At 39.2% G+C, this 142,435-nt stretch overlaps 14 protein-coding genes, 1 non-coding gene and 2 pseudogenes across 19 annotated transcripts; 10 read left to right on the top strand and 7 right to left on the bottom strand.

Moving 5' to 3' along the window:
• Positions 1–9,855: 9,855 nt before the first annotated feature.
• LOC121755105 (alpha-L-fucosidase 2-like) lies at positions 9,856–14,647 on the bottom strand. The gene is made up of 10 exons (XM_042150400.1): positions 14,186–14,647; positions 13,485–13,630; positions 12,387–13,276; positions 12,168–12,300; positions 11,630–11,788; positions 11,032–11,256; positions 10,828–10,926; positions 10,610–10,745; positions 10,343–10,538; positions 9,856–10,275 (listed from the first exon to the last, which is right to left on the bottom strand). The coding sequence occupies exons 1-10, from the start codon at positions 14,439–14,441 to the stop codon at positions 9,966–9,968; spliced, it is 2,550 nt and encodes an 849-aa protein (XP_042006334.1). The 5' UTR covers positions 14,442–14,647; the 3' UTR covers positions 9,856–9,965.
• A 13,386-nt stretch (positions 14,648–28,033) lies between these two features.
• On the top strand, positions 28,034–28,886 carry LOC121754234 (LYR motif-containing protein At3g19508-like). Its single transcript, XM_042149607.1, has 2 exons — positions 28,034–28,455; positions 28,545–28,886. The coding sequence occupies exons 1-2, from the start codon at positions 28,246–28,248 to the stop codon at positions 28,596–28,598; spliced, it is 264 nt and encodes an 87-aa protein (XP_042005541.1). The 5' UTR covers positions 28,034–28,245; the 3' UTR covers positions 28,599–28,886.
• Positions 28,887–31,692: 2,806 nt separating this feature from the next.
• LOC121756406 (triacylglycerol lipase 1-like) lies at positions 31,693–36,272 on the top strand. The gene is made up of 9 exons (XM_042151952.1): positions 31,693–31,958; positions 32,264–32,371; positions 33,613–33,753; positions 34,122–34,232; positions 34,314–34,457; positions 34,556–34,596; positions 34,681–34,757; positions 35,353–35,448; positions 35,701–36,272. Exons 1-9 carry the CDS (start codon positions 31,776–31,778, stop codon positions 36,021–36,023), a joined length of 1,224 nt encoding a protein of 407 aa, XP_042007886.1. The 5' UTR covers positions 31,693–31,775; the 3' UTR covers positions 36,024–36,272.
• A 6,443-nt stretch (positions 36,273–42,715) lies between these two features.
• LOC121753746 (cinnamyl alcohol dehydrogenase 1-like) lies at positions 42,716–45,085 on the top strand. Its single transcript, XM_042148994.1, has 5 exons — positions 42,716–42,953; positions 43,086–43,199; positions 43,673–43,900; positions 43,973–44,412; positions 44,765–45,085. Exons 1-5 carry the CDS (start codon positions 42,865–42,867, stop codon positions 44,965–44,967), a joined length of 1,074 nt encoding a protein of 357 aa, XP_042004928.1. The 5' UTR covers positions 42,716–42,864; the 3' UTR covers positions 44,968–45,085.
• A 16,843-nt stretch (positions 45,086–61,928) lies between these two features.
• LOC121754895 (transcription factor MYB44-like) lies at positions 61,929–63,115 on the bottom strand. Its single transcript, XM_042150185.1, has one exon. The coding sequence runs from the start codon at positions 62,985–62,987 to the stop codon at positions 62,196–62,198; it is 792 nt and encodes a 263-aa protein (XP_042006119.1). The 5' UTR covers positions 62,988–63,115; the 3' UTR covers positions 61,929–62,195.
• A 9,794-nt stretch (positions 63,116–72,909) lies between these two features.
• Positions 72,910–74,736, top strand: LOC121755123 (reticulon-like protein B11). Of its 2 annotated transcripts, none has more exons than XM_042150412.1 (6): positions 72,910–73,038; positions 73,202–73,382; positions 73,560–73,701; positions 73,791–73,860; positions 73,935–74,097; positions 74,373–74,736. In XM_042150412.1, the coding sequence occupies exons 1-5, from the start codon at positions 72,987–72,989 to the stop codon at positions 74,078–74,080; spliced, it is 591 nt and encodes a 196-aa protein (XP_042006346.1). In that variant the 5' UTR covers positions 72,910–72,986; the 3' UTR covers positions 74,081–74,097; positions 74,373–74,736. The 2 variants fall into 2 exon arrangements, with proteins under 2 accessions (XP_042006346.1, XP_042006345.1); XM_042150411.1 differs by having other exon boundaries at positions 73,935–74,108.
• Positions 74,737–75,470: 734 nt separating this feature from the next.
• Positions 75,471–77,224, top strand: LOC121756048 (cell division cycle protein 123 homolog). The gene is made up of 2 exons (XM_042151506.1): positions 75,471–75,677; positions 75,955–77,224. The coding sequence occupies exon 2, from the start codon at positions 75,994–75,996 to the stop codon at positions 76,999–77,001; it is 1,008 nt and encodes a 335-aa protein (XP_042007440.1). The 5' UTR covers positions 75,471–75,677; positions 75,955–75,993; the 3' UTR covers positions 77,002–77,224.
• A 1,853-nt stretch (positions 77,225–79,077) lies between these two features.
• LOC121754989 lies at positions 79,078–80,985 on the top strand (annotated as a pseudogene).
• A 2,513-nt stretch (positions 80,986–83,498) lies between these two features.
• On the top strand, positions 83,499–86,501 carry LOC121753619 (D-3-phosphoglycerate dehydrogenase 3, chloroplastic-like). The gene is made up of 5 exons (XM_042148839.1): positions 83,499–84,070; positions 84,443–84,819; positions 84,919–85,029; positions 85,121–85,216; positions 85,636–86,501. The coding sequence occupies exons 1-5, from the start codon at positions 83,539–83,541 to the stop codon at positions 86,305–86,307; spliced, it is 1,788 nt and encodes a 595-aa protein (XP_042004773.1). The 5' UTR covers positions 83,499–83,538; the 3' UTR covers positions 86,308–86,501.
• Positions 86,502–86,583: 82 nt separating this feature from the next.
• Positions 86,584–90,778, bottom strand: LOC121753620 (sodium/proton antiporter 1-like). Its single transcript, XM_042148840.1, has 10 exons — positions 90,457–90,778; positions 90,042–90,215; positions 89,828–89,956; positions 89,342–89,518; positions 89,072–89,178; positions 88,447–88,567; positions 87,843–87,904; positions 87,427–87,729; positions 87,035–87,329; positions 86,584–86,960 (listed from the first exon to the last, which is right to left on the bottom strand). The coding sequence occupies exons 1-10, from the start codon at positions 90,667–90,669 to the stop codon at positions 86,841–86,843; spliced, it is 1,701 nt and encodes a 566-aa protein (XP_042004774.1). The 5' UTR covers positions 90,670–90,778; the 3' UTR covers positions 86,584–86,840.
• Positions 90,779–90,876: 98 nt separating this feature from the next.
• Positions 90,877–92,763, top strand: LOC121753621. 4 transcript variants are annotated; one of them, XR_006040471.1, is made up of 4 exons: positions 90,877–91,045; positions 91,152–91,223; positions 91,816–91,899; positions 92,078–92,763. XR_006040471.1 is itself a non-coding variant. In XM_042148841.1 (4 exons), the coding sequence occupies exons 3-4, from the start codon at positions 91,877–91,879 to the stop codon at positions 92,656–92,658; spliced, it is 459 nt and encodes a 152-aa protein (XP_042004775.1). In that variant the 5' UTR covers positions 90,877–91,045; positions 91,148–91,223; positions 91,816–91,876; the 3' UTR covers positions 92,659–92,763. The 4 variants fall into 4 exon arrangements, 1 of the variants encoding a protein (XP_042004775.1); XR_006040469.1 differs by having other exon boundaries at positions 91,148–91,223; XR_006040470.1 differs by having other exon boundaries at positions 91,142–91,223.
• Positions 92,764–94,659: 1,896 nt separating this feature from the next.
• LOC121755100 lies at positions 94,660–96,376 on the top strand. The gene is made up of 3 exons (XM_042150395.1): positions 94,660–94,737; positions 95,048–95,515; positions 95,602–96,376. The coding sequence occupies exons 2-3, from the start codon at positions 95,048–95,050 to the stop codon at positions 96,295–96,297; spliced, it is 1,164 nt and encodes a 387-aa protein (XP_042006329.1). The 5' UTR covers positions 94,660–94,737; the 3' UTR covers positions 96,298–96,376.
• A 666-nt stretch (positions 96,377–97,042) lies between these two features.
• Positions 97,043–97,723, bottom strand: LOC121754808. Its single transcript, XM_042150110.1, has one exon. It carries the CDS (start codon positions 97,721–97,723, stop codon positions 97,043–97,045), a length of 681 nt encoding a protein of 226 aa, XP_042006044.1.
• Positions 97,724–106,593: 8,870 nt separating this feature from the next.
• LOC121756261 (probably inactive leucine-rich repeat receptor-like protein kinase IMK2) lies at positions 106,594–108,193 on the bottom strand. Its single transcript, XM_042151759.1, has one exon. It carries the CDS (start codon positions 108,059–108,061, stop codon positions 106,847–106,849), a length of 1,215 nt encoding a protein of 404 aa, XP_042007693.1. The 5' UTR covers positions 108,062–108,193; the 3' UTR covers positions 106,594–106,846.
• A 21,816-nt stretch (positions 108,194–130,009) lies between these two features.
• Positions 130,010–131,915, top strand: LOC121754954 (annotated as a pseudogene).
• Positions 131,916–134,773: 2,858 nt separating this feature from the next.
• On the bottom strand, positions 134,774–136,771 carry LOC121754807. Its single transcript, XM_042150109.1, has 2 exons — positions 135,694–136,771; positions 134,774–135,531 (listed from the first exon to the last, which is right to left on the bottom strand). Exons 1-2 carry the CDS (start codon positions 136,769–136,771, stop codon positions 134,774–134,776), a joined length of 1,836 nt encoding a protein of 611 aa, XP_042006043.1.
• An 800-nt stretch (positions 136,772–137,571) lies between these two features.
• LOC121756624 lies at positions 137,572–137,672 on the bottom strand. Its single transcript, XR_006041005.1, has one exon. It is a non-coding gene; the product is annotated as a U6 spliceosomal RNA (small nuclear RNA).
• Positions 137,673–142,435: the final 4,763 nt, after the last annotated feature.

Below are 142,435 nucleotides of genomic sequence, written 5' to 3'. Positions count from 1 at the left end.
CGATGTTTAAGAAATTATTTGATTTTATAAAAAAAAAGTAAATGTAATATGAGATTCAGGTAAAGTATCAGTTTTATATTAGATCGTGACACGCATGAATCTTAGGATACCCTAAATAACCAAAAAATAATTGGTCAAATGAGACTGATGGAGTACGTACTAAACAAGCCCAACAGCAGTAAAGCCCATCAGCCTAAAGCCCAAGAAAGAGTATCAGTCCGGCATGACTAAAGAAGTTCAGTTCGGCACAACCAAAGAGTTCGGCCCCAGCCTACAGCTCGGTAAAAGCCAACCAATCAAACTCTGCTCTCAGGTCGGCATCAAGCTCTACAAAGCTGCTCGGCAATAATTCAGCAGTTCGGTCTCAGCATCGGCAAAAGCTGCTCGGCAATACCGAACTGGGAGCCACGACCTCCACTACATGATCTATCTAGTGGTGGACCCATGCAGGCTCTCATGACCTCCACGACATCCACGACATAATTACTGATGATGTAAGCCACTGCCTAGTTAGTGGCCATGCAGGATCTCATGACCTCCATGACCTCCACGACTTAGGGTGGTGATGCAAGCCACGATCTCAGTTCAATATATAAATAGAACTTAGATCTGATAGACCAGGATTTACTAACGCTAGAGATAAAAGATCATATAGCAAGTCTGTGTTGTAAGCTGTAATCCCAGATCAAGCAATACAATCTTGCCCTCCCTTCTTCCCGTGGACGTAGATTTACTTCAGTAAATCGAACCACGTAAATTCTTTGTGTCGTAGTCTTTATCTTCTACCAGCATTTACAAACATCAGAAATTCGCGGATTCATCACTGGCGCCGTCTGTGGGAAACCAGAGAACCAAATCTGTGATAAAGCGAATTTTTGATCCTTTTTCCACCACTAAAAAAAAAAAAAAAAAATGCATACCAGATCACATAACACCCGTGCCTCCGTCCGTGATAACCATGAGGAAGCTAATCCAGCAGCCCATAGGCCTGGAAAGCAGCCTCGTGAGAAATCTGTCTCCAGTTCTCACGAAGAAGGAACAAGCCACTCCAGGAGAGATCGCACCGAGTCTTCCCAGCAGCCCGATTTAAATGAAGCTGTCAAGCTGTTCTTGGCCGAGAAGCAGGAGGAGTTCTTAACCTTCCTGCAGAAGAGCCAACAGCCGGAGAAGACAACGGCGGATTCTCCCTCCTCATCCAGACATGAAAGTCACTACCGCAGTAGTGACGTGTCTTCCAGGAGAAAGAATCCTCAACCCCGACATGTTCCTGTTCCTCCTCGGTACCGGAACCACAGGAGAACTCCATCTCCTCCGTACCGAAGAGATGTCGGGTTCGCCATGTACGGAGCATTAAAGACTCCGTTCTCGGACGATATCACCCGAACTCCTTTGCCGCGGAACTACCGGACACCGTCAATGACTTATGACGGGCTAGTGGATCCTCATGACTTCTTGGGATGCTATCAATATAATATGGCGAACCAGGGTCTCAATGAGGTCCATATGTGCAAGCTGTTCCCCGAGCTGCTCATCGGGAACGCCAGAAGGTGGTTCGACAGCCTTCCTCAAGGCAGCATTAGATCCTACCGAGATCTAATGGATGCTTTCCATAGGAGGTTCTTTCAGAAAGCGGAAGCCCGAATTACTTCGGCTCAGCTGCTTTCTATACGTCAAGGTCGCGACGAAAAGATCAGCGACTTCCTGACGAGATTCCATAAGGAATGCCTACAAGTAGATAATCTCAATGATCTACTTGTTATTTCGGCATTCCAAAATGGAATCCTGCCCGGAGCTCTCTACAGAAAGCTCGTGGAGTGCGGTCCGCAAACAGCTCAAGAAATGTGGGACATTGCGGACCAGTTTTCCCGTGCGGATGAGGCAGACCGTCGAAAACGGTCTTTAGACAGCTCATCCCGAGAAGAGAAAAAGAAGCCCGATCAAAGCGGCCAGGTGCTTCCTCGCCGAACTCCTTTTGAAAGAATTCAGAGGGCACCGGTACAAGGCAGATTGGGGCCACGTCCCAATCCTGAGAAGCCGCCCGCTCAGTTCGTACCATTAAACAAGTCAAGAACGGAAATTTTCGAACTACATTCCGATATGTTCGAAAAACCAAAGCGGATGACGAAATCAGCCGCGCGGCGACCTCAGGATCAATATTGCTCCTTCCATCAAGCCCACGGTCACGATACCGAGGAGTGCCGAAATTTGGCTGCAGGTATTGATGTTCTTGTGAAAACAGGAACGTTAAAAAAATACCAAAGCAAGCAGCCGAAAAAGAACAAAAAGCAGAGAGGTGCGAACTGCAATCCTCAGGATCCGAAAAGGCATGAAGATCCCGAAGACGACGACGAGCCGCAATATGATGGAGTAATCCAGACTATTGATGCTCTCCCTGCCGGGAAGACTAAGTCGTCCCTAAAAGCAGAACGCAGAGGTTCCAATCAAGAGGAGCCGACACATAAAAGGCTGAAGAAAGACGAAGTGATTACATTTTCAGATGCCGATCCCGTCCCAGCCATCTCTCCTCACCAAGACGCTATTGTCATTCAAGCCGGAGTGGCAAACAAACTGATCCACAGAGTATTTGTGGATACAGGAGCGTCAGTCAGCGTTCTTTTTAAAGAATGTTTCGATAAAATGGAAGTGGATCCAGCTCGGCTCAGTCCGGCTCCACTTCCTCTGAAAAGTTTCGCCCAGGAGGACACCCGCCCTGAAGGTATTATCAGCCTTCCGATCACGGTGGGAAAAGCGCCTACAAGCTCCAATACGATGATCGAGTTCTTTGTGGTGAAAGCTCGGTCCCCGTACAACATCATCCTGGGGAGAGACTGGCTCAACACAGTTCGGGCCGTTTGCTCTACTTATCACCTCACCATCAAGATCCCCACTAAAGGTGGGATAGCGGTCATCCGAGGTGATCAAAAGAGAGCAAAAGAATGTCTGCAGATTGCGCTTAAAAGTGCCGAGCAATCAGTTCGGCACCATCAAGCATAGCAATCACAGCAACCGGAGTCAGAGGCAAGCGAGATGACCGAAGTCACTTCAGAGCCGAACTCAATGACCGTTCAGTTATACGAAGATGATCCATCCAGAACGGTCAAGATCGGCTTCACAGGAACGCCTCTACTCCGGGAAAAGACCATTCAGCTCCTCAAGGAGTACAAAGATGTCTTTGCATGGTCTTCGTTGGACATGACCGGAGTGCCCCCCCGAGGTAATCACTCATCGATTAAATATTGATCCTTCAATCCGGCCAGTAAAACAGAAGCAAAGACTCTTTGCGGCAGAAAGAAGCCAAGTCATCCATGACGAAGTCCGCCAATTACTAAAAGCGGATGTACTATTCGAGGTGAAATATCCTTCTTGGGTGGCCAATCCTGTGATGATCAAGAAAAAAGGAGGAGGATGGCGGATGTGCATAGATTTTACCGATCTAAACAAGCACTGTCCTAAAGATTGCTATCCCCTTCCGAATATAGATAAAAAAGTAGAAGCTTTGATCGGCTTCGAAATTTTCTGTTTTCTTGATTTATACAAAGGATATCACCAAGTGTTGATGGATGAGAGTGACGCTCCGAAAACAGCTTTCATTACCGATTTCGGCATTTTCGCTTATAAAAAGATGCCATTCGGTTTAAAGAATGCCGGAGCCACTTATCAAAGGATGGTAGACAAGCTTTTTCGGCACCTAATCGGAAAACAGGTTGAAGTGTATGTCGACGACATAGTTGTCAAAAGCAAAAGCACTTCGGAGTACGAAGACAACCTCAAATCCACTCTCGACGTGCTCCGAAAAGCCAACCTCAAACTCAACCCCCAAAAATGTACCTTTTTGGTAGATTCGGGAAAATTTCTGGGTTGTTGGGTTTCAAAGGACGGACTCAAGGCAAATCCCTCAAAAGTTCAGGTTATTCAGAACATGGCGATGCCGAAGTCCATACACGATGTGCAAAGACTAACTGGATGTCTAGCCGCATTGAATAGATTCCTTTCCCAAGCAGCCGAAAAGCAACTGCCGTTCTTCAAAGTGTTAAAAAAGGCACCAAAGTTTGAGTGGGGAGCCGAGCAGAAAAAGGCTTTTGACGAGCTCAAAAGTTATTTAGCCGAGCTTCCAATTCTCTCTGCTCCAACAGATGCCGAAGTGATTTTCTTATACTTAGCGGCATCCGATCAAACCATTAGCGCGGTGCTTGTACGAGAAGAAGGCCTAAAGCAGTTTCCCATCTACTTTACAAGCCGAGCATTAAGAGGTCCAGAAACAAGGTATCAACCTCTGGAAAAAATTGCTCTGGCGTTAGTAAATGCAGCAAGGAGACTGCGGCCATACTTCTATGCTCACAAGGTATGCGTCTTAACCGATCTGCCTCTTCGGCAAGTTTTGACCAAGCCAGAAGCATCAGGCAGAATCGCCAAATGGGCCATAGAGCTGGGAGAACACTCAATCGAGTACCTACCTCGGAAAGCCATCAAGGGACAAGCCTTGGCAGATTTTCTTGCAGAGGCCAAGTTCGATCAAGCAATTCCTGTTATTGCCGAACAGAAGAATTCTGCCAATGCCGAACTAGCACAGCCCTTGGAATCCGAAGTAGAGCCGCCGGACTGCTGGAGCGGATTCGTAGATGGAGCTTCGAATAAAGCGGGAAGTGGAGCTGGTATTCTGCTTATCGCTCCCGATGGACACGAGGTAACCTATTCACTTCGGTTCTCATTCCCAACCACTAATAACGAAGCCGAATACGAAGCCCTCCTTGCCGGACTCCAGTTAGCGCAAAGTCTGCTCGTCAAATCTCTCAAAGTCCATTGTGATTCACAAGTCATAGTAAATCACATGTTGGGTACAAGTGAAGCTCGTGACGAGAGAATGAAGAAGTATTTGGACAAAGCGCAAAGCATCAGCCGAAGTTTCTCCTATTTTCGGATAATCCGCATTCCCAGAGCGGAAAATAGCCGAGCAGATACCTTAAGTAAGTTGGCCTCAGATCCGAGCTCAAAGGCGGAAGAATTAATGCATCGAAGCATTGATGAAGCCGAGGTACATTCAGTATCCAGCTCGCCGAACTGGATGACGCCGATCTTGCAGTATCTGGATCAAGGACAATTGCCCGAGGATAAGAGAGAAGCTCGGAAGATCACGTGCCGAGCACTTCGGTACGAACTTCATGAAGGAGTCCTCTTTAGAAAGTCTTACCTCCAGCCGTTATTGCGGTGCGTAGGACCAGAAGAGACGGACTACATCCTCAGAGAAGTTCATGAAGGATCGTGCGGCAGCCACATCGGAGCTAGAGCTTTAGCTAAAAAAGTTCTAAGATGGGGATATTATTAGCCAACCTTGGTACAAGAAGCAGTGCAGCTCGTCAAGACATGCCCGAAGTGCCAAATCCATGCAAATATCCCAAGGGTGCCGCAGACCGATCTATCCACTATGCAAAGCCCTTGGCCTTTTATGCAATGGGGCATAGACATAGTGGGACCACTTCCTCAAGCTCCTCGGCAAATGAAATTCCTAATCGTTGCCGTGGACTACTTTACGAAGTGGGTGGAAGCTGAACCATTAGCTACGATAACGAGCTCGAAGGCATTGGATTTCGTCTGGAAGAACATAGTGTGCCGATTTGGCATACCCCACATCCTCATCTCGGATAACGGGACTCAGTTCACCGACAAGACGTTCAAGAATTGGTGCCAAGAGCTGAATATTCAACAGCGGTTCACTTCAGTCTCTCATCCACAAGCAAACGGACAAACGGAGGTAACAAATCGTATCCTGGTGAAAGTGTTAAAAGCTCGGTTAGAACAAGCCAAAGGACAATGGGTAGAAAATCTCCCTCATGTCCTATGGTCCTACCGAACTACACCCACAACCTCCAACGGTGAAACTCCGTACAGTCTTGTGTACGGCACTGAAGCCGTGATTCCGGTGGAGATCGGCATACCCAGTCCCCGAACTCTAAATTTCTCAGCAGAAATGAATGACGACGGACTGAGAGCCGAGCTAGATCTTGCCGAAGAAAGAAGAGAATTGGCATGCATAAAAGCAGCCAAGTACAAGGAGCAAGTAGCCCGGTATTACAACCAAAGGGTGAAGAAGCTGCAATTTCAAGTGGGAGATCTCGTCTTGAGAAACAACGAAGTAAGCCGAGCAGAAAAGCTGGGCAAGCTCGAACCCACATGGGAAGGTCCATATCGGGTGTCAGAAGTCCTCGGCAAAGGGTCTTACAAATTGGCTCACATGTCAGGAGAACAGGTACCCCGAACATGGCACATTTCCAACCTCAAAAAGTTCCATTTGTAAGAGACAGTCCGGTCAGTCAGTCTTGAGTCCTGTTCGGTCAATGTGCTTTATTTGGTTTGCTTGGTCTTTGTTTGTCTCTATGTGCTTTTTATTTGTCTATATGCGTTTTGTCTGTCTTATGTGCGTGTCGTCTCTTACAAATGTTACTGAGGTATCTTGTTCTTCGAAGGCTGATCCCCTTCTTAGAACATATACAAGCTAAACGATTGTGAGTCAAAGCTTCTAAAGAGGATACAAGACCACAATTCGGCTTAAACAAGCAGTTCGTCTGAAACGAGCTGCAATAAGCCAACGATTGTGAAGTCCAAGCTTCTAAAGAGGATACAAGACCGCAATTCAGCTTAAGAATCAAGCACTTCGTCTGAAACGAACTGCAACGAAAGTCCGATTCTCGCGATAAAACTTGCCTGAATTAGGACAAGGGAAAGTCCGATCCACGCGATAAAAACTCGCCGAATTAGGACAAGGGAAAGTCCGATCCCCAAATTAGGACAACGGAAAGTCCGATCCGAGCGATAAAACTCGCCAAATTAGGACACAAGACGAGTCCGGTCAAAGATGTTTATTTCATCAGACCAAAGACGAGTCCGGTCAAAGAAGAGTTCGCTTCATAAGACCGAGGACAAACATCAACTTACCCCGTACCTTTATCCAGAATGCCGAAGTAATTCACTTCGCTTTCCGGGGGGGTAGTGATGGAGTACGTACTAAACAAGCCCAACAGCAGTAAAGCCCATCAGCCTAAAGCCCAAGAAAGAGTATCAGTCCGGCATGACTAAAGAAGTTCAGTTCGGCACAACCAAAGAGTTCGGCCCCAGCCTACAGCTCGGTAAAAGCCAACCAATCAAACTCTGCTCTCAGGTCGGCATCAAGCTCTACAAAGCTGCTCGGCAATAATTCAGCAGTTCGGTCTCAGCATCGGCAAAAGCTGCTCGGCAATACCGAACTGGGAGCCACGACCTCCACTACATGATCTATCTAGTGGTGGACCCATGCAGGCTCTCATGACCTCCACGACATCCACGACATAATTACTGATGATGTAAGCCACTGCCTAGTTAGTGGCCATGCAGGATCTCATGACCTCCATGACCTCCACGACTTAGGGTGGTGATGCAAGCCACGATCTCAGTTCAATATATAAATAGAACTTAGATCTGATAGACCAGGATTTACTAACGCTAGAGATAAAAGATCATATAGCAAGTCTGTGTTGTAAGCTGTAATCCCAGATCAAGCAATACAATCTTGCCCTCCCTTCTTCCCGTGGACGTAGATTTACTTCAGTAAATCGAACCACGTAAATTCTTTGTGTCGTAGTCTTTATCTTCTACCAGCATTTACAAACATCAGAAATTCGCGGATTCATCAGAGACAGTATAAGAATTTTTAAAAAGCAATGAATCTTAGTATGACATATCCATCTTGTAAACGGGAAACTCATATGACTATCTCCTATACCGGTCGATTGCAGTCTATGTATCACATCAAAACGGATAGAGGAAACTTATTAGAAATTTCAATGTTTGACAAAATAAAATAGCGCCGGCGCCACTGCCCAATTTATGAATTTACTAATATACCCTTGTTTAAGAAAATTTGACGCCATACCATACATACATTGTGTATATAGTACTCCCTCCGTCCCCGAATAAGAGTCGTTAATTTCCTTTTTGGGTTGTCCCCTATTAAGAGTCGCTCTTCATTTTTACCATAAATGGTAGTAGGTCTCACATTCCACTAACCCACTCCACTCACATTTTATTATAAAACCAATATAAAAAAGTGGGTCCCACATTCCATTAACTTTTTCAACCAATTTTTCTTTACATTTCTTAAAACTCGTGCCCGGTCAAACAACGACTCCTATTAGGGGACGGAGGGAGTATATGATATATCCCTATGTTTTTGTTGATTAAGTATATAGCAATGTCGGAATTCACAGAATCCTTCCACAAACTGACTAGCTCCATATTAACTCAACTCATCGCATTCCTTCAAGTGAAGCACGATCAGGCGCAAAGCCCACTCACCACGCATCCAACCACAATGCTCGTCGCCCTCTCGAGCTTGGTCGTCTACTACGTGCTCCACGTCATGCTCCTCCGCTCTCCCAGGCCGTGCCGCTTCGCTTCCGTCACCGAGCGCTTCTTGGTCTGCTCCGGCTACGCAGCGGTCTCCACCCTCGCAGCCGTCGTGTTCCCCGAAGGAGCCAGTCCTTTCCTCTATGCCATCTTCGGATCGCTATCCGCAATTGAAGTGCTGTTCCTGTTTATGAATGAGGTCGAAATCGAGATCGAAGAAGAGGAAGGCTCCAAGTTTGAGGCTTTTAAAAGTTGTGTTTGTCTCTGTTTCGAACATGTATGCTCTGGCTTCGGGAAACTTGCTAAATTCTTCCGGAATGAGGCTCAGTGATAGGGACGAGGAGCCACACAGGCCGAGGAAGCCATGCAGGCAGGCCACGCCGAGAAGTCGGCCCCGACGGTTTAAGTGCTTTGCAAATATTATACTAATTATTAGATTTGACTCCCGAGTCGTAAAGTCGAATTAAGCAGGTGGGAATTCTAGATCGGGTCATTGAAAATAAAGCTAACCATTTTTCCCTCTTGTGTTTTTCAAAAACTTTAACACCTCAACTAGGGTTCTGTCTCGTTTCTTTTACTTCAAGTTTCATGTGCTCTTATCATCCATAGTCGATCCGGAGCCTATCTCTCCACTCCGCCTATACCGATTTGAAAGTTGGTGCTTCTACATGCAGAATTTAAATAATTCCAAATATGGAATGCATTTTAGTACTCCATTAAGCATCGTATGCATAGTTTGATCATTGAGGGGAACTTTGCTAGTATTTGTGAAGGGATTTGTGCTGGATGTAAAATAGGGTTTATAGGAGCTTGTAGTTATCTCAATGTTTTATTACCAATATTACACAACACTGTTTATTTATGTGAGAATTGCTTTGGAGATTGATACAGGCATTGACCTTAGTCCCGAACTATGTATGTACATATAAGATTTCAAAGCACTTGTTGTGGTAACAGTGATGTTAACTTAATCTTGTTTTGGAGTTTAAGTAAATAATTATATCTATAGGTGGCGTTCGGTTTGCTAAATAAAATAGTACCAAGATATAATCTGGATAATTATCCCATGGTTATCCATATATGAATGAGTTGTGAGATTGAATCTCATGAACCAAACACACTACATATTTGATCCCGGGATATATATAATCTTGCGTATAGAACACACTCAAGGGATTAAATTTGGATTTGGATCCAGTTCTTGATTTGTTATAGTCACAAAAGATTGTGTAATATAGTATTGAATTAACAAAATTAAACATAGCTTCACGGGTACCTTCCACAGATGCAATCTGATAACATTACTAAATGGAGTATAATTTCAGTATCCAAATCCTCGAAACTCAATTCAGAAACACAGATAATATAATCAAACCCAACAGTGATTAGTGGGCCAAAACAGTGCCTAAACAGGGGTTTGTAGGCTTCAATTGTTTGGTAAATTCGTTTTTAGAAAACACAAAAAATTGAGAATATGGCTAGTATAATTTAACAAAGTTTAACTAACTTTTGAATCATTCCTTTCATTCTTTTGTTAAGTGTGATAGATCCATTTAATGAGCCAAAATAAGTGGAAAATGAGGCTGAGATTACAGAAGTGTGCGTGTGTCTACGCATTCCAAGTGGCTGTTGAAAGTGTAAAGTATGCCCGATGAGATATTAGCAGTGGCTGCAGCTCCCCTATAATGCAACGTCTTCACACCATTTCCACCATTGTTGGACCAAATGCCAAGTTGATCAAGATCTCCTTCACTCCAGCACAAGCTCACGGTTAGGCCGCCGTGCACCTTGAGCCCCTTCGCGCAGCCATTCGCCCACTTCTCTCGAGGAAGAGCCGGCAGCAGATACAAGTCTCTCACGCTGCTCTGAACTAGCATCTCCGCCACTGCTGCCGAAAATCTGCCATTCATGTCTCACTTCAGCTTTCAAGATTAATAGATAAAGTTTGATAATGATTTGTACCTACCCGAAGTTTGCATCGATCTGGAAAGGTGGATGAGCGGTGAAGAGGTTGGCGTATAGCCCTCCTTCAAAGTCGCTCTCGTGGCTGGGCTCCACTAGATCGAAAAGATGCTTCACCATCCGGTATGCATGCTCGCTGTTATGCAGCCGTGCCCATGAGGCAGCTTTCCATGTGGTCGACCATCCCGGACCCTCCTCTCCTGCTCGAGAACAAGATGAATCAGTTTGAAGTGAGGCGTGGTAACAATTCAGAGTTTATAACAACACGAACCTCGTTTGATTAGGGTGTTCTCTGCTGCTTTACATAGATCGGGGGTCTGCTCGACATTGATGCTGTGCCCAGGGAAAAGCCCGAATAGATGTGACAGATGCCTGTGGTGCACCTCTGGATCTGCAAACTCCTCTGCCTGCAAATGGCAAAGGAACACGAAAATAAGATTAAGTCCACTCGAACAACTTGCGGAGGCCCGTTAGATAACTGAGACTTGCCCATTCCATAATGGACCCATCCTTAGCAATTGTGGTAGGCCTAAGGCGTGCTTGAGCTTTACGGACTCTTGCAATAAGATCATCGCTTTTGCCCAGTTCCTACATTTCAGTTAGAGTATGAACTCAGTTTTCTCATAATAACATGTACTGTAGAAGTCAAGATTCTAGAGTGTGTGATATTATGATTCAGCAGAAGAGCCTCACCTCCGCAGCAGAAACAATGTTGGAGAAAACCTCTCTAATAATTTGCATGTCCATGGTTGCTGAGTAGCTTACACTAGCTGGCTTACCATCCGGAGCAGTAAACGTGTGCTCTGGAGAGGTTGATGGATTTGTTTCAAGTCTTCCGCCAGGGCATTCAATTAACCAGTCCAGTAAAAACGACGTGCAGCCTTCCATCAATGGATATGCTTTGTTTCTCAAGAATTCCTAAAAGCACAAAATTCAGATATTCAAATCAACACTATGTGGCATAACAAGCTTTGTAAGAAAAAAATGGCAAGTGCTTACTTTTCATGTGCATTATTCAACAATAAGAGTTAGTAAACGAGTCATAATCCGGAGTATATAGTATAGATTTTCTCCATCTCAAGGCAAAGTCTAGAGCAGTGCTTACTTTAGATAAAGTAATGTGAATTTATGTTAAGTTAGAAACATGCTTAAATAAGTAGGAAGCACAAGTAAATAAAGTATGTGCCAACATCTGTCACGAATCGATAATATCCAACAATAAGATTAATTTCCTAAACCATTTGCAAATATCAGACATGGAAACATTTAATCTGGGGAAAAGGATTCTTACTTTGTCCATTGTATAAGCATAATGGTCCCATAAATGAGTACAAAGCCAAGCTCCACCCAGCGGCCACAAAGCCCACACGGCTTGACCACGATCTGGAGATGTTTTGGCCCATATATCAGATACCTGATGTGTAACCCAACCGCTAGCTCCATAGTTCACCTGTAACATTCTGCAGCTAAATGCACGAAGGTTGTATAAAACAACAAGTTCTGTACTAAGCTAAGAAAATAGGTTTTTGTCGAGAATATGTCCTCCTGAACTTAACAACGGCCCTCTCATTGATCAGCAAAAGAAAAAAATATAATGTCGGGGGGGGGGGGGAGAGTGGGTACTGACATATCCATCTCTTATTACCATCAAACCAGATTAACCTATTCCATATATAAAGTTTCATCTATGTATTGATTTACTGTATTGAGTTTGGTATTTAGCTAAGTATTGTTCATCATTTCTGACTGAGTGGTACTTGTGTCAGAACTGAAAATATCATGTTTCAAAAGTTAAGATGAAAAAATTAACAAAAACAAGATAGGTGTACCTGTGCAGTCTTTTTCCCATTCACAGACAGAGAAGAAATATAGTCAAACAAAGGCTCTTGGGACTCTTTGAGGTTGCAAGAGAGAGAAGGCCAATAGTTCATTTGGAGATTGATATTCAAGTGAGGAGCACCACTGACAAGAAAACACAGAGCATAATCAAGAAAGGATGATGAATTAAAAAGAAATGAAAAGGCTCGTTTGCAAAGCTAGAAACATACTCCCATGCTGGCTCAATATCCTTGTTCCAGATGCCTTGAAGGTTTGCAGGCTGGGATCCAGGACGCGAACAAGCAATCAATAGGTATCGACCATACTGGAACAGAAGCTCAACTAGTGAAGGATCTTCATCAATTTTAAAAGACTTAACCCTCTCAGCAGTTGTCATCACCCCATCCTTGTCATTTTTGGTAACATTTGTGGGGCCCTTGGTAAGCTGCAATGAGACACGATGGAAAAGTGCTTGATAGTCATTGACATGGCGTGAGTACAGATCAGCATATGAGTGTGCTTTCGCAGCATCCATTTTACTTAGGGACTCAGAGCTGGGATCCCTTTTTGAATCCTCGGGGTTTGTGAAGGGTCCGTCAAATGTTGATGATGCAACGAGACGGATAACAGCCCAGTTGCAACCCACCACCTGTAGCTTTCTACCATCCACAACACGAACGTTACCTACACCATCTCCAATCTGCAAATCTAGAACTGCAAAATACTCAATCCCCTTCGGATTGGTGTGCTGAACAGGCCCGAGAGCGTCTCTTTCTTTGGGACTAGAGTTCCCAAAGACGTGCGGAGGGATTCTTCTGCCTGGACAGCGTCCATCTAAAATTATTTGGCTGTTGTTATTTGCATAAGCATGGTGATGCAGTTTGCTGTCTAGGGAAACTGTAAAATTTAGAGATGAAGACTTATTTACAGAAATCTTCATCACAATTACTTCATCCGGATATGAAGCGAAATAGTCCCTTTCATACTCAACTTGATTGACAGAATACTGCACTTTAACGGCCGCTGTGTCTAAATCCAACACTCTTTGATAAGTTCCTTTATCATAAGCAGCATGAGACTCATCAAACTCTAGCTTTATGTCTCCCAAGAGCTGGTACACCTATATTTTCCCAATTTACGCAATGCAAGAGATTATTAGGAGGCAGAAATGGTTGAATATTTCCAATATTATTGTCATGGAAGAACCTAGTAAACATTTCATAATGCATTAGTGAAACTTCATTTCTTCTAACTTAGTTCAAGTCCCAAATCTGTCACAATCTACATAAACATTGTCTCTCAAATATTGAAGCAAAGAAGCCGCTTACAGCAGAAGGGTTTCCCGAGAGATTGGCTGCAACTGCAGTAGCATCTGCATACTTCCCATTATCGACGAGCTTCCTAACCTCAGATAGGGTGGTTGGAGCATCAGGATTTTCATAATCACCAGGAGTCCCTGTCCAAAGGGTGTCCTCTGCAGCAAGAAAAAGGAGAAGATACAATGACTATACGATGTTAAACCTCTTTTTCTTTGCATTGTAGCATGTCTTTCATGTTATTCCCAGAAATCCACTCAACAGTTATATCTTTACATCTTTACAAAATTATAAAAAATCCTATCCAAAAAGCAGTAAACTCCTAGTATCTCTTTCCAGCAGAGATATATATATGCATTTTTTATTGCAATTTTTATTGTCACAAACCTAAAATCAGGACAATGAACCAGATGATTCACAATAGAAAATCCTCTGCCATTTTTTTGTATCCATGATTGTAGTAATTTTTAGCTGCATTTCTACAACTAGCCTTCAACACTACATAAATACCATTTGAGAGACATCAAGATCCAACATCACTACAAAACATCATTTCTTTTATCTCTAAAACATGCACATTCCAACTATCACATCTCAATCCTCACCATTTAAACAGAATAGAAAATTGAAACCATCTCTCATTTCCTTTCCAGGCAAACAGAGCAACAGCAACTTAAGATAAAAGAGGCACAGAGAGAGAAAGAAAGAATTACCATTGAGATTAATGGTGTCGTTGGCAATGCCACCCCAAATCATAGCACCAAGGCGCCCATTCCCAACAGGAAGAGCATCAGTCCAGTGTGTAGCAGCCCCATCAAACCTAATCTCAAGGCTCCTCACACCATTGGTGCCTTTCTCCAAACTCGAGCTCCACACATCCTTATCATTCACACTCACACCGACTCCAAACCAGAAACTCAGCTCCACAGCCAACACAAGCAACAAAATCGAAAACCCTTTGCGTAACATCGCCACTTTTACACATAAAAAAATGCAAAATAAAATATCCTTGGATGCAATCAACTTCTGACACTTTAGGCGTGTATTTATAGTTGCGGGCGGAAAGAGAAGATAAATAAATTAAATAAATTGAAAAGAAATCTGTATGAGCGGAATGTTTTGTATGTATATGTGTATGTATAAAAGGCACTCTCTGTCTCTCTCTAGACCGAGATACAGAAGGCAGAAGGCGGTTGGTGAAGCGATGACAGCCACTGCTGCAAGCGGCGCCAATGCAGTGGGCTCCACACTCTCTGTCAATGTCTATTCTTAGCAATCTCATGTGCTACACCAATGTCTGTTTGTGCTGATATTTCAAATTTTAAATAGAGAAAAAATACATGTAAACAACATAGAGTTTAACAAAAACCGAATTAAGTTCACTCTTCTATGTCCTTAATCCGGTAACACCATAAGATTGAGTATTTCCTACCGAACCATTAAATTTAAGATTACAAACAAAGATATGGGAAGTAAATATATTAAATAAGATTTAGAAAATGGAAACACGCTTACTACTAATCAAATCAAATCAAATCAAACTACACATAAACTATCCCAATTTTGCCTCGATATATACGTGGCTTGAGCTCATTTATTAAGAAGTGCAAAGGAATATCCAATTTGTTAGTTCGTTAGTAAACTCGTTACATTAATGACATGTAGTCTTAAAACAAAGCAAGATTTGATGTATCCGTTAAGCTGTCGCAACATCAAACGCGTTTTTCTAAAGATAGTTACATCGCTCACACTTGTTTGAAGTAGACAAGGGTAATGCCAAAATAAAAGAAGCTTTAATTCCATTTATTACGTCAAAGTTATAGATCTCGAATTAATAATAGTTTTCGTGGGATATTAACTCCATCCCACATTAAGTGTCATTTAGTGCGGGCACTGATTTTAAGAAATGTAAAGAAAAGTAAGTTTATTAAGTTAGTAGATGATGAGTCTCATTTATATGTATTAGTTTTATAATATAATGTGAGTATAATGAGTTGATGGAATGTGGAGTCTACTTACTATTTACAGTAAAACTGAAATGTGACTATTATTGTGAGACGGATCAAAATGATAACATATAACATTTAATGTGGGACGGAGTTAGTACAATGTACCGATAAATATTTTGATATATACTACCTTTTTTAATCAATAAGAAAACATTTACTGCAAATCACACCATTACCTTTTCGAAATCCTAGGTATCTTTGTCACCGTTTCTATAATTTGGATGAACTTTTTCTAATTTCAAGGAATACTTAAAGTGGACGACGCCCACAGCCAGTCTACTAAAACAAAGACTTAGACTTTGTTAAGTTACTTATACATTTAAACATGTAACAAACATCCATTAAATATAAAACATAACAACATTATGACAAAAATAATCTGGTTTATCAATTGGAAAATAAAATAAAGAGTTTTACAGTATTCAATCACTCGAAATGTGATTTCTAGTATACAAACTCTAACAGTTCTTTCACGAAACATCTAGAAGGTCGAACCGCAAAGGATTGGGCTATAGCCTATAAATAGGATCATTGTTCATTTTAATTGGTAAGAAATATAATATCAAAAGTATTATTTTTCTCTCAAAGACGTGCCAAAACTATGATTTCTCTTGAAACCTAGTTCATCTTTGTCGTTAGACTCTCGGCTCTCATGACCGGTTTTTTATTGTTTAGTAATTGTGATATCGTGTTTTCTTGGAGTTCTTGGGTTGATTGGTTGGATAGATTCCGGCAGCCATGTCGGAAGAAAAGTCTTTGGTGCACAATCAATTGGAGCAAGAACATATTAATAGTTAAAAAAAAAGAAAAGAAAAGAAAAACAAACTCAAAAGTAAGATCTTTCATACCTTACCTTAGGTTATTAAAATCATGTTTGTCCATAAAAATTAGTGTATATCTATTTATATTAAGTTTTTCTAAATAAGGTGAGTTCTATTTTATACTTTAGTATCATAATTAATAAACTGCTATCATCCCATAATCCCATTTAAACTTTAATAAATTATTGAAACTTATTTTCACAATTATTTATTCAAACTCTGAACATTGCTTAAATTGATCTAATTAAGAATAGAATCCAAATCGAAATTGGGTGTGGAAACGGGTCCAAGTCGAATTGGGCCCAATGCATAAATTAGAATTCAAGCCCAATATAGCCAGCTCAGCTCACCCAATTCGCACGTGCTACGCTTGGCGTAACGCTCCGTTGCAGCGCGTGCGATACGATTTCGCCCCACACTTGAAATAGCGCAGATATTGTAACTGAAGAATTCAACGCACTTGCAACTGATTCACCAAGCTGGACGTTGGTGGAGATCTCTTCCCGCCATCGCCTCACCGGAAACCGCCAAACCATGGAGTTTCCTGCTATGGAAAGATAGAGCAGATAAAAGAATTGAAGAAAGAGACTATATTTACATACTAGGATGAATTACATTAAAATTAGTAAATATGCTTTAATTCTATTCTAATTTGGCTACATATTGTGAATGTAAGTCGACCAACTATGTCTTTACTAAATGAGCTAGTTATAGTTTTAACCATAACATATTAGTATTTTATTTACTACAGTACTATGTAACAATTTACATTGGCATCACATCTAGATTACATTTGCACTAGGTATCAAGGGCAAATCAACCTCGTCACACCACTCAATACACCTAGTGTCATAGTAAGAAGAGTTTACTTGATTAGGCCAACAGCTCAACCAAACTTTCCCCCAATCCTCCACTTCAACACACTCCCTTCCATCTCCTTGCTCACCCTCCACCCCACCTCCTCCCCACACTCATCTCCGGCGAACACCACTCCACCGGACTTCGTAAACGCCCGCCCATTCCCATTATACCGCCGTCTAAAATTTATCTCTACCTCCCCACCACCACCAACGCCAAACGGCCTCCACATGGCGACCTCAACGCCCGTGGTGTTGTCGCACAGGGTTGCATCGAACACAGCTGCATTCCCATCGTTGTCCTGGTCCCACCTCCAATTCTTGATTTTCGACCTCGTTGCCATCCTCACCATCGCTTTCACCTTCAGTTTCCCTGAACTGCCCTTCATTGTCTTCTGCATCTCCGTCTCCCTCTCCACGTTCTCCGTCGACCGGCCCAGGCTCAGCCCGCCCACGTAGCTCGCCCCGACCTCCTGCCCGACCCAGACCCGAACCCGTGAAGGAAAATGCTTCTCGTTCAGGAAGCTCTCGTCGTTCTTCTTGAACCCTAGCTTCGCCACGTGCGCTTACCTGGATGTAGCTCTCGTGGAATCTGACCTTGTATTCCAGCTGAATCACAGCCTCAAGCTGCTGATGAGCTAAGGCGTATTTTAGCAGGGATTCCTTAGCCTCCATCACCGTAGGAAAAAGACCGTTTTGCCCCTGCGAGTGCATGCACTGCATGGATTTCACCGGAGAGTAGCCCTTCAATATCCACAGCCCATGCGACTCCACGGCGTAGGAGAATCCGAGATTCCCTAACGCCTCTGGCTGCGTCAGGGACCTCAGCCCCACCTCAACGTCTCTTAAAATGAGCCATTTCGCTAACATGTACCCGGCGGTGCGCGTGAGGCAAAGGTCCACGTCAGCCCCGACCACGACGAAGAAGTTCCTCACAACAGGCGCGTGGTGGCACGTGAACGTCTCTATATTCGGCGCGAGCAGATAGTGGAAGAAGAAAGAGCCGACGTCCGAGGGAGCGTCGCACGCGCACACCCAGAACAGGCGCGTGAGGAGGACGAGGTTGAAGAATCTCGAGAAGGACTCTGGCGCGTGGGATCCAGAATCCAGGAAACCTGCCCGCGCTGGAGCAGTTGAAGCTGCGAGCGCGGGCAGGTGCTATCCTGCGCCATGGGCGAGCGCGACACGATTTCCTGAAGGAGCTGCAGGACGAGGGGCAGGAAAGGGGTTCTCCGACGACAGAGGACACGCATCGGAAGCCCAGATGGGCTTCTGGTCGTCATCGTCGGAAGAGCTTTTGTTGAAACCTACTAAGCGGACTGAGAAACGGATGGAACCGTCCGATTCCGAGGTAAGACTGCGGTCAGCTCGGAGGTGAATCGATTGTTTCGAACTCGGTGCGGAGGAGGCGAGGGTGAAGGTGAGGTGAGATTCGGACTCGGAGTGGTTCCACTCGTCCGAGTTGGGGAGTTCACATATCCATGACCAGACATCCATGATGAGTGAGAGAGAGAGAGAGAGAGAGAGAGAGAGAGAGAGAGAGAGAGAGAGAGAGAGAGAGAGAGAGAGAGAGAGAGAGAGAGAGAGAGAGAGAGAGAGAGAGAGAGAGAGAGAGAGAAGAGAGAGAGGAGAGAGAGAGAGAGAGAGACTGAGAGAGAGAGAGAGATTGCGAGAGAGAGCGATGATGAGAGAGCGAGAGAGAGAGAGAGAGAGAGAGAGAGAGAGGGGCCAAGATGGAGGTGGTTTTTCTTGAAGATGGTAACCTAGAGGGATAATGGATAAAAGGCTAGGCATGGTGAATTGCAGAGAACAAAGTTTATGATTCTCTTATTTCTGTATTTCTGTGTGTTTTACATTGTATACAATGATATCTTTTTATAGGAGATAAATACAAGTATATTTGGAAACATATCAATCTATTCTAGGTATAATCACTAATTGGTATTCTCCTAAAATAGATTTATTTCTTTCATTGATTCTTTCCTTGAATTGTGTCTTCTACGGTTTGACACTTCCCCCTCAAGTTGAGCCGCGGCATCTCCGATGCTCAACTTGCCAAGAACTTCTTTGAACACTTTAGAATTCACAGCTTTGGTTAAGATGTCTGCCAACTGATCCTCTGACCTCACAAATGGAAATTCTATGACTCCTTTTTCTAGGTTCTCCTTAATGAAATGTCGATCTACTTCCACATGCTTAGTCCTGTCATGTTGCACTGGATTTTCTGAAATACTGATCGCCGCCTTGTTGTCGCAGAATAACTGACTCTTCTGTGTTGGAGGAAATCCTATCTCCGTAAGTAACCTCCGCAACCACATAATCTCCGTTAAACCATTCTTGATTCCTCGGAACTCTGCTTCCGCACTAGATAAGGCAACGACCTTTTGTTTCTTGCTTCTCCAAGTGACCAGGTTTCCCCCTACGAACGTGAAGTATCCTCCCGTAGATTTCCTGTCAACTGGATTGCTTGCCCAATCAGCGTCAGTGTATCCATGAACCTCCAGATCTCCTCCTTTTTCTAGGAGTACTCTGTATCCTACAATCCCCTTTAGATATCTTACAATCTTCAAGGCAGCCTCCATATGGTCTTCTTGCGGTTTGTGCATAAACTGACTGACTATGCCAACTGGATAGGTAATATCTGGTCGAGTATGTGAGAGATAAATCAACTTTCCCACCAATCGTTGATACTTCACCCCGTCTGCTAGCTTTGCTCCTTCTTCTATCTTCAATCCATGGTTGGGTACCATAGGAATATCTGAGGGCTTGCAATCTAGTAAACCAGCCTCTGCTAGTAAATCCAGTACGTACTTCTTCTGTCTCAGGAAGATTCCCTTCTTCGATCTCAAGACTTCGATTCCAAGGAAATATTTCAGTGCCCCCCACTCTTTCATCTCGAACTCCTTAGATAGATTCTCCTTCAGATTCTTGATTTCCTCTTCATCGTCTCCTGTGATAATCATGTCGTCCACATAGATGATCAGACATGTCACCTTGCCGTCCTTCTTCTTAATGAACAATGTGTGGTCAGAGTGGCTTTGTTCATACTCATGCTTGAACATTGCCTGGCAGAATCTCCCAAACCATATCCGGGGAGACTGTTTTAGTCCATACAAGGTTTTCCTCAATCTGCACACCTGTCCGTCTCCGAATTCTCCAAGAAAACATGGAGGGGCTTCCATGTAGACTTCCTTATTTTCTTCCAACTCTCCATGTAAAAAGGCGTTAGTGACATCCAGCTGATGTAAAGGCCAATCTTTAGATGCAGCTATAGACAGCAGTGTTCTAATTGTATTTAGCTTGGCTACCGGAGAGAACGTCTCTGCATAATCCTCTCCATAGACCTGAGTGTATCCCTTAGCCACCAGTCATGCTTTATACCTCTCGATTGAACCATCTGCTCGTCTTTTGATTGTGAAGACCCATCGACATCCTACTGGCTTCTTTCCCTTTGGTAGGTACAGTTCTCCCATGTTCCATTCTTTATTAAGGCATCTATCTCTTTCTTCATTGCCTCCCTCCAATGTTTGTGTTTCATCGCCTCCTCAAAGGATTGAGGAATCTCATCCTCATATAGGGCAGCTTCAAAAGCTCTAGCCATTTCTGTGAGATGTCCCTGCACAAGATTAGTTACAGAATATTGGACTTTCGTCCTTTCCAGTCTGGAGAGTATCGCCGAGGAGGAACGCCTCTCGTACTCCTTAGCGGTAACTCATAACCCATGTCTGCTTGTTCCTCAATTTCTTCATTCTCCCTGTCACTATTAGTTTCGTCCACAAGAGTAATATTTCCAGAGTTATGACTATTTACCTCAGGATCCCTGACCGGGGTAGATAGCGAGGTGTCGCCGAACTCCTCATCCTGCACATTGGAACTTGACGGCCCGGCGTTACCGCTAACTATCTCTGGTGGACCGACGTTTAGAACAGGTTGACTTGGACTCGTCAAGTTTCCCTCCCCCTGACTGTTGTGATTCTCTTCCTGGTTTGGTGTTGGCTCGGGTATTGGTGTAGGTGTAGGTTCGGGTACGGGTGTAGGTGTAGGTTCGGGTATTGGTGTCGGTAGCCAGCCTAGTGAGTCATTTTCCGAAATTTCTGGTCGACTCTCCCCCTGACCGCTAGGTTGGCTATAGAAGTATTCTCCCTCAACAAAGTCGCAGTTCATGGTGGTATACATGGTTCTTGTTTTAGGATCATAACATCTGTAGCCCTTTTGATTCCTGCCATACCCTAGGAAAACACATTTATCAGCACAAGGGGAAAATTTAGACCGCTCGTGTTTGGGAATATGGACAAAGACGGAGCACCCAAATATCCTAGGTTCTAGACGAAGAGATGATGGGATAGTGGCTTGGGCAGATAGGATGTCCAAAGGTGTTTTGAAGTCCAGGATTTTGGTAGGGAGACGGTTTAGAAGGTAGACAGCAGTGGCTACGGCTTCTGGCCAAAAAGATTTTGGGATTCAGGATTCGATTAGGAAGGCTCGTGTGACTTCTAGAATATATCGGTTTTTCCTTTCTGCTACCCCATTCTGTTCAGGTGTATGTGGACAGGTGGTTTGGTGGACTAATCCCTTTTCAGTAAAGAAAGACTGCATTTTAGAATTGACAAACTCCCCCCATTATCGGATCGAAGGATTTGGATATTGTGTTTGTATTGAGTTTGTACGAAGGTATAGAATTGGGTGAACTTGTCAAAAACTTCAGATTTTATTTTTAAGAAATAAATCCAAGTCATGCGTGTATAATCATCAACAAACAACAAAAAATAGCGAAAGCCCGATCTCCCAGTAACAGGTGCAGTACCCCACACATCTGAATGAATTAATGAAAAGGGAGTTTTCACTCTAGTATTATTTAACTTAAACGAATGTCTATGGCTTTTGGCCAAAAAACATGTTTCACAATTAATGGTAAAAGAAGAATTTAACTTAGGAAAAAGCAGACGGAAATATCCTATAGATGGGTGCCCTAACCGGCGATACCAAAGCCAAACCTGCTTATCGGTCAGTCCGTGAGACAGCAACGCAGTACTCTGATGGGCCACCTCATCCACATAGTATAGTCCGTGTCGTTCAGTGCCACGCCCAACTATCGTCCCTGTTTGGGTATCCTGTAGTAAACAGAAACGAGGCTGCATTAGTAACTTGCAGTTCAATTCTTTAGTCGAATGACTAACTGACAATAATTTGTGAGATAGTGACGGAACAAATAGGCAATTCGAGAGTCGAAGGGTTTGGGAGATAGTGATGGTTCCCGCCCCCTGAACAGGTGCCAGATCTCCACTCGCAGTTTGAACATGGGTTTTATTTAACTTGGAAATACTTTCAAAATCAGACATATCAAAAGACATTGTGTCAGTTGCACCACAATCAAAAATCCAATTTTTATTCTTTTCTCCTATTTCTGAGGTAGATGGCATGGCCAAGGCTTCAAAGGAATTTTGGCATTTTATTGTGGGATGTATCACAAGATTTTCACAAGGTTTAGGGGCTGGAATGTGTTTATGAGGAACTTTGGGGAGTTTAGAGGAGTTATTTTCGAAGTGGGGTACGGGGTGCAATATGTGAGGAGTTTTGGGGCTGGAAACAATAGGTCTATGGGGATGGGGTAAAAAACGTGATTTGGCAGAAGTTGGAGGGTTCAAATGAGAGAACCCCCCTTTACCTTCACTCCAAACCCTAGACAGGTCCGCCGCGTTTGCTTCTCCTCCAATCTGCACTCTCGCCGCCGTGACAGTGGCCACGGCCTTCTCCTCCCTGCGTCCGCCATAATTTCCGGTGGTGGTTGGAGTACTGAAGCCACCCGCCGCGTGCTCGGCGTAGGCGGCTTGGCCTCCGACGGCCGCTGCTGCTGATGCCGATGCCCTCGGTCCGCCGCGATTCGCCGCCCTCTGGAGCTTGGATATCTTTATTTCATCCCACCATTCGGGATACCCATGAATGAGGAAGCATGTATCTTTTGTATGCCTCTTTCCTCCGCAATGGCTACAAAACAATTTGCTTTTATCTTCGTCGCCTTTGCGGTGATTGGCTGGATACCGGGACGGCGCCGGTGGTGGCGGTGGAGGCTGACTGGCTCTGTTGCAGTCGAATAAGATCAGTCCCGCTCCAATTCCGGAGCCTGGTTGTTCGGTAGGTTTCAATATTCGCGCATTGTCAGCATTGCGCCTCACCATCGCATATGCCTCTCGAGGAGTCGGTAATGGCTCTTTGTTGATGATCTCATTCTTGACTGATTCATACCGTTCATCGAGTGCGGTAAGAAACTGATACACCCTCATTCTTTGGGTTCGTTGATTGTCTTTCTAAATTAACGAAGGATGGTCAATCTTGCTTGGATCTCGAGCGTCTATGGATATCCACAGATCCTGTAATTTTTGCCACAATGCTTCCAAGGTCATTCCTCCTTGTTTGATCGTCATACATTGTCTGTGTAGGTCGTACACCTGAAACGGATCTCTCCCGCTGCCATACGTGATTGTCAGGCCCTCCCAAAGGTCTTTGGCGGTCGCGTATTGAGAAACTTCGTTTACAAGGTCGGATTCGATGTTGTTGATAATCCAATTGAAGGTGCAGTGATCTCTCTGCTGCCACCTCGGGTAATTTGGGTCGGTTATCGGCGGTTCGGGGTCTGAAACTCTTATTATGTGAGAGGTCAGCCCTTTACCGCCAATAGCCCTCTTCATCAGGTTGGCCCATAGGGGATAGTTGTTCCCGTTGAGCTTTGTTTTGATGGTTACTTCCCCCAGCGATTCTGGCTGGGTTGAGGGGTTTTTCGGGCTCTGTCCTGATGAAAATTCCTTAAATTTCAGGAATTCGGCAAATTGTGCCGCGAAATCTGGTGGAAAATTGGTTTGGTTTGAAGTGTTTGTGTTATGTGGATCTGTGTTTGAACTCTCCATGGTTTCTGACATTTTGTTTGCTCACAGGGTTAAGGACAGACGGTCGGGAAAGGTAGCCTTGGGACGGTGATGAACTCTCTCTGAGTCCCCACCTTAATAACTTGCTCTGATACCATCATGAAGATGGTAACCGAGAGGGATAAGGGATAAAAGGCTAGGCATGGTGAATTACAGAGAACAAAGTTTATGATTCTCTTATTTCTGTATTTCTGTGTGTTTTACATTGTATACAATGATCTCTTTTTATAGGAGAGAAATACAAGTATATTTGGAAACATATCAATCTATTCTAGGTATAATCACTAATTGACATTCTCCTAAAATAGATTTATTTCTTTCCTTGATTCTTTCCTTGAATTGTGTCTTTTAGGGTTTGACAGTTTTGTCCGGTGAAGAAGAAGTGATTCATATGAGGTTTACGTTTTGGGCGTATTTAATGCAGATATCTCATGCATCAATTTTCCCTTTTTTTGTTTTTTATTCAGTCTACCATGCATTTTATTTTGATGGACTTCTACAATTTTTTTAAGACAATTTTATAAGAAATAGATAAATAAAATAGTGAGGACTTACTAGTTTTTTCCGTCGAGCGTTCACAATTTTTGTATACATATGTGAGATGAATATTTTTTGGTGCAAAATCGGAAATAGACAAATGAGAAGTTAAAAATTAAATGTTAAGTATCATCAACTTATTTTTAAAAAAGTATAGTACTATAATTGTTTTTCTATCGGTCTACAGCATGGGACGTTCAGCCAGTGCTATAAAGCATGAACTCGTGAATTACAAAACCATATTGTTTTGAGTTCGATAATGTTGTACCCTTCAAATTCATTCATCAATTGTGGTGTAAAACTTTAGATTTAAAATGATGGAGACGTTATGCATTAAATTCCCTCAAATATTAGAGCATCCACAACCATGCTCTTGCCAACGAGTACGGATGTGGGTCCGGCCCCACTTTTTCTATCTGCTCTTAGGCAAGAGCACAACACCCACATCCGTGTTTTTCCGCAAGGACGAGCACAAGGGTCCACCATTTCATTATTCAATTTAAATAAAAACATTTCCACAAAATTAAAATACATTAAAAATACCCGGAATAATATTACAATATGCATTAAAAATTAAAAATTACATAATTAAAATCCTAAAAAATAAAAATTACATAATTAAAATCTTAAAAATTAAAAATTACATAATTAAACTCCTAATCAATAAAAATACATAATTCAAATCCTAAAATAAAAAAAAACCACTACCCGTGGCATAATTTTGCTCAAATGTGTTTGATTAGGTCTTCTTGTAGCTCAACGTGGGTTCGGGTATCGCGCATTGTGTGCCTTGTTTCGATCCTCTCACCCACCGTCGTATGCACACCTCGGCGTGGGGGAGACCTCGCGCTTGAGAGATGAATGAGAGATGATTTGATATGAAAAATGGATGATGAATGTGTGTATTTATAGATGATTTTGGGAAAATAAAATAAAAAAAATACATAAAAACGGGCAAAAAAACGGCCATTTTTTTGGGATTGTGAAAAAAAAAATATATTTTTTTGGTACTCCTATTATTTTAGATTTAAAAAAAATAAAAAAAAAATAATTTTCTAACGGATATGTCGTTGCCCAATCACACGCTGCCACGTCGCCTGCTCGATAGTAAACGTAGATACGTTTACTAAAATTATTTTTTCTTGTGCTTGATTATTTTCATTTACTCCATATTTACATTTTTTTAGACATTTTGATTTTTTTTTTTTTTTTTTTAGACATTTTGATCTTGATGCCTCAAAATTTATTTCTTAATATTGTTATCCGCAAATACATAAAAATCAGAAAGATTTGTTCAGTTTTGTTTAGAAAAGATCTAAAAAGATGAATAAATAAACAAGTTGAACTTTAATTTTATGTTTTAATTTATGCCTTTATAATAAAAATAAATGTTTATTGTGTCTATTTAATTTTGAGTGAACTACAAAAATAGTCTCTGGACTATAGGTTTATCTCGCCTATAGTTCATGTACTTTAAAAATATCGCCAGACATCCCTGGACTAAAGGTTTATCTCAAAATTGGTTCTTTTGCCATTTTTTTATACGAAAATACCCTTTTGAGGGTTTGGACAATTTGATCTTTTTACCCTTTTAACATTTTAAATCTGATATTATTTCAAAATTATCATTCTTCTCTCCTTTTGTCATCCTTCACTTTATTTCTTTATTTCTATATTAGATTTAATTTTATAAAATTGAATTTTAAATTTAGATTTTTAAATATCAATAAATTTTTATTAATTAAAATTATTAATTCATGGACACTATAAATATTGATTAAAACTATTAATTTCTGTTATTTAATACTCCCCCGTCCCATAAAAATATGTGCATTTTCCACTTTCGTCCGTCCCATAAAAATATGTGTATTCCATTTTTGGAAAGTTATATCAATTAATAATGTAGGTCCCACGATCCACTAACACTAATTTAATAACTGTCATTCTCCTCTCTTACTTTACCATATCTTAATCCTCATCTTCCTACTTTGCCAATTTTATTTTAATTCCCGTGTCATACCCAATGCCCATATTTTTATGGGACGGAGGGAGTATAATATTCAGTTGAATCGAAGAAGTATAAAAAAATAAATCATGATGGAAAAATAAGAGCTATTCTATTTAGCCTTCGTTCGGTTGTTGTAATTGCTTGTGATTATATATTACTCCCTCCGTCCTAGCCTAATTGAGATGTTTTCCTTTTCGGTACGTCCCAACCTAAGTGGGACGTTTTCTTTTTTTTTGGCAACAATCAACTCACTCCTCTCTCATACTTTATCATCTCTCTTACTTTATTTTATCTTTCTCTTTCTTACTTTATCATCGCTCTTACTTTATTCTCTGTTTCTCTTTCTTATTTTATCATCTCTCTTACTTTTTTACTCTTTGTCTTTCTTACTTTACTCATGATCTTACTTTACTATTAATAATTTAATTCACTAAACACCACTACCTAAATTCATGTGCCAAAATAGAAACGTCTCGCTTAGGCCGGGACGGAGGGAGAATGATGTTGACTAAAAATTTGATATTACTAGAAATTTTATATAGGAGTATTTTGTTCAAATTGTCTAGTTAATTTTGATTGTTTTTAAATAAATAAACGAAAATTATATTAGTTTTACATTAGATGCATATTTATTTTAGAATAATCGTGTTATATGATCTGTTTATGATTAAAGCTATTAAATATTGATTAAAACTAAGTTTGCGTCGACAGGTATTGATTAAATATTAGACACTATCAAATATTGATTAAAACTTTTAATTTTTGTTATTTAATGATTTTAATAATTAATAAAATTTTATTGATATTTAAAAATCTAAATTTAAGATTTAATTTTATAAAGTTAAATCTAATATTGAAATAGAGAAACAAAGTGAAGGATGACAAAAGGGAAGAATAAGTGATAATTTTGAAATAATATCAGATTTAGTATATCACTGAAATAATATCAGATTTAAAATGCTAAAAGTGCAAAATGACCAAATTGCTCAAACCCTCAAGAGAGTATTTTCATATCAAAAAATAACAAAAGAACCAATTTTGAGATAAACCCTTAGTTCAGGAATGTCTGACGATATTTTTAAAGTCTATGAACTATGTGCGAGATAAATCCATAGTCCAATGACATTTTCGTATTTCACTTTTTAGTTTTTCATGAAAGTTAGTACCATATTTTTTTCGTTGCTGCTAATGAACTAGTATCTGGTATATTTGTTATAATTGTTTTGGATATTGCAAATTAATTACGTTACTTTATTAGTGTTGACTGAAATGACAGATTTGTATACCTATGATTTTATTAATTGTTGATTGTAACTAAATCAAGTTTATTATATTTATAAAAATCAGAATAGTAGAATTAATCAAATTCAATTCAATCTGATCATTGATTTTTTTTTTTGTAAATCGTTTAATTGGTTTCAATTATGTTTTAGTATACAATTAACTAGTTGTTTTCATGAAATTCAAGTGATGTTTTTGGTAAGAATTTTTTTATAAAATCTATGTACAAGTAAATACTTGTCAAAGTAGTTAGCCATTACTGAAATCAACCCTCTTTATTTCAATCTTTTAATTGCCAATTTGAATACGCTGATATCCATCTGCAAATTAGATCTAATTAATGGTTTACCGAGAAATGCAGAAGGTGCTAAGAGCCTACGGCGAGGTGCTGCGGCTGGTGCGCCGCCTGCCAGAGGACAGCAGGCCTTACTACGCCAAATTCGCCCGTGAAAACTTTGTCAATTACCGAGAAGTCGACCCCAAAGACGCCGCCGCCGTCCAAGACCTCCTCCGCCGCACCTACAATCATTCTCTTTGGGTCCTCAGCAAGGTTTCTATTTACTGTCCCCCTCTCATATTCGCATCGTTTATGAAAAAATTGGCAACTTTGTAACTGTGTGTTACACTGATCTGTTGCAGTATGGTGTGGATGAATCTGTGGCGGGTAAGCTTAAAGGAATCTGCTCTGCTTGATCGGTTTGTCTTCTGCCCACCAACTGTTTGTTAAAATAACTAAAGCGGAGTTCTGTTTTGTTGCTTTCTATGTTTTGGGCCACGCTTACAAGTTGGGCTTTGTTTGGAAAACTGTATGGGCCTCCAATATGAAGACGAAATTGTTTGGTATTGGTGCCTTCAATATCGATTAATCTTGTGGCAATTTAGTACTATGAAGTAATTGAAGACGATGTAGAAAATAATCATCTGTGTTTGTTCGATATGATTCAACTTTTTAATTTAATTGGTTATGAATCGGCATGGTAATCATTTTTGTATTTAATATTACTATCGTAAACATGTCTAGGATAGTCGCGAATGAACTTTATCTTTAATTATGTCACATAATTTATGATGGGCTCAATGTATTTGGACTTATTAACTAATTTACTGCACAACTTGTCTGTATGTACATCGAAAGAAGTGGGTGCTATTATTAAGAATTATGCTTTTGTTTATGAGTGATGCTAAATGGCCATAATGTGGCCGGCCATAAAGAGTTAATTTAGTTCATTTACATGTATAAAAATATTAGAATTATCGATATAAACTTATATGTGTGTGAATGGACTTGTGAGTTGATACTTATCTTTGAATTCCATTACGTAAAACACATTAATATCACGAATTACTGTATACGTTGAGCAACAATCAAGAAATGACAGTAGTAATAAGTTGAGCAAAAACTACGAAAGAACAACACTAACATGTTGAGCAACATATAATGAAGATGATATAAAAGTAAAATCAAGTAGTATTAAACCAAAAATTTGAAAAAAAATTAATTTTTTTTGTTATTTAATTAATTTATGGCTGGTCATAATGTGGCCGCATAGCTTTATTGTTTGTTTATAGCAAGCTTTTTAATATGAGTGATGCTAAATGGCCTAGCCGGCCATAAAGAGTTAATTTAGTCCATTTACATGTATAAAAAAAATAGAATTACCGATATAAACTTATATGTGTGTGAATGGACTTGTGAGTTGATACTTATCTTTGAATTCCATTACGTAAAACATATTAATATCACGAATTACTGTATACGTTGAGCAACAATCAAGAAATGACAATAGTAATAAGTTGAGCAAAAACTACGAAAGAGCAACACTAACATGTTGAGCAAAATATAATGAAGATGATATAAAGGTAAAATCAAGTAGTATTAAGCCAAAAAATTGAAAAAAAAATCAATTTTTTTTTATTATTTAATTAATTTATGGCTGGCCATAATGTGGCCGCATAGCTTTATTCTTTTAATATTATGGGCTAAGTAAGACAGAAGTTACTCTTGCCATTTTTTCCTTAACAATTGAAGATCCATTGGAGCATGAATTAAATAATTAATCGGTTGGTAGGTTACTAGTTCATCTATACAATATTCTTTTTAAATATTATTGGTTGCTGAATAGGAGAATTTATTGGTTTATTGCGCCACTAGTTCAGCTGCTTCAACTACAAAATGTGTAAATTTGTTAGATACAAATATTAACAACCATATATTTATCGCAGGTAATATCATTTTCTATACCAAAGTTCATTGTTCGTTTTTTTCTCAGAAACACATCAACATTTTTAATATTGGTAGAATAACATACAATAAATTGATTTCTTTTTTGAATCTTGATTACCAATAGCATATCTCATGAACCCTAAAAATATTAAAAATTATTGTGAAAATGTAGCATATCTCCTATTTGTAGACAGATGAAATAAAAGAACAGAAGACATTATATACCTTTAAAAGTTTACAAGAAATAAAAGAATCTTGGGCATAATTTATGATTTTGGGGACAAAAATCCTTAAATAAAAGAAATTATCTAATCTAGTTGTACTTCATTGTCATTCAAATTATATTATGATCAATATGATAATAAATTTGAAGAAAATAAACCAAGGAAAGTAAGTTGGTTCACTTTTGTCAAGCATTAGGCTAGGGGTGGTTTGGTACCGTGAGTGTCATACCGTATACCGTACCGAAAGTTACGGTATGAGAAAACACCATGCCAGTACCGTACCGAATTTTACGGTATAATAGTTTTTTATACCGTTACCATACCGTGTTTTCGGTATACCGAACTGCGGTATGACATATCGTTATACCTGTTATACCGGAAAAAAATGTATTATACCCAAGATATGCAAAAAAATAATTTAATTTTTATTTTTGTATAATAGAGAATTCTATTTTTAAATTTTAGTATAAATATAACATAAATATTATATATATATATGTAGGGTTGTCAATGTAACCCGGAACCCGCGGGCCGGCCCGAATAACCCGATAAAAATACAGGGTTAGGGTTGTAATTTCGCAGCCCGAATTTAAATAGGATCATTGTTCATTTTAATTGGTAAGAAATCTAATATCAAAAGTATTATTTTTCTCTCAAAGACTTGCCAAAACTATGATTTCTCTTGAAACCTAGTTCATCTTTGTCGTTAACCTCTCGGCTCTCATGATTGGTTTTTCATTGTTTAGTAATTGTGATATCGTGTTTTCTTGGAGTTCTTGGGCTGGTTGGTTGGATAGATTCTGGCAGCCATGTCGGAAGATAAGTCTTTGGTGCACAATCAATTGGAGCAAGACCATATTAATAGTTAAAAAAAAGAAAAGAAAAGAAAAACAAACTCAAAAGTAAGATCTTTCTTACCTTACCTTAGGTTATTAAAATCATGTTTGTCCATAAAAATTAGTGTATATCTATTTATATTAAGTTTTTCTAAATAAGGTGAGTTCCATTTTATACTATAGTATCCTAAATTAATAAACTGCTATCATCCCATAATCCCATTTAAACTTTAATAAATTATTGAAACTTATTTTCACAGTGATTTATTCAAACTCTGAACATTGCTTAAATTGATCTAATTAAGAATAGAATCCAAATCGAAATTGGGTGTGGAAACGGGTCCAAGTCGAATTGGGCCCAATGCATAAATTAGAATTCAAGCCCAATATAGCTCAGCTCACCCAATTCGCACGTGCTGCGCTTGGCGTAACGCTCCGTTGCAGCGCGTGCGATAAGATTTCGCCCCACACTTGAAATAGCGCAGATATTGTAACTGAAGAATTCAACGCACTTGCAACTGATTCACCAAGCTGGACGTTGGTGGAGATCTCTTCCCGCCATCGCCTCACCGGAAACCGCCAAACCATGGAGTTTCCTGCTGTGGCGATCTCCGCGGCGTTGGCGCTATTCATTTTGTTCGCATCTACCGCCGTTTATTCAGCTCAGGACGTCGACATCGCCTCGCAGCTCCTCTCCAAGTCATCCAGCACAGCCGGTCTTTGCGCTAATGTCATCGAGCCTTCTGGATTCCCTTGCACCGAACACACTGTAAATTCTCGCTTCGAATAATGCTATTGCTATGCATTTCTGTAGTTCATTTAATTGGAATTACAACTTCTTCTAATGCCTTTTTAAGTTACTGTAGATTTTACCTTAATTGTGGAGTTTCTACGTTGATAACTGTTACGAAAAATTCGTGTACCTGCTATTTGTGATCGTGATTAGGGCAAGTATTTAGCTGATGAATTTTAAAAAGCGTGGTCAATGACGATTTTTGTGTAGCAGTACTGGTTTGAAATTTTGTTGTTCAATTGTTTGTTAATGGTTATGTATTTTTCACAATATTGTTGCAGACTCGGACAAAAGATGGATATGTTTTGGGACTTCAGCGTGTTACGTCTCCTTCTGTAGCTGTGCATAAAGGGGCACCTCCAGTTTTGCTCATTCATGGACTTTTTATGGTAATTGCGTGACTTGCGTCCGCGTCTTGGTTTTTAGTTAATATATGAATGGAATGTGAATACATGGAGATATTATGTGCTGAGAGTAACTGTTGGTTTTTGAAATCGGTTTTGTTCCGATCATGATTCCTTCGATTGTTTGGAATTGGCTATCAAATGCTTTTCTTGGTGGATGGAAAGTGAATTAATATAGTATATATTTGTTAGTTGAAGAAGCTCTTGGCAGTATAATTGTTTCTGTTGTTCTTTTCCAGTATTATGGTGTATGTTGTTACTAGCTTACAGCGTGCTTTTCGCTTCTGGTTTCTGGATCACAGCTCAGTGATAGAACACATTGCTTTGGTTGAAATGAAAAATTCCATTGAATCTGATGAACTGAAATAGCTTCTGACTTCTTATATCTTCACTAGATGGTGATTAGATTCATGTAGATGCCAGTACAGTATTGTCAATGTTATTAGATGAATATTAATATCAATATGTAAATAGATAGATATATCAGATCCATTGATGTGTTCAGTTTCCGTGTGTTTCATCCTGATTCCTGTCCTACCACTCTTTATCAACTACCAAAAAATAGTTTGATTTGCTATGCATTATTGTAATGCAATTTGTTTGTATAACGAGGTTCTGACTCCCTATGATTGCTTGCTTTTATGGATCTGAAAATCTCAGAAGTAAATTTTCTATAATTTTGAAGGTCTCCTACTAGCTGGAAGTATAAATTTAAAGTGGAAAGGAAATTTTTTGAATTAACTTGTGGACAATGTATGCAGAAACTAGTGGAATAGGTAGTTAGTATAAGAATTAGGAAAATAAACTGAAACCCCTTAATGACGATCACAGCCGCAAACTTTCTATGTTATCCATGTATAAATATATATTAACATCTTTGAATCAGAAGTTTGAAGAATAAAATGTAGCACAACGGAGAATAATTAGTTATTCAAAATAGAATTCTCTGAATGTAGGGATCCTTTGTACAGCCCATGTAGTCATACCACATATTAGCATTATGTGCTTGACATTTAGTCTGGTTTTACCAGGAAATTAAGCTATACATGTAGAGGAATTGTTTGCCTTCCCTATTTTATTTGTCAATATTGCAATTTTATATCAAATGTTTTTGTTCTTGGTAGATAAGTTACTCTTCTTGTGTGTTAATTATTGAAACAAGTTAAAATGCATTTATTCTGACCTCTTTTTTTTGTTGTATGCTTCCACAACAAACAATTAAACAGGGAGGTGATGCATGGTTCTTGGATTCTCCAAATCAATCCTTGGGTTTTATACTTGCCAACCGTGGTTATGATGTGTGGGTTGGTAATGTACGTGGAACACGTTGGAGTCATGGTCATGTATCTCTGACAGAGGAAGATAAGGTCAATTTTTGTTCCTTTGGTTCTTACATTGTCAATGCAATAATAACAACTCATCTCAATGTGAACTAGCAAAACATTATAGTGTACTGTCAGTTTTTTTCAATTAGACATTGGCTGTTCGTCAAGCAGTCCTGCATTGAATGGAGAGACATACTGGAATTTGACTATTCAATGGAAAATTATTGCTTAGATAATGCCCAAATCTATGTTAACCTTCTTTTGCACTGCAAGAAATTTTATTTTTTTTACTCTGTTAGACCTCACAGGCACATTGGGGAAAGGAAAGGATGTCTTCTACTTCTCAAACTGATCATTATTTTGGAGTGATTTTATTTCGATTAAAGTTTGATGCTTTACATTTATTTCAGGATTTCTGGGATTGGAGTTGGCAAGAACTGGCTCTTCATGACCTGGGAGAAATGATTCATTACATATACTCAACTACAAACTCCGAAGTATTAGTTGTCGGACATTCACAGGTCTTCGATCGCGTGAAAAACTCTAATATTTAGCTAATCATGTTAAATTCTTATATGCTATTATTCTGTACTTTGTTACAGGGAACAATCATGTCTCTGGCGGCCTTAACTCAACCAGATATAGCAAAAATGGTTAAGGCTGCTGCACTTCTCTGTCCTATATCATACCTGGATCATATCACTGCTCCTTTTGTTCTGAAATTAGTTAAAATGCGTCTAGACGAGGTTTGTTTGATGTGGTCAACTCTTTTCTTTCTGAAAGTATTCCCCTGTTGGATTCATGTTTCTGAATGTTTACTCATATATTCAACTACTTGTTCTAGATAATTCTGGCATTGGGAATTCATGAGCTCAATTTCAAAAGGTATAAAATATTTGATCTCGCTAAAACTATAACATTGTCTAGCTCTTCCCTGAGCATTCTGATCGTAGAATTCCATTATTTCAGTGAATGGGGCACTCACATCATGGATATGATGTGCGACGGACGTCTGGACTGTGCTGACATGCTTTCTTCAGTTACAGGTCTCAGATTCTTACAAACTCTTCTTCATCTCTGTTTCTTTCCCTTAGATCATAGGTGCTTGATGGAAATAATGGTATTCTCCCTTATGATACATTTAATCTTGCTAGTTATGTCGGTTCAGTCTTTAGCACCTAGACAACTGGACACAAGTGAGAAGTTAGGGTGTGTGGAGGTTATCTCGTAGGTTATTTGGACCTCGTGGAAAATAGTTGGATGGATAATTGTTCATTGTTTTTGTTGCTACTTGTGTGATTTCATTTTTCTAAGCATTAAATTGGCTGCAAAAAATATTTTGTCAGTGAATTATATGCTTTATGATAGTAGAATTGCTGAGTTTATTTTCTTGTGGCAATATGAACTTCTATGTGCCAATGCAAAATGTTAACTAGTTCTGAGGTCAGGCAACTGGATTCTGATTGTTATGCTGCCATGACTGATGATTAAAAAAAATCAGTGTTTCTATTCTGAAATTTAGCTATCTAAAGCTATAAAAATGTACTGTGCTATATTTTGCCATTATGACAAACATTGCTGAAGTGCAATTTATGATCATATTGACTCTAGGTTTCCTCACTAAATCTTGTATATGTTCAGGGGAGAATTGCTGCTTCAATAGCTCGCGGATCGATTCCTATCTTGAATATGAGCCTCACCCATCATCCTCAAAGAATTTGCACCATCTTTTCCAGAGTATGTGCTTCTGCCCTATCACTATTCTTCTACTAAGAGACTGCATTTTTCTCAACAAAATTTCTTGAGTTTAACTTACTCCCCTGAGGAGAGGGACAAAATGCTAGAAGATGGTTTGGCTCTTAGCTCTTGGTGTTATGATGGTTATAATGCTGATGAATGAGCATGCACGACCCATGCATACTTATTTGTTCGTCATTTCTACTCGCTCATTAGTCTGCCTCAAATGTTCCTGGTTGTTGTTCATGGCAGTGATCCGTGAGGGTACATTTGCGATGTATGACTATGGAGTGTGGAAAAATCTAATGCACTACAAGCAGAGGAAGCCACCAGCATTTGATGTCAGCTCCATCCCCAGTTCATTGCCGATCTGGATGGGATACGGAGGCAATGATGCATTAGCAGACGTTGCAGATGTGCAGCGTACAATCAAGGAATTGGTATCAAAACCTGAATTGCTCTATCTTGAAAACTACGGACACATAGATTTCCTTTTAAGCACGAGAGGCAAGGAAGATGTTTACGACAGTATGCTTGCTTTCTTTGGCTCCTTAGGAAAAACCAGCTCTTATTGAGCTCATATGTATGTCTACTACTATTTCTATGTTGTAAATTGTAGTAGTACATTTTATACTACTCTACACGTGTGTTGTACATACGGGATTTGGGGTTATCCACTTGGCTAGGTCTTGTGAGCCGGGTTTGGATTCAGATTCGGATTCAGAGTTTCCATGTAACTGGGTCTTATAAGACTCTTATTGGGACTCTATGTAATACGAGGACTCATACTTGTTTTTCATAGTAAATATCGCTTTGCTACGTAACCATTGTGTGTATGAAGTAATTTAGATTTGCAAGTCCCCGAGTTCTAGTATAAATTTAAGAAAATTAGGCCTAACAAGATATACAAAAGTAAACATTATTAGGCTCCCTGAACTTTCTAAGAAATTATTTATTTGGGAAAAAATGAATCAACGAAAAAATTGCGACAAGTGATGTACAAAAGCAAACATTTCCGTAAATATTTTGGTGACGGTAGCCAAACAACCAGGTCTATTGATTAAAGCCCAAATAAAGCCAGCACTATTATTTTCCAATAATTTATAGTACATCGACAATGTTCCGATGATGGAGGGTGTCGACGACTCGCTGCCTTATGTCCGCAAAGTTCGAATTATAGGGTTTGGATTTTGGAATGAATGACTATTCCCATGTAGAAATGGAATGGTGATTCGTATGGCAAAAAAATATCAAGCAATTGAATGAAATAGGGGTAGGAGTGTTATTCCGAACCCTCATTTCATTTTACCATACCAAGTAACCCCTAATGGGTTAGGCATGAAACAAAGGGAGTATTTTCTTCTGAGACAATGAGAGTTGTACTACATTAATCCCTAACCAATACATTTATTTTTCTTTTTTTGTCATCCACAAAAATAAGCTAGTACTTTTATTTTAGGTAAGATTTTTCATAACGTGGATTCAATTCTCTAGTAACGTTATTTTCAATTTTATTTTTCTTGATATTTTTCATATTTTATCAATTTTATATACAGAGTATTAAATTTTATATATTCTACTATCAAATAAAAAAAGCATTTAACTAAAAAATAAATACTTATAACAAAATAGTAGGTGTAAACTAATTATTATAATAGAGATTCGCAAAGTATTTATTGGTTTGGGACCAGCAACACAACCACTGGGACATTTATTGAACATTCAAATTTTTCGGTGGAGTATATTTCCGCCTCGATCTTACAGGATATTTAGGCTCTCCGAAAGCGCCAGTTGCTTGTCTGGAATTTGCAAGGCCGAGACTTTGGGGATATGGGATCACTTCTACAGTCTTGGAAGAGAAGACAGTTTCATGTTTCAACTACCTTTGGCATTGGTAAAAAATTATCACAACACAACATCCATAAATAGAAATCTCATTTAAGTTTACTGTGAATTTTAAGAAATAAACAACACTATCTTCTCTATCGACGCACCAATTCAAGAAATATAACATTATCGTTACTTGGCACCTGTATTTCGATATTTGTAGAAATTTTAACTCGATCATAATAATTATAGTAGTAGAAAATTAGTCACATCCAGTATGAATATTCCAAACAGATTATATACGGAGCTACTTTAAATATCTTTCATTATAAAACTTTGGAATATTGAGCTAGCCCAATTCACCTCTATTAGAATATTAATATTATGATAGCTTGGCCCATATTTCTAGCTCTTATCAAAATCTTCCTTATTTTCTAATTTAAATTTCTAGAAACAAAGAAATTAAGCAGGGGAAGAAGATTTATGAACGATTTGTGGAGAAAGTCAGATGTTAATAAGGTTCACAAATTAACTGTCTACATTGACAACGGGGCATCATTTAGTTTGGAATTGGTATTTTCAATACCTCTTATCTTGACTTCCATTGGCAAACGCTACTAATTTCTTCATCTATTTTGATAAAAAAAAAAAAGTCATTTAATTGATGAAGCATGATCAAGTTTACCCAGTCTTATAATATTTAAAAATAGAATATTAAATTATAAATTTTTTTTATTATTATCTCATCTTTGTACAATACTATGTCAGTTAATGGTGTTCAAAATGACGTTGGTTTATTATAATAAGAAAAGACTGGAAACAAAATGAATAAATACTTATTTTATGAGAAACAATCGGTGTTGTTTTGAGCATCACTAGTTGACGTAGTTTTGGTATACAAATGGAACAATCAAAAAGGAAAATTTTGTAATTTAATATTTCATCTTTAACCTTTTAAGACCGGCTAGAATTGGCCAACTTCGTGATTAAAATAAATACAATTATCTATTTTAGCAATATTTCACGTGTTGGATATCAATAATTTTAATATTCATATATACCTACTTCTTGTTAACAATAAATAACCTAATGTATGTAATGAAATGTGTCTCATTTTTCACTAATAATATTTTAATTATTTTTTAGCTTTTTTATTTTATAAATTTTATATTAAAATATTACTCCATATTGTTTTCTATTAAAATATTTTTTCATAAATAGATGCAGTAGTATAAAAAAATGATTGGGCGTTATATGTGGACTATTTCAGGATAGCGTTTCTATGTGAACATTCATAGCCAATGAATTTAATGTTATCTCAACATCACATTTTTCTAGCCTATTAGGCCAATCTGACTTTTTATTCACAAAATAGAAGAGACAGTGTATTACTATTAAGTATGCAAAATCATGCTAGTTTGCCATGATTCTCCGGAACATTAGTAGTTTTTAAGTCTTATAGTATTAGTTTTGTGACAGTATTTTGTTAAATATGTGGTGTATAAATGTCACATTGTAGACTAGCATATTGTTAGTACATATTAAAAAATTAGACTAAGATTCTATAATATGATTGACAAATAAAAAAATCCGCGCTATACTTCAATTTTGTGATGTTATACATTTTATAAGTAGTACCATACACAACACGGACTGAATCTCCTCATTTTTGTTAAACTATTCATGCATTCATTATTAAAAAATTAAATTTTTTTTGTTAGAGCATATTATGTCATATATGTAGAGCTTCCGTTTTCCTTACATTAATTAGTACACTAATTTATATTCTCTCCATCCCAGAAGGTTTGTCACTTATTTTCATTGTCGTTCATCCCACAAAATTTATCACATTTCACTTTATCATTATTGGTAATGAATCTCACATTCCAGTAATTTATTCTCACTCACAACTTATAATTATACTCCCTCCGCCCCCAAAGAGTATGAACTTTGGGTTCGTCACGAGTTTTAATAAATAAGGGAGAAAAGTAAGAAAGAGAGAGAAATAATATTAGTGGAGAGTGGGGTTCACATTATTATAATGGTATAAGTGTTGATGGTAATGATATAAGTTGTATATAAAATGATGTGTAGAGGTAGTATGTTGTTTGAATTTTTTAAAATTAGAAAGTTCATACTCTTTAAGGACGGACGAAAAAGGAAATAGTGCATACTCTCTTTGGGAACAGAGGGAGTATAAAACAAACACTATATAGAAACATGACTTACATTCGATTAACTTTTTCAATCTATTCCATTTCTTAAAACTCGTATCGAGTCATAACATTTTATAGGATGGAAAAATAAAAAATTAAATACGATGAAAATTTGACGAGCCTCCACCCTAGGCATGCACAAGGGTCGAAAACCGCCGGTTCAGGGTCATGAACCGGCGGTTCAAGGGTCGGGGAATGTATGAACCTGAACCGGCCCGCCTAGCTCCCGGCGGTTCCGGTTCCGGTTCAAAAAATCGGCGGGTTACTGGGCGGTTCAAAACCGCCGGTTTTCGGCTTGAACCGCCGGTTCCGGGCCGGTTCGACGATTTTTTTTTTTTTTTTTTTGCATTTTTCAACTTTTCAATTTTAATCAACTTACATTACACTTTTCAAGTTTGTTTTTTTATGAAATGTGAGTAAATAAAATTGAAAAAAATACGGATAAAGTTGCAATTTTATTGAAATTGCATGTTTACAAATTACACGTTACAAGTTACAACAATTACAAATTGAAAACATATGGCGGTCTTGAAGTCTTAAACAAAATTTAAATACAAATGAGACTACTAGTGAAGAACTAATTACAAATGACAAGAAACGATGTTGAAGTTCTTAAACGTATAAGTGTATTATATATATACTCTTAACCGGCGAAGAAGATCTTTCTACATAACTAAATTAATGACACCTTTAGCAATTCAACTTTAAATGTTGAGTTTCGTCTAACAATCAACAAATATAGTAGAATTGTCAAAAGTTTCCCTCATTTAGCCGTATAGAGAAATATACTTCATCGACTAGAGTATATACAAATACAATTATGTAATTGTTTTTGCATATACAAAAACATATGGCAGTTCAACCCTAAACCGGCGGGTTGTCCACGGTTTCCGTCAGAAAACCGCCGGTTTCTGACCGAAAACCGGCGGTTTCTGACCGGTTTTGCAGGCCTACACACTGACCCTACGGCCTAGCCTCTGAAAAGTTGCCGGAACCGTCAGAAACCGGCTCCCGAACCGGTGGAGTCCACCCGAGCCACCTTTGCTAATGGTCTTAGCGAACACGTGTCAATATCTTGTGAATGAAAAGTAGGCATGAAATTTATAAATCAATGGATATTAGGTAGAAATATGGTGACGAGAATAATTGCGTAGCTTAGCCTCAACGACAATTAACAAGATAAGAAGTTGATGCTGACATCTGGATGACGTTTCAATTCTACCTACTACCAAATTGCAGTTGTGATTTAACTTTAACTAATTGTAGTATTAGTAGTAATTTTAACTTATAAACTAATTTGATTTTGTCATCATTGAGTGACGAATTACTCTCCTCTTCTGCATCAAAGTGGGCCCCATATATAAGTCAAGTTAATTTTACAAAAATGGAAGTTTAATTAATGTATACAATTAATCTTATTTAATTTCCATTACTCGCTACTCTGAAATTCTTCTAAAAAATGTATAAGCCATGAGTTTGATTGATTATTACAGTATAATTTTACAACCTAACTTAATCCCAAATACTTAATTTATTTGTTTCTTTTTCAGCACCCTAATCGATAGTAAAATATTAATCAGATCCTTTCAATTTGATTTTGACTTCATATTTCTTGTACAAGTAATTATACACTAACAACAGCAACAAGAAAGTGTTTACTTGCATGAAAATACTGAGATTTAAAACATTACTCAACTGATTTTCCATCGACAAGCGAACCACCTTGCATATAAACGGTCGAAAGATTATTGCTTATTAGGGTAAAAATCATCTTAAATTTCAATTGTCACACGTTATGCACTTTCAACATCCACAAAATGGGTTCAAGCCGTGGATATAATAATTTTAGATACCCTATGTCCTTATTTAATAAAATTTGATTTATCTTCTAGATTCTAGAATTATCTCTTGTTGATGACCATCTAAAAATGTGTTTAAGAGATCATAGTTATTTAAAACACAGAATTTGGTTAAATTCCATTTAGTCCTATAAGAATTTTAAAAAATATTAAATCAAGATTTTTTTTATTTTTTAAATTATTTTATCCATATATGAAACGGGTTTTTAAGTAATGTTCAAATAACATCGTTTCAGTAAATAAATATTTTTTATGTTCTTTTCTTTATTTTCATAATGTAAAAAACAACGTTTTTAATAGGAGTATAACATTATTGGAATTATACGTTATAACATCGTGTTCAAAAGTTATATATTAAACCTTTTCATTTTTGCAATTGGAATCACCCATATACATTTGCTACAAAAGAAGCAAAATAAATACAAGATTGATGGGTTTTGATCTATGCAAAACTAAATTTAAATACAGAAATGCAGAATAAAGTCATACGTAGGGCATTTTTCAGGTCATTGTTAGCTTATTTTTAGGTCATTCTAACAAAGTATGACCTAAAATGATCTTACGATGACATCAAACCCGAATTTTTTAATATGACATAAAGCTGCTTAATAATGACCCTCCATGTTTTTGGTTAATTATTGACCATTAGATCATTTAATCAGGGTCAAGATTTGAGCTGCATTTCTAAATTTAAACACATACTTGTTTTGATCATCTCCCCAAGTTTGAATATATATTTTGTACCGTATCAATTAAAAAGAGATTTTATAAATGTATATTGAATTATGGGCTCGTACCATTTGCGTCCTAATTATATAGGCTTATTTAAGAAAAATCATTACAAAAATTACATAAGAAATTGAGAGTATAATTGGGAGTGAAGGAATATAGAATGAAGTCAATATTAAGAAAATTTATTCAAAATTTAATGAAAGCTGTAAGCTTATACTACTACATAATATAAATGGAAAACCTAAAAAGAAAATAGACGATGGTATGATTGGGAAGTCAATAATTAAACACTTCACCAACCCCCGTCTGTTTTGATGATATAAGTAGTCCATTTTTATACAACTATCTTAATTATTTTCATTTATCGCATTTTTTAAATTTTTTCTTTACTATTTATTATTGTAAGAGTTTGTTGGCACCAAATTAGAATCTTTAAAGGATTTTATTTGTTAAAAAAACAATATTAGAGTTGATAAATTTAAAAATTGGGCACATAGTAATTTTTAAAATTCAATTTTTTAAACCTCTTAGTATCAAATTAATTAATGTAAGTCGATATGCCAAGACGAATGAAACCCAAAAAATTAAAGATGGCATCCTATTCCTCGTCATCATAGCTAGTAGCTACTTTAATGCTGTCCTAATTCTCGCATTTTAGCCTTTCCCCATATGCCTATATATATGTGTCTGTATTCATCCAAGTTGACAAGAATCCATCCTCTCTGAATTTCAGTCCAAACTTTTTAAAGTTTTAATCTCTTTAACCTTGAAAAAAGAGCAACATGGGCAGTTTGGAAGCAGAAAGAAATACAGTGGGGTGGGCTGCAAGAGAACCTTCAGGGATTCTGTCCCCATATACATACACTCTCAGGTATTTCAAGATTGCTTTTTTATGTGGTTTTATTGAGAACCAGTGCATGTTCTTGTCTCTCCCATGTTGATTCCCTTTGTTGCTATGAAAAAGATTGGATTTTGATGGGAAAATAAATTGATGCATGTGCAGAAACACAGGGCCTGGGGATGTTTATTTGAAAGTAATGTGCTGTGGGATTTGCCACTCTGATATTCACCAGATCAAGAATGACCTTGGCATGTCCAATTACCCCATGGTTCCTGGGTATCATCTCTCTCCCTCTCTTGTGTGTGTGTGTGTGTGTTTAATTTGAACTGTTTAGTTTTCTATTGTGTTTTATTATGACTGTGGCTACTGTTTTGGTATCATAGTGTGTGTGTGAGGGGAGTGCCTGAATTGAATATTGATTGATTGATTTTGGGATGAATTTGAGTTTGTGGTGGTGGGGTCCATTTCATTTTCAATCACCTTCTCTCTATTTTGTAGCTGAATCAGAATTCACTATCCATTCCACGCACTTGTTTGTTTGTGATCTTTGTAAATGTGCTAAAACAGGTGTAAAGGTCTGAATTTGGAATCTTATCTTTTTTCTGTTCTTTTGAATCTTCAACAGTAGTTTCATGTTGCTAATAGTGTAATGTAATTTGTCGTAGAAATGTTTGTGAGGATATCATGTTTTGTTGTTGTTGAGTGGTTACAAAATTTAATAAGACTAATTCTCCTCTGTTGTTGCATAGTCATGAAGTGGTTGGTGAGGTGGTTGAGGTTGGATCAGATGTGACCAAATTCCGGGCTGGTGATGTGGTCGGAGTTGGCTGCATCGTCGGGTGCTGTGGCAGCTGTCGCCCGTGCAAGGCTGACATCGAGCAATACTGCAACAAGAAGATTTGGTCGTATAACGACGTTTACACTGATGGAAAGCCCACTCAAGGGGGTTTTGCTAATGCTATGGTTGTTGATCAGAAGTAAGCATAATTCGACTACTTTGTGGTCTTTGTTCGATGATCTGGCTCGTCTCTAATTAGTTCGTTTCACAGGTTCGTGGTGAAAATCCCTGATGGAATGGCACCGGAGCAGGCTGCACCGTTGCTATGTGCAGGGGTGACCGTGTACAGTCCCCTCAACCATTTTGGCCTAAAACAGAGCGGCCTAAGAGGCGGCATCTTGGGGCTTGGAGGGGTCGGACATATGGGAGTGAAGATCGCGAAGGCCATGGGCCACCATGTTACGGTTATCAGCTCCTCAGATAAGAAGAGAGCGGAGGCGTTGGATCACCTAGGCGCTGATGAGTACTTGGTGAGCTCGGATGCTGCTCGGATGCAAGAGGCTGCTGACTCGCTGGACTACATAATCGACACGATCCCCGTGAACCATCCCTTGGAGCCTTACCTCTCTGTGTTGAAAATTGATGGAAAACTGATCTTGATGGGAGTTATTAATACTCCTTTGCAATTTATCAGCCCAATGGTCATGCTTGGTGAGTTTTCTTAATCTGCCCTCTATTTTAAAGGTTCTTATTTTATAAATGTTGGTAAAAATTCTTGTGGATTTGGAATCCAATTAGGTTTATTAATCTCCAACCTAGAAAATGGTAGTTATACATGGACTAAGAGTATGAATTTGTTGGTAGTTATAACTTATATGACTAAGTAATTGGATATCATATAGTCATCCATCTTAATCCTACCTACCATTTCTCTAATGTCATAATCAACCAAAATTTGATCCATCTCTTGTATTTTGTTCAAATAAGTCGACTTACTTAGTACTTAGTAGTGTGTACCGACTACTTAATTAACGGGAAAGTGATGTGATTCGACTGAATCTAGGGAGGAAGAGTATCACGGGAAGCTTCATCGGTAGCATGAACGAGCTAGAGGAAATGCTGGAGTTTTGCAAGGATAAGGACCTTTCTTCCACAATTGAGATAGTGAAGATGGATTACATTAACACTGCCTTCGAGAGGCTCGAAAAGAACGATGTTCGATACAGGTTCGTGGTCGATGTTGCAGGGAGCAAACTTGAGCTATGAAGGCAAATCATATTATTATTGTTTCACTTGTTTTTTTATAATGTATTGACTGTGTTTTGGACTGGAAAACAATGGAGATGTACTATACCCCTATCTATATATATGTGGTTTTGAGTTATTTCTTGAAAAGTTGCTGTTTTCTGTCATCTTGGTATTTACTAATCACACTTGCATAGTATTTTTATACTAATATTTTGTATAGGAGGGAGTTGGTGTGATTGTGATAGATGGCGATGGTCTGATAAATATATGCTCCATATTCAAATTTGAGAATTATCTCTCTTTCACTAGTGGAGTATAGAATATTGGCTTGGTTGGTGTCTTGGTGTGATTTGTATTTTAGTAATTGATTAATAATTTGTTCTAGTCTTACCTACTTTTGTGTGTCCTAAATTGTGGGTGTAGTTATTACACAAATTTGACTTTTCCGACATTTTATATTAAATCAGTTTATAAATATTATTTAAATTAAATTAAATTAAATTAACATGTTACTACAGATTCGCTTTTCTGTAATAATCTAGAACATATTTATTTTTCGAATGAAATATCTGTAAATTAAAAAAAAGATTAACTTCCCATTAAATATCTCAAATTCAAAATCAAAATTATGTGTGAACTTAGCCTTTTAAATCAAGCCCTTTTAAGTAATAACTTCTAAAATATAATAGGGGAAATTAGTAAGATAATAATATAATTAGTAATAATAAGTTTAAATAAAACATGATCCGTTCATTTAAAATCTAAGGGGAGTACATAAACATTTATATTTATTTCTTGAAAGATAAGTATCAGATTATAACATGACAACAACAAAATTCATATTTAATTCATTATAAATTTTTCCTAATCTTGGGTGGGTGAATCCCATATATCCATTAAGATAGTGCGGTGGTGGGGTTTTGTCATCAAATTTGTAAAGCAATTCTTCACCAACCTAACAAAGCATAAAAAAAAGAAAAAAAAGCATAGCATAGCATAAATAAGGAGTGTACTATATTTTTTATTCATATCTCTGGATATATTAATAAACTTATACTCCATTTGTTATTAAAATGTCTTTAGGGTTAATTTAAGAAAATAATACTCTTCCTGTTGAACATTTTTTGTTAATAGAAAAATAAAGCCAGAGAGATGAATAGAAAATAAAGGGGCTATCGGCGGCCACAATGGAGTGCAAACAACTCAAAATAAATCGATTTTATTTATTTGCATTTATAAAAGTCGATTTCTTATAAACTCTTTTTTTGAAAGAAATATTCTTAAAAGTGAAAAGGGGTAAATGGGGATTGTCCCACTTTTATTGATTGAAGTGCAAGCAATTCCACATGCCATATATGTCTAGTAGTTGACAAATTTAATCTGTATTTTATTTTCTTTTTCAGAATATTCGAATGATTAGAAGAGTTTTTTTTTCTAGATTCTATAGGTACGAAGTTTATTCAGAATTTTTAACTAAATGAAACTTCAATTTGCTATAAGACCATCACAATGCCGCCCAGCCGAGCGCCGGTGCTGGGCGGTTCGCTGGGCGGTCTATTGCAGTCGCCCAGCTGGCGAATGGAGAGAGAAATCGCGCAGCGCTGGGCGATCCGCTCGGCGCTATTGCAGCGCCCGGATAGCCCAGCGCACCGCCTAGCGCGAAATTTTTTTTTTTTCAAAACACTATATATACGCGCTTTGCTCGTCATTTTCATTCGCACCACTTGTTTTAACGAGTACTCTCTCTATCTTAATTTCTGTACAAGAGCAACAACGCGAAATGAGTAACGCTGGTGGTGGTAGTGGTGGTAGCGGAGGGGATGCTGAGGAGTACGAACGTCGAATGGCCGAAGCGTTGGACTCCTATACGACCAACGCGATAAACCAATGGATGGAAAGGGCCTTGCAGCCGGCGATACCTCGACCTCCCCCAGTGGTCCACCGCCGCAGTGTGATTGATCGGGATCACGTAGTTGCACATCAGCGCCTATACGAAGACTACTTCGCACAGGAGCCTCAGTTCAACGCCAACCTTTTCAGGCGTCGTTTTAGGATGAGCAGGGACCTGTTTATGCGTATTGTCAACGCATTGGAGTCTCGATATCTGTATTTCTGCTTCAGGCACGATGCGGCTGGCAGACCCGGCCACACACCTATTCAAAAGTGCACTGTGGCAATCCGGCAGTTGGCCTACGGAGGCGCGGCAGACATGTAGGACGAGTATCTCCACATCGGTGAGACGACTGCCCTGCAATGTCTGAAGAATTTCTGTCTGGGAGTGATAGAAGTATTCGGTGATCAGTATCTCCGAACGCCTACCCCCGAAGACTGCCAAGATCTGTTGCGGATGCACGGGAGTTAGCATGGGTTCCTGGGTATGTTAGGCAGCATAGATTGTATGCATTGGGAGTGGAAGAACTGTCCCGCAGCCTGGAAGGGGTTCTACACGTCCGGCTACAAGGGAAAGAATCCCACGATGATCCTGGAGGCCGTAGCTGATTACCGGCTTTGGATTTGGCACGCGTATTTTGGGATAGCTGGTTCGAACAACGACCTCAACGTCCTCAACTTGTCGCCACTTTTCAACGAGCAGTGCCAGGGCGTCGGTCCGGCCATCAGTTTTGTCGCCAACGACAACCAACATGATATGGGCTACTACTTGGCGGATGGGATATACCCTAGGTGGCCCGTCTTTGTGAAGACGATCCGATGCCCAGGAGATGAGAAGAAGGCCTACTTTGCGGCACGGCAGGAGTCGGCGCGCAAGGACGTGGAGCGCGCATTTGGTGTGCTACAGTCTCGATGGGCGGTAATTAAGGGTCCAACGCGTTTGTGGAATGTCCAATGCATTGCTGATATAATGTACGCATGTATTATCATGCACAACATGATTGTCGAAGATGAAGGTGGCGAACTGACCAATTGGGTCAACGACGATAATGAAGCCGGTCGTGGCCGCCCCCAACGTACGGAGTGGGTACCTCACGATGAAGCCGGCCTCCTACAAGCACATGCCGACATGCGCCAAACGACGGCTCATATTCGACTCCAAAAGGATTTAATTGAAGAGTTATGGGCGCGGAGGATTGACCGCCGTTAGTTTTTTTTAATTAAGTAATTTTTTTTTATTAATGTACTTTTTAAATTTTATTAATATTAATGAATTTTCTTGTTTTTGTGTCGTAAATTTAATTCCGTATATTGTGTGATTGTTAATTATTTCATTTTGTATATATTTGTTAATAGTGATGTGGATATTATGTGGCTAGGCTATGGCTGAGCTATTGCTGGGCTATTTGCTTGTTTTGATGATGTGGCAGGAGGATTTTTAGTGCTGATGATGTGGCAGTGGCTAGGCTATGACTGGGCTATTGCTGGGCTATTCCTATTGTGGATGGTCTAATGGTGTACACACCTTAGGGGTGGGGGGCTCGAGATGATACCAATTTTTTACTCCCCCTTCCCAAAAATAAAGTAGTTTTTTTTTTCATTTTGCACTGTTTCCTTAAAATTAGACAAAGTCTAAATAAGAAAAGTTTTAAACAAACATGCACCACTAATAATGTTAATTCTACAATGCACTTACACTACTTTCACTATATTTTTTCTCCTCTTTCTTACTTTTTCCTACCCCTCTCTTATTATATCAATTCTATATTAAAATCCGTGTTATATACGACTTTGTCAATTTTTGGGGACGAAGGAAGTATTGTTTTTATTTATATAGTATTATCGATTATTTGTTATGTGAATTATTATGCAAAAGCTTATATTATTAAAAACATATTACTAATAATATTTTCTTTTGAAATTTAAAATGTTCAGCCCTTATCAAATTAATTGTGTTTGTCTATGTTTGAGAGATAACTCAAAATCCAATTGATTGGTCCGATTAACACTTCAAAATACTATATAAAATTATAAAATGTAAGTGGAGTATTTTTTTTAAAATAAGGGAATGAATACAAATCAGCCTAAATTTGTTAATTTGTTTACATTAATGTTGTAATTATATTTTAGACTCAAGCTTTTTGCAGCTAAGCTCTCAAATACAGAGGCTCCTATCAAAAAATTATTCTTACTATAATATTATATAAAAGCCGCTATCATCAAAATAAGAGAAATTTTTGGTTCAATATTTCGAATACAAAAACAGCTTTATTGAAAAAAAAATGTGTGACCACCCTTACAGTCTTACCCATGCATGTAGTATATCCTAAAAGGCCTCGATGCAATTTTATTATTCTGTATGGTGTAATTGTAAACATCAAATAAAAAGTGAGTTGAAATATTTTATTAGCTGTGTAAAATTGCAGATTTGGATAAGTGTTGCGTTACTTTCACCAATAATTAGATACATATACTATACTAGGGGTTAGTTTGATTGCCATGTTAGTGGCCTTAGAGTGTCCACAGTGGGGAGCCGCGGCCCGTGGCTCGGGTGCGCGGCCCCCACTGCAGAGAGCCACGACAGGCGGCTGGGAGCCGAGAGCCGAGAGGGAGCCGCGGCCGCGGCCCTCACGCTGCTCAGCCGTGTGCGCCGCGGCCGCAGCCCTCCCGCGGCCCACCACTGCAGCGGGCCGAGAGCCGCGGCCCGACCACCAAAAAATATTTTTTTTGCTTCTTTTTTTTTATAAATACACACTATTTTCCTCCATTTTTCTACCCCAATTCAAACACCACTATTTCCAATCTTTCCAATCTATTTCAATTCAACTTTTGAAATATGGATTCCGACGATGAACTGTACCAAGAAGGATTTGTTGCAGAGCGATGGGCACCGGAAGATGGTGCTAGTTCGAGCTCGGGTATTGTCATGGATCCCCTGCAGATGGGTGTACCACATACTAATGAATACTTGATCCAGCGGTACACCGATATGTGGAGCCAAATATCGCATACAACACTGCAGGCTGATTTGGTTGAAGAGGTCTAGAACTGTAGAGGGAGCGCCGCAGAGTGATTTGGGTTTTCGGGTTGTTGTTTTTAAACTAGAAAATTTTCGTTGTATAAATATCATAAGTTATAGTCTAATAAAATTTATTGTAGTTAAATTAAAAAATATCATTAAAAAAGCAAACAAATTAATTTTTATTTTGGAGAGGGTCACATTTCGGGCCCTTGTTATTTACCATTGTGGAGAGCCCATGAGAGCCACATTTGGTGGCCGGGCCAACTTTGGTGGCCCTTGAGGGCTCCATTGTGGACACTCTTATCCACCCTTTTACCTTGGTTTGGTTGCCATGTTTGCACTATCACATAGCCCGAAAAAGTGAAGAAAGCCCATCCAGGCCTGAAAAACTGTCCACTAAAATGTGATAACACAATCGCACACATTTGCAGAACTTGATACCTACAAATGCCCCTTCTCTCTCATTTCACCTCTCTCCTCCTCTGACGCCTTCAACCACCTGCTCCAGTCCCACTCCAAAGGCGACAGAGACTCTCCGACGAAGAAGAAGAGGAAAAGCGATGAGGCGGAAAAAGAGTAAAAAAGAGCTGAGATGATTGATTCTTGAGGTGTTTGTACTGATCATGTAGCATTTGAACTCGATTTTCCGTAGGTTTTTATTCTCATTCACATGAATTACTTCTTTTTTCTACTTCATCTTTTCCGTTGTATATTTTGCTCTTGAATTTGATGTGATTTTGTTAAAGAATAAAATTGGTAGAGATTAGTTTGTTGGATGTTTGAGAAAGGATAAAATTGCTTTTTAAAAAAGAAGGAATTTTGTCCAAGGACATCACGCAACCTCATTCCGGCGGATCGCCGCTCGACCTCTTCTACGAAGGCTTTGATTTTAGGCTACTTGCTATGGGACGGAAAGAGGAGCTGAATTTTGGTCAATGAGTTAGAAATTGGATTCTGATTTTGTGATAAGGGAGAAGAAGAAGATTGAATCGTGTGCCTTAATGAAGAAGATTGAATTGTATGTTGTAGTGATCATTAACATTCATTTATTTAACTTAATCCTACAATATAGATACATTTACCTACAAATATATTTAGTAATAAGGATATTTTTATCATTTTACGTCTTATCTATAAATCACTATCTTGTTAACCAAACAACATCCTGAAAATACCATATGACACTTATTTTCGGACCGAAAATACCATATTAAGATAACTATCTTATTATATCATGTCATGTCAATCAAACGAGCCCTAGGTGTCATCTAGGGACCACCTTGAACCACTCAACTATATTGCGTCCTTGTCGACATAATAGGATGATTTAATTTTTCGTTTTAAATGAGTAATCACTATATCCATATTTCGTGTAAAATTTAGAATATTTTACTACTGCCATAGTCATGCTATGGCCTTTGACTATGAGTATGCCATTCTTTTAAAGTATGCCATTCTTTTAATATGAGTAATCCCTCTATATATGCGCCATTACTTTGTCTCATACTGGAGTTTATTTTTTTAATCCAAAATACATGTATCATTTTATTACTCTCTCCGTCCCACTTTAAGAGTTATGGTCACTCTTGCACACCCGTTTTGTAAAAATCAAAGTAAATAATTAAAGTGGAGAAATGACAAAGTAAGAGAGAATAATGAAGACAATACTCTTATCTACCTTAATCTCTTTCTTACTTTACCATTTCTCCACTTTAACAATTTATTATGATTTTTACAAAACGGATGTGCCAAAGTGACTGGGACTCCTAAAGTGGAACGGAAGGAGTATTATATTCCTTCCATTCATAAAATAATATCTCAATCGTCACTTTGGGATACTCCTAATTTAAAGTCCTATTAACCCATTTTTTTCAATTTTAGGTAAATATCCTATAATCCACTAAATCAATACTCACATTTAACTATAAAACTTACGTATATACGTATACAAAACAAATGTTTCTTTTTATTGGGATGAGGGAGTATATAAGAGGATACTAATTCCACTTATTTTTGTCACGCCCGCATTTCCTAAGGATAGGAAGTACGGTGGACCGCGACTAGGGGGGGATAAAGAAGCGGGGAAGAAAGGGGGTAACAAGAATATTTGACCCAAAACATTTAATAAAGGAAGTTCACTTTTAAACATTGTACTTAAGACGACATTACAAAAGTTAAAGTATTCAGAGTTTAAAGGAAAACATTGTATCGGATTACAAGCAGCGGAAAGACCAAAAGACAGATGCTGCCATGTATGACGACACGACACCATCCAAAAGACCAAATAAAAATACTATTTCAGCTTTGGCTGCTCAACATCCGTCATCCCCATCGTCGCTCAACCTGCACATTAAGAAAACAACATGCAGGGCTGAGTACTTATGCACTCAGTGGACACACGCCAAAAACATAGTTTGTCATGCCATAACAGTGTAACATTGGGGTTTTGAGTATAATGAAAATAACCCAAGTACACAAAATACATTTCATAAATTCGACTGCGCAGTCATTTTCCGATATTGCCACCCTTATTCCCTCAATCATACACTATCTGATCCAAACCATGACAAGGGGCGTGGCCACACCCCAGGTCATCTAGACCGGCCAACTTGCTCTCAGATGGCACCCAGTCTCGTGTACACTAGCCTGAGGGTTCGCAGCCCAACAGACCCGAATTCGATTAAACATATGTGGTAAACCACTTCAGATAGGTTTCAAAACGAAATAATTGGCAAGACAAACAGTTCACCTCCATAAACATTTCCGGAACAAAGTCCGTATTTAAAGATAACCCACATAAAAGTAGGGTAGAAAAGCCCACCTCGATTGCTTAGCTTTTAAAACAGTTCCCTTCAACCACACTTTCCTCGAAAAAGATCACCCTTTTGAAAGATAAATAATATCATGATTAGAGTCAGAAGAGACGAGACTTCCTACTAAGAGCATCGGCCACTACGTTTGCTTTTCCCGGATGGTAATTTATACCACAATCGTAGTCCTTTACCAACTCGAGCCACCTACGTTGGCGCATGTTCAACTCCTTTTGCTCAAAGAAGTACTTTAGACTCTTATGGTCCGTGTATATCTCACAACGGACTCCATAAAGATGATGTCTCCAGATCTTCAAAGCATGTACCACAGCTGCCAGTTCCAAGTCATGCGTCGGATAATTCAGTTCATGGGGCTTCAATTGTCTCGATGCATATGCAATCACTTTCCCCTTCTGCATAAGCACACATCCCAGTCCCACCTTCGACGCATCCGTATATACCGCATAGTCAGTCTCTGGCTCCGGCACAGCTAGGATTGGTGCGGTGGTCAATTTCTCCTTCAACAACTGAAAGCTCGCCTCACATTCTGGCGTCCAAATCATCTTGACTCCCTTTTTCAGTTGTTGCGTCATTGGCCTTGCTATCTTCGAGAATCCCTCGATGAATCTTCGATAATAGCCCGCCAGTCCTAAAAAGCTTCGGATTTCGTTTTGTGTAGAAGGTGACTTCCACTCCTGCACCGCTTCTACCTTGGCCGGATCTACACGAATTCCATCTGAAGTTACTACATGTCCAAGAAAATTTACTTCCTTGAGCCAAAACTCGCATTTACTGAAATTGGCATATAGTTTCTCGTCCCTTAGAGTTGCTAGGACGGTTCTCAAGTGCTCTTTGTGCTCCTCCTCGTTCTTTGAGTAAACAAGCACGTCATCGATGAAAACCAGGACAAACCGATCCAGAAATGGATGGAACACGCGGTTCATAAGGTCCATGAACACTGCCGGGGCGTTCGTCAGTCCAAAAGGCATTACAACGAACTCATAATGACCATATCTTGTTCGAAAAGCTGTCTTGGGTACATCTTCTCGCCGAACCCTCAGCTGATGGTACCCAGACCTCAAATCCATCTTAGAGAAGACTCCTGCCCCTCGAAGTTGGTCAAACAAGTCGTCTATCCTTGGTAGTGGATACTTGTTCTTCAGCGTTAGTTTGTTTAGCTCCCGATAGTCGATGCACATCCTCATCGTTCCATCCTTCTTCTTTACGAACAACACTGGTGCTCCCCATGGTGACACGCTAGGTCTAATGAATCCCAATTCCAGTAGCTCTTGCAGTTGCACCTTAAGCTCCTCCAACTCTTTTGGCGCCATCCTATAAGGTGCTTTTGATATTGGTGCCGATCCGGGCTCCAGATCGATCGTGAATTCTACTTGCCTGTCGGGTGGGGGTCCCGGCAATGCATCGGGGAAGACATCGGGATATTCACTCACTATCGCCACATCTTCTATCTTCCTGTCTTTCTTCTCCTCCCCATTCAAATAAACAAGGTACGCTGGACATCCCTTCCTCATCATTGTAGTGGCTTGCAGCGCAGAGATAATGGACTTGCGTCGGCTCATTGGGACTCCGTGAAACTTCATCGGCTCTTTTCCGGGGGTTTCAAACGAAATTTTCCTTTCTCTACAATGAAGGGTAACGTGGTTCTCCGCTAACCAATCCATACCCAAGATTATGTCTACGCTACCCATCGTCATTACTTGCAAATTATAAGCCACTAAACTGAGTTCACCTATTCCAAAGTTCACACATGCACAAGATCGGGATATATCTATAGCCCCGCCTACCGGTGAGGTCACACTCATAGTGGGTTCGGTCTTAACAGTAGGTAATTCCAAAGTATCCACACAAGACGTTGATATAAAGGAATGCGACGCACCCGTATCAAACAAGACAACTATAGGCATATTGAGAAGTGTGCCCATACCTGCCAAGTTTCCTTGCTCAAAGGTTTCTTTCCCGTTTGCCGGCTGTTTCCCCTTCAAGGCGTAGGCCCTTGCTTGCGATGGTAATCCTTGGCGGCGTTGTTGCGGTGGAGGTGCAGGTAGTGCCTGGGATTGTGGACGGAAACCTAGCTGGTTCTGTCTCGTTCCCGTTCCCATGTGCTTGTTTGGGCAATTTCGGATGTAGTGGCCACTCCCACCACAGTTGAAGCACCTAGGGTCTCGACACTCCCCGGCGTGGTACTTGAAGCACCTTCCACATTGAGGGTTCCTCGGCGGAAAGTTTGCCCTCGGTTGGAAAGTATTCTGTCTCCCGCCATTGTAGGGTGGGTTCCTCATGTGTTGTGGCCTCTTACCACCATACTGAGCCTGGTCACCATCCCACCTCCTCTTCTCTTGGTGGCCCGGCTGAGCTTGTAGAGGTGTCGCGTTTGTTGTTGCCACAACTCTTGGCTTAGGGAGTGCATCTTCCACGTCCAGTGCACAAGTCAAGATCTCCGAGTAGGAGAGTTCTCCTCGACAGGCCAATGCGGCCTTTATCTCATCTCTGAGCCCGGCCCGGAACTTCACCGCCCATTTCTCATCGGTGTCCATCAACTCGGGCGCATATCGTGCCATCTGCGCGAGGGCTCGGTCATACTCGGTTACAGTCATTCGGCCTTGGCTTAGTGTGTGGAACTCTACCACCTTGGCCCGTCTGTACGTCTTTGGAACATACTTGTTATCGATCTCTACTTTAAACTCCTCCCATGTTAGCGCCTCCAGGCGTGCAGGATCCATAGTTCTCTGCCGAGTCTCCCACCAGTAATCGGCAGCACCTAACAGTTGAAAGGTAGCACCAGCAATGCGCTCCCTATCTGTGCACTCCATGACCCTGAAGATACGCTCGAGGCCGCGTATCCACTCTTCCGCTTTGGATGGGTCTCCTTGTCCGTCAAATTTTGGGGGATTCTGCCTTGAGAACGTAACTATGAATCTTTCTTGTTGAGGCGGGGGTGGAGGTGGTGGTGGCGGTGGTGGTGGAGGTGGTGCCTCCACGTGGGGTTCTTGTCGTGGTTGGCGTGCACGTCTTGGCGGCATTCTGATTCAATATCCAAAAAGTGTTACTACAATTCTCATCCAAAATTACCACTTTCTCAAAATTTTCTTATAAAACCTTCATGTAGTATAAGATGCAACACATAGGATATAAATCAAAATCAAAATTCTCATTAAAAGAAAGAAGGCCAACATTGTTCCCAAGAGCAGATCGTACAGAAAGCAAAAACTGAAAAGACAACGAACTATTCTAATTCTAGACTACGACTCTATCATCCTCATCCATAGGCCCTTCCTCCGGGTCTTCGTCGTCGTCCTCCTCGGAGTTCCCTGGCAGAGCCTCCTCATAAACATCTTCATACCCTTGTTCACCCACGTACATGCTCACATACTTGTCCTGATACACGACCCTCTCTTCCACCTCCTGTGGGGGCTGCTCCTCTCGAGAGTCCACCAGTGCACAATACACGGCTTTCCGAAAGCCAGCCATGTCACCCACCATGTCATCGGTAGCGGGCTCATGCCACGTGTACCTCCTCGCCGTTCTTTCGGCCCACTCCTTCCAGCTATCGGGAAGCAAATCTATTAGCTTCTCAATGCCGTCATGCTCTGTCACTCCGAACTCCTGAGCTGCCCTCCAGATGGTGTCGAAGTGTGCCACGAACTCGATCAACGGTACATGATCCTTCTTCCGGTACACTCTATAATCTCTGAGCACCCTCTGTGCCCTAAGTCTATCGCGATCACTCCGTCGCGGGGTTCGGAACATACGCGCCATCTATAGAAAAAAACAGAAACAACCGCCTCGCGTATAAAAACAGAGTACATAACCGAAGAAGAGAGAGAGAGAGAGTGTATGCACGTATCGCTGTTCTAACCCAAACCCGCTGGTGTTCAAAGGCCAAAAGCTCTTATCTATCATAGGTCCAAGAAGCACTAGTGAAATTCTATCACGTCTAAGTTCAAACATTCAAAAGGCCAACACATACTCACATAAAAGCTCACATCAACATTCACGTCATCATATCATCACACATCAGCCACATGCTTTCATATAAGTTCATCATACATCAACAGTTCATAACACCATAACAGTTCATAGCTCAAATAATTTCCAACTTTTCCACATCACGTTGTACCCTTCCACATGTCTCAACATTTACTTAAACTTTACATAAAAATCATTTTCAACACCAAAATCACAATTTCCTCCACTTCCATATACTTTCCAAAATTTCGAAATTTTCATTACCTCATTTCAGGTTGAGTGCGATGAGTCGGATGTTGAGCCAATGACACTTTTGAAAATTTACTCCAGTCAGAAAAAGAATTTTTTTTTTTTTTTTTTTTTTTTTGGGTCCAGAGCAGAAAGAGAAAACCTAGGCTCTGATACCACTCTGTCACGCCCGCATTTCCTAAGGATAGGAAGTACGGTGGACCGCGACTAGGGGGGGGATAAAGAAGCGGGGAAGAAAGGGGGTAACAAGAATATTTGACCCAAAACATTTAATAAAGGAAGTTCACTTTTAAACATTGTACTTAAGACGACATTACAAAAGTTAAAGTATTCAGAGTTTAAAGGAAAACATTGTATCGGATTACAAGCAGCGGAAAGACCAAAAGACAGATGCTGCCATGTATGACGACACGACACCATCCAAAAGACCAAATAAAAATACTATTTCAGCTTTGGCTGCTCAACATCCGTCATCCCCATCGTCGCTCAACCTGCACATTAAGAAAACAACATGCAGGGCTGAGTACTTATGCACTCAGTGGACACACGCCAAAAACATAGTTTGTCATGCCATAACAGTGTAACATTGGGGTTTTGAGTATAATGAAAATAACCCAAGTACACAAAATACATTTCATAAATTCGACTGCGCAGTCATTTTCCGATATTGCCACCCTTATTCCCTCAATCATACACTATCTGATCCAAACCATGACAAGGGGCGTGGCCACACCCCAGGTCATCTAGACCGGCCAACTCAATCTCAGCTGGCCACCTTTCTTACTATCGAAGAGAGTATAATCCAAGAGTTCAGTAAGATGCGCTTGGAAGTGGTGAGAATGTCCGAGATCTTGTGGTTTTTGGTTCTTTAATTTAATGAATGTCTTATGTGTTGTGCTTAATATATGGTGTGGAAATATTAATTGCTTTACACTATTGTTGCGGATGGGGTGTTTTTACCTAGCATTAAAAGTGATTAACTAATTAAGCTAGAATTAAAATCCTAAATAACAAATTAAATTCCTCCCTCCCTAATTCTCTCGGCTTTTCAAAAAAAAAAAACCCCTCCCCCTCTCCCCACTAATTTCTCAACCTCCCCCACTCCCTCTTAACCGATTCTTTTCCCCTTTTCCAATCTCTTTCCCTCTTCGGTCTCTCTCATTCTCTCGCTCGCTCTCTCTCTCTCGCAAAGTTACTCTCTCTCTGGTAAGTCTCCCTTCTTCTCCCTCTCGGTTTTTACCTTCCCTCTTACTCCCTCTCATTGATTCCTGATTTCATTAAGGTAGCAAACTCTCGCGTACCGTTTTGAAATCGGAGTAGGGAAGCTTTGACCTACGTTTCGAACTATTCGGAGAAAGGTAACCCCTAACCCTTGTTAATTTTCGAAACCTCATGCATATAGGACGTTTTGGAGGGTTTAGGTGCTGAATAGGTTGTGGGATGATGTGTCTGTGTGAAGCATGTCTTTGTTGGTAACTGACAGTGGGTTCCGACCCCTTTTTAACTAAGCAAACGATCTCCGTTGGGTACGAATTTTGAACTGTGTAAAGGTTAATGTGTCCTTTGTGTGGTGTGTAAATTTCAGCTTCTTTGGATGTCGTATGATTTTATTATGATTTTTGCAAGTAAACTGCGCAGTTTCGCGAGTTGTATGTTTTTGGGAGATGTTTTCATGTGCAAGTGGCGTGTTTCTGAGTGATAGGTTTTTGTGATGAATGTGGGTGTGTTTGGCCAAGAGATGGCTCGGAGGAATCAGTGTTTGGTTCGAGAGTTTTCGTGTGTGTTGGCCGAGAGTTGTTGGGTTCAGCCTAGGGCAGATTTGTGGAGAGTCTGGAAGGGATGATCCCAGGTGTTTGGGTGTGTTTTGGGATGTAGAATGCGTGGTGTGTTTGTCGTATAGGGTTTGAGAATCGGGGGTCAGAGGAAAAGGGGTGTAAATTAGGCGCCGAGCAGACGGCCGAGGTGGTCGGCCGAGGTGCCGAGCCGGACGGCCGAGACGGTCGGTCGAGGTGCCGAGCCGGACGGCCGAGACGGTCGGCCGAGGTGCCGAACAGGCGGCCGAGACGGTCGGCCGAGGTGCCGAGCCGGACGGCCGAGATGGTCGGCCGAGGTGCCGAGCTGTGCCGAGACAGGTGCCGAGCTGAGCCGAGACAGGTGCCGAGCTGTGCCGAGACAGGTGCCGAGCTGTGCCGAGACAGGTGCCGAGCTGTGCCGAGACAAGTGCCGAGCTGTGCCGAGACAGGTGCCGAGCTGTGCCGAGACAGGCGGCCGAGGTGCCGAGCCAGGCGGCCGAGACGGTCGGCCGAGGTGCCGAGCCAGGCGGCCGAGGTGCCGAGCCAGGCGGCCGAGACGGTCGGCCGAGGTGCCGAGCCAGGCGGCCGAGACGGTCGGCCGAGGTGCCGAGCCAGGCGGCCGAGACACCGAGCCAGGCCGAGACGCCGATCCTTTTTCCGAGCTTTTTCCGAACCTTTCCGAGCCAAGTGAGCCGTTGCACAGTAAGGGTATGCCAGGACTTGGAGTGCTGTGTTCGTGTGTCGTGTGCGCGTTTTGGGTACGTCGTTTGCGTGCGGGGTGTGTTTCGAACGTGTGACTTTGTGTGTTTGTTTTGTAATATGTTGTTAAGTGTATGTACGTGTAACGTGCTAGATGTTGAAGTCGTCCACGTAGGAATCATGCATTGTCGTTTAAAGTCTCGTCTCTTCTGACTCTAATCATGATATTATTTATCTTTCAAAAGGGTGATCTTTTTCGAGGAAAGTGTGGTTGAAGGGAACTGTTTTAAAAGCTAAGCAATCGAGGTGGGCTTTTCTACCCTACTTTTATGTGGGTTATCTTTAAATACGGACTTTGTTCCGGAAATGTTTATGGAGGTGAACTGTTTGTCTTGCCAATTATTTCGTTTTGAAACCTATCTGAAGTGGTTTACCACATATGTTTAATCGAATTCGGGTCTGTTGGGCTGCGAACCCTCAGGCTAGTGTACACGAGACTGGGTGCCATCTGAGAGCAAGTTGGCCGGTCTAGATGACCTGGGGTGTGGCCACGCCCCTTGTCATGGTTTGGATCAGATAGTGTATGATTGAGGGAATAAGGGTGGCAATATCGGAAAATGACTGCGCAGTCGAATTTATGAAATGTATTTTGTGTACTTGGGTTATTTTCATTATACTCAAAACCCCAATGTTACACTGTTATGGCATGACAAACTATGTTTTTGGCGTGTGTCCACTGAGTGCATAAGTACTCAGCCCTGCATGTTGTTTTCTTAATGTGCAGGTTGAGCGACGATGGGGATGACGGATGTTGAGCAGCCAAAGCTGAAATAGTATTTTTATTTGGTCTTTTGGATGGTGTCGTGTCGTCATACATGGCAGCATCTGTCTTTTGGTCTTTCCGCTGCTTGTAATCCGATACAATGTTTTCCTTTAAACTCTGAATACTTTAACTTTTGTAATGTCGTCTTAAGTACAATGTTTAAAAGTGAACTTCCTTTATTAAATGTTTTGGGTCAAATATTCTTGTTACCCCCTTTCTTCCCCGCTTCTTTATCCCCCCCCTAGTCGCGGTCCACCGTACTTCCTATCCTTAGGAAATGCGGGCGTGACAATTTTTTTCGCACTTTCTTTTACTGTTCTCAAAATCCAATCCAAATTAAAGCAAGACAAGTAATCGAGGGTGGAGGGAGTATTTCTGTACTCATTCCAAGACTAGTGCAGAAAGGGCCAAACGATTATTAGTTGCAATATGGAAAAGCATACCAAGTTATTGACATCAAACGAAATGACGAAATAACGAGTTGTTTAGTTAAAATGCATCTTACTCGAACAACCTTAAAAATCTAGTTAATGTTGCATATTTATTGGAAGGAACATGCATAAGATATGCAATGTATGTCAAAACATAGAAACTCAAACACATTGTTATTTTAGCTTGGCAACACATTGACAAAGAACACTGAAGATCAATGAAAAAGCAAAACTTAGGTTTGTGATATTTTGTGATTTAGCATCATAGAGAATGTCATTAAAAAACTAATAAGTAAAAAAGAAAATTTTGAACCACTTGGTTACTGCCTAGAGTGCCATTTATGATTTAGTTTTGAAAATATAATTAAGACCAACATATATCTATTAAAACATTCTCTATATTGCCTTCTCTATATTTATTCAGAGAATTTTTTCTAGCTAAGAAAATGATTGTATTTTGTTGCCTATGGTGTAAAATTCTTTACAAACAACATCACCTCAAAATACAAAGTATTAGCATAGGTTGGTTACATAGCTTCTACGGATGTAATGAGGTTAAATTGGGCCTTTATGGATTAAGTTTCTTCAGTTCCAACTTGTTGGATTTGGGCTTCATTTTCCCCGAATTAACAGTTAATAGGCCCTTCTTGTAGCCCAATTAAAACTTATTTTTTGGATTAACTATAGAATTTACCCCATATTTATTAAAACTCTACTAATTGTATCATTTCATTTCAAACTTTTTTTGAAAAACTATTCTCCATCAATTCGAATCCCAGTTATTGGCTAGTCCAAAACGTCTTAACTCAGATGTACTTCGTGGCCAATCAGTTATTCCAACTTGTATCAATTTCATCAATTGTTTTTAGATAATTATTTTTTAAAATAAAAAAATATTATTAATATAGTAAAAACTTATTTTCGGATGGAAAGTAATAATGCAATTTTTGGCATGATGGTTCTAGCATTCGACTGAAATTTCAACGATAAAATTAATGGAGTACAATTTGAAAACATTGGCATTTGGTAAGGTAGAAAATACTGGGATATAATTTATTAAAACCACTCATATAATTTAATGTTGAATATTAAATTATGAAAGCAGTTAGTTAGTTAGCATAACAGATCTAACAAAGTACAAAAATCTAACTTTTCAAAAGTACAATAGAATAGATCCAACATTTTTGTCAACCTAAAACAAATATCTTATTCCTCATCAATGCGAAAGTTGTAGAAATAATATACGCTTCAGTTCAAAAACCATAAAACAACTAATCAAAAGAAATATGAAGATCACGTTTTACTCATCTCAAAATCCAACCATTATCACATCTTAACTCCTAAACAGTTGCAAGCAGCAACCGTTTCAATTAAACTAAATGAATAAATCAAATTCAAATTAAGTGAAACAAAACCGAATCACACCATTCGTAACCTTACTCACAATTTCATTATTTTACGTAGAACTAACTCAAATTTTAATATCCAAACCAAACCAAAACGCAGCGCCGATTAATGATTAATTAATCTTTCCAATTACGTTCATCTCAACCTCATAATCTCTCTACCACCAGTAATGTAATTCCTCACTTCCGCCTTGATCATTTCTTGCATTACTGCAATCAACTCCGGATTCAACGTCTCCGATTTCATCTTCATCGGAAACTTACTACACAACGCTTCCTTATCAACGGCCGGATCTGCAGACGAAACGCCGGGCAATCGAAGACTCAAAGCGGTGAACTCGCTATCGCAGTCCTCCAACGGCGCCGCCACCGCCGCGGCGGTCGTCGCTACCGGAAACGAGAATTCCGTTAAATCGTAACCGGAATCGCTGATATCTGAATCGGAACGGCTTGATCCTGATCCTGATCCCGATCCCGATCTAGATCCGTCAATCGGATTGCTCAACTTCGCCATCGCCGTGGAGACGTCGCCGCTTCCGTCTCTCCTCAACACCTGACTCCGCCGATCCTCCCCTCCGCCGCCGGAGAACTTCCGCTTCAGAGTCGAGTTCCAATGGTTCTTAATCGCGTTATCCGTACGTCCGTTGAGCTGCCTAGCGATCGTCGCCCATTTATTCCCGATCTCGGCGTGCGCACGGAGAATAATCGCATCCTCCTCCGCCGTGAACGGGCGGTGCGCTACCACCGGGGAGAGCTGGTTGCACCACCTCAACCGGCACGACTTCCCCGATCTCCCGGGGATCGACTTGCTAATCAGCGACCAATTCCTCGCGCCGTGCTGCTGCACGAGTTCACGAAGCCGCGCGTCGTCCTCCGGACTCCACGGCCCCTTGATCCTGTCGCCGGCGTCGCTCTTCCCCGCCGCCATCGATTTCCAATTAATTAATCAAAAAACCCGAACTGAGAACTGAGTAATCGCGAATCGCGTCTGTGTCTATCTCTATCTCTCTCTTACTCTCTATGTATATATAGAGGTGTAAAAATATAGGTACAATAAATTTGAATGTATCGAAGTTGGTTGAGAGAGGGGAGGAGGGAGGTATATAAAGCGTGAATGATATGGGTAACTGAAAGAACCGGGGGAGCGTAACGGTTACTGGTTAAGGGTTGAGGGACAGCTGGAAGAACACGTGGCGGGGAGTGGGCCCGGGCGGTTTTTGAAAAAGATTTCTTCCTTTGGAGCGTTAATTGGAGTCGTGCCGTTATGGAAGTTTGCTTTTTTTGTGAGGCTGTCCACCATATTTTTGGTTCTAGTCGTTGGGATTTGATATTATCTTCATCTTTTATTTTCAATTTCAAATTTACAAATCCTTCGTAATCATTCTCACCCTAATTTGTTTACGTCTATTTATGGTATGCTATAATTTCTAGTATTTCCTCACCCCCTCCCCTTGTACACGTTTAATCTAGCTAGATTTTTTAATCTTCAATACGGATTTGTTTCTTATGATAAGATCCTCGACTCTTAACTAAATTTAGTCTATAAAGTATGACTATACTATAAATGGGCTCACTTGTGAGTTGTGACATTACTTTCTATTTCATGGACATATTAGTTTTGCAAACCACCATTAATAAAAAGAATTGAGCGTGTATACAAATCTTAACACGAAACTCGAAAATTAATATTCTCTCAGTTTCATAATTTCCATTCATTCGAAATAGTCAATATCTATTTATTAACTTTCTCTTATTCTTATTTTACTCTACTATTTACCGGTCTCATCATCAACTAACATAATTTTGAGTATATATTTTCATTCTCTATTACTTTATCAATTACACATTAAAATAATCTATGTCGTGTAGTCCCATATAGTTTATTTCTATAGGTAATATTTTATATAAAAATTGAAGTTTAATGTTTTATAAATTATAGTGAGAGTGAAAAACGAACAAAAGGAACAAAGAAAAAAGAAAGTGGAATGAGTATTGACTACTCCGAGCTTCCAACACAAAACTGAATAATTAAATGCCAATGTGTTATAGTAGTATAATTGTTTATTATACCATTAAATATAAAATTCTGGACATACCACTATCCAATATAAATTTGAATTTGTGAGGCATCCACATAATTTATTTAGTAAGGTTAAAAGAAGAAGGTACATGTAGATATTTTGTAGATGTAGCCATCTACCTAATATGAAGCATATGATATCATCCAACTTTAGAGTAAATGAAGCTCAACGTTATTGGATAAGGATGGAGCTGCCACGCTGCGTCCAAACAGACAATTTTATGATTGGAGAAAAAGGTAAATACATTTATTTGTTGCATGTATTGTTCACAAATTGCACGTGGACCGGTCAATCTTTATATATCCACAGATTTTATTCTAAATGAATGAAGACTTATTTATTTGTAAATATATGAAACAACAGAGTATTGTTTTTCTTAATTTTTTTGCACAACACCTCGGCATAAATAGGGAAAACTTGCTACATCAATTCAACTTTCAGAAAAGAGTACTTCTACTTCAATGTATACTACTAGTACTACTACTACTTAAATATATGAAAACAACGTTGATATGATATTACAATTGAATTCGTCTTCGCACAACACCTCGGTATAAATTCAAACATCGCAAGAAACTTTGATGTGGAGTACATTTTATATAAGATGCCTCAACTTAGATTTCGTCTTCACCTAAATGATCTCATTTTAGGAAGAACCAGTATTAAAAACTTAGGCCCATTTTGATATTATACTATAAACGAGTCACTCAACCTATTAAAAATTCTCATATAAAAGGAGGGTTATCCACACTTATATAAATAAGATAAAATAATCCTCAAGTGTCTATGGGACAAGATTAAAGAGATGTCAACATGCAAAATATAATCAATGATATATGCATATTTTGCCATACATGAATAAGAATATGCCGACAAAACAAAGAATCAATAACCCATGTTAAATGAAACAACTCATATGCCAAACTTAATTTCATGACAACTATAATGGAAATAAAGTTTACAAAGCCATTTCCAAAATACTAAAAGAATAAAGAAGCCTAGAAGTAGAAGGGCACTGACAACAACGAGTTCAAGCTATCAACCCTTTGAACTTTGATAGAACACAGGTCTGTGTGGGTAGCAAAGTGCCCAAGTATCATAAACTTTTTGATTATAAATGCATTTGCTGCGAAATTATGTAAACAATTTAAGCAACTTCAACAGCTTAGTAACAAACTACAATTACAGTCTTCTTAATCTTGTTTGCCTTATGTCACCAATTTATTACAGTGAGTAGGCCAGTGAACTGTCAAAAATAAGGTTATCATTAACAAGGTTAACAACTACGGAGTAAAACTCAGAAAAAAATATATATTTCAAATTTGTTACCAAGTTTTTAGATTAGTACATTGGTGTGGTTATGCATACATTTCAGGCTAAATTAACACTTGATATTTTGTACATATTGTGGTTATTCAGTTTGTTGGACTAAATCAAGAAATATACGATTGAATTATGAGATTATTTTAATTAAAAAGATAATTATGATTAATTATCACATGATTATCTATTAATTAAATAAAATACATATTTAATCCACATATATAATTTTGCAAACTAAACAGCCTCAATGTTTCCATGGAAGATTCAGCCATGAAGCATCAAGTATGAATCCCAATTCACAACTCTAATACTATCAGATTGTTAAGCAGTCAAGAAGAAAACAAACATAGACAAGTATGGAGACAATAATATAATAAAATAAAATAAAATAAAATTTAAATTTTAAAAAAATAAAATAAAGAAAGTTAATTATCAATGACACAAATTTTTGTCTTTATTTATTTTGTAAGGGGAGCGTTATTCTCCTTTTCACATCTTAGATCCTTTTTCCTTCTTAATATTACGCGTTAGATCTAAGTCATCAACGGATTAGATTGATTCTATAAAACTGGTTCCGTGTTGCATTATAGAAGGTGGTTGTATGCATTACAGGGTTATTATTGACATTTGACGGAAAAGTAACTGCCACATTTTGGTATCTGCGAATAATGCACCACATGGTCACGAGTAATGCATATAATTGACTATATAATGCACAATATGTGAACTGCAATGCATACGAATAAGATGTACCATGTTATGATGTTTGGACACACGTTTCTTGTTTCCCCTAAGGGTTTAATAAGCTTAGGGGCTAGGGTATAGTACGTAGACACGTATGTAATCTTCACATGGTAACGAGTAATGGATATAATTGACTATATAATGCACAATTTGTGAACTGCAATGCATACGAACAAGATGTGCTGTGTTATGATGTTTGACACACGTTTCTTGTTTCCCCTAAGGGTTTAATAAGCTTAGGGGCTAGGGTATAGTACGTACGCATTAATAACAAATTATAAAACGATACGAATAATTCACCAAATTGTCACGAGTAATGGATGTTATTAACTATATAATGCACAATATGTGAACTGCAATGCATACGAATAAGATGTACCATGTTATGATGTTTGACACACGTTTCTTGTTTCTCCTAAGGGTTTAATAAGCTTAGGGGCTAGGGTATAGTACGTAGACATTACTAACAAATTGTTGTTATTGGAATATACGTATGTGCATTATTTGGTTTAGGTAGTGCATTATGTAGCTGTTAATTGTCATTATCTCAGTATATTATGCATTATTAGAGGTATTGTGTATATGGGTTAATCAACGGATTGAAGATTACATACGTGCATTTAGTAATGTCTACGTACTATACCCTAGCCCCTAAGCTTATTAAACCCTTAGGGGAAACAAGAAACGTGTGTCAAACATCATAACATGGTACATCTTATTCGTATGCATTGCAGTTCACATATTGTGCATTATATAGTTAATAACATCCATTACTCGTGACAATTTGGTGAATTATTCGTATCGTTTTATAATTTGTTATTAATGCGTACGTACTATACCCTAGCCCCTAAGCTTATTAAACCCTTAGGGGAAACAAGAAACGTGTGTCAAACATCATAACACAGCACATCTTGTTCGTATGCATTGCAGTTCACAAATTGTGCATTATATAGTCAAATATATCCATTACTCGTTACCATGTGAAGATTACATACATGTCTACGTACTATACCCTAGCCCCTAAGCTTATTAAACCCTTAGGGGAAACAAGAAACGTGTGTCAAACATCATAACACAACACATCTTGTTCGTATGCATTGCAGTTCACATATTGTGCATTATATAGGCAATTATATGCATTACTCGTGACCATGTGGTGCATTATTCGTAGCGGTTTCCAGCCATTATTAGATTACTATTGTACCCTCATAATGCACAAAATAGGACAAATAATGCAACACGGGATTAATTACCCAATGTTGATCTTGACCGTCCATTTCTCTAATCTAATGGCTGATATTAAGAAGGAAAAAGAAGGAAATATAGGAAAAGGAAATGAATACATCCCTATTTTGTAATCCATAAATATAGTCATAAGTATGGGAAAAATTGTAGTAGTAGTATCGTAATTTATCTAGTCCAATCCACTGATTCAATTTCAAAAAGATGTTGAATTTGATCAATTACACCTTCTGATGATCTGAGCACCAATCCACTAAATTAATTTCAAAACACAAATCTTGCCGTCGAATTACCGCAAAAATTCGAAAATTCAAACCCTAGGGTTTAGATTAGGGGTTTGGTACGGAATCGGGGTCATCGATGATAGGAACGACGACCGGAATTGTACCAACACGAAAGGAACTATGAGAAGGAGACGAGAGTGAAGAAGAAGTAGCAACTTGCATTAATATGAATGAATGAGAGCTACAAATGAAGGAGCTACAGCTTATATAGCTGTGAGCTACTACTAACTATGTAACTAACTTGAAATGGAAGTTATAACTAACTCCTAACTAACTAAGCTTCACGCCACGTGTCCATCTTCTCCAAGCTTCTCTCGTGTGCATGCGTCCATGCACACGTGTTATTCCAGCTCGTCTTCGACGTTTATTCTTTATCCTATTATTTCCATTTTCATGCATCAAATCTCCCCCCCTTCAATTAACCTTGTCCTCAAGGTTTAGTATCTGCATATTTCCTTCAACAAAAGGTTGAAACATGCCTCTGAAAACCCGAAAGACGCGCTCCGTGCGATGCTTCGGTTCTTCAATCTTATGCGGAGCTGATTCAATTTCCCCATTCATACGATTCCCAAATTCGAGAACGACCTCCGGAAGCTTGAAGAATAGTCTTCTGTGGAGCAACTTCGAACAATCCGCCATGGAATTACCCCAGCTAGTAGATTTATTACCCCTCATACATCTCAAATAAATTCCCCAGCACCTGCTAACCATCTCAATTTGTCCATCCAATTGAGGGTGGCATGCGGTGGACATATGCAGCTCTTCTCCTTGGAGTGGGAAGAAGTCAGACCAACAACTGCTCATGAGAGCTTGAGCAACAGAGAGAACTTGCTCATCCTTACTAAGTCTGTCTTCAACATCTCGTATAGTTGATATTCTCTGAGATAATGGAAAGCCCTCGACAAAATCAAGAATAAGCAGTCCAAGGTAAGCATTGTTATCACTCTTGAACCCTTGACAGATATCACCTTCCTTTACAAGCATTGCTGACTTCCTCTTCATCTCTGTAGCCATGGGTAAGATTGAATCAGTAAAGAAATTCAAACGAGCACCAACAATATACTGTTTCAGGATCGGAAACAGCCATAGATTGCTCTCAGATAGATCTGGAACACCCAAATTAAGAGGTAGAAGACTAAAAAATTTCTCAGGTCCCACAGCGCCAAGAGCAGTTCCCACACACTCATGCAACTCTTTCTTGAAACCAAAGTCTCCATCTAATTTTTCAAACATGGTAGAAACAATCTGAAACGATATATCCCAGACTGCTTCATATTGATAATCAAGCAGGCTCTCAATTGTTGCACATATTTTTTCTATTAAAGTTGGGCCAGATTTCCTGCTGACTGAATTGGCACCCGCAGTAATCTGTTCAACACCCTGTTTGATCATGTTCTCATCTATACACGAATGTATTAAGCTCTTCAATGTTGTCACAACTGCTACCAAGCAGAAGTAACACAATCCACAAAGGAGCAATGCAACCACATAAATCCGGTCCTTCTCGGCCTTAGCCAATACCCCTTACACATTGCCCACGTTATCCATCTCTTCATCAAGTTGAGCCATGAATTTCAGCTTCACCATAGGCCTCGGAACCCACTTGAGCAGCCACGACAGTGATAAACTATAACCGGCTGAGATAGGTAAAACCACAGACAACTCCGGCACTGGGGCATTTTGTCGAGCATGAGATAGACATTCATTTCCCTTGACATCAGCTGTTGCTGCTGCTACTACGCCGTCGCCCTCACTTTGATTAGCCTTGACCTCATCTTTCTTCTCTTCCTTCAATTCCACATTCTTGATCTCTTCTTCTTTGATCTCTTGCACAACCTCAATGGCTGCAGGGATTTCTTGCTCCACCACTTCAGGCTTAACCTCCTTAGATTCCTCATCAAACTCCAGATTCAGCACCCCAACATCAATTCCTAACAAGTACAGTTGCTTCGCATCACAACCATAACACACCCCGCGAGCTCTCTTATCAGCCATTCCTTCCTCCGTTATTAGTCTCCTCTGTGTCACCGCCGGCATAGAGGGGATGGGAAGTAATGGTGTAGTAGGGTAAGAAGGCTCAGAATCAGCCGCCACAAACCTTTTAGAACTAGAACCCTGAGAATTCCCCTCCCGAGGGGAAGTAGATAGATCCTGCAATCGAGCCAGAGCATACGCATGCACCAATGTTTGAGGCATAAACATGCGCACTGCTTTTTGAACAATTGGTTTTAAGCCGTTTATGAAATGATTAATAGCATAGGATTCAGAGAGGGACACACGACCAAACAGCAATTCAAAATGATCGCGATAATCGGCAAACGAACCTGTTTGTTTGAGGGCCAATAGCTCAGTCATCGGATCACCAAATCTCCCCTCGAGTGCCTGAAGAAACAGCAGCCACGAAGTAGACATCTCACGATCCTGGCATTTGGACCAGATCCGGAACCATTGAAGTGCGCGGCCTTCAAAGTTGATCACCGCCAAGCGCACTTTAGCTTCTTCCGGTGTTAGATCCAACGTGAAGAATTGATCGCAGCGTAGAATCCAACCAGCCAGATCCTCCCCACTGAAAATCGGAAAGCCGACCTTCGATTGACAAGTGGCGAAGTACAGTGGACGCGGTGGAGCACTGCCAGCCATCGGTCCAGTCGGAACACCATTCGTCGCCGGAACAAAGCGAGACATAATCTCGTTCTGCTGCATCTGAATGGCGAGGAGGTCCTCACGCAGCTCCTTGATTGAATCAACCTTAGATCCGGTCGAAACAGCCGCAGAATTGCCTCCATTACCAGCCTTAAACTTCTCCATCAACGCAGAGTTTTGGACTTGAAGAGCAACGAAACCATCCCGCAGCTCCTTAAAGGTTTGATCGTAAGTGCGAGCAGCTTGATCACGCCTCCGATTGGACTCGTCGAGCCTCGAGAACAAATCGCTCATGGTCTTGCGTATTGTCTCCTCCATCCGCAGCAGATCTGCCGATGGATTTTGGATCGACATCTTCATAGTCGGATCGCGATTGCCATCAGATGTATTCCGAAATTTATCGATCTCCTCCTGCCGACGATCAGAATCGGCGGTATTGAAGAACTCATCAGAATCGCGCGCGCCATCAGAATCGGCGAACTCAGCTATGGCAGACGTGAAAGGCTCCTCCAGTCGGCGCAGATCGCCGGAGCGGGTTTCCACCATCACAGGTGATGGATCGTGAAGTCTGTTACCACTTGGTACGGAATCGGGGTCATCGATGATAGGAACGACGACCGGAATTGTACCAACACGAAAGGAACTATGAGAAGGAGACGAGAGTGAAGAAGAAGTAGCAACTTGCATTAATATGAATGAATGAGAGCTACAAATGAAGGAGCTACAGCTTATATAGCTGTGAGCTACTACTAACTATGTAACTAACTTGAAATGGAAGTTATAACTAACTCCTAACTAACTAAGCTTCACGCCACGTGTCCATCTTCTCCAAGCTTCTCTCGTGTGCATGCGTCCATGCACACGTGTTATTCCAGCTCGTCTTCGACGTTTATTCTTTATCCTCTTATTTCCATTTTCATGCATCAGGGTTTTGCAGAAACATGTCATCGTCGGGAAGGCCGACGTCCGTCGCCGGCGGTGATAAGCAGATGGTTGTGGTGGCAGACAGAGCACCTGCCACTCTGCCACCACGTCCTCCGCCGCTGTCATCTTCTTTTGCTCTCCAATTGATGATGGAGCTCTTTCAGGATTAACCTTTATCTCATTTAAGTTCATGCTCAACTGTCTTTTATTCCCCACTATTAGTCATGGAAACACATATGGTTCGTGGTATGCAAGATTTTCATAATTGATTTATCCATGTTGTTGCCGAAGTTTGGTTTCCGTTAGCATATTTCATGAGGTAAATGGTAACGGAGAAGGCTTATGAATGGTCCTTGCAGAATGTACCGTTGTAGAGTTGTATGATTTTGTTTATTAGCAATGGAACTGGTTGGTTTTAGCATTTGAAGAAATGAGTAGTTTGATGTACTTGACCAGAGAGGCTTATAATTATAATAGTATACAGGTAAACTGAAAATCCACCATCATGTGCAGATATTACATGCTATATTAGCTAAAGAAACAATTTTTTCATCCCTATGTCAACATATAATTCATGAATTCTGCCAAAACTATTCTTCCAACTTCATGCCGGGATTGATATTTATCAATTTCGAGCAGAATCTCTGTTTTTTGAATTTCATGTTATATGCCTCTGTCATTGTTTAAGCTTATGTCTTTGGGCTGAAACAATCCTTTTTCGAGTGTCTTGATAATAGCTTGTGAAGGCTTTTCCTTTAACATGATAATGTGTTATGTGTCTGCTTCTCTCCTGTCTATGGAAGTTTTACTAACTTTTTATGGGGCTTATTAATGGTGACAGTATCGCCAAATGAGGCGGAAAGAACAAGACCGGCTTGCAAGAATGGATGCAGACTTCCAGAAAAGGAAAGAAATAACTGAATTCGCCCAGAGAAGGGAAGAAAGATTAAAAGCTGCGGAGGAGCGTACAGCCAAAAAGCGCTTGAAACGTCTGAAGAAAAAGCTGAAGAAGAAAGACAAAAAGTGCAAAACGGCTGGTGGTGGTGAGGGTCAAAAGGAACAATCTTCAGATGAAGGTGGGGACTCCGACAATGAGGAAGCTTAAGAGGCGATCCATCTGTGGTTTGTTCTCGTGTTCAGTACAGAAGCCGGACTTGGTGAAGATTGTCCGAACATTGAAAGTGGCATCTTGTTGACTAAAGCTAGAGTTTTTTTGAACATCTGAATGTGAAAAATCAACTTGTATTTGGTTTAATTCATTATCATCCCAATCAAAACTCCACTTTGTAGTGAAATCGTTGCTGGATACTTCACTTGAGATAATTATTCAATGAATTTTATAGTAGTCTTTTTTTTTTCTTTCTAGTTTGTTGGTTTCTAATTTCTATAAATGTCGATTCACCAAACATAATCTGCAATTGTGTGTAATCATATCACTCACTTCTTCTAGTTATACTAAATTCAAATAGTTTTAACTGTAAAATCAATTATTCTAAACTTTATTTGGCATCATCATTGTTATATACACAAGCTTGATGCAATAAAAATATAGCAAATATATTCAATATAATATTTATTCATGAAATATCAGAGTACTTGAATTACATAGCAAATTTTGATAATCTCCGTCTTGTCAATCTCTCCGTTTCTCATCGAATTCCCAATTCTGATCAACCCTAATTGGCCATGGGAGAACCTCATCGGTTCTCTGATTATCTCGCACTCGGAGACGGTGCAGGTAATTACACATGCAACATTCATATCATATTGATCATAATCTCTGCATTCCCCAATTTTGGGAGTTTCTGAAATTTCAATCCCCCATGCTGGCTGGGCTATAGCCTTATTCTGGTATCATCAATTCCAGTGGTAATTTGCGTATGTTTATATTCGTGATTCAGTTGCTGACATTTTGCTGTGGAGGAAACGGAATCAGAGCGTTCTTTTTCTCGTTTCTTCGACATTTCTATGGCTTCTATTCGTAAAGGGCGGATACGATTTGCTTTCATTCTTATCGAATGTTTTGTTCTCACTCGTCATAATCTTGTTTTTTTGGGCTAAATCTGCAGCACTTCTCAATAGGTAAGTTGCATGAGTTTATAATCCGTGACTTATTTTGTCTGTGTTGTCATTTTGGTACAGAAATGAAATTCAGTCACATACATAGAAATGTTTATACTGTTCTTGTATTAGTAGTATTAGTCATGGGGACAAGGGTGTTCTTGGTGAATAATACGTCGAATATGTTCGTGGTTTTAGACCTTTGCCACCTCTCCCTGATCTTGAGGTTACTGAAGAAATGGCTGAGAAGGCTGCTGATGAGATGTGTGTTTGCATAAATCGTGCATTGTCAATGGCACACGCCATTGCAATTGGCGGAGACTTGAAACTCTTTTGGCAGGTGTGATAGTTTTGTTGCTATGCAAAATTGATAATGCTTATGAATATTGATTATTGAGATATTAATGCTTGTTTTTTTATATATTTTAGCTTGCTCTAGGATTGTGGTTTATCTCCTATATAGGCAGCTTATTCAGCTTTGTTACACTGCTTTACATTGGTAAGTCAGTTCTCTGCAATGCTATCTTTGCCTTTTCACTTTAGTTGATGAGTAATTTTGATTCATTAAAACAGGGGTCCTACTTTGTTTCACGCTGCCTCTATTGTATGATAAGCACCAAGCTCTGATAGATGAGAAGCTATATGCAGTACAGAGAATAGCTCAGATGCAGTACCGCTTAATTGACGAGCATGTACTTGGCAAGGCGCCATCAACGTGACGAGAAGAAGACCTGGGGTAGACTCATTGTAATTGTTGCTATGTCTCTCAATATGTGTCACTCTCTTTATGTCTTGAAAATGCCTTTACTATGATTAGTTTTTGTTTATATTCATGAAACAAGCTGAAGACATATAGTGGCTATGGTAATATCGTAAACGCCTCATTATTTAGAGTGCAAAAACATAGAGAGAACTCATCATTCTGGCAAATTGGCCATATATCATCTAAGGTGCTGCTTTATGGGATGTGAGCTTATGTCATCCCTAACATACATATGTATGCAATTGCAGGTGCCCTTTGGTGATTACTTGCCATTTAGTCTCAACGACCAGACGAGGAAGCCTGCTCCCTCCAGCTACATATGTCGATTTCAGGATATGATCACACTAATGAGTTTGATTAGTTCTGATTTTGTAGCTTCTCATTCAAAGGATTGGGTCGTGCAGGGTAACCACTCGGGAATAGTTCAATGGATGATATTATGAAACATGCCAGTAACTAACATTAGTACATAAGTCATGAATACTCGTTGTCTTGTGATTGAGACGACGCTTCTCTAATTAGGTCCTCTAGAAGAAGCCTACATGAACTGAATTTGAAATGTTTTCACCATTTTGATTGTTCAAATTTGAAGGTGGGAACTTTTCTTGATTATATACCTCTTATATTCTCCTAATCATGATATTATGATAAGACAATTCATCTGTTTTCTTAGGAAACTGAGTTCACTTATTTTACTGGATTTCATGTGTATATACTGCTTGAAAGATTCACAGTATGTTATTTTCGTTTGATTGTGTAAATGTATTACTCCAAAAACACAAAGTTATAAACATGTGCTTGCTAATGCTAGATGCTTCTATTAGCAAATTCTGTCTCTAGCGTATTATTCTTTGCATAATTCCCCGACTATGAATAATGGGATGAGATCCAGTGATCCACTTTTGTGTCACACTCCTTATTTGTCAATATTCTCTTTTTATTTTATCTTTAATTGAACTTTATTCTTATAGTCAATAGTTAATTGCACAAAATTAAGATACTTACGCAAAAAAATTTGTCGTCACTTGAAAAAAAAAATATTATCAGAGTTGATAAATACTCCACAAAAGGGGTATAATAAATACTATTCAAGTAATAAATTTAATGATAGAACGCTGTAAATAGGATATTAGTAATAGGACACTAAATAATGTATTTAACGATAGATTCTTATTCCTATCGCCATTATTATTTATACTGTGAGTTATTATAATAAAATGGAGTTACTTAGTTAATGCCGCTAAATGCTAATAATATATTTTAGCCCAATTGGCGTGGGCCAAGCCAAGCCCAATAAGAGAGGCGAACCCAATTCGAATTCCTATTTCGTCTGTCAACACTGACAATCAAAAATCAGAAAAGAACCCTAGAATCAGATCAGAAACCGTCGCGCCACTCTTCTTCTTTCCAAGATTTCTCCTCTTCTATTCCCCTCTCTACTTATCTAATCCGGAAACTTTTGGGATTTGTTTTCCACTAAGTTTTGGGTTTTGCAGAGATATCTATTTTTTCTTCTCAATTCCTTCCTACTCCTCCTCGCCGATCACCGCCAGGTATGTCCGACTCGCTCTGATTTTAACTCAGTTCAGTTATTTATACACAACAGTTTTGTATTTTGGCTTTCAAACATTAGTATTTTTGTGTAGATTAGTTATTAAATAGACAACAGTTTTTGTAGGAGTAGTATTTTTTAATAACTCTACTTAATTGGAGCCAAATAGAACTGTTAACAGTGTGATAATGTAATACTACTAAAACTACATAGATATAGATAAAGATTTCATTGTTTTTAGCTCAATCTCTACTGCTGAGCGTTTTTTTTATATGCAGAACTGAACATCTTTGGGGTGAGTGATTTCTTACTTTGAAATGAAGTCAGAGGATATAAACAGGTGTCAAATTCAGGAATGGTTCCCTAAATTCAAATCCATATCCATAAAAACTTCAATTCACGAGCTTCCCGAGTCCTTTGTCCAATACCTAATTGACGATTCTGGTCCGTTTCTGCTCCCTATTTCAATCACAAACGATGATGCCTTGCCCAATAGAGTCCACAAACCTGAGGAAGAGGAAGATTTTGTTGTGTGGGAGGGATCCGGAGACGAAGCAGAGGAATCCACGCCGCCCCCTTCGTTCCCTGTGCTAGAAACAGAGGTTAAAGCATCCATTGTATCTCTCGGGGGTGCTGTCTTTCCTAAGCTTAACTGGAGCTCGCCTAAAGACGCTGCGTGGATGAGCTCGACCGGGAGTCTCAGATGCACCAATTTCCCCGAGATCGCACTCTTGCTGCGATCTTCAGACTCGGTCGTCCATGACCTCTTCCATGCGTATGATTCCTGCACGGACAAGGCTGCATCAAGGCCGTCAAGATTCTACCTTGCACTGCGGAAATGGTATCCTTCTCTGCACCCTGAGATGGAGTTCCGTTGCTTTGTGCACGATAAATCCCTGGTGGGTATTTGTCAGCGGGAGGTGACTAACTTTTACCCTGTCCTTGTTGAAAAGAAGAGTGAACTGAAAGAGGCAATCAAGCAGCTTTTCGTGGAGAAGATAAAGGAGGAGTTTGAACCTGAGAGCTATACGTTTGATGTGTATGTGACAAAAGATGGGAGGGTTAAGGTTTTGGATTTCAACCCGTGGGGTGCGTCTACGCTTCCCTTGCTTTACACTTGGGAGGAGCTGGGAGAGTTGTCGGGCAAGGAAGTGGAGCTGAAAATTGTTGAGAGCCGCTGTGGCATTCGTCCGGGTTTGAAAACTGCCGTTCCTTATGATTATTTGGATACCAGTGAAGGGAGCGGGTGGGATCAATTCCAGAGGAATGCTGATGTGGAGCTGCGGAAGCAGACGCAATCATCGTTGTCTAAAGCAGGAGGTTGAAGCATTGTAGTAGAATGTATGATGGAGCTGGAAGAAGTAAGCAGTCAAAATACCCATTTTTGCCTTGTATCTTGTGGATACTATCAAATTAGACTTTGCTCTTTTTTTTCAAGTTTCAACTAGTGGTATGCTATCGAATTGGAGATTCTTGGATGATTGATACATAAATTGTTGTTAATTTTAGTCATGTTTAAAGTGCAACTCAAGATGGGAAAATTAATTAGACACTAGTTGCCGATTTTGGGATGAAAGTAAAATGGACAAAGTAATGGAATGTGTATTTCTTGAAAATCACACTCAGGCTAAAGATCTGAACTTTATTTTCATCAAGCTCAATTTTTTCTTTGTATAGTGGAGAAAATTAATTTGATGAAATTCCTGTTTGATGTCTAACTGATATACCAGCTAATCATTCTTGATTCTACACTTTGTTTCAATACAATGCCAGCAATTTTCATGAATACTTGTATACTTAGCTCATCCTATTTGCTCAAATTGATATAAATATTACAGTAGTATTCTCTTTGTCCCACAAAAGTATGCAATTATATACTGATTTTCAGGTGGCTAAGATGATTCCTCTTTGAGATATCATCAAATTCTTTCAATTTATTACTTTATAACAATACTAGAGGAATTACACTATTTAATTTATAAAATTAGCAAAGTAAAAGAAAAAAAAGTAATTAGAATATTTTTTATGGATAATGAAATATATTTATTTAGAAAGATAAATTTACCAAAAATAAAAAAATAAATCAATTTTTACAAATGACCCAAGGAGGAAAAACGCAGAGAGAATATTAAACTAGAAAATCAGATGCATATCGATTTCTTAATTTTGTTCCTATTTTACATATAATTATTGGATTCTTACACCAACTTGTGACTTGCTTCAGAAAATGTTTCATCTTATTGTAAAAAAGTTTATTTCTGCGAAGCATGCATATACTTATTTGACAATTCAGGCTTTGGGATAATATACTTTTATTGATTCGAAAATATATTTATCCATCAGATTAATGTTCCTCTATTGCTGCTATTTAATAAGGTTAAATATTTAGAGATTAGTATTTAATTATGGTGTTAATACTGAACAAGGAAGTTTATAAGTGGATGATGGACACTAGGCGATTTGGAAGATTAATATTAATGGGGTCACATAGATTTATTGTAAATAATTATACTATTGAATAAGGAACATTATAAACACCAAATTCAAACACTAAAGTTGAGTAAATATCACTACAACACTTATTTTAAAGAAGCATACACATCGAATTCAAACACCAAAATTGAGAAAATAACACTACAGAAAGAAACAAATAGCAACAAATAATGTGGTCATAACCTTTAATTCATCCTCTAATATCGTTCAAATATTATATCGATGAGGTAATTGAGAATGAGAAATTGGGTCACTAGAATTATTATATAGGTTTACAATGTTATCAATGAGCAATAATATCTAGTGGCAAGCTAGTTTGGTTTCAATTTAAAATTTTAACCATGGATTTTCCCATACGCTATTAGATATATGTAGAATTTTTATGTGACTAAAAACTTGCAACTTTTTGTTCATAAGTCTTTCCTGACACTGGCTCAAAAAAGAGAGAAAAAAAACATTTTTTGGAGCAACTTTTTCTAAAATGCACATGATTATTTTCACAGAGATATCATTAGCATGGGCTATCAACAAAAATTATATAGCCTTTTCCCCCTCTATACAATCCCATGAAGTCACACTTATTACCACAAAGCCTCATATTAGTTATCCCAATTCAGTTAATCTCAAGCTGAAGTCATCCTCTAGCAGCTCCACCACATATAGCAAGCTCCAAACACCAAAACCTACTTAAGTCACATTATGCTATAGCACTACAACTATTTTCAATTTTTAAATCATATCATATGCAAATTGTGAAATTGTAAAAATTAAAAGGAATTATGCTCATATAAAATGGATTTCACAGTGAATGTATTTAGCAGGAACACCAAATATTTCAAAAGATTCCACTTTCTTGCTTTCTATTGACAGCATAAAAGTACAAAAAAACAACACACCTTATTCACATTCATCCCCATATCAAAACCATTTCCATTTCACAAATCATGCTTGCTTGCTTACTTCACCCAATCGACTCAACTTTCTTTCATATTTTTCTTGTTCACCAAAACAAACATCTCAGCACTTGCTCATCTCTTATGAAATAGCAATGCATCTCTTTGCTCCATGAAACAATGATCACCTCCATCCATCTCCATCTCCATCTCCATCTCCTTCTCCTTCTCTCCCTCCTCCCTGCTTCATCACCTCTCAACTTAGATGGCACCCTTCTCCTCTCCCTCAAATACTCTATCATCAGCGACCCTTTATCCCTTCTCTACAACTGGCACTACAACGACGCCACCCCTTGCCTCTGGACCTGCGTCGACAACCTCGGCCTCCCGGATTTCTACCGGGTCACTAGCCTCACCCTCTCCAACGCTAGCATCGCCGGAAACATACCGGAGGACTTGGGCTTCATCCCGCACCTCAAGACCCTAGACCTCTCCGGCAACTTCTTCAGCAGCGCTCTCCCTCGTTCGCTCTTCAACGCTTCACGCCTCCGCGTCCTTGATCTCTCCGGCAACGCCTTCTCCGGCTCCATACCGGCGATCGCGGATGTCGCTGCTATCTCCTTCCTCAACTTATCCGACGACAAATTGTCCGGAAATGTGCCGCTGATGAGTCCTAATCTAACTGTTGTTTCTCTCCGGAGAAATTACCTCTCCGACGAGATTCCGGCGGGGATCAGATCGGTTCAGGTTTTCGACATTTCGTCGAATTTAATCAATGGATCGCTGCCGGCGGGAGTCTCCGATATCTTAATCTCTCGTCGAATCGGATCGCCGGAGGTGTTCCGCCGGACTTCGCGGCGAGGATTCCGGCCAATGCCACGATTGACGTCTCGTTTAACCGTCTCTCCGGTGAGATTCCGGCGACTGCGGCGCTGGTGAATCAGAAGAAGGAGGCGATATATGCTCAAAGGCCATGTGATGCAAATAAAGGTCCAAATTTTCTAATAGAGTAATACTACATACAAACACATAATAAGCCAAAAGCATGTGCTATCTCACCTCCTATTTGTGTAGGAAAGAGAGAATTATGTCATGAATGTTAGGTCATAAGTGCTAAATTAATCAGGATTAGCAGTTAAGACTCCTTTAGCACAATAACAAAAAGGACTAAAACCTAATCCTCTGTTTTTATTGCAAAGTTGTTTCTTTAATGGTGTTGACTTCATGAAATTTGACCTTCCCTCCTACTTTTATTGACAACATTTCTTTTATCATCTAATTCTTTTAATTGATTATCATTTTAGGAAAAATTGGGTCGTCACCATACCATTTGCCTTTCATGACCTGGCTCAATATAGTGAAGGGTGTAGCTAGAGGGCTAACTTACATTCACGACAAGAAAAATGTGCATGGCAACATAAAGCCTAGCAACATTCTCTTGACAGCTGACATGGAGCCCGTAATAAGTGATTTCGGGCTCCACGGCCTCATCTATGGGAAGCAAGCCCAAAAGTTCGATGGCCCAGTCCAACACTTAGGGAGTAGGAGATCGACCACGTTGCAAATCGATCCACACGAAACTAGGAGCCCATATATGGGGCCAGCCGTGTTCGCGGGATGCACATCCCCTTACCATGCGCCCGAGTCCCTCAACAACCTCAAGCCCCACCCGAAGTGGGATGTGTACTCTTTTGGGATCTTGTTGCTCGAGTTGCTGACCGGGAAAGTCTTCTCGGACCGGGACTTGAGAATGGCTGACATGGCAATAAGGGGTGACGTGGCAGCCCACGAGGAGGGCATGGTGGCTTGGTTCAAGCTAGGTTTTAGTTGTGCTTCATTGGTCCCTCAAAAAAGACCTTGCATGAGAGATGCACTTCATGTTTTGGAGAAATATCCATGTGGTGTTAAGTAGTAGTACCAATGATTATCGGATAAAGAGGGATCCCTCTGCTTTGGTCTTTTTTGACTTAGAATATGAAAATGGAGAATTTTGTTCATAATTAAAAGTGGAATGTGTGCATGCGGGTGTCACTTTTTTTAGATTTGCCCTTTTTATTAGGAAAATTTAATCAACTTTTGCAATCAACCCATTTTGAGGGTAGCCGACAGTTAATTAAATTTGAGTAATTTTAAGAAATTTTAATAACAAAAGTCAATTGACCAATCATAAATAAATGAATAGCATGCTCCTTATCCGAAGATTTTTTTTTATTAGGTTGGTCAAATTCAATAAAAATGTAAAGTACTCCTTAATTTAAATGTAAAGTCTTGAAAGAGATCCTTCATTTTATTTCTACCTAATCGTAGGTTTTAGTGTTAGTTTGGGTCGGGCCTGAATGAGCTCCAGTTAGGGTCGGGCCCTGAAGGACTCGGGTTAGAGTCGGGCCCAGAATGACCTAGGGGCCAGGGCTGTAACGACCCATGTTCGTGTCAACTGCGTTCCCGATATGGTCTCAGTTTGAGGGAAGGTTTATTGGGTTACAAACTCATCCCACATCAGATAGGTGAGGGGAGTTGGAAGGTATATATAATTCATGTCCAACCTCAATTAGTTCGGGGGCCTTTTGGGAGTGACCCAAAAATAAATCCGTGCGAGCTTGATCCAAAATGTGATGACCCATTATAATTTCAAATTCATATTAAATGAAAGTCAAATAGTAGTAGTATGTAAGTGTAACGTTTCTGATCTAAATAAGGTGAATGTTAAGGCCCATATTCAAATGGGCTGATAAATCAGTTTCTATAGTCCAATTCTCATCCAAATGCTCAGTACTTGCTTTTAAGTCCAATATTAAATACTCAAATTTTTTGCTATGCTTTAAATTTGGCGTTTCGGTTCTTATTTTTTATTAATTCGATCTGGATTTGTCCATAATTAAATGGATTTAACTCCAATATATATAAATGCGAAAAATGGTTTGAGGTTGGGATAGATTTGATTGTTTACCCTAATATAGTCAAAAAATGAAATCAATTAGGTAAAATAAATTGGGAAATGGACCACTTCACCCCACCAACCTCTCCTCATTGAAAATCAATAAATTTTGCTGCCAGAGCAAGGCAAGTTGGGGATTTGGGATCTCAACAAACTCATACTCATTTGATTACAGCCACAATACTACTAATAATAACTCCATTTGTCATTTTTTACACTAAATTTCATAAGTGACATGCATAATTCTATTTTAAACACATAATTATATTTTTAAAATTGATACTCCTTCCAACTAAGTTGGTACCAAATTTTTGGACACAAATATTAAGAAATTGTCTTGAATAGATTAAATAAAAGTAAAATAAATAGAAGAGGGAAAAAGGTAGATGGAAAAAGGTAGATGAGATGAAAAGAGAATAAAGTAACTGATTTAATAAAGTAATAGCGATTGAATATTTTATTTTTTATCAAAAAAGGAAATAACTCAATTTTATTAGGACGTTTGGAAAAGGAATATGACAACTTAATTGGAACGGAGAGAGTATATCATATTCTAGTATGCATAACGTGATACTACGTCACAATGCTAGATTGCTAGTGTATTTTTTTCGCAATAATAACCGGAAGAAAACAACCGATTATAAAAGTATTCGGAAAACCTAATTTTAGTGAAACTTATAATGTCAAAAAAAATTTAGCGAAACTTATACATGTGGACATGTGGTGCACTTAAAATCTCTTAATTATAGATTTCTGCAATTTACAGTCGATTCTTTTTATTTCGCCAAGCTGAAAATATGCAAATCGTGATTAATATACAATAGACAAAAAATCATGACTCATAAATTAGGCAAAATATTTATATTTTGCATTTAAAATACTCAGTGAAAATCACCAATCTATTATATTGACATTGACAACACATTAGCAATAAACTTAAAAAAATAAAAACTTTCAGGAAATTAGATTTTTTTTCAGCATGGTTCAGCTTCAGGGTGTGTTTTTTATCCATAAAACAGAGATAAAAACTGATAATTTAGAATAGAGATTACATTTTCAATATATTATTTATTTAAATAATAATATACTCTATACTGTAGTATTATATCTGGTCACTTTGCATGAAATTGATGGATAAAACATACAATGTCTAAATTGTTCTTATTATATTTTTTCCCTTATATTAATAATGTGTTAAACGGTACTAACCAAAAGAGATGAAAATAGGTTATCTGAAATTTATACAAACTGATTTTGTATAACCTCAAAACAAATAAGGTAAACAATAATAAATGAAGTTTATCCATTTGTTCTGATGTTTTTTTTAACTAATTTCAAAAGTATTTAATTCTAAATTTCTATCTTCACCGATATTTTTAGATATACAGATGGAATTTGACATTGAAAATATGGAAATTTCCCATTTTACCCACGGTGCCTAAACCCCAGCGTTAAAACAATATAAACCCCCGACTTCACACTCCAAGCCGCACTCACTACACTCCCAGCGCATTTTAGCACCCACCACCACCGTTTCTGAAATGGCGACGTCAGCTTCGTCCACAACCCTCAAGCTCTCGTCGCCATCCACCGCCGCCTCACGGCTGCTCCACCGCCCCCTCCACGCCGCCTTCGGCCTCAGCAGCCTCTCCCTCCGCCACCAGCCCCGCCGCTTCGTCGTCCTCTCCATGGACGCGAAGCCGACGATCCTCGTCTCGGAGAAGCTCGGCGAAGCCGGGCTGAGCCTCCTGAAGGAGTTCGCCAACGTCGATTGCTCCTACAACCTCAGCCCCGAGGAGCTCTGCACCAAGATCTCGCTCTGCGACGCGCTGATTGTCAGGAGCGGGACCAAGGTCAACCGAGACGTCTTCGAGTCCTCCGCCGGGAGGCTCAAGGTCGTCGGCAGGGCCGGCGTCGGGATCGATAACGTGGATCTGGCGGCGGCGACCGAGCACGGATGCCTCGTGGTGAATGCGCCGACTGCTAACACCGTCGCCGCCGCGGAGCACGGCATTGCGCTGCTTACCGCCATGGCTAGGAATGTTGCTCAAGCCGACGCGTCTGTGAAAGCTGGTTAGTCATTGATTGGAACATCTCGACATGATTTGTGTGCTGCTGTTTGATTCAATTGGACACCAGCTTAGCTTTTTATAGAAATGCTTAGTTGAATTAGGTTGATTTTGCTTTGAATTCCGTTGGCGAATTCTGGATTTCTTCTACCGAATGTTCAACTTGCTTTCTCCTCTATGGATCTTTTGTTGGATATTATAATCTATTCTTTTTGGTGTTTGATTCAATTAGGTATAAAGATGCCACCAACTTTTGTAAAAAGTATTTTCATTCTCTTTTCTTTTGAGGGGATGAAAAAAGTGCATTATTTTCATTCTCTTTTTGGTGCTGATTCTTGTCGAATTGCTCTAAGTTATTGTGTTGTAATCTATCTAGGTAAATGGGAGAGGAACAAATACGTTGGTGTGTCTCTTGTTGGCAAGACGCTGGCAGTGATGGGTTTCGGTAAGGTTGGATCAGAAGTTGCTAGGCGTGCAAAGGGGCTCGGTATGCATGTCGTCGCGCACGACCCCTATGCTCCAGCTGACCGTGCTCGGGCAATAGGTGTAGAGCTTGTGAGCTTTGACGAGGCTATTTCAATGGCTGATTTCATATCACTTCACATGCCACTCACCGCTGCTACATCAAAAATTCTCAATGATGAAAATTTTGCGAAGATGAAAAAGGGTGTTAGAATCATCAATGTTGCTCGTGGAGGTGTGATTGATGAAGAAGCATTGGTGAGGGCCATTGATGCTGGCATTGTAGCACAGGTATAATTTTGTTATGAATCAGCTATAAATAATTGACTGATACCTTAATGAATCTTTTTAGTAAGAAGCACTTGTTGATTTTCTCGTCTCTCTTTCTAGGCAGCACTGGATGTCTTCACAGTCGAGCCACCGCCCAAGGATAGCAAGTTGGTACAGCATGAGAATGTGATTGCTACACCACATCTTGGTGCCAGCACGATGGAAGCTCAGGTTTGTTGGACACTTCTCAAAGCTTAGTTTTCATCTCAATCGCTATTTCTGCTTGTTTGTGTTTATAATTTTATCACAAATTTACTTTCAGGAAGGAGTTGCCATTGAAATAGCTGAAGCTGTGGTAGGGGCGTTGAAGGGGGAACTTGCGGCAACTGCTGTCAATGCACCAATGGTTCCTACTCAGGTACTAAAAAAATTGTTAGTCATAGGTGCCTTGCATCCCCCAATTATGAAAGCAAACTATAGCCTGAATGGGCTATTGTATATGTATTTCTTGGTGAAATGTTTTTTGGAATTAAATTTTTGAACTCAATCTTTCTATTACTAGTGTCAAGTTTGAGATCAAAAGTATACCTTTTTTGTTTCTTTTATCAAAAAGTAGTCACATGAACATGTAATAAACAAGAAACTTGTTCACATGATGTAGTACTCTGTGGTATGTTAGGGTTGTCTTGAAACTTTTCATTCTCTGCCATAGCCCTTGGAACTTTTTAATTCAATAATGTCTTCTGATGAACTCTCTAGTAATCAAACTGCCCTCTTATTTTGTTAAGGAAATCATAAGTTGCTGAAGGTTTTGTTGTATGATTTCCTTGAATGCAGGTTCTCACTGAGCTGAAGCCCTATGTTGCCCTTGCTGAAAAGCTCGGCAGACTTGCTGTCCAACTGGTTGCAGGCGGGAGTGGCGTGAAAACTGTGAAAGTTACATATGCATCCGCTAGGGCTCCAGATGATCTAGACACACGGCTGCTCCGCGCCATGATCATCAAGGGTCTGATAGAGCCCATCTCAAGTGTCTTCGTGAATTTGGTGAATGCTGATTTCACGGCCAAACAGAGGGGGCTCCGCATAACTGAGGAGCGTATCATCCTGGACGGTTCACCTGAAAGCCCACTCGAGTCGGTCCAAGTCCAGATTGCAAACGTTGATTCGAAATTTGCCAGTGCCATATCCGATGCTGGTGAGGTCACAGTGGAAGGTCGAGTCAAGGATGGAATTCCACATCTGACAAAGGTGGGGTCTTTCGAAGTGGATGTGAGCTTGGAAGGCAGTCTGATTCTGTGCAGGCAAGTTGATCAGCCAGGGATGATTGGGAAAGTGGGTAGCATTCTGGGACAGGAAAATGTGAACGTAAGCTTCATGACCGTCGGAAGGATAGCCCCTAGGAAGCAAGCTGTGATGGCCATCGGAGTAGACGAAGAGCCGAGCAAGCAGTCATTGAAGAGGATTGGTGAAATCTCAGCCGTTGAGGAGTTTGTCTACCTTAGGCTCTAAGTCTCCAATTTTGAATGTCTTCTTCAGCAGCTTCAGCTAGGTATTGAATAATCCAACTATCCAGTTTTGGCAGTGGTTATCTCATCAAGATTTTGTTGCTAGGAGTACTCTCCTAGTAATTGTTATGTAAGAAAATTTAGTTGGCAAGTTTTGCTAATTTAATGCTTTTATTTTGATCCTGCAAGTTTGTTCTCCAACATGAGTCTTTTCAGTATCCATTCTCCTTATCCATACACTTCTATGAAGCTTTCTAGGTGGTTTCTATGAAGACAGTAGTTAGCTCTTAGTTAGATGTACTAATCTTAGCCAATCAATAATGTTTACATTTTGTTCTAAATTAAACATAGGGAAAGAAAGCAATTGTACAATCTTCCTATACTGCCCAGAATCTAGATCTTGTGACAAATCCATCACCAGTTCATTGAAAACTGCCGGGGCTTGATGAATCACCCTTTATTATGTGTACAAAAAACATTGGTACATATTTCATACCAAGAGCTGCCTTTGTGTTCGAGACTAGGACACTGGGTCAGCTATGAACCGGAAAGGAAAGGAACCTGAGCTAGAGTTGTCGGAAGCGAAATGTCAAGATTATGGACTGCCAAATATGCAGCAATACCGGCAGCATAACCAGCAAAAGCGAAGCCACTTATCTGCAAAAATGATAAGAGCATCAGGAAACTTCATGTTGTTATAGGCAGCATATAATTTGCATAACAGGATATACCTTCCGGAGGTACCAAAAGAAGTCGACTTTCTCCATCCCCATGTATGCAACACCAGCAGCGGAGCCGATAACCAACATGGATCCACCTGTTCCAGCGCAATATGCTACTAGCTGCCAAAACTCTGAATCTTGTGGAAACGAGGAGAGATCGTACATTCCCATTGTTGCAGCGACCAGTGGGACATTGTCAATGATCGCAGATACGATTCCAATTGAACTAGCAATCAGTTCAACATTTGGTATGTGGGAGTCGAGGTAGTTTGCTAACTCTCGCAGAATACCTGCTGCCTCAAGGCTGTGAACAAAAATTAGATGCAATATATCTCATGATAGGCGTAGAAAAGGTTTTCACAAAAACAAGATGATATCTTTGACCTAGAAGTAGGAGTTACCTGCTAACTGATAGGAGGATACCAAGGAAGAAAAGAGCTCCTTGAGTGTCGATTCTTGATAAAGCTTGTGGTACTTTCAAGCGCTGTCTCTCAGATTCACCATAGTGAATAGCGTCGGTGAGGATCCAAAGAACTCCCAATCCAAACAGCATACCCATGTAAGGAGGCAGGCCGGTGAGTGCTTTGAAAACTGGGACAAATAACAGAGCACCAATTCCAACGGAGAAAACAAGTTTGCCTCGAGGAGCCATCTGTTCTGATGCCAAAACATCCGCGGTGTTCTGTCCTTTCCCATTAACTTCACTGGATGAAATAAAAATAAAAATGTCATTTCTCGTTTAAGAAACTTTAGTTGCCAACAATATTATACATTTATATCTGGTGGCATTAAGCTCTCGGGAAGCCAGAGGTAGTACCTAGTGAGGGACAAAAGAGCCAGAGGGACAGTCAGTGAAACCAGCGATGGAATTACTAAGCCCTGTGCCGAACAAAAGAATATAAAAATTTCATGTCAAAACACAAAAAAGGTAAGCGATAGAAAAGAAATAGGAAAGAAGAGAAAATATAGAACAATAGAAATAAAGAGCAAACTACTAACCACTACTTAAAACAATAAACAGCTAAATATTAGTTATCAACTAAAATGCAGTGCAGGGAACTCTCTGAAATCCTGCAGGAACGACCCCTATCAGTAAGTTATGCAGAGTACATTTTCTGTTAGTTTGTTTGTAGCACAAAAGTATATTACTCTTATTCCTATTTAACCACCTCAGGCCAATTTTTTCCATCTTACTGTAGATGCAATCTGTATTTTTCTAATTGTCAATTTAAACTTCTTAGTTGGGGGAACATGTTTGTTTCATTATTCTACACAAAGCAACTTCAACCACTCAGCCATGACCAAAAAATACAAGGATGGTACATCGTGACTTTGTTTTCCAATTAAATTTGCACACTCCAATAAAATAACAGATTGACTATAACAGAAATAATAAGAGGTCATAGTAGAGATTAGAGAACCTTCATTGTCTGCAATGTGGATATTTGACCGTGTATCCAGAGCATGGTGGTGGTAACATCACCAATTGGTGTCCATGCTCCACCAGCATTTGCTGCTATAACAACTACCCCACCCAGAAGCCTGCCAATCAGCAATAATCAATACATGCCTAAACAGTAAACACATGCTTAAATAAGATCTCCCATTCATTCCTGTCAATGCACGTACCCAGTAACCCAGTCGCTTCAGACATTTGAATTCTCTCTCGTAAAATATAGAACTAAAGAAACAAAGTTTACGAGTTCACATCTCCTGTAACAGGATATCCTTCAAATGCTTGACAACTTATGAAGTGTATAGAATGTGATAACATATGTCATGGAAAACTTTATCATAGTTTGAGGATATTTTCTCGGCTGAAGCTGATTCAAAAATAATGACCAGAATAAAGTTCTTGCGGGCTGTCCGTGAAGACCACATTAATCATATTTAGAATGCAAATTTGGTGTAACTAAGCACTTGCCTAGTATCTCTCTCTCTAAAGTGATCAACATTAACCAACATGTCTAAAATGAATTCGTCAGACAAAAGGCTTGAGTATTCTTATCTGCATAAGATGGGACAATATTGGGTATGAGCACCTACTTCCGATATTCTGAAGGTGGCACCAACTTTCTTAACAATGAAACCATGACAATAGTGGATGTCAAGTTGTCGAGGACTGCGCTGAGGAAAAATGTAACAAAACCCACCTGGATTATTTTTAACAATCAGTCAAAGAGGCAGTGAAGGGAAACAAAGATGCATTGCATATTTTTCTCAAATTGAAAAGAAAAGGATCAAGATCTTTACTTGATAAGGATACCAACTTGCTTTTCAGCGGTGATAAAAGAAAAGGCTTAGAAGATCATTTACCACCCAAAGTAGAGTTCTTGGCTTGCGAGTTCTGATGTTATCTGTGACCAGCTTGAACCCTTGATGAGCATCAACTATCTCCACAATGGTCATTGCACCAAGCAAGAAAAACACTATTTCACTGACATCAGCAGATGCTTGAGACAACTGTGAAACAGCTATCTCAGTTGATGGGGCCTGCAAAAAAAGTCATCTTGAATTTTCTCTGTTTGGCTTCTGACTTCCCAAAATATAGATATACTGGTTGAATGAAACCCAGACCCAGACAATACACTAATCAATTGGAATTGACTGATTAAGGTCTAAGATAGTTTCTAGGAGCAGGAAACTTGATGTAACTGAAAGGTCAGTGTTCCCCCATCTGTAAGACATAATGGTTTTAAGAGTAGAGATGCAGAGAGACTGATTAAAAATCAAGAGATAAGAAGAGATCATAACATTCACAGCAGAGTGAAAAGTATTAGGAGAATGAAGCCAACACCTTACCCCTATACTCCTTACAACCCACAAGCTAACAGCCATCAAAAGTCCAACTCCACTTTTGTTGAATGCAAGAGATTCCTCAAATATTATTCCAGTATACCCGATTCCAAACAGCAACACCATTGCAAGATCCTGGTCAACAACTAAGTTTCTGTTACGAAGAATATTCAAATAAATTCCTTAAGCGTTGCAGGATTTCATGCAGATGTAGGTAAACCTGGTTCGCTGCAACCCACGAATGATTTATGGCCAGAGCTCCTGTTCCAGCAGCTGCCAGAACTGCAAGTGCTTTCACCAAATCTGTCTTTGGTTGGTAACTGGCTTCAAATTCTTCAGAACTTGTATCATCAATAGAACATAAAGGGTCACATGTTCCAGGTGGATTTGAGTCCTATATTGAAGTAGTTCTAAATTAAGATCATAATCAAACTCACACCAAGTTCGATTTTGAAATGTTTCATTTCTCAATTGCCTCACACGACCACTCACAAATATCTCACCAGAAACCTATCACAATTAAATACAAAATTAATCGATTTGCATATATCAAAGTGCAACCTGGTAGTTCACGAGAACGCATCCAGGATAACCTAATCAGTCAAATTAAGATGTGAGAATGAAAAATTTAAGACCTGAAGCTGGAGGCTAGTCGACGAAGTAGAAGAGGATTCTTCTCGGGCCTTGTCTTCGGCCCGCGCTAGAAGAAGTTCATTCCTGCGCAAAAACAACCTTGAGCTCACTCCTCTACAAAACGAAGACTGACGCAGAAGAGGCGGCGGGGGGTATTTATGAGATGAAGTACAGCAGAGCTGTATTTTAACATGATGAGGAACAACACTCGACATTACTGTATGAGCGCTTTTGCCAGCAAACGGATTGGAAGTTGAAGAAGCAGAGAGTGAGTGGAGTGAAATGGTTTAGAGAGAGAGAGAGAAGAGGACATTTTCAGCTAAAAGCGTGCTTACTGAAATCGTGAGAAGAGGACATTTTCAGCTAAAAGCGTGCTTACTGAAATCGTGTGATAAATTTATGTAAGACACGTGGTTTCTCTTCCTCTTTTATTATATCTTCTCCATTTCGATATCAATGGCCGCGCTTGCTGCTGGATATCAATACCTCTGATCGTTTCCCGTTTGCTGCTGGATCTTCTCTCTGTGAGAATTTTTAATTGGCTTATTTTTCAGAGTGATTTTGCTTCGAATCAGCTAAGCTTTACCTCGGGTATGAGTAATTTGGAGCTATGGTGATTGTTAATCCTTCTTTTTCCAGTGATTGAAAATCAATTTTACCGAGAAACTGCTAACACTTGAAAATTAGTTGCAGTTAGATGTGAGCAGAAGCAATGGTTTAGATGCCTGGCTTTGCTTCCGATTTCATAACGGGACAAGGAATTCTCGAGGTATAACTTGTCTATGAATACTTCACAGTTGCTGATTTGATTTTCCTGGACATCCAATTTGTGATAGGTTCTATCTATGCTTCCACAGTTCCACTATCAAAAAACACACATTTAAACACATAAATGCACCTATTAGATTCAAATGTGGCTAAAAGAGATGAATCAGAGAATCACAAATTGTGTCACCATGTAGGTGACATTAAGATAGAAGTTTTGATGAGTAAGAACCAAAGTGTCCCCTTTGCCATGTTGTTTATGTACTGTGATGATATATGTTTTTAGGTTCAGAAAATGAGCAATGCTTCATTGCTTCTACACCATTACTATCTTAATCTCATTCGCATCTCTCATCTTGTGAAGATTTACTAGTATTATATTAGATCTTCTGTTGCACCAGCTTCTTCTTTGAAAATTATACGTCTTCTCTGGAAACTGCGTAGTCGAGGCTTTTCTTGAGTTATGGACAATAAACTTTTTCCCGATATATGTTGAGCTTTCGTTTCGTTGATTTGATTGTATGCAGTAAGCAGATAGTAGTACATTAGTATTCCAATTTCTATTGATATATTCTTGTCATCTATTTATCCTCCAGAATTTTGCCAAGGGGCTATCGCAGTTTTGGTGGGAGTTCTTAAAGCAATCTCCATCTTCCAATGTGCATCAGAGAGTTAATCAGGTTTGTCTAATCTTCTTTTTTGTGCTCCATTCCTGAAAATGATACAATGTGATATGCCTAATTTATAATGCATTAATATTTTATTTGAGAGTATTATAACTAGTTAGTCTGGTGGATGTTGTGAATCCTCTGCTTTATTCTCATAACACACATTCTAAAAATATATAATGTGTCTCAGCCACACAAAAAGGGAAAAACAGGAGAAGCCCTTCATTTTCCATATAGTAGAGACAATCAATAAGTCTATACTTATTCCCTCCTCCCAAAAAAGCAGTATCCCTCACCCATCCCTTGCATGTTATGGCCACCACGGGACACACCAGGGTGGCCTCGGCTGCAGCATTGGTTGTGGTGGCGATGATCCTCTGCTCGGCGATCCCGGGGGCAGGGGCAACCATGTTCCCGGAGGTGGAAATAACGCTGGCTAACGATGGGGAGAACCCGGTGTGGTTCATGTGCCAGATGACTGAGAAGGGGGACTCCCTGTACGAGCTGCCCCCAAACAGCACGTACAGGTTCAACTTCACGCACGTGGCCTTCCCGATGCGGTGGTGCTACATGTACATCCACCCGGGCAGCCAGGGCTTCTTCTGGGTGTACACGGTGCGATCCAGATGCACCAAGTGCTTCTGGAGCATCGACAAGCACCCTTCTCTCTACCGCAACGACATCGGCCGGTGGGAGAGGCAGAAGCTCTTCATGCCGCCTTCTTTCAATATCTCCAATTTCTTGCTTAATGATACTCAATCTGCCAGATAAGATATATATAATCAATATGCACATCGCTCTGTTTTTTTGTATTGTCGTCTGATTGGTTTTGTATCTTTCCATCATTTATCCTATATTGATATTGATTTCATTTTATTGGTTTGTCCGTGTTTGTTATTTATTAATAATTTCATTAAACAACTAAAAATACATCACTACAAAAATTACATAATTAGAAATTTTAAATCTACATAACTAAAAACCGAAATAGAACAATGAAAAATACATAGTAGTACATAATTAAAATATACTCTACTACAATTTTTTTTAAAAAAAAACTCTGTTCGTCCCTTCATAAATGATTTGAGTACAGTGCTAGATGGTATGAAGGATTATATAATTGATCCACTTTGAAATATTAGTAATCAAAAAATTCAAAATCACAAAAAAAAGTGCACTTAATTTATTTTTGTACCCTCCGTCCCATTAAATATGAAACATTTGATTTACGGCACGGGATTTTATGTAGTGTTGAAGAAAGAGTAAAGTAAGAGAGAGATAAAAATAGAGATATGTAATTTCCATTTTAGAAAACGTTCAATTTTTAATGGGACGACCTAAAAAATGAAAATGTTTCATTTCTAATAGGTCAGAGGGAAGAATACTTAGCACTATAGAGTCAGTCTAGAACTACTTTCTAACGCCAACAGTGACTAAATTCATGTAAAACAGAATAATGTCAACACTTTTCATGATATAAAGTAAATATTTGAAATTTGGATCTTCATTATTGGACAAATTAGTTTTTTATTGCTAGGTTTTGCATGAATACAATGAATTTTTTCTCTACGTTTACCATATACTATAAAATTTACACCAAAATTCAATAAATGCTTGCAATCTTGATGACATAATCAAAAATCTAAAACACTATCACCACCCTTGTTCATACCTAGCTAATTTAATTTGGACTTTGTAGATTACGTAAAGATCTTTCCGGAATTTTCCTTAATATAAACGACTTGCCTTCATACAAACATCTTGAAACATGCCTTAATTACATAAACATATTCCAAATCTATTAACTCAGTTTTATTTTATTTTGATCGAGTTGTAGTAAAAATGTTGTAGCTTGGGAGATTTATGCAATTTTGATCGAGAAGCGCCAATTTTTTTAGCTATTCAACAATTGTTAAAGGATCAAAAGCATAAAAACAATAGAAACTGAACGGAGAATTAATTCAACATCAACTTTAAATGTACTCTTATGAACATCACATGTGTAAAAACCCTAATTTTGGAGATGAATGTATTCACATAATTAGGCTCCCAAAAATGTGATAATTCTGATAATCAATTGGAGAAGACAAGATTAAAATTCAATGTTGATGATTAAAAAAATGAGTATCTGCTGCGATGAGTTGTTGAAGCGACAATGGTGGCGCTTAATTCTTCAAATTTTCTTCAAGCTTTCCCCCAAAATCCTCCAACGACTTGACCAATTGCTCCAATTCAACTTGAAGGCTGCTTTTTTTCTGGATTTTTTTTATTTCAATCTTCCTTCGCCCGAGAGTTTTCTTGGGATTTTCCATCCTGTTGCTGTGTTCTAACATACCACAATATTTAGAGCATCTCCATCGGTGATTGTGGGGAAGGATGCCGTCCGTGCCGTCGGCGCAACATCCCATGTCCGCCGCTGTGCGGACTAATTCTTCTTTTGTGAAAGCATGTCAACTTACTTCCAATTTAATGAAGAGCAATAGATTAATTCCCGCATAGTGAGTGACGCATGACATTTGTGCGTCGCTATTAATGAAACGCACAAATGTTATGCGTCTTTACTGAAAGACGCACAAATAATATGCGTCTTTAATAAACACGCATACAGATTATGCGTCGATAAACGACGCATATATGTTATGCGTCGTTATTTAATGACGCATAGCATATATGCGTCATTTGTTAAAGACGTATATTATTTGTGCGTCGTTAAATCGGGATTAAGAGGGCAGAATGCTCGTAATTGACAGACGACGCAGCGAGCAGCGAAGGAGGGGCGATTTCAGCGACGATTTCCGGCGATTTGAGGCGTTTTCCGACAGATTTCAACCAAATACCAAACATATTTCGGTAATTATTCATCCATTTGGCTACATAAATCAATAATTGCTGAAGTTATGGAGGTTTTCCCTAATTTAGTAAAGTTAGGGTTTATATGAAATTGCTCAATTTACGGACGATTACTGTTAGTGTGTTGCTTATTTGTGTTGTTTTGTTGCGTATTTGTGTGTTTCACATGAATTTAGGGTCAATTGTAGAAGTAAGTGGTTCAATTGAAATTATATACCCAAAGTGCAGAAAATATATATATTCTTGTGCAAAAATGTGAAAATTTTAGTTATCTTATGCTATTATATGTTGGGTGAATGTTTTGAAGTAGATGGCATCTGCAAGTTCTGAACAACAGTTATGTTATGGACCTGAGGATCCATCCGTACTGTTTCATCAAAACGAACATATTTCAGCCTCATTGTTGGCGAATGGCACAACAAATGTGTTCAGAGTTCGTAGGACGGAGAGTAAGGTTTGGGCATTGCCAATACATGAAGATGTGATGCATTGGCTTGATGTTTGGGGGTTCAGAGGTGTGATTGAATGTGGAAGGCCAAGAAGGATGGACAATGACCTAATAACTGCATTGATCGAGCGATGGAGGCCTGAGACCCACTGTTTCCACCTTCCAGTTGGTGAGGTAACCGTAACCTTACAGGATGTGCAAAACCTGTGGGGTTTGAGAGCAGACGGTCGTGTTTTCACTGGCTGTGAGGTAACAGTGTCGTACCTAGTTCAACCTGTGACACAGTCAACGGTTGGGATGAACGAGTCAGCATCTTCTATGATGAAATTGGTATGTTATGTTTTTTTATATAATAATGTATTTAGTTTGAAGTTTGTATAGATTGATTGTAATGATTTTGTATTTGTGCTATCTAGGTCGAGACCATTCAGGGGATATGGCATTTGACCTCTGAACACGACACAGACCCTCGATTACGGCAGATTCGTGCAATGGCTGCTGATGCGCTTCGTACGACGGACCATACTGATGTGATGGAGTATCCAACATCGCAACGGCGAAATGTGGTCATGCCGCCACGCCCACCAACTTCTCTTCGTCATGGACTGCCGGGTGTCCGGACGGGAGGACACGGGATTACACGACAGCATAGGTTGTCGCAGCAGCAACCTCCGCAACCTGATTATGCGGTACCAGAGCCCTTGAGTCCGGAGCACGATCCCCCAGGATGGTCTCAGTTGAGTGGTGCAAGCCATGAGCCCTCGCAATGGGGAGCACGGGCATCATGTGATTCGTTCTTTGGCGGTGGGTCTGATTGGGGTGCAACTCAACCAGGGCGTGATTCATACTTTCAAAATTATCAATTTGTTGATCCTGTGGGGGAAGAAGAGGGCGGGGAAGAAGAAGAAGAAGAGGGCGGGGAAGAAGAAGAAGTCGGCGGGGAAGAAGAAGACGAAGTAATATTCCGACGAACGTCCGAGGGATCCTCACGACCAGCTATGAAGAGTTCATCAAGTACGATTGGGAGGGCTATGCACAATGTATTAAGGGGATTGTCAACAAGGAAGAACAAAGGGAAAGCTCCGACAAAGTTCACGCCTTCATCTAGATAGCTTTCGAATGTGATTCGTTCTTTCGGAATGTTCGTAAGTTGTTTTTTGAACAATTTTTGATGTGATGAAACAGGTTGGTTTAAGAATATTTTCAATGGTGCAATTTTTGAACAATTTCGGTAATATGATGTTCAAAAATCACAATCTGATATCAAAATCGTCATTGTATTGCTCAAAATCGCCCGCCCGGGCGTTTTATAACCTCAAAATCGTCCGCCCGGGCGAAGTTTCTGGAATCAACAGTTCGTTTCTCAATTCACTCGGTGACGCATAACTTTTATGCGTCGTTCCTTAGTGACGCATAAAGAGTATGCGTCGTTCCTTGGTGACGCATAATCATTATGCGTCGTTCCTTGGTGACGCATAACGATTATGCGTCGTTCCTTGGTGACGCATAAATGTTATGCGCCACCGGGCGATTTACGTAACACACTCTTGAGTCCAGAAACTTGTGATTTTTGAACATTTTTGAAAAATTGTTTAAACATATTTCGTTACACTTTGCCCGATGTGGTCGTATTGTGATGTTTGAACATTTTTGAGTGGGTGAAACACGTTTCGGGCATGTGGTGGTATTAAAAATACTTGTCGTAATAAAAAGCATACTAACTGTCAAAATAAAAAACATAACAATTGTCGACTAACATCTCACATATGTTGACACATACACGATAGGTATCACATCAGCCTCAAACACAAATACATAAACATAGTAGTTGATACATAAACATAACATACCACGACTTTACTGAACGGCACCGGCTGAGCAATTTCTTCGGTCATGCCCCTCTATCCCGCAATTTCTGCAACGGCGGGGAGCCATCGGTTCATCTTCCTCATGGACATCCATTTGATTAAGTATCCTCCTTCTTCTAACGCGGCCACGCGTTCTAGGAATCAACTGCTGAGGGGTGATGCACAATTTCCATGAAGGTGCAACCCAATACTCTTCGTGTCTTGGTGCATCAAATGAAACTTGAGTATAGTACTGGGATCTCCATGTACCTAGGTAGTACTTCTCATCTATGAGGTCCATTATAACATGACCTCTGTCTCTAGCAACCGCACAAGCATGCGAACAAGGGATTCTCCACATCTGCCACTTACCACAACTGCAACTCGATTCCAAATACCTGACTATTTGAACATTGTTGCCCTTTGACACTCCTTTTACGATTCTTCCTCGAGTTCGGACATGGTACTTCCCAACATCTCGGTCAATGACAGTGATGTAATGTTTTCGCCCCTTTGAGTCATTCTTAGCAAGTTTGTCCCTCGCCCATGGGGTTAATTCACCTTCGGTGTGTTCGATTGTTGTCTTCTTCTCCACCCACCATTTCACCGTCCTCCAAAATGTCAAATCAACCAACGCTCTAATCGGCAACTCTCTCACACCCCTCAAGACGTTATTGTAGCACTCCGACATGTTTGTTGTGGCCACCCCCCACCTAAGTCCACCATCGTAGCACAGTGACCAACATTCTTTTGTAATCCTATTTAACATTCGAACCGCACCACTGTTGACATCATATAGTGCTCGACGTCTTCTGGCAAATTTACGTTCCTGAGAACTTACCCCCAACTTCCATATAATGGCATTCACATTGGGACCCTTGTGCTTCTTCAACACATTTGCCCTAACATGAAGCAAACAAAATTTGTGGTGTATCTGCGGGGCCCTTGTCATGATTTCAGACTCCATTGCATTCAAGAGTCCTTTATGCCTATCTGATATAATGCACACCTCCCGCTCGTATTTCACCACATGAGTTCTGACATGATCCATAAACCACGACCAACTGTCATTGGTTTCTTCATCCACCACAGCATATGCAATAGGCAAGCATGTCTTGTTAGCATCAAAACCACAAGCAACAAGCAACTTACCTTTAAATCTTCCTCGGAGGTGAGTCCCGTCAACTGTTAACACCGGTGCGGCCTTCTGGAACGCATGTATTGCAGGCCCAAATGCCCAGAAAACATAGTTGAACACCATTGTACGCCTCTGACTCAACAGATCGTTATGCTTCCACTCAACAATTGTGCCCATATTCTGTGACTGGAGTTCCAACATGTAGCTTGGCAACTGCCTAAACGATTCCTCCCATCCACCGTATACAAACTCTATAGCCTTTCTCTTTGCATACCACGCCTTCTTATAACTGATTAACACACCAAATCTGTCTTGAACATCAGCTATTATGGAGAAGACCTTGAAATCGGCACATTGTCGCACATGATGTCGAATCAACAGAGCTATCATTGGGGATGAAAAGTTAGCATGATCTCTATTAGCACGATGGCCTATACAAGTATGTCGATTCTTCCACTTCCTAACTTCCCACATATCGTCATGCGACCTTTGTGTAACCGAAACCTCCCACTTACATTCCCTCGCCTTTTCAGCGTCGGTGGTGCTGATGATGCCTGCCCCTGTTACTGTCGTTCCTGCTGGAAATTTGCATACAGCATGCCACCTTCTTAGTTTGCTCTCGACAACCTTAAACTGTTTTTCATTCCACAAACTCCACATAGTAATAGCAGTCTTCACGTGTAGCTTGGAATCGAATTTTGTTCCCAACACAATCCGATGCGGCTCATTCTCATTCCAATACAAAAGGCTGTGTTCATTACCACCCACATCATCCGATACTCCAGAAGGACGACTTGGTAATTCACGAAAGAATCTAAACCCACTAGGATTGTATTCCGGAAGTGGTTGTTCACCTTGCATAACAGGTTTACATGGTACTATCTCATCATCAGAACTAGCACCGACATCATCAGCACCATCACCATCACTGAGATCGGGGTCTGCCTCTGTCTCAGATAGTGGCCTTGGCTCAGCAAGATCATCTGCAGCATCGACCTCATCATTCAATCCAACCCCAACATCAGCAACATCTACAACATCTAAAACATCTCGCTGCTCATTCATACTACGATCAAAGCTCATTTGGTTCACCCTCGCAGATGAACCAATACCACAGTCAAAACTCATTTGTTCAAACCTCGCAGATGCTCCAATACCATAATCAACAACTGGTGGGATTTCTGCACTCCTCACCGGTGAATACTCAACAAATAATTCAATACACCCACTTGAATTTTGAGCATTGTTGAACATAAACATCACACTATCATCATTGCAAATCAGAGAACATGTATAACTCATACCGGAAGCAACGACTATACATTGTCTCCATAATAATTCAATTGTGTGTTGGTTCATATCTATTCCCATCGCATCACAGATCATTGCTACCAATTCAGAATAGGAAACACCTGAATTTAATATGATGGAGCTCCTCGGACGAGGTGGTTCATAACCAATACCCATATGTGGTAGTTGAACTACTCTACCACCCCAATACAAACTCACAAATACTTGCATGATTTCTGCATCAAAGACATTTAACACAACGACAATTAAGGATTGTGCGTCGATATTGAACGACGCACAAACATTATGCGTCACTCCCTCAATTAGAATGAATCTATTCTCCTTCATTATTTTGGAATTCCATTAACTTCTTAGCACAAAAGAAGAAAGAGCTCCCGCTGTGCTCATGCCGTTGAGGAGGGCGACGTGGCTCGTTTCTTTTCGCCAACGGCTTAGCAGTTGGCATTTTCTATTTTTTTAAATAGAAAATAATACCAAAAATTAAAAAAAAAATTGGATTCCCAAAAATATAGACGTTTTATTACCGATTTTTTAAAAAAATTAAATTTTTTTAATCCCAAAACCATCTATAAATAAACACATTCATCATCCATTTTTCACATCAAATTATCTCTCATTCATATTTTTTCATACAACTCATCTACATCTTCCTTTCTCACTCAAATCCTCTCAAAATTCAAAATTGGATATCAACGATATCATTGCGGAAGCGGAGCGCGAAGAACAAGAATACTATGAACAATATCGTGCCGTCTATGAAGCCTATGTCGCCGCCGCTACCCCCCGCCCCTCCTCCTCGACCAACTAGATCAAATCGATGCTACACCCCTCGTGACCGGGAGGGAGCCCACGAAAGGCTCATTGCCGACTATTTTTCCAACTCGTCGCGGTTTCCAGAAGATTACTTCTGGCGTCGTTTTCGCATGTCAAAACAGTTGTTTATGCGTATTGTCAACACATTGTCCGCCCGTATTGAATACTTTCAATCACGTAGGACGCAATCGGTCAACAAAGTCTCTCGACGTTGCAGAAGTGTACTTGTGCCCTCCGATAATTTGCTATTGGGCAAACGACTAACATCTTCGATGAGTATTTGCATGTGGGTGAGTCAACTGGAATCCTATGCCTCAAATTTTTTTGCGACGGCGTTTGTTCTGCTTTCGGTGAGGAATTCCTTCGGGCACCCACCACCGAAGATTGGCAACTATTGCTTCATCTTCATGAAACAATCCACGGTTTTTCCAGTATGCTTGGCAGCATTGACTGCATGCATTGGGAGTGGAAGAATTGTCCGAATGCTTGGAGGGGGCAACATTTAAGCGCCAGCGGCCCAACACTTATCCTTGAAGCGGTCGCCGACTACCGCTTATGGATTTGGCATGCATATTTCGGTGTTGCCGGATCCAACAACGACTTGAACGTGCTCTGTTCTTCACCACTCTTCATTCTTCAATGATGTTTTGAATGGTGTAGCATCGGTGATCGACTTCACCGTCAACAGAAATCCATACCACATGGGTTACTATCTCGCCGATGATATCTACCCAAGGTGGTCGACTTTCGTGAAGACGCTCAACAATCCGCAAGACCCGAGACAAGTTCTTTATCCGCAGCATCAAAAGTCTGCTCGGAAAGACGTCGAAAGAGCTTTTGGGGTCCTTCAAGGCCGATTCAACATTGTGAGGGCCCCGTCTCGGTTGTGATACGTTAAGAATATTGCCGACATCATGTACACGTGTATTATCTTGCACAACATGATTATAGCTGAGAATGACCGATGACGGCTAATTTTTACGACGAGGATGAAGCTAGAAGCTCAATCGCAAGGTCTCCCCCACGCTGAGGTGTGCATACGACGGTGCGCGAGAGGATTGAAACAAGACGCACAATGCGCGATACCAAAACCCACATTAAGCTACAAGAAGACCTAATCAAACACATTTTGGCGAAATTCGGCAACGTGTAGTGGATTTTTTTAATTTTATGAATTTAATTCTGTAATTTTTAATTTTTAGGATTTAAATTATGTAATTTTTATTTTTAAGACATTAATTATGAAATTTTTAATTTTTAGGCTTTAATTATGTAATTTTTATTTTTTAGGCTTTAATTATGTAATTTTTAATTTTTTAGTAATTAGTAATAGTATTTTGGATATTTTTAATGCATTTTAATATTGTGAAAATATTTTTATTTAAATTGAATAATAGAATGGTGGGACCCTTGAGCATGTCCTTGCGGAAGAGTATGGATGTGGTGTTGTGCTGGAAGAGCAGAGAGTAAAAAATTAATAAATGTCGGTCTGGGCCCACGTTCATGCTTTTTTGACAGGAACATGGATGTGGATGCTATTATATCCGTTGTTTTGTAATTAATTCATGAGTTCTTTCCTTTTATGCGATCTAGCAAACCATATCATAACTTAATTACTTCTCCTAATTAATTAGTCTAAGTTTTCATGATGTGAGAGTGAGATAGTTCTGCATTATGGATTTATGGTTGAGAAAGAGGGTTCAAAATGTCTGTAAATAAAATTTCATACTTGTAATTACCATTTAAAATAGAGGGTTCACAGAGGCAGCGTTAGAATATTTGGCCCATTTTGCAAAATTAGTTAATTAGGAGGTTTTGAACAACTACTATAATATTGGTCGATTTATTTATTTAATTAAATAATACTTATAAATTAATTGTAGTTTAGTTAAAGGTAATTTTGTTTATAGTTTTTAATTTATATATTTACAATGATCTCATTTTAGTTCTATATTTTTTAATTGATATTGATATTTCACCAATCAATATTTAAATTAATGGAGCTTGAATCACTTATATACGGTGTAAATTTAACAATTTTATTTTTCGTGAGTGGTGAAGAGAAGGAATACACAATTTTCTAATGTTGACAATGGAGAAATGTATCAAAAAATATTTGCAAAATAAAAGCAAGGTATTTAGTTAATTACGTAAGGGATTGTGATCAAATGCAATATCTAAATATTGCACAAACTTTAAACTATGATTTTGACCGTTAGAAAATGTCAATAAATAACAAAATAATAGCAACAAAAAATGTCAACATAATGTCAACGGTTGATGTTGTATTGACACTATGCTGACATATTTTGTTGCTGTTATTTAATCATCTGTTAACATTTTTCTAACGATTCAGATCATAGTTTAAAATTTATACGATATTTAGAGTTCGCATTTTATTACTATCAGTACTTAAGTAATCTAAACAAATCCTCAAAACAACATAGTTTTTTTATATGCAGATTCTACTGAAATTGGTCAAGGCATTGGCTTTTAAAACTCCAAGAATCTACATTATTTTAATGGAACAGATTTGACACAACAGTATAATTGAACTTTAAATTTGGGTTAGTTCAATTGTGGGGTTTAAATTTGGGCCCAATCAATAAAGGACAGCTGGTCCAATTCTAATAAACCGATTCTTCGTTCTTAATGCTTAATCTAATTTATTTTCAGTTGTTTTCAATTGAAGAGTACCGAAATCAGTAGTTTATTCCGAACTAGATTGCTATCGTGTTAGCAATTTTCTCTCATCTCATCATATTTATTATTCTTTAGTTGGATGCCTCATATTACACTTGTAGCCCATTAAAATTTGAGCGACTCGATACATAAAACTGCAGTGACAATTGCATGATTTGCATATATGTTTTTTTTTTTGAGATGTTAGAAATCAGTTTGGGAAACCATATTGACTGGGGAATCATGTAATATAAATGATGCACCAACCCCAATCGGTAAGAAGACAAGGGCATGTGCTTTGATATCGACAAGGATATCTTTGTTCGAGTTATGTAAGAATCTGCCCTACCAAAGTAATTAAAATATTCCTGTCCCACCAAAGTAACCCTAACAAGTTGATATACTATAATTAAGGACATATTGCTTAAAAAACAATGAATTTTATAATGATATATATAATTAAGGAAAAATTTGCTTAAAACAATTAATTTTGGATACAGTTGCAATTTGAAAATTGTAGATATAAAAATTACTACTCTCATAACATTTCCTTGAAACTTTACTAATACTGCAACCATCAATATAACATTCTTTTTGTCACATTTATTTTAATTTTTTAAAATCACCTTTTGTGACTCAGTTGGAAAATTTTAGCCCAATTTAAAATCTTAGGCCTCAATAAGCTAATTTCTTTATTATACTTGCAACAACGACCACACTACGTAATGAGGGGTTGCTAGAGAATCAAATACGCCATCCCTTCTTCATTATAGGTCTTATTTTAATCCAACATAAATTTTAAGAAATATAAAAAAATGAGTGAAAAAATTAGTGAAATGCAAGTAATATCTTTATATTAATTTTATAATAAATTTTGAGTGAAGTGAGTTAGTGAGATCTATTACTAAAAATAGTAAAAAGTAAAATGAGATAATTAATATGAATATTCAAAAATAAAAACCTGAAACACATAAGGAGAATTAAAGTGACAGAGTAAAAAAAATTGAATTGGTTTTATTTAGAACTTGAACATTCTGAGCAGCACTAACTAAGAATATTACTAGTATTAGATTATCTTTTTTTTAAAATAAAATGCTAGTACTAGTATATTGGTTTTAATATTTTTTATTTGTTTATTTATGAAGTTCTTGAAGAAATAAATGTACATAATTTTTGGACTGTACAAATTTGGAGATTCCTGATTCCCTGATTTTTTTTAAAGAATTGCTAATGACAGAAAGGTTTGTTTGGCTGGGGATAAATTTGAAATAAATGAAACAACCAATCTTCTCTCTGACATACACATAAATATTTGACTGATAGTCTACGTTGCAATGGCGCCTGTCCCGGCAGAATTCCGACCAGCGTGCCGGAATTCCGCGGCGGACGTCCGCCATTGTGCATGGTATGCACGTATACGGAATTCCGCCGAGGACACCGCAGTTCTGCGGCGTTATGCGGAATTCGGTCGCGACGGGCGTGCGGACGTCCGTCATTGCCTTGACTCCCACGGACGTCCGCACAGAATTCTCGTTTATTGCATTAAATTTTCTAATTGTGGGAAGTCCTTCGGGATGTCCGCCACTGTGCAGTGGGAAGTCCTTATGACGTGGCAGTGCAGTGTTTTTGGGAATTCCACGGGGAATTCCGCCGAGAATTCCGCGCCACCGTTGATGCTCTTAGGGTGATGGCCTCTTTCACATAGTAGTACTCCCAAGGTCCGTCTATATAATTGACACAGATTTTAAGTAATGTAGATTTAAGGTGGAATAAGTTACTAGTATGTAAGTTCATAATAATTTTATAAAAAATTGAGTAGATTGAGTTAGTAAAATGTGGAGTTCATTATAAAAAAATATTAAAAAGTGGATGCCAATTAATTAGGAACACATAAAAAAGGAAATTATTGTCAAATAATAGAGTATTATCATTGATGTAATTAAATAAAATTGAATTGATCGATCTTAGTCGAATTCAAATAAAATTTGGATAAAATTTCAAAATTCGATCTATTTCTACAAAAAAGTATAATATGAGATATCGGCATACGCACAAAAACTTTTATCCAAATTATGAATTTTAATTAAATTCAAAGAATGGTATGACAATACAACGACTTCCGAATTCGTATTGATTTTACTAGGACAAAGTTTTCCGACCACATTTTTAATCTAACGTGAAATTGAATTGACGTGAGCGGTGAAACTAATTTTTGATGCAATGGCATTGAGGTGTGTTAAAAGTTGGATTATATAGTTGTGGTTTTTTTTAAGTTACACGAGTTTTCGGCATATATGGTTATAATTAAATAAAAAATTTATCATTTAGCAACACCTATAGAGGTATATTGAAAGAAAAGTAGAATCATGAATGATCAAAAAAATATAGAGTGAATCAATTCGGTAGGAATTTGAATCAAGTTTTTTTTTTTTTAGGAATTTGAATCAAGTTAAATGCTAGAATCTGCTCAACTCTATCCATTCACAATTTTTTTTACCCATTTTTTTCTCTTCTTCCTATTTATGCTACTTCTTATATTATTCTTTCACTTCTTCCTATTAATGCAACTTTTTAAATTCTTCTTTCTATTTATGCTTTATGCAGCATAATGGGTATATTTTTGTTTCTCTTTACTTTCTATTTTTTTGAAACATAATTTCTATTTGTTCTCTTTTACACTACTAATTATCTAATTATGCTAATTTTAATTCTTTTTCAGTAATTGTTTTCTTTCATAAAAAAAATTAAGAAATATTATTGTATTCTATTTGTTATGTTTATATTTTTGTTGATGTTTTGTTGGTGGCATATAAACATAAAAAAATAAAAAATCCGTTTCCATCCATTATATAATATTTGCGTAAAAATTGAAAATATCGATTATTTCAAACTTATGAAATCACAACAGCGAAAAAATCCTATAAATATTAACAGTTATTCGGGCCCTCATCGTAAAACTTGTTGCTTCGCCAGTGGTACATAATACACATGAATTACATTACATATAGTATGTGTAGAGTACAAGGAGAATCAATTGTTGTGTTCGGAGAAATGCATGAATTTACCATGTGCAAGTATATAGTATATGGAATATTAATTTAATGGTGATAAAGAGTAGGAGAAAAACAAGGTCCCATACTCGTGATATGATAGTGTTTGTGGGGATCATCAAATATCAGATACAACATGTGCATCACCGACGGTTTGAATTTTGAGGCTACTTCCACTTTCCCCTTACATGATCATAGTGTTTGTGTTTTAAAACTTTGGTTTAGTTGGTAGTGGTGTTCGTAACTTCTACTTTTAGTGATTGAGATGATTTCAGTATTTATACATGCTCATCACTAACGATAAATTAAACAGTATTGTAAATATAAGTGTCGTTGTATCTTCGGTATACACATAATGATGCCTTATTACATATTGACGTCAGCTTGTAGCATGTCCTCTTGATACTCAAACCTAATAAAAAAAATTAAAGTAAAATGACAGGAGTGGTGCACTTGGACTCTTGTCGTTTTTCATCAATTACTTCATTATCACTAACCCCCGTCGTAGATTGACTCTCTAGTACCACAATTAATATAATATTGACTTAAAACAAAAAAGAAAAAGTATACTCCTAGCTGTTCATCATCTTATTTATAACAAATTAATATAAATAATTAAATACACTTCCCTTTCTAACACACTCGTGGTCCACTGTCTAACACACTCGTGGTACTTTACAATGCAAATTCGACAAAATAAAATAAAATAAAATAAAATAAAATAAAATAAAATAAAATAAAATAAAATAAAATAAAATAAAATAAAATAAAATAAAATAAAAATAAAAATAAATAAACTGGAGACATTGACTGACAGCACTCAAGATTTGGGTTTGGGTTTGGGTTTGGGTTTCCCACCATAGGCTTGCTGGCAAATCGAAGCCGGTTTCTGCGATTTCAAGCAAAGCTCTGACGCCGCCGGGCACCTCCGCAGGCAATTGTCCCCCAAGCTGCCCGACACCTGCCCGCCGCCGGAGAACAGCCCCTGCGGCGGCGAACCGTTTAAGTAGTTACCGTCCAGGTAGAGTCTCCGCAGCGTCGATCCCTTCCTGCTGTACTGCCACGGAATCGGCCCCCTCAGCTTGTTGTAGCTCAGCGCCAGCGACCGGAGCGCCGCATAATCGGCGAATTCCTCCGGCAAATTCCCCTCCAGCTTATTGTAGCTCAAATCCACCGCGACGAGCTCGCTGTTGGAATTCGGCGCGGCGACGGAGACGCTCGTGATACCGTTTTTGGCGAGGTCGATCTGCTGCAGCGACGGGAGGAGGAAGAGCCACGAGGGAATCGCGCCGGAGAGGGAGTTCTCGGCGAGCTCGAGCACCATGAGGTGAGTCAACTCGGAGAAGGAGGATTTGGTGAGTTGGCCGGAGAGCGAGTTGGATTTTAGGGCTAATTCGTTGAGATTTGGGGGGAGGCGGGGGAGGGCGCCGGTGAGCTTGTTGTAGCTGAGGTCGAGGCGGGTGAGGGATTCGAGGGGGCTGAGGTCGGGGAGGGCGCCGGAGATGGAATTGCGGGCGAGATCGAGCGTGGTGAGCGATTTGGCGGCGGCGATTGAGGCGGGGAGGGCGCCGGAGAAGGAGTTGACGCGGAGGATTAGGTTGCGGAGGTTGGGGAGGGAAGCGATGGAGGCGGGGATGGGGCCGTGGAAGTCGTTCTCGCCGACGTCGAGGGTGACGAGTTGGCTGAGTTGGGAGATGAGCGGGGTGAGCGTGCCTGAGTAGCCCTGCGAGTCGAGGGTAAGTTGGACGACTCGGCCAGCGGCGCACGTGACGCCGCACGTGAAGTGGGTGACGCGCGGCGCGGCGCAGGGGTCGAAGGAGAAGTTCCACGTGGCGAGGCAGGAGGAAGGGGGGATGGAGGCGGGCTTCACGGAGGATTTGAAGGCGCGGAGGGCGGCGGTCTCCGAGGGGTCGGCGGATGACGATGCGGCGGTGATGAGGAAAAGGAGGAGGACGGTGGCGGCGGGGATGGTTAAAAAATGAGACATGATTGGGGATTTAATTTGGGGAAAATGTGGTGTGAGATTGCGATGCATATATATGCGCAGCGCAGGTGTGAATGGTGGATTTTGTTTTGTGTATTTATTATTGGGTTTATATTTAGTTTGGCTTAGTTGGACACAGCAGTGATGCACTTGACCATTTTGGAATAATATTTGGTAGCGTATTTGTCATTGACATCTGTTTTAATTTGTTCTATATTTATTATGTATTGGTGTATAATTGTGAGATATGTAAATTACCACAAAAATGTTTGTTTTACTAAATTTTGGAACTAGTTGAAATTGTAGCAAGTAGATAAGAGCAGGAGCCGCCCTAAAGCCCGCCCTATGCACCGTCACGTCAGCATTTTATCCTTCTCTCATTCCACTTGCAGTGGAGCGCCCTAAGGATTTTACTATTGTTTTGTTAATTAATTTAAATATTTTCTAATATATAAATGCAAACTTAGAAAAAACACAACGATTAACTAAGAACGACAAAAAATTCATTGATTATAAAAAAAAAAGTTACACGGGTTAAAGATAAAAAAATTGATTATCCTACAAAAACCCCAACTTCCGGCTCAACTCATCAATCAACCTCTGGAGGAATTCGGCTCTGACGGATCCATACACTTCATAAGGGCGTTGTGCGTATCCAACAACGTCCGTGCCATCGAAGCCGTTGCCAAATCCGCGTAGGCAAGTGTCGCTGGGGTCGGAGAGACCGTACGAATCCGTACTGAAGTCCGGATGGTACTGAGTGTTGGCGTCAAACGACCGATATTCGCCAGGTTGTGTACCCGGCCACCGTGCGCCATCTCCAAACATCGGGCTACTAGGACTTGAGTATCCACCGGAATCCATTTTATGGCGTAATTTGAGAGTTTAAAAGTTAATCGAAAAGTTACAAATGAAAAGTGAAGCTAGGGTATATGTATAACAAAATTTTCGAATTTAAAAAAAAAAAAACTAAAACGCGTTGCATCGTCCGCGCCATCGTCCGCGTCGCCCACAGTGGGCGGACGATGCCCTATCGTCCGCGCCTCGTCTGCGGACTAAGCGTCGGGCGCGGACAACGCATCTTCCGTCGTCCATGGAGCCACAGTGGCGGACAATAGCGCGTCCGATACATCAGGCACGCTATCGTCCGTCCCACTGTAGATGGCCTAAGAGCACCCGCAACGCATGCCGTTGCGGTGCCTTATTTCGTTCCGGAGGAACGGAACCGCGGCGGCACGCGTTGCAGCCGCCCGTGTCGTCGCCATTCCGTGCCGGTGCCGTGCCGGGTGCCGTTCCCGCGAGACGCGGCACGACACGTTCCGCCACACGCCGAGGCGACGTGGCGGCCTCCCATTCGACGCGTGACGCCCACTCGCTGCCCCGCGAGTGGGCGTCGTCACGGTGACGCAATAATTCATTTTTTTTAAAAAAAAATTGAATTTAATAATAATAAAAATTTGCAACGGTATTGTTACCGTTTTTTTTTGCCGTTTTTTTTGCCGTTTTTTATTTTTATTTTAATTTATTTACTCTATAAATACTCCTATTTCATACTCATTTCACTCAGAAACACACATCTATTCCTCTCAAATCCTCTCTATTTCCACCCCAATTTTCATCTCAAATCAACTCTGTTTTTCTTCTCCCAAATTTAATCAAACTAATGGATCCTTTTGAACAAATGCGTCAAATATTGGAACAATCACTTGAAGAAGATCGACGACGGGAGGCGGAAGAAGCCGCGCCGCCCCAACGACGCTCCCGTACGTACATCCATCGTAATCGGGAGGAAGCCGCCCAAGGTTAGTACGCGACTACTTCTGCGATAACCCGGTTTGGGGAGATACGTACTTCCGTCGCCGTTTCCGCATGGGGAAACCGTTATTTCTCCACATCGCCAATACTTTGGCAGCCCGGGCGAATGTGCTTGCTCAAATTCTGCAAAGGCGTCCGGGCAGCCTTCACCGACGAATTTCTCCGGAGGCCAAGCACGACCGATTGTCAGTTCCTGCTCGACCTTCACGAAACAGTGCACGGATTCCCCGGGATGCTCGGCAGCGTCGATTGCATGCACTAGCAATGGAAGAATTGCCCGGTGGCGTGGAAGGGGTCCTACACGAGCGGCCACAAAGGCACCCACCCAACCGTTATACTCGAGGCCGTTGCCGACTACCGCCTTTGGATCTGGCACGCGTACTTCGGGGTTCCCGGGTCGAACAACGACGTAAACGTGATCTACCAGTCCGACCTCTTGGCCGAAGTTTTGGATGGTAAAGCGCCGGCCATCAACTTCGTCGCCAACAACCGGCTTTATAAAATGGGGTACTATCTCGCCGATGGCATCTACCCGAAGTGGCCTACCTTCGTGAAGACGTCCAGTGGGTCTGCGAACCCAAAGCAGGCTCTTTTTGCGCAGAAGCAGGAGGCCGCTCGCAAGGATGAGGAGAGGGCGTTCGGGGTTCTCCAAGCGCGCTTCAACATCATCAAAGCTCCGGCTCGTACGTGGTTCATGGAGAACATGGTCGACATCATGTATATGTGCATAATCTTGCACAACATGATTGTCCAAGACGAAGGACCCGAGGCGGGAAATTGGTTCGACCCCGAATCCCCCGGAAGCTCAACCCAAGTAGTCCGCCTCGAAGTGGAGCGCATCCGTCTATACAAGAACGGTTATCTATTCGTGCAAGGACACGCGACTCTAGCGCACACACCCAACTCCAACAGGATCTAATTGAGCACATTTGGGCAAACTTTGGCGGATGAAATTATTAAAATTGTGTACTTTTATTTTTTTAGGATTTTAATTGTGTGCTTTTTATTTTTTTAAGTTTAAGTTGTAACTCTGTTTTAATGTTGTGTGTTTTTTAATAAAGTGTGTTTATTTTTTATTAAAGTGTGTTTGTTTTAATTGAATTGAGTTGGAAATAGAAATAAAAAATGAAATTGAATGAATAGTAATTTAAGGAACGGTTAAGGAACGGAGGGTTACAGGTTCCGTTCCTTAGTTAAGGAATGGAGTAAAAAAGTACAGTGGGCCCGCAAATAATAATTTAAGGAACGGTTTAGGAACGGTATAGGAACAGCGTTGTGGATGGCCTAAGTGAATCAATATGCAATTGGACAAAATATCACCTGAACATTGTGGAGGTTGCATCGGTCCATTATACTTTAGCTGACATTTTGTCCCTTTCAAGTCTGAATTCTGTGAAATTTTATAAGAATACATTATTGGGTAATGGGTGCAGAGAATTGTACTTGTTGATGCAATACAGTGAGAGATTTTAGGAGAAAATAATGAAGAAACTATTTTTTCTGGCCACAGTACAACTTTCCTATGTGGCCAAATCGTATAAACTAATATTGCTATAAACACAAAAACGGTAATTTACTAACATCACTTTATTATAATAATAGTAATTGTTATTACAAATAAATAATGACAAAAATAGAGAAATAATGATTTACTGATTTAGATATCATCAGTTTTATTTAAACATTGTCAAATTACTAAAAAGCAAAAGAAGTTTTGGTGGTGGTAAAAAGTTTATCACCCCTGCTCGGTTTCAAAGTTCAAACTCAACCCGGATGGGTGCCCTTGCGTCACATTTCTTTCCGACAAAATTCCCAACTCGGTCGGGTGCGTTTAATTTGTTATGCAAAAATGATAATAAAAGATGGGTTTGAGCCTTGAAGCAATTTTTCATATCATTCACACACACAAAAATTGAGAAAAGTCCAAGAAAGAAAGAGAAGAAGTGGGAAAGTGATCCATTACCAAAACTCCATCATCTCAAAGATGAACACTGCCTGATAACGTCATGTTCTAGTATTCTTGGCGTATTTTGTATTGGAATGCTAGGCTTTTTTCGCCATTGGTCTCGACACAATGTAGGGATTGAATTGTGAATATTAAGTATTGTAGAATTTCTTTGGCTCAAATTTTGTCTTTGGATCATTTTGGTTTATTCTACTTTAGAGACTTCCTTTTTTTTTATTTATTTGATCACATGTGTTTCGAATCCGTCTTTGATGGCGGAATATGACTAATCCTGCTCGATTGGATTTGCGAATTAATGCCGAAAATTTCTCATCAGATGATGGAGTTTTAATTCGTAGCCTCAAAGTCACCACAGCTCCACCCTGCCAACAGTGTGCTCAGCCCGTTGTCCATTGGTATTTTAGAGACTTATTTGAAGTATTGTTTTGTAGAAGGAGGTATAATATTACAGATATATTTAATTAAATTTGATTATCACCTACCCACTTAATTAAATAATTTACGTAATCATAAACTCGCACAATTTATTTAGATTCCGATAAAGTTAGTAATAGTCCATAATATATATACACACAAATATATTCTGTATTTAGTTATCAAATGCTACTACTTTCTCAAGAAATGGTATATTTGTTTTTTTATCATTTATCACATGTAGACTTTTTTGGCACTGGATTTTACCATTTATACTTATAACTAAACCTATTTTATTGAATTAAAATTGCATTGTTACGATTAGAATTTAGAATATGTTAATGAAACAAATAAAAAGTTCAAAATAATCTGCATGGTTTTATGAAAGAATATTAAAAAGAAGAAGAAAAACACACAGAGAAAAAATGTGAAAAGAATCGGCTGAGTCAAAAAAAAGAAAGAAAAGATCGATCGATAGTTTAAAAAAGAAAAGAAAATGAAAGGAAGCGAGAGAAAGGTTTTCTAATTCCAATTTTAAACTTATGATTTAATAAAGACTAAAGTCTCAATTTGCTCCTTAACATATTGCGATTTTTTTATTTTGGTCCAAAACATTATCTTTTGAATTATTCGGTCCCTCACATTTGAAATCGGATCACATTTAGTCCGAAATGGACGGAACCGTTAAAATGTAACAGTCAACGAAATTTAAATCGATTTTGACCGGATTAAGAGGTATAATTATGTTTTATTAATGTCTAATATCTAATTAACCTAAAACTAAAAAAATTAAAATATAAAATAATTTACAAAAATCAAAATTAAAACATGAAATTAAAACATAAAAGCAAAATAAAAGTAATTCCAATCGACGCCTACAAATTGGCTTCTTTCTTCAATTAAAACATAAAAAAATACAAACTGTAGTTCCTATTTCTTTCTTCACCATCGATTAGGGTCCATCTCCCCAATCTCTCACTTTGAACACTTGGAACCCTAGATTTCGCCGGTGATTCAACCCAGGTTCTCGCCGGTGACTCCAACGTAGTTCACCATGAGTTGGTTCGTATATGACTTCTATCACTGTTGCCTCGGCGATCCTCGTGATAACAATTACACTTTTGAGAGGAGGAGGAAGGCGATGCACAGTCAACCAACTCCGAGTGAAAATCGAGAAGGTAAGCTTTGCTTCATGTTTCATCTCGTTTCGAAAGTGTTTCCAAATTTTTGTGTCAATTTGTCTTGATTTTGTCTCAATTTTGTCTTATTAGGAATTGATTTGTCTCGATTTTCACTTATTATGCGATTAGGGTTTTCATATTTTGGTATATGCATGGACTGAGTGTGCTGAGCATGTGGGTGTGGTAGACTGACTGTGCTGAGCATGTGGTGAATAAGTGGGTTTGTAGTATATGTGTATATTCTCTGATGTGTGTTGGTGGGGACCAAGGTTGGTGATGGTCAACATGTCGGGTATAATCTTTGATGTGTGTTTTGCTTAGGATTTTAAATGCTTATGGTCTGGTGTTGGGGAACAATTTTGGTAGTGGGGACCGCACTTGTTGACATAAATATTTGATTGTTTAAAGTAAATGTTTAGGACTGATATGATTCTTATTTTTTCATATAAGATGGTACCTTCACAACAAGAGTGCATTATTCTGGTGAGATGGATGAAAGCCGTGAAAGCCGTGGAAAACAATATGTGGATTGGATGATTGAGTACATGCACAGATGTGACCCAGACAAATGGTCGAAACTTGAAGTAGATGATTTTATTGAGAAGAAGCTTGGTCTAGATGTAAGTGAGTTGGAGTACTTTTACTTGAAGACTGGGATAAATTTAAAAGAAGGCTTGGTCCGCTTATTTGACAATAAATCCTACATGGATATGGCTGAAATTGGAGTAAAAGCAGGGGTAGTTGACCTCTATGTTGTGGAAACAACTGGGGTATTGGTCAGTCAAGTAACACAAGACCATGGAGAAGCTACTATTGATGATGGAAATGCCACTGACAAGGGAAATAAAAGGCTAGATGCGACTGTTAAGGGGAAGAGCAAGGTTGATGTTGCTGAGGGGGACAATGTGGAGGTGCCTCCATTTGTTGATAGTGACTACAACCTTAGTGATAAGGATGAAGATAATATTATGGCTGCCCAAGTGGAAAGGTGGAAAAGGGTTGTGGATGTAATGGCAAGGCACCCTACTGATGATACTAGTGACAGTGATCAACTTCCTAGTGACTCACCGATTTCGGGATCAGAAGATGAATAAGAGAAAGAGCATTATGACGATACAAGACGTTTGACTAGAAGATATAAGGCTGACACTGATCGCAACTACCCGAGATGGGAAATTGGGTTGGGTTTTAATTCCAAGGCAGACTTCAAAGACTTAATTCGTCACCAAGGAGTATTGTTGGGGAAGAAGCTGCGGTTGAAAAAAAATGACAACTTTCGTTGCATAGCTCACTGTCGAGGGGTACTAAGAAGCAAGAAGAATACCGAATGTCCGTGGCTCGTGGCACTGGCTCATAGACTTGCCCATGGGTTTTGCAGGTTTCACGACTCCACAACAAACATAAGTGTGGTGGGGCTTCCTATAACCATAGATGTGCCAATGCACGGTATCTCACTAAGAAATACAAGGAAGATATTCGAGTCATCCCTGGAATGACTGTTGGCCAATTTATAGAAAAGGTGCATTGTGCCAGATGCTTGATAGGCCTAGACGGGTGTCAATTGAAGGGGCAAGCCAAGGAAATTCTTTTGACATCCATCGGATTGGATCCGAATGATCAGATTTTTCCTTTAGCTTTTGCCGTAGTTCACATTGAAAATACTGACACATGGAATTGGTTCCTCGGGCTGTTGGTGCAAGATTTGGAAATTACAAATTCTAGCAAGTGGACTTTCATCTCGGACAGACAAAAGTATATTGTGCTAACATATTATGCTTAAAGTTCCTAAGTTTAAGCATGTGGAATTTGTAAAAATGTGTGAAGAAAAAAAATTAGATTTTGGTTCTTTGGTTGAGCATAAGGTCTGGAATTTGTATAAATGTGTGAAGAAAAAATAGATTTTGGTTCTTTTGGCTGTGCATAAGGCTGTTTTCTGTGATTGAACAAGAAGCTAATTAGTATGTGAAGCTTGTTGTGTGTGTGTGAAATGTGTGATTTCAATATCAGGGGCTAGCAAGAAGCTAACAAATCTTTTTGTTAATGTCAGAGGCTAATCAATGCCATGAGAAACTGTTGCCCGCATGCCGAACACCGGATGTGTGTTTGGCATATGCACAACAATTTCAAGAAATTGTTTCCTTCAACTATTTTGAAGGACTTGATTTGGGAGGCAGCAAAGCAACTAATATTCATGGCTTCGAGAAGGCAATCAATGAATTGAAGGAAGAGAATGAGCAAGCATACAAGTGGTTGGCAGATCACACAACGAAGGAGAATTGGAGTCGAGCCTTCTTTGGGTTTGAAGCAAAATGTGACATCCTTGTTAATAACATTTATGAATGTTACAACAAGGTGTTACTATTTGCTCGGGAGAAGCCGTTGTATGGGATGCTCGAGTGTATTAGGATGTATCTCATGGATAGGTTTACCACAAGGATGAAGATGGGGGCAAGATTGGAGGATGCTTTTGGGCCGAAAATCCGAAAGAAGCTTGAGAAGACAATGGAGAAGATTGGAGAATGCATGGTGAGAGAGGCCGGGGAGTGGATTTATCAAGTCAATACAAAGTGGAATGACCAATTTGTTGTCGACCTGCGGGACCGCACTTGTAGCTGCGGCGATGGATGTTGACTGGATTACCATGTCAACATGCCATTGCAGCGATTGAGATGACTTCGGAGAATGTTGATGACTTTGTTGCAAAGTGCTACTCCAAGGAAACCTTTGAAATGGTGTATGAAGCCATCATCTATCCGGTCCAAGGACCGCAACTATGGACAAAGACGGCCCACCCGAACGTTATTCCACCCGAGCTGACCAAGCTGTCGGGACGTCCGAAGGGAGCTAGACAAAAGAGCGTGCAAGAGGCACGAGAAATAACAAGAGAGAAGGCTCGGGCAGCCCGTATAGTGCAAGTTAGAGAAGACATTGATGGAGGCCAAAAGATGTCACGGAAAGGGTTAATGATGGATTACAAATGTCGTCTTTGTGGTGTTGTCGGTCACAACAGAAGAAAATGTCCCCAACGTGAGCCAGCAGCTCCGAGCAACCCAAAACGCACGAAAGGTATAATTGTCTTCCATGTTATAAACCCTAAACAAACATAAACCTTACTAATGTTGATTGTTAACAAACTGTTTTGTAGGGAAGAAGCAGTAGCGAGTCGAAGAGAAACAAAAATGCACATTGTGTCATCAACCCGATCACAATATGGTACTGTGCCAAACTGTTGTCGTCGATATGTTCGTGGATCAGTCCTCATCGGCTGCGGGTGACAACTAAGCTACTTCATCAATTGTGAAGAAGAACTAAAACTATTCTAATGTGTTTTTGTCTACTAAACAATTTTGTTACCCCCTCAAAACTCTTGTGTTACCACCTGACTTTCTTAGATTTTGGCTGATTTGGTTGATTTTGGTTTGGGCAGTGCCCATTGTGGTGGTTTATTGCCTACTTGTTGTAGGTTTTGGTGGTTTCACTTTATAAACTGGTGGTTGATTTTGGTGGTTCTCATGTTGGTTAATGTATGTTGAATATGGACAGATTGCAAGGGAAATAAAGTGTATGTTGATTTAAGTGGTTGTGTATGTTCTGGTGAAATGAAGTGTATGTTGAATGTGGATGATTTTTATGTTGTCTCTTAGATCATTATCAGTTTTTTAACTGGAGCTAGAGCATACACCTCCTCACCCGAGAGCACCAAATCCAGCCTATAAGCTTGTATGAGTATCATAAAAGCAAACATCATATTTTTTCAGAGCTTTCACAAGAAAATTCAGAAATTATAAAAACCAAATGATGATGGATTAGGTTCACAAAACAGGGTATCCTTGTTAATAACATTCTGGTTTATTCTATAAGACTTTAGCTCTCTCCCTCTCTCTTACACACACAATATACACCATATATCACTTGAAAATTGGCGACTATTTTCACAAGAATATATGCATAGAGTTGTAGATATACATTATACACCATATATCACATTATACACGTATATGTAATTAATGACAACTCTAAAATCATGATATGAAGGTGTAGATCAGTCTATATATGAAAGTCCAGTAACAGCCAACAAGAATATATGCATAGAGTTGCAGATATACATACCCTTCAAACGATACCTAATTCATATACCAATTTCACTCAAAATCAAGAATTTTTATGTGTTTCACAAGAGAGAAAGAGGATATCCTTCCTAATGGGTATTTTATCAAACACTTGGTGTGCAACTCATATTTCATTTTATCAAACACTTGGTGTGCAACTCATATTTCATTTTATCAAACACTTGGTGTGCAACCAAGTATGTACTACTTCTACTTTATTTTGGAGTGCAATTCATACCATTCTGGAGTACAACAACCACCACAGCAAAGAAACGAAATTTGATTCAGAATTCCTGATTTGATTCACCATTGGAAACGAAATTTCATTACTTGAACCCTAATATACAAACAAACACCACAACAAAGAAACAAAATCCATACATCACAACACTACGTAATTTCTCTATTGCCCTTTTATTCTCCTCGATTGATGACAAAATCAAACTAAAACTCTCACTTTCGGTCTCCGGCAGCGGCATTGCAGATGTCACGGCGTCGTCTTCGTCGATTGGCTCACACCACTTGAAAAAACGACAATCTTTTCTCTCACAAACAAAGTATAGCTTCCCCCTTGTTGGTTTTCCATGGGTGTTGACGATTCGGAGTGAAGCCCGATTCTTGCAATGGCAAAATTCATACCGGAATCGGAGGTCACGTCCACCGCCACTCTCACCGGTCTCTCTGCTGTAGTTCGAACGGTCCATGGTTGGCGAGTTGGGGTTACTTGAGGTTCTTCCAAGAACTAGGGTTTCTCACCGTGAGCCAGCCTAAATCGATGAAGAAGATGAATAGAGCGTGCAAGAATTAAAATTCGTTTTATAAATGACAAGCAATTTATTTTATTAAAACAATTTTGTAACAAATTTGAATTTATTTGAAAAAGAATAAAAATTTAAATTTTTATAACTCTTAATCCAGGCAAAATCGATTTAAATTTCGTTGACTGTTACATTTTAACGGTTCCGTCCATTTCGGACTAAATGTGATCCGATTTCAAATGTGAGGGACCGAATAATTCAAAATATAATATTTTGGATCAAAATAAAAAAATCGCAATATGTTAAGGACCAAATTGAGACTTTAGTCTTTAATAAAATTGATGTCTTCTTTTAAGCCGCCAAAGTCCTCAAACCATCAACGGATGTTAAAATAATAATTGCAAATTGTCGTAAAATACTACTCCTAATATTTGATCACATTCTGATAAATTCTACTCCTACTATATAATTTTAAAAATTAGTTTAAAAAATGATGAAGTTTAGCGTTATTGATAATTGTCATATGAACTCTAATTTAGGTGAAATTGTCACGCCCGCATTTTCTAGGGATAGAAAACACGGTTGATCGCGACTAGGGGAGGATTAAAGAAGCGGGGAAGAAAGGGGGGAAAACAATACAACTCGACCATAGCCCGAAACAAATGGGAATAGCTCGAATAAAATCAGAGTATCATTTCAACAATTGACAACTCCAAATGAAAATATCCCAACAATACATAAACTCAAAAGAAACAACATTCAGCGGAAGCATTTCGAGAGTAGAATAATGCTATGTATGAAGACACAGCATATTCTAGACATTCTAGACATTTGATAGACATTCTTCACTTTTATGCTCAACACCCACCGCGCTCGTCACCGCTCAATCTGCACATTAAGAAAAACAATATGCAGGGCTGAGTACTTATTGCACTCAGTGGACACACGCCAAAAACATAGTTTGTCATGCCATATCAGTGTAACCTTGGGGTTTTAAGTGTAAGAAAATAACCCAAGTACACTAAAACATATTTCATAAATTCGATTGCGCAGTCATTTTCAGATATTGCCACCCTTATTCCCACCATCATACACTATCTGATCCAACGGGTGACAAGGGGCGTGGCCACACCCCAGGTCAACTAGACCGGCCAACTTGCTCTCAGATGGCTCCCGATCTCGTGTACACTAGCCTGAGGGTTCGCAGCCCAACAGACCCGAATTAGCCTGAGGGTTCGCAGCCCAACAGACCCGAATTAGCCTGAGGGTTCGCAGCCCAACAGACCCGAATTCGATTAAACATATGTGGTAAACCACTTCAGATAGGTTTCAAAACAAAACAATTGGCAAGACAAACAGTTCACCTCCATAAACATTTCCGGAACAAAGTCCGTATTTAAAGATAACCCACATAAAAGTAGGGTAGAAAAGCCCACCTCGATTGCTTAGCTTTTAAAACAGTTCCCTTCAACCACACTTTCCTCGTAAAAGATCACCCTTTTGAAAGATAAATAAATCAAGATTAGAGTCGGGGTAAACGATGTTTAAACGACAATGCATGATCCCTACGTGGACGACTTCAACATCTAGCACGTTACACGTACACACACTTAACAACATCTCAAGCCAAACACACAAAGACACGCCCGAAAACACACCCCGCACGCACCCGACACGCATACGACGTACTCAAAACGCGCACACGACACACACACAACACTCATACTCCTGGCATACCCTTACTGTGCAACGGCTCACTTGGCTCGGAAAAGGTTCGGAAAAAGCTCGGAAAAAGGATCGGCGTCTCGGCCTGGCTCGGTGTCTCGGCCGCCTGGCTCGGCACCTCGGCCGACCGTCTCGGCCGCCTGGCTCGGCACCTCGGCCGACCGTCTCGGCCGCCTGGCTCGGCACCTCGGCCGCCTGGCTCGGCACCTGTCTCGGCACAGCTCGGCACCTGTCTCGGCACAGCTCGGCACCTGTCTCGGCACAGCTCGGCACCTGTCTCGGCACAGCTCGGCACCTGTCTCGGCACAGCTCGGCACCTGGCGCGGTCCAGTGTACACTCACTTTCCTCCAACTTCCGATTCTCAAACCCTATACGACATTCACACCACACCTCCTACGTCCCAAAACACACCCAAACACCTAGGTCATCCCTTCCAAACTCTCCACAAAACTGCCCTAGGCTGAACCCTAAAACTCTCGGCCAACACACACGAAACCCTCGAACCAAACGCTGATTCCTCCGAGCCATCTCTTGGCCAAACACACCCACAGACTTCACAAACTCGAAACACTCAGAAACACCCCCATTGCACACACAAACATCACCCAGAACACACCACACGCAGAACTGCGCAGTTTACTTGCAAAAATCATAGTAAAATCATACGACATCCAAAGAAGCTGAAATTTACACACCACACAGAAGACACATCCAAGTTTATACAGTTAAAAAATTCGTACCAAAAGGAGATCGTTTGCTCAGTCAAAAAGGGGTCGGAACCCACTGTCAGTTACCACCGAAAACATATTCAACACAAACACATAATCACGAAGCCTAATCAGCATCTAAGACATTCAAAACGTCCTAAATGCATGAGTTTTCGAAATTAAACAAGGGTTAGGGTTTGGTTACCTTTCTTGGATAGTTCAAACGTAATTCAAACGCCTTACTTCCTCTTCCGACTCCGATTCACAACGAGAGTGCGTAACCCTTGAATCATCCACGATTCGATGAGAGGGAGTGAATGGAAACAAATGAGAACCGAGAGGGAGAAAGGAGAGAAGCTTACCGGCGAGAGAGCAACTTCGAGAGAGAGAGAAAAGAGCGACGGTGGGGGAGAGATTGAGAGAGAGAAGATAGCTTTTTTTTTTCTAAATGGACCGGTTGTGAGGAGTGGGGGTGAGAAAATCGTGGGGGTGATGGGGGAGGGGTTTCGAAAAAAAGGAGAGGGAAAAAGGGAGAGAGAGGTTTAATTTGCTAATTAGGTTTTTAATTCATAGCTTAATTAATTATTTAATTACATGTTGCTTAGGTAAATAAAAACATATCCACAACAACAATAATATAATCAAATAAGATTTTCCAACCCATAATAATAAACAAGAATTCACATAAAAATTCATCCTTAATTAAAAGAATAAATTTTCAAAATTTTCGGATATTACATTCCTTCCACCTTAACAAAATTTCGTCTCGAAATTTGTTAGATTACTCAAACAGTTCTGGAAACTTCTCTCTCATCTTATCTTCTGATTCCCATATTGCTTCTTCGATTCCATGATTCCTCGATTTACGTGCGTCATCTTCCATAAAAAGAACGGGCGTTACATTCTACCCACCTTAACAGAAATTTCGTCCCGAAATTTGCTTACATCATTCTAAAAAAAAAAAAATTTCTTCATGAACTTGTAATCCAATTTCCAAACAGCTTCCTCGTAACTCTTTAAAATTAATAACCATTGCTGAAAAATTAACACCTCGTGTTCTTGGTTATATCGATGCCTCTAGTTGGTGTATCACTTTTACGCATGTCTGATTATAGAAACCTATTCCCCTGTGTGCATTCGAAAAGCTCAACCTCACCCTTTCCTCCAAGTCTAGTATCAAGAACTCGGAAATTGATCAAGCAGTCTTACTTGGATATGAACTGATTTAAAAATTTATAACAACACTGCAGGAAGTGTATTATTCAGAAAGGCTGCAGAATTAATCAAGAAAACAAGAACAACCTTTCTAGCTCGACTCTTTTAGATCTCATCACCAATTTACAAAAATTTGGTGTTCATTATGAGAATTAAGATCTCAGGTAAACTCATAAACCTTGAGACTTTACTTCTGATGAGAGCTCGAAAGAATATGACATAGGTCTTGAGAACATGATGAACTGAATTAAGTCTCAAATTCCATAGTAGGCTGCCAAATAAGATATTTCAATTGTCAATCAAATTAGCAAAATTCCGGCATCAATGAATGACGGTTCAAACATGTCATGACATGAGATGATCAATCGTGGGAGGATTTAGGAGCATAGAAAAATGTCATGAAGTAGCACTGATCATGGTTCGACGACATCATGCTATTGAATAATGAAATCACATCAATGGATTCACAGGTTTGCAACCGACGTGAAGTGAACTTTTTAGGAAAACCAGCTAGATCAAACAAGTTAAGGAAAAAGAGAACACGATAGTCTTAACTTGGTGTTGCAAGCAAGGGAAATCATTGCATGAGACAATATATGTAGTGAAACTGAGTTAAAAACTATTTCACTTCTACAAGAAAGAACTTGCCACATACATAGTTACGAAATAAAAAGGTGTACAAAAGTTCCAAGAGGAATATTTCATTCTTTGAAAAACATGTGTGGGAGATGTAATCATACTGAAGGTCATAACTGTAGACAACTTTAGGAATGAAGTTCAATGACGGAGGCTCATAAGGTCAAAGCATTTTCCCCACGAGAGATGAATCAAAGAGGACTACTAATCAAGATGTCCAAAGATACCAAGGTAAGCACCAATTTTCAAGAAATAAAAGGGAGTTATGACTCGATATAGGAAAAGAAATAATTGGCACTACTTGCAAAACATGAGTCAACCAAGGTGTTTAAATAAGCAAGGGCTCACGGTTATTCAATACGTATCGAAAAGAACTTAGAATCCAAGTAAGTACTGTTGATTTAAAATCATTCTTTCTAGCTACGAAGGTCACACTCCCTCGCTCGTCTTTCTGAGGCCGAACATGGTAACATCGTTCTACGAAACTGCGGATTCCAAGTTGATATTCATCACGTCATTACAACAAAATAATCGTAGTTAGTCGAAAGCCATATCTTCATAATATTCGTGCATAGTATAACAACCATACTCTCAAAACATTTTAATCATTTGTGTGCTTCTCCGCCTGCTATAAAGGCCGTCTCCATCGTGTCGCCACTTTTAGCAAAATTAGGCAAGATAGACTATACTGATTTAAATTGTGATTACGATCTCTCGTCATTGCATAGCTACATCACTTAGCATCAGTTCTTCTTGTCTCGCGCCTTTTTCGTGTTTGAAGCTTCATTTCGTTTTCTCTATCCTCATCTTTTTGAAATCTTCCTCGTATTCTTTTTTTGTTCTTGTCGTTCCGGGAAAACGTAGGAAATAGTTCACACATCAAGCTTGCTCCAACGTTTCACGCCATTCCAAGAAATAGGAAAAGTTCCATGGTCCACCGGCAAACATTCGCATTCTCGCTCTCCTTCCCTCGTCGTGCCTTGACACATTAGGGATTCACCCCACACTTTCAGATTCTCGTTGGTTTTCATCGCTCGGGAAAACGATGGATAAATTGTCAACTTACAACTATGGTTCGCGCACGTTTCATCTAGCTTAGTCTTAGGCACTCTACGTTCACAACACATTTCACCACCTCATAGATCAACAAATATCACATATCCAGTCATTCATACTTCAAGTAACAAGTACAATACACAACATTTCACTTCCCAAAACAGAACGCTTTCACATTTCACATCTACTTTCAAATCAAAACATTTTCTTCAAAACTCACACTTTTCTCAAAAAAATTTCAACATCTCACTTTCAACTTTGACGTACAAGTTTTAACTCAAAACATACTTGAACATCAACTTTCATCTTTCATGAAAGAAAAACAAACAATCCATCGTCCCTCATCAAAACTCGTTCTTTTCTCAAACATCAGCAAACACTATTCCCAACCCGAAATCAATCCCTCAAGAAAGATCCTACTTCCTCCTTCTTATAAAAATTTTCTCCTCTTTCTTTCTCAAAAATTTTCTCGTTTTCTTTCTCCAAAACTTTCTCATAGAAATTTTCACATAAAAAATATATTACCTCTTTCTTGGTTGAGCGTGGCGAAGCGGGATGTTGAGCCTTCCAAATTTAACCTTATTTTAGTCTAGCGAATCGAATCTAGACTAAGACTGAAAAAGACTCTCGGGTCCAGAGCGGAAAGAAAAATTGCTCTGATACCACTTTGTCACGCCCGCATTTTCTAGGGATAGAAAACACGGTTGATCGCGACTAGGGGAGGATTAAAGAAGCGGGGAAGAAAGGGGGGAAAACAATACAACTCGACCATAGCCCGAAACAAATGGGAATAGCTCGAATAAAATCAGAGTATCATTTCAACAATTGACAACTCCAAATGAAAATATCCCAACAATACATAAACTCAAAAGAAACAACATTCAGCGGAAGCATTTCGAGAGTAGAATAATGCTATGTATGAAGACACAGCATATTCTAGACATTCTAGACATTTGATAGACATTCTTCACTTTTATGCTCAACACCCACCGCGCTCGTCACCGCTCAATCTGCACATTAAGAAAAACAATATGCAGGGCTGAGTACTTATTGCACTCAGTGGACACACGCCAAAAACATAGTTTGTCATGCCATATCAGTGTAACCTTGGGGTTTTAAGTGTAAGAAAATAACCCAAGTACACTAAAACATATTTCATAAATTCGACTGCGCAGTCATTTTCAGATATTGCCACCCTTATTCCCACCATCATACACTATCTGATCCAACGGGTGACAAGGGGCGTGGCCACACCCCAGGTCAACTAGACCGGCCAACTTGCTCTCAGATGGCTCCCGATCTCGTGTACACTAGCCTGAGGGTTCGCAGCCCAACAGACCCGAATTAGCCTGAGGGTTCGCAGCCCAACAGACCCGAATTAGCCTGAGGGTTCGCAGCCCAACAGACCCGAATTCGATTAAACATATGTGGTAAACCACTTCAGATAGGTTTCAAAACAAAACAATTGGCAAGACAAACAGTTCACCTCCATAAACATTTCCGGAACAAAGTCCGTATTTAAAGATAACCCACATAAAAGTAGGGTAGAAAAGCCCACCTCGATTGCTTAGCTTTTAAAACAGTTCCCTTCAACCACACTTTCCTCGTAAAAGATCACCCTTTTGAAAGATAAATAAATCAAGATTAGAGTCGGGGTAAACGATGTTTAAACGACAATGCATGATCCCTACGTGGACGACTTCAACATCTAGCACGTTACACGTACACACACTTAACAACATCTCAAGCCAAACACACAAAGACACGCCCGAAAACACACCCCGCACGCACCCGACACGCATACGACGTACTCAAAACGCGCACACGACACACACACAACACTCATCACACACAACACTCATACTCCTGGCATACCCTTACTGTGCAACGGCTCACTTGGCTCGGAAAAGGTTCGGAAAAAGCTCGGAAAAAGGATCGGCGTCTCGGCCTGGCTCGGTGTCTCGGCCGCCTGGCTCGGCACCTCGGCCGACCGTCTCGGCCGCCTGGCTCGGCACCTCGGCCGACCGTCTCGGCCGCCTGGCTCGGCACCTCGGCCGCCTGGCTCGGCACCTCGGCCGACCGTCTCGGCCGCCTGGCTCGGCACCTGTCTTGGCACAGCTTGGCACCTGTCTCGGCACAGCTCGGCACCTGTCTCGGCACAGCTCGGCACCTGTCTCGGCACAGCTCGGCACCTGTCTCGGCACAGCTCGGCACCTGTCTCGGCACAGCTCGGCACCTGTCTCGGCACAGCTCGGCACCTGGCGCGGTCCAGTGTACACTCACTTTCCTCCAACTTCCGATTCTCAAACCCTATACGACATTCACACCACACCTCCTACGTCCCAAAACACACCCAAACACCTGGGTCATCCCTTCCAAACTCTCCACAAAACTGCCCTAGGCTGAACCCTAAAACTCTCGGCCAACACACACGAAACCCTCGAACCAAACGCTGATTCCTCCGAGCCATCTCTTGGCCAAACACACCCACAGACTTCACAAACTCGAAACACTCAGAAACACCCCCATTGCACACACAAACATCACCCAGAATACACTACACGCAGAACTGCGCAGTTTACTTGCAAAAATCATAGTAAAATCATACGACATCCAAAGAAGCTGAAATTTACACACCACACAGAAGACACATCCAAGTTTATACAGTTAAAAAATTCGTACCAAAAGGAGATCGTTTGCTCAGTCAAAAAGGGGTCGGAACCCACTGTCAGTTACCACCGAAAACATATTCAACACAAACACATAATCACGAAGCCTAATCAGCATCTAAGACATTCAAAACGTCCTAAATGCATGAGTTTTCGAAATTAAACAAGGGTTAGGGTTTGGTTACCTTTCTTGGATAGTTCAAACGTAATTCAAACGCCTTACTTCCTCTTCCGACTCCGATTCACAACGAGAGTGCGTAACCCTTGAATCATCCACGATTCGATGAGAGGGAGTGAATGGAAACAAATGAGAACCGAGAGGGAGAAAGGAGAGAAGCTTACCGGCGAGAGAGCAACTTCGAGAGAGAGAGAAAAGAGCGACGGTGGGGGAGAGATTGAGAGAGAGAAGATAGCTTTTTTTTTTTCTAAATGGACCGGTTGTGAGGAGTGGGGGTGAGAAAATCGTGGGGGTGATGGGGGAGGGGTTTCGAAAAAAAGGAGAGGGAAAAAGGGAGAGAGAGGTTTAATTTGCTAATTAGGTTTTTAATTCATAGCTTAATTAATTATTTAATTACATGTTGCTTAGGTAAATAAAAACATATCCACAACAACAATAATATAATCAAATAAGATTTTCCAACCCATAATAATAAACAAGAATTCACATAAAAATTCATCCTTAATTAAAAGAATAAATTTTCAAAATTTTCGGATATTACATTCTTTCCACCTTAACAAAATTTCGTCTCGAAATTTGTTAGATTACTCAAACAGTTCTGGAAACTTCTCTCTCATCTTATCTTCTGATTCTCATGTTGCTTCTTCGATTCCATGATTCCTCGATTTACGTGCGTCATCTTCCATAAAAAGAACGGGCGTTACAGAAATTATATATGATGTGATTGACGAAATTTGAGAATATATATGCACCACATCAATCAATAATCAGTTTATTGATTTGAAAAATATATGCACCACATCAGTAATACAATAGGTGCCATCAAGAAAGCTAAAATATAGTACTAATTAAATTAAAAAAATTTGTAGTAGTAATTTGCTCTAATTTAAATAGTACAATCTTCTTCTTTTAAGAATTTTTTACAATAGCCAAGAGGGAAACTTTAAAATCCAAATAATTTGAGTTCAACCTCGCGTTATTAGTTATGGATGACAAGACAGTATGACACGATTAGGCTTACCAAATTGTCAAATGGTCTCCCTTTCTATTAAACAATATTCCTAAGTCCTACCTACTATATGTAGTATATTTGAATATCAAAACTACGTATTAAGTCATTCAACCTACTAGTATAATTTATCACTCATTATGGCTGGGCTTAATCATCCAAGAATTTAAGGTAATGATTGCTCCTCCTTTTCAAACCATCTTTTTTTATTAGCCGCAAACATGAGTCATCACGCAAGACTTCATTATCCAAAAAAATGCAGGAAATCATAAAGCCACAGAAAATGAAAAAAGGATTTCATCAATTTTGCGGATAATTGTCTTTATTGTAAATTTATTACTTCATTGTCAATTTTATGTTAATTTATATTAATTGAGTTATTTTTCTAAAGAAGTTTTAAGATAATTAATTTATTTCTATTTTTGATAAAAAAAAATAAAACTCTATCTTATTTCATTCTTTGTTCTTGTGTCTTACTTTATTCAACATCCTCTTACACATTGTTCTTAATCTTTGTACGAAAAGAAGTGTCTTTATTAACAAGGAACAGATAAGCACTACGTAGCAAGTGGTGGATTATTCAAGAGTATATGGAGTACTCCATCCGTCCCAACTAATTGGAGTTGTATTCCCTTTTGGAATGTCTTAGAGCATCCACAATAAGGGGGACGTTTGCCCACACTTTAAAAAAAATTTATTTATACTCTATATTTACAATTTATTGCCCTTCATTTTTTATAAACATCAACAATTAAAATGAATTAATCGTATTTGTCAATTTATTTGCTAGACTAAGGTATTAGCTAGACTATTGCTAGTCATTGCTAGGCTGTTGTTTGAACTAGGCTATGACAAGGGTATGATGATGTGGCAGAAACAGTTTTTGGCTAGCCTATGGCTAGTCCGTCTTTATTGTATATTGATAAAAAATAAAAATATCTCATTTCTATTTTATTCCATACCTACTTTAGTCTCTCTTTATTTTTTCTATTGTAGTTGTCACTCTTATTTTTCACCCAATTTCTTAATAGAATAATGCTATGCAGCCATAATGTGGCCAGCCACACAATGACATTTTTGTAAATAATTATAAAAATCAATGCAATAAATTAATAGTAATAGTTAGTGCTGAGATAATTTTACTTAATTACCCCTTTCTCAATTTTTTACTTCAAATTTCTATATCAACTGAGACACATAACACAACCTATGCTACGAATATAAATTATTAGAGTAATAATTTTATTGCATTGACTTTTATAATTATCTCCTCTCTCCTCTCTCATTGTCACTAATTTCTCTCATCCTCTATAATTCCGTCTTCCCTTCTCTCTCCTCCTAGTAATACTTTCACTCCTTCTCTCCTCCCGTAGACATTTACTTTCTAATCTACATCAATTTTGTTACAGGAGTACAATTTTCTCAGAAAACTCTTGGAACAATTTCGACTGTAAATTTAAGAAATGCCGCCAAGGTAACGACGGATGCACGCCTTCAAACGGTGGCGGTGAACCCGACGGCACCGGTGTTCCCGTTTCGGCAGGCGAATGGCATTGGCTGCCGCTCACCGGCGCGGATCTAGAGGATGGTCGATGTCTGCGCACAGGGGAGGCTCGAGTCCTCGATTTATAGATTTTGTGTTGAACGAAAGAGATAGATAGATAGATAGATAGATAAAGAGGTAGGGGACGGAACAGCGACGTACGAGCGCTAGCTATCTCGCGCCGGCGATGAACATGCGGCGACTAGAGGAGAAATCGGCTATGGCAGTTCCAATTTGGGGGTGACGAATTGGAAACGAGAAGTGAGGTGATTTGAGGAAGAAAGAATTGAGACAGAAAAGATAGAGAATGGCGTGAGAGAGGAGATAGGTCAGAGCGATAGAGTTGATGCAGATCCAAAAATAGTAAATGGCCATAGGAGAAGAATGGAAGCGAGAGTATTTTACTCTATAGGAGGAAGAGGGAGTGAATTAGTGACGATGAGAGGAGAGAGGAGAGAGAGAAAATTGACGGTGATGTTGCCACGGCATAAATCGCACTTTAATGATTTCGTTTGTTATTTGTGCAAAAAGGTATATTAGTCTCAAAATATTGATACTTTTAAGATGAACTAATTTCAAGTAAATTAGCATTTAATGTGCTATTTTTTATTAATTTTTTTAATTTTATGGCCAGCCACATTATGGCCATTTAGCATCACCCTTGTTAATATGGGGGATTCAAAATTTTTTCCTAGCTTAATTGAGACCGAGTGATTACATGATTATTACTAAAATGGACTGAAACTAATAATTATTCGTTCTAATCTAAACTATTCGATCAATCAAATCGAACAGAATCAAATTAGTCAACATAACTTCGACAAAGACTGAAATTGTCGTCTTTTTGTGTGCGCCAAAACAGCCAATAGTTCTTCGCCATATGAAAATTCAAACCAAACACATTAAAATAATACAGTAATTTAATTTGATAGCGACGCAGTTAGTCACCGCCATGGCCGTCTGTTGCTTCATAAAACAGAGAAAAACGCTATTCCATTCCCCAACCACAAAGTTGTCTTCTGCAAAAATGAGAGAAATGAGGATTCTAGTGATTTGCATCCTTACTCTGGCTGTTTCATCTTCGTCAACCAATTCAAACGACGTTCCTGTACGGAGGGACGACTACGAAGGCGGAGTGATCCACGACATCACTCACAGCTTCACTCCCAACACGCCCGTGGGAATCTACCCCAACGGACTCGGCAAGTTCCTCACGCTGCTCAGGAGCATGAAGAACGGCTCCGACTTCAATTTCTCCGAGCTCAAGTTGCCGGTACTCACGTCGACGCGCCTGGCCATTTCTACGAGAACTACTTCGAACAAGGCTTTGATGCTGATACCCTTGACCTCAGAGTACTCAATGGTAAGCATTCATCAATTCGCTCTCTGTAATCGTTGATTTCCGCCTCGAATTGGATTTCTACACTGCACATTTGATTAGGTTATCACTTTGAATCCACTATGCGTAGTTATAATCTCTGTTTTTAGTAACTCAACTAGCAGATTAGTTTCTCTCGAATCGGTTTACTAATTTGTGCTTAATTGGATCTGGAATTTTAAGGTCTCATATAATCATATTGCCATCTGATTTCCTTGTTCTTAGATGAACAATTTAGGAATTCCAGTTTGACTGAAGAGGTCTGTTCACCTTATTTCTGTGCTCTAATTTCAAGTGAAGTTAGGTTGCTTTAGCTAAATGAGCTTTAAGGAACTTCTGGATTATCTGGATTTGCTGCATTTGATGGTTTGATTGCTGTATCTGCTTGAAATGGTTAGTAATGGCATGAATTCCGCATCTGGGCAGGTCCTGCGTTGCTCGTAGATGTTCCCAGAGACAAGAATATTACTGGTATGCTAAGCTTGAATTCTTGGTATTTAAATGTATATGTGCTGGAATGGATGATCAATTTGAGTAGATGTACTTGTTTCCTAATTCTTTGGTTCTGCTATTCCTCTCTTTGGTTTTGTCTGATTCAGCTGAAGTTATGAAGTCCTTGAACATTCCCAAGGGTGTGAGAAGAGTACTTTTCAGAACGCTAAATACGGATAGGTAATGTTAACGTAATCGGGCAACTTAGTTTAGTGCTGATGCTGCTCTAGTGTTCTTACACTTTATTGCGTTTCTTGTTGATCATATCAAAGCTCTTATTTGGCTTTAGTTTCAAACCAGCTCATTGGTTTCATTTTACGGCATCTGAGACTTTATGATTGGGGATTTATATGCGATTCTTTTTTCAGGCGCCTTATGTACAAAAAGGAATACGATTCAAGTTACGTGGGATTCACAGGAGATGGAGCACAGTGGCTTGTAGATAACACTGCCATCAAACTTGTGGGTAAGACATAAAAGCGTAGATATCCATTTCCTGTGCTACTCGAGCATTTCTCCACTTGTTGTCTGTGAACTTGATGAGTCATGCATCTCCATTGCAGGACTCGATTACTTGTCCGTTGCTGCCACCGATTATCTGACCGCTGCTCATCGTGTTTTTCTTTTAAGCAAGGTAAGTCGAGCCTTTCAAATACAGTGCTCTCTGCTGATATATCTGCTTCTAGAGAGACATTTAGATATCATCAGCTGATTTGTACATACAAATTAAAGTTTTGGGGCATGTAACTCCAAGTGCAACAATAATTGATTGTGATGAAAATTTTCAGGAAATCATCCTAGTTGAAGGGCTGAAACTTGATGATGTTGAAGCTGGATTATACACTGTGCACTGCTTGCCTTTGAGACTGGTTGGTGCTGAGGGATCACCTATCAGATGTGTTCTGATGAAGGGATGAGATTGGAAAGCATCCCTGGAGGGTATTTACTTTTTAGGCATTTACATTGGATAATAAATTATGTTGGTAAAATATTGTATTGTTTAAGCAATAATTATATGTGGTGACTGGTGAGGTGTGTTTAATCTATCAGTAAATGTAGTGAATTATCTTATGTTATTATTTCTATTTATATCAGTTATTGTTCAAAATAAACACATTAAAAGTGATCAAAAGGCGATTCTATGCGTAGTAGTCTCTACGGTACTCTTTATAGGCACCTGATACAAAACAGGTATGCACACACTTTCATCAAATTTTTGGTTTTGCGTACGCGGCTAAAATGCTTCTACGCCTCCTACCACTAAATATTATTTTAATTTTTTAAAAAATTAAATAAAAAGAAATGAATATCATAACTTTTACATTTAATCACTTGGGGTGCGTTATATTGCTAACTTTTTAAGTTGCTAACTCTGTTAACTCATCAGTGCAGTGTATTAAAAATGTCAACACGGTGACATTAAATGTCAACACATAATATTAACTCAGTATATTGAAGTTCAACAAAATTATGTGTTGACATTTTTAATACATTGCGTTGATAGCAAGTTAGCAACTTAAGAAAGTTAGCAATTGATCACACCACTCTAATCACTTATGTATTTTATTATCAGTTCACTTAAAACATTAAATACTACTATCTCGTTTTGAGCATGTGGTGAAAAGAAATGACTCAACATAAATGGCGTATATAGTATTTTGAAAAATAAAAATAATCGGCCACAATATAATTAATTTATAAATTTAAGTTAGTACTCCCTTCATCCCAACTAAGTTGATACAAAACATTTGAGCACGAAGATTAAGAAATTGTGTTGAATAAATAATAGTATGAAAGTAAAATAAAATACGAAAGAGAAAAAAGTAGGAGAGATAAAGAGAGAGTAAAGTAGATGATAAAATAAAGTAAGAGTGACTGAATGTTTTGTTTTTTGTTAAAAAAGGGAAATGATTCAATTTTGTTGGGACGTTCTCAAAAAGGAATACGACTCAACTTAGTTGGGACGAAGGGAGTAGTATATTTTATATCGTACTTGTATGACATTATTTCCATTTTCATGCACCTAAACAACAAATATTCATAATCATCCATGACCAAATAGCACTACTTTATATACAGGCGCATTTAATATTTGCAACCAAATAAAAGTTTCATTCAGCTCCTGCATGCATGGGAATCTCTATAGACTATATACTCTACGAGAGGAAATATAAAAAGTGATGAAAATTTTCTAAAATAAAAAATGAAAGAAATGAGATACTTGTGAAGATGTAAAATCTTATACGTATTTCGTATACAGCTATCAATCGATGCCAGATATTTTCTTGTTTGAGATTTCAATTAACAAGTCAATTTGTTTGACTAGTTTATCCAATCGTAAATATTTTGAAAAACAAGCTGAAATGCTTCTCCAAACACCTATTCACTCTCCCCAAATTCCATCATGGAACCGCTTCCAACTCCTCCTGCTAACACTGCTCCGCCGCCACCTCCAACGCCTCCGCCCTGCACTGCCGCCGCCTCCGATGATCTCGTCCCCTTTGATCAAGCACATAACCACCTTATTAAGATAGATGGAGTTCATTGAAAAGAGGTTAACACTTGGTTATATATAAGTTTCAGCATCAATATTAGCTGTCATTTATCAGTTGAATGATCTGTTCTTTTGAGTTCTGTTACTTATGCCTTGATATATTTATGTTTATCCCAGTTCAGTTTGTTTATTTTTTTGAACAGGGGATGCATTGGTTGTAGATGTTCCAAGAGACACAAACATCACTGGTATGAGCTGCATAACTGGATTCTTACTATGTGTATCCTGCCATGCTTCTTTACATGCCACTATAGAATATTGACACTCCTTCACATTCTTTCTATTGCCACGTCCTTGTTTTAGCTGAAGTCCTTGAATATTCCGAAGGGGGTAAGAAGAGTACTCTTCAGAACACTAAATACGGACAGGTAATTGTATTAGTGGAATCTCAGCCCTTCTTAGAATTTGCATATGCTATAGTTCTTGTAAGAAATGTGTTCCATAAATTCTTTTTCAGAGGCCTTATGTGACATCAAACTTGTCGGTAAGACTTGAAGCTCAAAATTTTAGAGTTCGTTCTCTATGTTTCAGTGCTTCACTTGTGATGATTTCACATAGTTTTTCTACTGATCCGCTCATCACAGATGAGTTTTTCTTCGTGTCTCTTCTTCTCAGATTACCGTGAAAGCTAGGAATATGTTTTTCTTGATTCAATCATTCAATAAACAAAATAGGTCTAAGCCAATTCTATCTTTGATGGCAGGAGTAGAATTTGGATTGAGGAGGCTGAATCGTATATGGAGTAGTATAGTATTCGTATTTTTGTATCCTTTATTTTATATTGTTATATTTTAATTGCATTTATTTATCCACAAAAATATTAGCTTGTGTGATTATAATTTAATGATAATCAAGTGCGTTATAATGCCAACTTTTCTTAAATTGCTAAACCCTAAAACTCATCAATGCAGTGTATTAAAAAAGTCAATACAAATTTGTGTTGACATTTTAAATATCAATGTCAACACAGTGAATTAAAATATCAACTAAGTTATGTTAATATTTCAATGTCATCGTGTTGAAATATTTAATATTACTACATTGATGAATTAACAGAGTTATTAACCTAAGAAAGTTAGCAATGGATCACACCAGTAAATATAGTACTAACATATAGTACTAATGTTGAGGAAATAAAACAAGTAGAAATAATAAGAAACCGTAATTGGCCAGAGATTAATTAATATCTCAATGTAACAAATTACAAGAAATTCTTGAAACCTTATTGCATAAAAATTATAAACTTATGAATAACCATGTTATTATGGCCTTGTTATGTGTTATGTCTTCTTCCCAAACACATAGTATTATTATTAGTATTATATTAATCATAATAAGAGAGTGCAAATTTGATCTCTCATCTCTTGCACACGACTCCTCTTCCGTCAATCCCAGTGCCGCATTTCATGGTCGGCAGCTCGAGCACGTCCTCCTCATATTCCGACAGCATTTCCCCGCGGCGAAACTGTGAAACAGCGCAGTCCGTGGCGAAGATGTTGGAGACGGCGAACTCCCTCTCCCCTCCGAGCACCGGCATCGCCACTCCCATCTTCGCTCTGCTAACATAATTCTGTCTATAAGTCTGCCCCAGCACTCCATTCGCGTTGGCATTCAACGAAGACAACTTGAATCCCAGTTCCAGATGAGCAAAACAATCGTCTTCTGTGATCCCGTAGTTGTGGATTCTTGATTCTTGCTGAGTGATCGGAACAACTTTGGCTGAGATCTTGAAAAGGCCTTCAACTTCGACGACGACGCTGTTGGTGTCGCTGTCTCTTTCGATGGTGGCTGTCCCGGACTTCCAGATAGTGGAGATGGGGATTGGCTCGCCGTCGAAGGAGAGGGAGAGGCGTTCGACGGAGTCGTCCCATGTGGCGGTCTTCTGCGCGGCGATGAGGAGGTGGTGGTTGCCGAAGAGGATGGCGATGGATTGGACCCAGGTGAAGTCTCTCTTCATGTTGCGGTTTCGTTTTCCGATGAAATGGGCGTTGATGTGGAGGTTGGGGTCGGTGACGAGGCAGAAGTCGCGGTCCTTCTTGCCGTGGAAGTAGAAAGTGAGGCCGTCGCCGCCGATGAAGCGGGGGTCTTGGCACACCGCTCCAGGCATGTCACATTCTGTATATACATATATTATATGTGTGTGAGAAGCATGTGATGGTAAAATGATAAAAAAAAATGTGTAAAGAATGACTGAACTAGTAAATAATCAGAGAAACTCTAGTTTCTTGAAAAAATTAAAAAAATATTCTTATTAATAGGGTTTGCATGAGGACTTACGGCAGACTGGTTTGCATGTGACGCAGTCGACCTCGCACGTGGAAGGACAAGATGAGGGGCATACATGCTCTATACCGTAGCATTGAGGGTAGTTTCTGTTCTTGCATCTTTTTCTCTTTAGACTAGCGGCGTCTGATTCGGGAGGGGAATATGGGGACGAGGCGGGGGAAGAAGGTGGTGTTGGGGTAGGTGGAGGTGGGGAAGAAGGCGGTGTTGAAGGAGGTGGTGATGGAGAGGTTGGGGGCGTGGTGGGTGTTGTGGGAGTTGGAGGTGGAGAAGAAGGTGGTGGTGATGGAGTTGGTGAATAAGGGGGTGTTGAAGGAGGTGGTGATGGAGAAGTCGGGGGTGTGGTGGGTGTTGAGGGAGGCGGAGAAGATGGTGGTGGTGATGGAGAAGTCGGGGGTGTGGAGGGAGTTGTAGGTGGAGAAGCTGACGGTGGTGGTGGTGATGGTGATGGAGTTGGAGTTGGGGAAGAAGGGGGTGTTGAAGGAGGTGGTGATGGAGAAGTCGGGGGTGTGGTGGGTGTTGAGGGAGGTGGAGAAGATGGTGGTGGTGATGGAGAATAAGGGGGTGTTGATGGAGTTGGAGGATTAGGAGGGGTCTTTCCATCATCTCCCTTTCCTTTGCCGCCATTAGCATCATCATCTCCCTTTCCTTTTCCGCCATCGCCATCGCCCTTTCCCTTGCCGCCATCTTCATTATCATCATCTCCTTTTCCACCGGACGGAGGAGAGGAGTTTCCTTTGCCACCATCATCATCTCCCTTTCCCTTGTCGTCATCGCCAGTTCCTTTGGATGGTGGAGAGGACTCGTCACCGTCCTTTCCATCATCAGAAGGTGGCGGAGTAGATCCGGGACCACATATAGGCTTACAAGAGACACATTCGACGGTGCAAGAATCAGGGCAAAATTTAGGGCAAACATGCTCCAAATTATAGCAATGCTTGTACTTCTTGGTCAAGCATCTTGCATGGCTTGGATTATTGGCTATTCCAGGTGGAGTATCAGCTTCGGCTATTGCTACAAATAGTAGCAACGCCGCCACCACATACACTGCACTATTACACTCTCTACCCATATTTTTTTTTGTATCATAAGTTGAAATCTAGTGATGTTGGTGTTAATTTGTGATTGAATGAGTAAGTGATTATTGTAGGCAGCCAATCTCCAAATTTATAGGAGTTGTGGAGTGCAAATGTGTTCCTACTATTGGGAAAGGCATTGCATGTGATTCGCTGTCAAGTCAACTACATTAACTAGTTAATCTTGAATCAAACAATAGCTTCTAAAATCAGAGTGTCATCACTTGATCACCAAGCTGAATTATCACCACTTTCCAGCCTCATTACACTATTAATATAACACTAAAACTTTAGAATCAAGCATTTTCTAATTCAAGTTATCAGTTTTGATTCCATTCAACCGACTCAGGCATAATATATACATTAAATTATTAATATTTCCATTGGTTATAGCTCAAGATAACATTATTGTAGTGTATACCTTTCTATCTATTTTGTAAAATTATATGCTATTCTTAATCTAGGTGCATGTATTCTGAATGTTTGACTATGATCATAGAATGGACTACTTCACAACTAGGATTACACCCTATGGAGCATAATCTAATTGATAGATCATACAGTAATTTTTTATTTTTTATGTTTTGTAAGAAAAATTGTATTATGTCAACTCCTATGCATAACCGTTAACCATACAAATCAGTACGTATAATATTTTCAGAATATTAGTTCATATAGAATCGTGTAGTCCATACCAAAGATATTAAAATGTCATTGATGTAAATTGTACACTCTAATCAATTGTTACATAGCAAATAAGATATTAAAATGTTATAGATATGTATAAATTTTACTTAATTGTACTAACTTTTTTTCGATTTATGTGCGTCATCCTTATGCAGGGGCCATGCCAATTTTACGTATCGTTCCAATTTTATCGGATGTCCCTGAAGGGACCTTAATCAATTGTACTAATTAGTCTTAAATTTGATTGATTCAAGTTGGCTCCATTTTTTTATCTCTTTCTGTAATTATGATTGATTGGACATAACCCATGTCAATATGTTCGAACCATTGAATTTCTACTTAAACGGTAGACAATGGATTAATTAGTAGGAGTTTTTTAAAAGGCTCATTAGTAACTAATTTTGTCATAACTAATATTGCAACCAAAACATTAAATACCTTGCCACTAATATTTTTGTTCAATAGATCTGGTAGACAGCTCAAATAAAAGGGGGCTCACTATCCGGCCTTCTGGGGAATAGGCATAGGCCCAACTAATGAGTATATTAACAAAACTTGTGTTTGAGTTTTTATGCTTCTCAAGATATTTATTTATACACATAATATTGGAACAAAAACTGGTTCCGAAAAAAGGTTGAAGTTGACAACAATAGTAGTACTTTTTTTTAATCCTAGTCCTAAGTTACAATTTTCAGAAATTACAGTGTGTCACGGTTTTTACTTTTTAGTAAGTACTATGAAATAGAAATTGTATAATACTTTCTCTAGAAATTGGTCTTAATTCATTAGACAGTCTGCAAAAATTTATGTGGACTTCGACGTATTCACTTTAAACTGATGGTCCATTGCCAAGCTCAAAATTTTGGCTACATCTGCAATCATAAGATAGGGTATGTATGTATGCAATTCATCTCATATGTTTTCAAAGACTAGCTCTAATATGTATGACACGAATTTTAATAAAACATGATTGATATACTGTGAGCGAAGAAAGAGTCACATCTTATAAAATAGTATTATCAATGATAGAAAAAATAGCAAAAAGAATATATTAGTGTTTACAATTAGAGAAGAATTCATTTTTATGAATATAATAAAATGATTAAATGAAAGTGTTTATAACTTTTGAAATAGCAAAAGAAGTAGTACTACTTAGAAAGTAATGCTCGCTCCGTTCTATAAAATTTGTCATCGTTGAGTGTCGCGTAAATTAGTACACAGTTATTTCTTTGTTATATGTTTAGACACCATTTGCCTACTACTGCTATTTTTTATCTACACAATTTCCATTATTTACAATTTTATTAAAATTGTGTAACAATATAGTGTGCATCATTGTACTATTTTGTGGTTACATAAGTGAAGTAGTAGAACATTGGGGTATACAAAAGCAACGTGACATCTAATAACATATATGAATATATAGAGACAGACATATTTCATGGTAAGTCGAACAACTGTATAGAGAGATGCTTCCAAATCTATGTGATAGAGCAGACAGGCTTGTTTGAATTAGATTAATAAAAAGGTATCACAGTTTTGGGAAACATCCCTATTTCCCCTCATTTCTTTTGTCTGTCTTCAAAAAGTGACATTTGAGGTCCAAAAACCATACCCTCCAAATCTACCTCATTGCTCATACATTTATTTTACCCCCTAAAATAACTATTCTATCACAAACCCTATTTACTCTCTTGTTAGTTTTTAGATGACTTGTTAAATAATTGGATAACCCTTTTTAAAGGGAAACCAAGCTATATTCTTGTATAAGCTCTGGTGCAAATTGATGTGAATTTGTTTACTCTATATATTTTTTTGATAGTGGTGGTAGGTTGTTACTTTTGTTTGCTTATTTATTCTTTAAACCGTTCGTTTATGAACTTTTGCTCGCCTCTTGTGACTTTTAGGCTTTCCTTTTGTCGACCAAAATCCGGCCTAAAGTGAAGTATGGTATTATGTTTTGTTTTATAGACATTAATTTGATAAATGATGGTTATTGACAAAATGAAACACAAAACTATGAAAGGGTTTTTACACTGCACATTGAATGCTTGTCTCCTTCTCAATACATTCCCATCTCTCAAATGAGGCAAAACTACTAGGGTTCTATTTTTGTGGGCTCGATGCCAAGGGTCCCACCCTTGTAGATCTTGATCATTCAAAATTTCATCGGTATCACTCATTTTATGATAGTAGTACTCAAGTTTTAATTCAAGAAACTTTTGTCACGTTATGAGAAGGGTGTTTTTAATGTCCATAAAATTTGAATTTGTTTTATTTAATTTTAACTAAGTTCAAAAGTTATGTAAGTTGAAAGCATATCACAAAAACAAGGAATTGTATGTGGTATCTTGATTTTGATAATATATGACCCATGAACGCAAAAATAAAATTACAAACTTATTGATTTACTGATAACAACAAATTAAAATATTGCATTCCATTATGCAAAAAATAAAATATAGTTATATTAAAACAGTAGGAGAGGCAGAGACAGAATTTTTTTTTAACCTACAATTGCTAGATGAAATTGAAGGAGTTATATCATCCTACGCACTACAAAAAAAGGCGTTGTTTGCTACCAAATATTTTCTAGCACAAGGTCGTGCTCGCAAATTACGAAATATTTTCTAGCACATTTGTGAGCATAAATGGAAAAAAACGACCATTTTTCGAAATATTGAGTGGTATTAAGATGCTCTGCAAATTTGCTAGCACAACGGAGACACTCGCAAAATTGCTAGCACAATGTAGCTAGGGGACTTCGCCTTATTTCTAGTACAATGGTGCTTGAAAATGAACTTTTGCTCGCAAATGTCCTCACAAGTTTGTGACGAGCGTCATAGCTAGCACACATGGTGCTCGAAATGTGCTAACAAAATGAGTTATTGCTAGCACGTGCTAGCAAATGACCGCATTTTTTGTAGTGCTACATGGAGCTGTCATGAATTAGGAACCATAGAATTTGTCTATACAAAAAAATCAATAAAATAAAAAAGATATACTACATCATATAAATTCATCATGTGTTATATTCTAGTTAGGCATCTCGTGATAGTTGTACTAGCTAGCACCACTGCCCCAGTGTCGATAAACACACAAAACGGTAAGATTCAATCAAATCAATTTATGTAGAAGAAACACACTTACTCCTAACATAACTAATTTATTAGTACAGAAATTGTTTTATAGGAAAACAAGTTTTTACTGGTAATAAATAAAGGTCCTACATGAAGATACTTTGTATTTAATTTTCATCTGCTAGCATAGAAGAGCACATCTTTGATTGAAGATTTCCAATAAATTATTAATTGCATGAACCATCTATCACACACAAAATGTCATGTTTCAAACCCACTCAATTTAATGTGTTTCTCGTACTATCATTTTCTTCCCTTTTAACCTACTTGCCCTTTCAAGAATTTAATTTCAAACTACTCAATTTTTGAAAGAATTTAAAATTCTTGTTTTTTAATACTCACTTCGTCCTATAGAAATAGGTCATTTAGGGTTGACACAAGTTTTAATGTGTAAACGATAAAATCTAAGAGAAGCTATAAAAAATAGTTGAAACTGTGCAGTGGATAGTAAGTCCATAAATGATAAAGTAAAAAAAAAAGTAAATTTTTTTGTCATTAATGAATTTGGATTATTTCTATTGGATGGACATAAAAGAAAATATGGCATATTTTTATGGGACATTGATATTTTTTTTCCAGCAAGAAAACCATATTTCAATTCTATCCCATTAAATAACGAAAGTAGGAGTCTAATACTTTGATACAGCGGCGGATGGAGGTGGGGTCGGCCGACCCCACCGCCATCCCTGGTGAACTGCCGGAATACTCCTCCCAACGGCCCCCGACCCCACGGCGTTCGGAACTCTGCCCCATGATTCATCTTCAAGCTGCGCGCAGCTTTTGCACCTTCATTGTTATTTCCTCTACTGCTAAATCTTTTATGCGTGGGTTTAGGTTTGGGCCTTTTCATTTATTTTAATTAAAACATGCAGGGAATACTTTCTTCATAAATAATTTATCTCTATTATAATGATTAATACTTTCTTTACCAAATTACAACTAAGATTGCTCGGTATCTAAATTAATTTTAATTCAAATTAAGGGTTTGAGGCGTAGAGCATAGGCTGTGCAAAAAAAGATTCGGTGCATTATATTATAGGAGTATAGTTTATTGAACATCTTGTAGTCATGTTTTATTAATTAATTTATTTTATTATTGTAGTAACCGATAAATTTTAACCTAATTTTAATAGATATTCCTTCCGTCCGATAAAAATATGAATATTTAGAATGAAATGGAAATTAATGTACAATTGTTAAAATAAGAGATAAATGGAAAGAAAAAGTAATTATAGTATTGTTAGTGGAGAATGTGGCTCATCTACTAGAAAAGGAAGTTACGAAATACTATAAAAGGAGATAATTTTATGTGACATTCCAAAATGAAAATGTATTTATTTTTATGGGACGGATGGAGTAATATCTATCTTTTACTTTTAGTTATTGATTTTAGTTACCTTCTATTTTAGATTAATAGATACTCCATTCGTCCCACAGTAAAAGTCATATTTTGTCATTTCGGTCTGTCATACAATAAGAGTCACATTTCACTTTTGTCATAAATGGTAAATAGGGCTCACATTCCACTAACTCACTTCACTCACATTTTATTATAAAAAATCAATATAAAAAAGCGGGCCTCATGTTCCACTCACTTTTCCTACCCACTATTCTTTACATTTCTTAAAACTCATGTCTACATCAAATGTGACTCATATTATGGGACGGATAGAGTTCATTTTTTTAAAAATCTCGAGTTTCCATCAACTCTTCTAATGCTAATGGCGAACAAAAACAACAGCAACTAGAAGATATTTTCGCAACTAATTTTGACAGTTTCATAATATCGTAGAAGTACATATAAAATAGAGATATTTCATTTATAATGTATCT

Source organism: Salvia splendens, chromosome 11 (genome assembly GCF_004379255.2).
Source record: "Salvia splendens isolate huo1 chromosome 11, SspV2, whole genome shotgun sequence".
In the NCBI taxonomy this organism is placed as follows: domain Eukaryota; kingdom Viridiplantae; phylum Streptophyta; class Magnoliopsida; order Lamiales; family Lamiaceae; genus Salvia; species Salvia splendens.
This window is presented reverse-complemented; position numbering and strand designations above follow the sequence as displayed.

Excerpts from the sequence above, each read along its gene's own strand:
- LOC121756261 (XM_042151759.1), bottom strand. The coding sequence starts at position 108,061 with ATGCATCGCAATCTCACACCACATTTTCCCCAAATTAAATCCCCAATC.
- LOC121753621 (XM_042148841.1), top strand. The coding sequence starts at position 91,877 with ATGTGCATCAGAGAGTTAATCAG. Across the intron at positions 91,900-92,222 it reads TGCATCAGAGAGTTAATCAG|GGTGGCCTCGGCTGCAGCAT; the intron begins GTTTGTCTAATC and ends GGGACACACCAG.
- LOC121754234 (XM_042149607.1), top strand. The coding sequence starts at position 28,246 with ATGGTTTACCGAGAAATGCAGAAGGTGCTAAGAGCCTACGGCGAGGTG. Across the intron at positions 28,456-28,544 it reads CTCTTTGGGTCCTCAGCAAG|TATGGTGTGGATGAATCTGT; the intron begins GTTTCTATTTAC and ends GATCTGTTGCAG.
- LOC121756406 (XM_042151952.1), top strand. The coding sequence starts at position 31,776 with ATGGAGTTTCCTGCTGTGGCGATCTCCGCGGCGTTGGCGCTATTCATT. Across the intron at positions 34,597-34,680 it reads CATGAGCTCAATTTCAAAAG|TGAATGGGGCACTCACATCA; the intron begins GTATAAAATATT and ends CCATTATTTCAG. Across the intron at positions 35,449-35,700 it reads TTTGCACCATCTTTTCCAGA|TGATCCGTGAGGGTACATTT; the intron begins GTATGTGCTTCT and ends TGTTCATGGCAG.
- LOC121755123 (XM_042150412.1), top strand. The coding sequence starts at position 72,987 with ATGGGAGAACCTCATCGGTTCTCTGATTATCTCGCACTCGGAGACGGT. Across the intron at positions 73,039-73,201 it reads CGCACTCGGAGACGGTGCAG|TTGCTGACATTTTGCTGTGG; the intron begins GTAATTACACAT and ends TTCGTGATTCAG. Across the intron at positions 73,702-73,790 it reads ACTTGAAACTCTTTTGGCAG|CTTGCTCTAGGATTGTGGTT; the intron begins GTGTGATAGTTT and ends TATATATTTTAG.
- LOC121753619 (XM_042148839.1), top strand. The coding sequence starts at position 83,539 with ATGGCGACGTCAGCTTCGTCCACAACCCTCAAGCTCTCGTCGCCATCC. Across the intron at positions 84,071-84,442 it reads CGACGCGTCTGTGAAAGCTG|GTAAATGGGAGAGGAACAAA; the intron begins GTTAGTCATTGA and ends TAATCTATCTAG. Across the intron at positions 85,030-85,120 it reads CCAGCACGATGGAAGCTCAG|GAAGGAGTTGCCATTGAAAT; the intron begins GTTTGTTGGACA and ends ATTTACTTTCAG.
- LOC121753746 (XM_042148994.1), top strand. The coding sequence starts at position 42,865 with ATGGGCAGTTTGGAAGCAGAAAGAAATACAGTGGGGTGGGCTGCAAGA. Across the intron at positions 42,954-43,085 it reads CCATATACATACACTCTCAG|AAACACAGGGCCTGGGGATG; the intron begins GTATTTCAAGAT and ends ATGCATGTGCAG. Across the intron at positions 43,901-43,972 it reads GCTATGGTTGTTGATCAGAA|GTTCGTGGTGAAAATCCCTG; the intron begins GTAAGCATAATT and ends TTCGTTTCACAG.
- LOC121755105 (XM_042150400.1), bottom strand. The coding sequence starts at position 14,441 with ATGTTACGCAAAGGGTTTTCGATTTTGTTGCTTGTGTTGGCTGTGGAG. Across the intron at positions 13,631-14,185 it reads CGACACCATTAATCTCAATG|AGGACACCCTTTGGACAGGG; the intron begins GTAATTCTTTCT and ends TTCTTGCTGCAG. Across the intron at positions 10,276-10,342 it reads CAGATCGATGCAAACTTCGG|ATTTTCGGCAGCAGTGGCGG; the intron begins GTAGGTACAAAT and ends CATGAATGGCAG.
- LOC121754808 (XM_042150110.1), bottom strand. The coding sequence starts at position 97,723 with ATGTCGGAGTGCTACAATAACGTCTTGAGGGGTGTGAGAGAGTTGCCG.
- LOC121754895 (XM_042150185.1), bottom strand. The coding sequence starts at position 62,987 with ATGGCGGCGGGGAAGAGCGACGCCGGCGACAGGATCAAGGGGCCGTGG.
- LOC121754807 (XM_042150109.1), bottom strand. The coding sequence starts at position 136,771 with ATGGGTAGAGAGTGTAATAGTGCAGTGTATGTGGTGGCGGCGTTGCTA. Across the intron at positions 135,532-135,693 it reads CACATGCAAACCAGTCTGCC|AATGTGACATGCCTGGAGCG; the intron begins GTAAGTCCTCAT and ends ATGTATATACAG.
- LOC121755100 (XM_042150395.1), top strand. The coding sequence starts at position 95,048 with ATGGCATCTGCAAGTTCTGAACAACAGTTATGTTATGGACCTGAGGAT. Across the intron at positions 95,516-95,601 it reads CATCTTCTATGATGAAATTG|GTCGAGACCATTCAGGGGAT; the intron begins GTATGTTATGTT and ends TGTGCTATCTAG.
- LOC121753620 (XM_042148840.1), bottom strand. The coding sequence starts at position 90,669 with ATGTCGAGTGTTGTTCCTCATCATGTTAAAATACAGCTCTGCTGTACT. Across the intron at positions 90,216-90,456 it reads CGACTAGCCTCCAGCTTCAG|GACTCAAATCCACCTGGAAC; the intron begins GTCTTAAATTTT and ends ACTTCAATATAG. Across the intron at positions 87,730-87,842 it reads GCTCTTTTGTCCCTCACTAG|TGAAGTTAATGGGAAAGGAC; the intron begins GTACTACCTCTG and ends TATTTCATCCAG.
- LOC121756048 (XM_042151506.1), top strand. The coding sequence starts at position 75,994 with ATGAAGTCAGAGGATATAAACAGGTGTCAAATTCAGGAATGGTTCCCT.